This window comes from Protomyctophum parallelum (genome assembly GCF_964188405.1).
Source record: "Protomyctophum parallelum genome assembly, chromosome: 21".
Classification (NCBI taxonomy): domain Eukaryota; kingdom Metazoa; phylum Chordata; class Actinopteri; order Myctophiformes; family Myctophidae; genus Protomyctophum; species Protomyctophum parallelum.
In genome coordinates this window covers 8,018,736-8,162,914 of record NC_139713.1, presented here as the reverse complement: position 1 = coordinate 8,162,914, position 144,179 = coordinate 8,018,736, and the positions used below count along the sequence as shown (strand labels likewise).

The 144,179-nt window shown below is 42.6% G+C and overlaps 7 protein-coding genes across 10 annotated transcripts; 3 read left to right on the top strand and 4 right to left on the bottom strand.

Annotated features, from left to right (window-relative positions):
- Nucleotides 1-5,538: 5,538 nt before the first annotated feature.
- On the top strand, nucleotides 5,539-20,998 carry LOC310879151 (uncharacterized protein). Of its 3 annotated transcripts, none has more exons than XM_083793594.1 (15): nucleotides 5,539-5,794; nucleotides 6,339-6,382; nucleotides 7,483-7,597; nucleotides 8,113-8,158; nucleotides 8,283-8,481; nucleotides 10,131-10,199; nucleotides 11,003-11,202; nucleotides 11,669-11,868; nucleotides 12,385-12,426; nucleotides 17,011-17,044; nucleotides 17,685-17,781; nucleotides 18,230-18,339; nucleotides 19,246-19,452; nucleotides 20,354-20,520; nucleotides 20,732-20,998. In XM_083793594.1, exons 1-15 carry the CDS (start codon nucleotides 5,630-5,632, stop codon nucleotides 20,873-20,875), a joined length of 1,839 nt encoding a protein of 612 aa, XP_083649720.1. In that variant the 5' UTR covers nucleotides 5,539-5,629; the 3' UTR covers nucleotides 20,876-20,998. The 3 variants fall into 3 exon arrangements, with proteins under 3 accessions (XP_083649720.1, XP_083649719.1, XP_083649721.1); XM_083793593.1 differs by having other exon boundaries at nucleotides 10,113-10,199; XM_083793595.1 differs by lacking the exon at nucleotides 10,131-10,199.
- A 6,699-nt stretch (nucleotides 20,999-27,697) lies between these two features.
- Nucleotides 27,698-57,893, bottom strand: dab2 (DAB adaptor protein 2). 2 transcript variants are annotated; one of them, XM_083793992.1, is made up of 15 exons: nucleotides 57,685-57,893; nucleotides 45,196-45,565; nucleotides 44,339-44,478; nucleotides 43,324-43,422; nucleotides 42,126-42,257; nucleotides 41,256-41,339; nucleotides 39,264-39,290; nucleotides 39,126-39,176; nucleotides 37,548-37,610; nucleotides 35,498-36,181; nucleotides 32,864-32,996; nucleotides 32,068-32,745; nucleotides 31,308-31,456; nucleotides 29,529-29,615; nucleotides 27,698-28,109 (listed from the first exon to the last, which is right to left on the bottom strand). In XM_083793992.1, exons 2-14 carry the CDS (start codon nucleotides 45,347-45,349, stop codon nucleotides 29,544-29,546), a joined length of 2,466 nt encoding a protein of 821 aa, XP_083650118.1. In that variant the 5' UTR covers nucleotides 45,350-45,565; nucleotides 57,685-57,893; the 3' UTR covers nucleotides 27,698-28,109; nucleotides 29,529-29,543. The 2 variants fall into 2 exon arrangements, with proteins under 2 accessions (XP_083650118.1, XP_083650119.1); XM_083793993.1 differs by lacking the exon at nucleotides 35,498-36,181 and having other exon boundaries at nucleotides 57,685-57,883.
- Nucleotides 57,248-78,209, top strand: c9 (complement component 9; the record flags this gene model as incomplete). Its single annotated transcript, XM_083793994.1, has 13 exons — nucleotides 57,248-57,394; nucleotides 57,690-57,762; nucleotides 69,661-69,741; nucleotides 71,271-71,367; nucleotides 71,815-71,965; nucleotides 72,539-72,683; nucleotides 73,412-73,550; nucleotides 74,203-74,514; nucleotides 74,965-75,208; nucleotides 75,561-75,689; nucleotides 76,071-76,246; nucleotides 76,726-76,963; nucleotides 78,049-78,209. Exons 3-13 carry the CDS (start codon nucleotides 69,668-69,670, stop codon nucleotides 78,207-78,209), a joined length of 1,866 nt encoding a protein of 621 aa, XP_083650120.1. The 5' UTR covers nucleotides 57,248-57,394; nucleotides 57,690-57,762; nucleotides 69,661-69,667.
- Nucleotides 78,210-80,976: 2,767 nt separating this feature from the next.
- On the bottom strand, nucleotides 80,977-85,143 carry LOC310878741 (torsin-1A-like). Its single transcript, XM_083793117.1, has 5 exons — nucleotides 84,798-85,143; nucleotides 83,304-83,569; nucleotides 83,037-83,212; nucleotides 82,386-82,513; nucleotides 80,977-81,761 (listed from the first exon to the last, which is right to left on the bottom strand). Exons 1-5 carry the CDS (start codon nucleotides 85,015-85,017, stop codon nucleotides 81,520-81,522), a joined length of 1,032 nt encoding a protein of 343 aa, XP_083649243.1. The 5' UTR covers nucleotides 85,018-85,143; the 3' UTR covers nucleotides 80,977-81,519.
- A 3,951-nt stretch (nucleotides 85,144-89,094) lies between these two features.
- LOC310878636 (torsin-1A-like) lies at nucleotides 89,095-93,329 on the bottom strand (the record flags this gene model as incomplete). The annotated part of the gene is made up of 5 exons (XM_083792989.1): nucleotides 92,936-93,329; nucleotides 90,912-91,177; nucleotides 90,642-90,817; nucleotides 89,942-90,069; nucleotides 89,095-89,336 (listed from the first exon to the last, which is right to left on the bottom strand). The coding sequence occupies exons 1-5, from the start codon at nucleotides 93,147-93,149 to the stop codon at nucleotides 89,095-89,097; spliced, it is 1,026 nt and encodes a 341-aa protein (XP_083649115.1). The 5' UTR covers nucleotides 93,150-93,329.
- A 2,187-nt stretch (nucleotides 93,330-95,516) lies between these two features.
- On the bottom strand, nucleotides 95,517-101,247 carry LOC310878568 (fructose-1,6-bisphosphatase 1-like). The gene is made up of 7 exons (XM_083792911.1): nucleotides 100,932-101,247; nucleotides 99,257-99,419; nucleotides 98,722-98,814; nucleotides 98,184-98,324; nucleotides 97,088-97,225; nucleotides 96,573-96,692; nucleotides 95,517-96,168 (listed from the first exon to the last, which is right to left on the bottom strand). The coding sequence occupies exons 1-7, from the start codon at nucleotides 101,102-101,104 to the stop codon at nucleotides 95,980-95,982; spliced, it is 1,017 nt and encodes a 338-aa protein (XP_083649037.1). The 5' UTR covers nucleotides 101,105-101,247; the 3' UTR covers nucleotides 95,517-95,979.
- Nucleotides 101,248-107,483: 6,236 nt separating this feature from the next.
- Nucleotides 107,484-130,692, top strand: LOC310878567 (KN motif and ankyrin repeat domains 1-like). The gene is made up of 13 exons (XM_083792910.1): nucleotides 107,484-107,891; nucleotides 108,289-108,643; nucleotides 109,528-111,345; nucleotides 111,991-112,134; nucleotides 113,899-114,018; nucleotides 116,324-116,432; nucleotides 118,187-118,345; nucleotides 118,915-119,002; nucleotides 122,528-122,747; nucleotides 126,888-127,030; nucleotides 127,810-128,010; nucleotides 129,823-129,921; nucleotides 130,473-130,692. Exons 1-13 carry the CDS (start codon nucleotides 107,739-107,741, stop codon nucleotides 130,536-130,538), a joined length of 3,675 nt encoding a protein of 1,224 aa, XP_083649036.1. The 5' UTR covers nucleotides 107,484-107,738; the 3' UTR covers nucleotides 130,539-130,692.
- Nucleotides 130,693-144,179: the final 13,487 nt, after the last annotated feature.

Here is a 144,179-nt window from a genome sequence, read left to right as displayed (position 1 = left end):
GGTCGAAGGGTTTGGTTTGAAGGCTGGCTGATTGTGGTTGGTCTGATACCACTGTGCGATGGTATTCTCCTGTGGGTTGGTGGCGGTCTTGGTCACAACTGGTGGCCAACAGTTGTAACCAACACCGCCACCGACCCACATAGAATACCATCGCACAGTGGTATCAGACCAACCATAATCAGCCATCACTCAAACCAAACCCTTCGACCTAGAAGAACTTGAAACTGCAATGGGAAAGTTGAAACCCGGAAAAGCAGCAGGGATTGATGACCTACTGGCAGAAATGATACAGCACCTGGGACCTAACTCAAGGCCCTGGCTTGTGGGGATGCTGAACACATGCACAGCACAGAAAACCACCCCTTCTGTCTGGAAAAAGGCCAAAGTGGTTGCAATCCCTAAACCTGGCAAAGACCCATTATCCCCGAAGAGCTACCGACCCATTTCCCTCCTCTGCATCACGTCTTTCTTATACCTGTGGTGTGCGGGCTCCATCCAATACCTACACTAGTTGTGATGCAACAGAATTTGCTGTGACCGTTGTGAATTATGGGTGGTGTGGTCTTTGCCAAGACGGTGGATTGTGGCCCATGCCTTCCTGCTGTTATTTGTCATTTGTCATTATGGTGTTCTCTATATCTTTTCGTCCTGGGCATGACGTTAAACTGTTCCGTTTGAGAGGACCGGCGACCCTTGAATGTAAACAGCCACGAAAGGAAACTGTGTGTGTGAGGTGTTCTCTATCATTTCATTCCAGACTTCACTGTCTATCTCCTGTGTTTTCCATTCATCTTGAGCGTTACACAGTCGTCTGATGTGCGGGGGGAGGTGCCGGCTAGCGCATAAAGGCACGGACGGGACAGGTGTTTTCTTGACCCATCCCGTGATGATGCGACAGGTGTCATTTAGGGCTGTGTCGACCAATTTGGTGTGACGTGATCGGCTCCAGCTTGAGCAGGAATACTCTGCTGTAGAGAAAGACAGGGCCATGGCAGTTGCACGGATTGTTTGTGGGTCTGCGCCCCACTTGGGAGTTCACTAGTTTTCACAGGATGTTATTGTGGGTGTTGACCATGGCTTTTGTGTTCTCCAGGTGTTTTTTTGAAGAAGAGTGTCCTGTCCAGTGTAACTCCAAGATACATGGGGTGGGTATGGTTGGAGAGTTTGTGACCATCCCAAGTGACGCTCAGTTCTTTTCTCGCGTCTCGGTTCCTCAGGTGGAAGCTGCATAGTTGGGTTTGTGTGTCTTTCTTTTTCTGTCTTTCTTTCTTAGGACGGAGATCAAGGTAGACGCCATAGGAAGGCTCAACACTAGCCGATGCCCCTAGAGATCCATCCCAAAGCTTCCCTCAGGGAGCACAGCAAGCCAGCTAGCCAGCAAGCCTGCCCAGTCAGCCAACGCAGCCAGTCAGCTCCGCCAGTCAGCCAGTGTAGAAAGTCAGGCTGCCAAGCCAGAGCATATCAGCCCTTGCAGTCAGCCATTGCAGCCATACCAGCCTTGCTCAGTCAGCTCAGCCAGGCCTCTCTTGAGGCCTGGCTCTCTGTCTGCCTGGCCCGGTCTGCCCTGCCCTGCCTTGCAGCAACAGAACCAGCCTTTCTGGAAAGCCAGCCAGCTCAGAATGCGAGCTGAGCAAGCCAGTGCAGCAGCAAGCCCAGACTAGGTTACCGCAGCCTTACTGTGCAGCCACAGCCACTCAGTCTAGACCAGCAGGAGCTGGCCAGGCTCCAACCCTTGCAGCGCAGCCTTAGGCCGGACAGTCCCCCTGCCTGCACTTTGTTGCCTTCCTGGCCTGTCTGCCTGCCTAGGCGCCTCGGTCTTCCTGTCTGTCTGCCTTGGCCTGCCAGTCTGAAACTGGTTTAGACTAACTGCGTGCTTGCCAGCTGCGCTGGCTTGCTGAGCTCGTATTCTGAGCTGGCTGGCTTGCCAGCAAGGCTGGTTCTGTTGCTGCAAGGCAGGGCGGGGCAGACCGGGCCAGGCAGACAGAGAGCCAGGCCTCGAGAGAGGCCTGGCTGAGCTGACTGAGCAAGGCTGGTATGGCTACAATGGTTGACTGCAAGGGCTGATGTGCGCTGGCTTGGCAGCCTGACTTTCTACACTGGCTGACTGGCGGAGCTGGCTGGCTGCGTTGGCTGACTGGGCGGGCTTGCTGGCTAGCTGGCTTGCTGGACTCCCTGAGGGAAGCTTTGGGATGGATCTCTAGGGGCATCGGCTTGTGTTGAGCCTTCCAACGGCGTCTACCTTGATCTTCGTCCTAAGAAAGAAAGACAGAAAAAGAAACACACACACAAACTCAACTATGCAGCTTCCACATGAGGAAGGCAGGCAGGCACGCAGGCAGGCACAAGCTGCCTGCGTGCTTGCTTCGCCCTCCAGTTGCTGCTCCAGTTATTTGTTTTCCCTCAAACCCATCCTCAATGTGTTGGGTGAGGTTGAGCTCTGTCCAGCACAGGACGGGACGGAAACCAGCTTGGTCTTTAGTCAGCTTGGTGTCTATGAGTGGTATGAGGCGTTGGAGTAGCAGCCTCTCTTGTAGGTGATGCAGAGGAGGGAAATGGGTCGGTAGCTCTTTGAGGATGATGGGTCTTTGCCAGGTTTGGGGATTGCAACCACTTTGGCTTTTCTCCAGACAGAAGGGATGGTTTTCTGTGCCATGCATGTGTTCAGCATCCCCACGAGCCAGGTCTTTGCGTTAGGTTCCAGGTGCTGTATAATTTCTGCCAGTATGTCATCAATCCCTGCTGCTTTTCCGGGTTTCAACTTTCCCATTGCAGTTTTGAGTTCTTCTAGGTCGAAGGGTTTGGTTTGAGGGCTGGCTGATTGTGGTTGGTCTGATACCACTGTGCGATGGTATTCTCCTGTGGGTCGTGGCGGTGTTGGTTACGACTGTTGGCCACCAGTTGTGATGCAACAGAGTTCGCTGTGACCGTTGTGAATTATGGGTGGCTCCCTGAGGTCCTTGATCGCCATTGGGTCCAACAGTGGTCATTGAAGCGTGCACACACATGCACACATGCACCTACACACACAGGGGCACATGCGTATGCACACCTGGACCTTTAAATGAACAACAACACAAAAACTAAGGCACTGGTGTCGGACTTCTGGTTTACCGGAACGGGGTTCAACTCCCTGCAGTGCCCTGCTCAATGTGTTGTATTTCATTCATTGGTCCATGGTCTCAGGTCATTGAGCGGCGCGCTATAGTGTGCGATTCTTCATCATTGTTGAGGATTTTTTAAAGGTGAAAATCAAGGAAAAGCAAAAGGCTATAGTCCATGGTCACGGACCGCATACTGGTCAAGGTCATTTATACTGGTGAAGATCATTTACTAGTCTTCTAAAGGTCATTTATACTGGTGAAGATCATTTACTAGTCTTCTAAAGGTCATTTATACTGGTCAAGGTCATTTACTAGTCTCATGAAGGTAATTTATACTGGTCAGTCATATACTGGTCACGGTCATTTATACTGGTCAAGGTCATTTGTACTTGTCAAGGTCATTTATACTGGTCAAGGTCATTTACTAGTCTTATTGAAGGTCATTTATACTGCTCAAGGTTATTGATCAATATCAATGACCTTGATGACCCCAAGGTCATTAAGTGGCATGCTATAGTGCGCGATTCTTCATCATTGTTCACGATTTGAAAAAAGGTTAAATCGCGGAAAAGCGAAAGGCTATAGTCCATAGTCTCGGAGGGCATACAAAAATGTGTGGTGCTATACAGGCCGTTCTGGAAAATTTGGGACAGAGGTTCATCGTTGGCATCCAGGGAGTGTGTGTGCAAAATTTGGCATCGACCGGGTTAATGGTGCTGGAGATTAGCTGTTAACAAACTGACGGACACACACACACACACACACTCACTCAGAGTGCAAAACATACTCTATCCCCATGGCTTTGGCCTGGTGCCATACCGTTATTAATTATTGCCTACAATGTCAATTGTGAAATTACTTTACCGTTGCAATGCAAAATTTACATTTCAACGAATGGACCTCGTAAAACAAAACAAAAACCAAGGTACTGGTTGTGGTACTTCTGGTTTACCGGAATGGGGTTCAACTCCCTGCAGTGCTCTGCTCAATTTGTTGTATTTACATGGTTCATTTTTATTTTCTGCTCATTGTGTTGCCTTTTCATAGATGATAACCCCCAGGTTCTTTAATGTGTTTGCACTCCCTACAGTTAGGTTACCAAGTCTATTTATTTATTATTTCTGTTCACTAGAACTAGAACCAATTACCAAAGTAGGCTTTCTAATGACACAACTCGCCTTTGTTTTTATGTGTAGCAAAAACGTTCTTTTTATTTACGCCAAAGAGTAGAGGCTGGTCTGCATTCATGCGAGCGGGGAAGTTTAGAGTAACATAGCTCTAAATGAAACGCATTAGAGCTATGGACCAGAGCTAGTAGTCATAGCACTTCATGGTATATGCATAGTTTATATAGTTTCATTATAGATATATTAAACAGAGAGGACTGGAGTCAATTGGGTTATATTATGTTTAACACTAATTTGAAGCTGTCAAAATCTGACAGACTTCTGGCCACGCCCACCTTTTGGTAACGCCCACTTTCGGCCAAGCCCACAAAAAGGACCCCCCATGTCATTTGCCAGGCAGGCTCCACTCTCAGACAGATATTTGGCTCCGTCTTATGAGCTAATTTAGAACTTCCTGTCTGAGAGCTAGCTAATTTAAGACATCCGGTTGCCTTCAGAATAAAATAAGGTTATTTAATTCGTTAATTAAATAATTGTCAATGCCCCAAGGCACAGCACTTTTTTGAGCGTTGACCTCAGTAGAAGGTCTGCTGCCGTGAATTTTACACCTCTCCCACTTAGCGGAGAGTGGGGTGTGGTACAGGACATCTCCCCGAACGCGTGGGTATGTCCAGATAGTTGCCTCGCGGAGCCGTCTTTTGTCCAATGTCCATTCTGGGTCCGGAAACGGTACTTTTTGTCAGCCTTGACCCCAGTAGAAGGTCTGCTACTGTGAATTTTACACCTCTCCCGCTTAGCGGAGAGTGGGGTGTGGTATAGGACATCTCCCCGAACGCGTGGGTATGTCCAGATAGTTGCCTTGCGGAGCCGTCTTTTGTCCAGTGTCCACTTTATAAAGTCCATGCACTCCAGTGAATAGCATTTATCCATTTAGATAACTTTATTATTATTATTATAAGGATTTAATTACTTATTCTTACACAGAAACATAATGTGTGTCTTATAGCATCATATAGCATCATTTAAATGCTTAATTTGTAGTTTTAATGTGCAAATTAAACTTTTTTTCAATACTCTAGAGGGTACTCTTATTTTGAAGAGATCGTCCACCGGAAGTCTTAAATTAGCTCACTAGATTAGCTCACTAGACGCTGCCGTAATCCAGTAGGTGGCGGTAAATATTTCCAGACAGGTTCCAAAAGTAGCTTCGTTGGTTCTTGTTACCTGGAAGTGGAAGCAGAATAAACCGGATAAGAGGCGCGCCGCCGCGGGGCCTGTTTGTTTCAATTTCAAAACAAAACTACTGTTGACGGTAAGTTAACGGAACACCAAACTTAAGTTTTAACGGTTTTTATTAGGCCATATACTACCGGATGAGCAAGGAATGAGAATGGCAGACACATGAACAACCACGCGAAAAATAACCAAGTCGCCTTGGGTTCAATAAAAACATTTTCCGACGCTTATTTCGAATGGCTAAGAACAAGAGAGTCTTCTGTCCTATCCTTCTATCCTAAAGCACCGATGGAGACCGAAACATCCCCCTCGTCGACGACGCCCACTCTGGTAAAGTTATATAACCGTGTGTTAAAATGTGATGCTGTAATGAAAGTTGAATAATAAGATGGTTCCCAAACTGAGGGTCCCCCAAATTTTAGCCCAAACATTTAGACTCTCGTAGGTTTTATTTTAATTCTGATTAGAATTAAAAAAAAAAAACCTCTACGAGAGTCTAAATGTTTGGGCTACCCCAAATTATTATTTGGAGGGTTCCACGTTCCAGATAATATATTTGGTGTACCCTGTTGTAAACAAGTGTAATGCTTAATTGGGTCGTCCACTCACTCATACAATCTTTTGTATTGAGTTTGTGCTTGAAATGTACTGTATTTCTGCAAACTGTTAATAAATATTTCAATCAATCAATCAAAACTCTCACTCAACGGTAAACATTGAACAAACCTTGAATATTAATGGGTCACTCACGACTCCTATTAAAATGTCATTTTCTTTTCAAAAGATTTTATTTATAAAATGTAAAAGAAAACAAACCTAAGAAATTCCATAAAGTAAATTGCTGATCTACAAGTTAGCTCACAATGTTTTACAGAAGAGGCCCATCATGGACCTAGGATGCTCTGCACACAAGGAAAGGTACATGTTGTTGCGAATGCACTGAGTACTAACTATGAGACCCTGCAGATCATGTCTGTCTGTGTGTGTGTGTGTGTCTGTCTGTCCCGCTGTGACACCACCCGCCCGCCACCAGAGGGCGCAGCTGTAGCACACACACACACACATACACACACACACACACGGCGCAGCTGTAGCACACACACAAACAACCACACACACACGAGCTGCGTTCGCTTCCCGCGTTTGCACGTCTTACTTGTGTACTAAAGTATGCCCTCACCCCCCACGCACAACCATAGGGGTGCACAACTCTCTGCCAGGTCACGGGTGATCCCAATTGATTCCCAATTAAGGCCTGATGAGGTGAAGGTGACGGCTGGCTCTTTTTTCATCCAGCTCAGTTGGCGTAAGCATGCATTTTGTAGACTAGAGAGCAGCGTTTTCTTCCTTCACACTTCCTAAACCTCTCCTTGATTTACTATTACTCCATGACAACACAAATGAGTAGCAGTTGAAGCTTTGTTATCGTCACATCGGGTCATTCCAGTTTAATAGAGTACATCTGTGTCAGAAGCCTGTGTGTTGGTTCCCTGGATAGTTCCCACAGCACCACTTGGCTGGCTCTTCGGACAGGGTCCTGCTAGTCTCGTTCTCCTGGCTGCTATTTTCTGTCTCACCCTAGGTCAGTGGTTCCCAAACTTGTTAAGGTCAAGAACCCAGGGACCCCCATAAGAGAATATTTTTACGGCTCTAGCAGTGATTCTGAACCCGTTTAATTTCAAGGACCCCCAGTTTGACATGCATTCATGTATGGACCCCCATTTAATGGCATTTCTCTATCTTTGAGACACTAATTTGAATTGTAAAATCAAATGTATGTTAATTTAACTCGTAGACGTAGAAATGTGTACACTCTCAGAATTGCAGCCCCATAAGGGTCCATTTGGTTCCAAACTCATCATTTAGCTGGGGACCCCCTGGAACTCCCTCAAGGACCCCTGCAATAGAACAGACTGTAGCAGTTAAATCTTTGTTTACACTTTGTAAAAAAAAAAAAAAAACTTTACCGGTCCCATAAATGATTTGGATTTTTATCAACTCAGATTCTATCTTTTCAGGGGTACCGGTGATTCGGGTCGAGAAGAAGGGATCATGGAGGCAAGTGCTGCACTGGCACCTGGACACCTTCATCCAAGTGAAGAATCCCAATCTGATGGATCATCATCTGAAATGGTAATGTAGTAATGTACCATGTGGTCCTGAAACGTCAAGGACTCCCGAAAGGATCTGAAAAGATGATGTGTAGCGGAGAGAAGATTTATGTTGTTGAAATGTTCAAAATTATTCAAGTGATGGGAGATTAATTGGCAAACACATCTGTATCGGCCGATTCTAGTTGTTTTTAGATTAATCTGCATCGGTTCGATTAATCAATCAATTTACAGATAAACAAGCCCAAAGTAACAGCTTGAACTACAAGCTCACAATATGAAATATGAAGGCATTAAAGTTAAATCTGACTTGCCTAAGCCTGCAGTGCAGACACCCTGTTGCATGTATTTTCAGAATAGACAAAATTATTATAATTTTTTAATACAGAATGAGATCATATCGACATCGGTTATCGGCCATTACGGCAATTCATTATATCGATATCGCCCAAAATGTCTCATCGGCACATCTCGAACCGTTTGGCAAATATTAAGACTAGATTTCCTGTTGAGTAAGACATTTATTTTTATTTTTAGGATCCAAGGATGCCGTTGGCAACGCCATCCAAGAGCCTGGATATTGGTACAAAAATTACAAAATGGCTGTCTCTGGTATTAGAAATATTCACATTTGGAAAGTTGTTACCATGCTTTTGGTTTCATTCTGTTTTGTTGTCTTTGTCTGTTCTTTTTCCCCCTTCATGTAGAGGAAGTGGTTAAGGCCTCCTCTCTTCTAAACACACCTGTGAAGAGGGGAACGGAGTCACTGAGTCACACTGCATTTTTTGAAAAGCATCCAATGGCATCAATGCCTGATGTCCAGCCATGGGAACTGGAAGAACCGGAGCTCAACCTCTTCAAGCTGGATGACGAGGATGAGCCCGGGAACGTAGTGCAGAACAGATCGTAAGGAATATTATAAAGCAGTGATTCTCAATTTCTCAAGAATTTAGAATTTAGAATTTAGGCATTTAGCAGACGCTCTTAATCCAGAGCGACTTACATTTAGGCAAGAACAAAAGCATGGGAATACATCACATAAAAGCATTTATCATGAAACATGCGTAAGCTAAGAAGGTAACAGTGGAATATCTATATGATGAAACTATACATACACTATACATAATAAACTATACATATTCACTACTATGCTATACATATGTACTATGGCGTGCTATGACTATATACAATACAATTATAGTGCTGTCTACATAACATGCTATAAGTCTAAGTCAAATACTATCTAAGCCAACAGAAATTCTATCTAAGGGGTTAGGGTAAGTGCTATGGGCCATGATGGAGTCTGAAAAGGTGGGTTTTCAGGCTACGGCGGAAGATTGGGAGTGATGCTGCAGTTCTGACTGCAATGGGAAGTGCATTCCACAGTTTTGGAGCCAGAAGGGAGAAGAGTTTGGGACGTGTGGAGCGTTGTCCCGGCGTTTTTAGTGAGGGTACTTCCAGTTTCCCTGCGTTGGCTGATCTGAGTGCGCGGGAGGGTTTGTAGGGTTCAATCATACTTGTAAGATATGGGGGAGCCATACCTTTGGTTGCTTTGAATGCCAGCATCAGAGTTTTGTATTCTGTGCGGGCAGCGACCGGGAGCCAGTGGAGGGAGCGGAGCAGGGGGGAGACATGTGAGAATTTTGGCTGGTTGAAGACCAAGCGAGCTGCTGCATTTTGGATCAGCTGGAGAGGCTTAAGTGCACATGTTGGTAGGCCAGTAAGGAGGGAGTTACAATAGTCGAGTTTTGACAAGACTGTTGTCTGGATTAGGAGCTGGGCTGATTCCTGGGTGAGGAACGGTCTAATTCGTCGTATGTTATAGAGTGTGAACCTACATGATCGAGTGACAGCTGTGATGTGAGCTTTGAACGAGAGCTGACTGTCCAGGACAACACCAAGATTCCTGGCTGTTGGGACAGACGTTACCAGGGCGTTGTCTACGGAAATAGTTAGCTCCTGCATAGGGCAGGACTTAGCTGGGAAGAAGAGAAGCTCAGTCTTGTCTGGGTTCAGCTTGAGGTGGTTGGAGGACATCCACTGTGATATGTCAGCCAGGCATGCAGTGATGCGCTCTTCCACCTGAGTGGCAGAGGGGGGGAAGGATAGGAACAGTTGTGTGTCATCGGCGTAGCAGTGATAGGATATATTGTGAGCAGAGCCGACCCCCAGTAAGATTTGTTACGATCTGTTATCTCTGGTACACCCCAATCGACACTGTAAAAACCCTCTCTGTTAACCCATTTAAATGGTGCATTAATATAGCGCCTTTATCCAAGGAACTTTACATAGATTGTGCATTACATTCACACATTCATACACTGATGGTAGCAGAAACCATGCAAGGCACCAACCAGCACATCGGGAGCAATTAGGAGTTCAGTGTCATCTGTCATGGACACTTCGACACCAACTCTGGGGGAGCCGGGGTTTGACCTGGCAACCTTGTGGTTACTGGTTACCATCCAGCCACTCTACTCCTGAGAAATGTAGTACACAGAATGTTACACATTGTATTTTCCTGTCATATCCTTCAGTGCGTTCTTACCTTTTAGGCAGGACAATTCCGAGGCGGAGTCTCCCATTAAAACTCTGAGCCCCTCGAAGAAGGTGGTAGCACCCCGGTAAGTTCTCCCTCCATGATCAGTTGGTTTTCAGTATTGAATATGGTACTCATTTGACTGTTTTATTGATGACCCTTTGCAGAAAAGTTTTTGTCTTAATCTTGGGCACGCGCCAGATTGGAATGGAACTATACCATTCTATATTCTGATATGCTTTATTTTTGCTACACTGCCTGTCTTCGGGCATTGTGCATAGGATTGATTGCGCTGAATGATTGTTGTAGGTCTGGAAATTGGCTTAAATATTCTGGAAAGGTTTTGGAAATTCATTGGTAAAAATGTGTGGGAACCCTGGGCCAGCTTTGGCCGATTCTACAAATGCCTAGAAGTTCTAAATCCAAAATGTTCCTTTTCACGATTATTATAATTTTTTTAAAGGCAGAAGTAGCAGAAAAAAAGAGTTCAGTGTTTAAAGCTTGTGGATCTGCTACTTTGGATGCTTTCGTGTGATTCTGTAGTTGGTAAGATAACGTAGGCCGTTCACGAAAAAACACAAGTTCGAATATGGAGAGATGAATGGTTTCTGTCAGATGGCGACAATGCATAGACAAATCCACAGAGGGGTGCCCTGGGCGCGGCCATTACTGAGGTGTAATCCATGGAGCAGGTGCTCTGTAGGCCAGGTGTGGCTAATCAGTGCTGCTGTGCTTAATGGTACACCTCAGTAATGGCCGCACCCAGCCAACCCTCTGTGGATTTGTCTATAGCTAAAATGACACTGATGCTTTCATGGTTTTAATGGGTTAAAGTACATGAACATGGTAAAACACAACCTAATCATGTTTTGTAATTCATCTTTTAAGGAACATGGTGTTCTCTCCGCGGACAAAGGCTCCAGTTCCAACACCTCCTTCGCAACCTCCTTTGGAGGTCGAGGAAGAGGAGTTCATGATGGTGGACGAGGAAGTAGTATCTCCCATTAGTTTCAGGAGAACCAAGAGGAGACTGTCCAGACCGAAGGAGCCTGAGACGAGCTCCTCTTCAGAGCACGGAGGATCACCAGGTAAGGGCAGTTGTAGGGTGTAGGTTTACCCATTCCACCCAAGACCTGAGGCTGATAATAGAAAATGTCTTCCCACTTTAACCCTGTATTAGACGGGGAGCGACAGGTCTGCTCATGTCATGAGAGGCGCGGGATGCGTAGCGTGGAGGGGGAAAATAAGCTCACCACAATGCCGGTCTAGTCGGCCGCGGGCGTGTGCACAAACGAGCACAGCCGTGACAATTTCACGAGACCACGTAAATTAATCGCCCCTCAACTTTGCGTCTAAAATTATAGACGCACGCCTCATTGAAAAGGTATTACTACAGTAGGTATGTCAGTCGCTCCCTGTCTGAAAAGGCCATTATACTTTGTTGTGCCACACACACATCTATCTATCTATATCGTTCATTAATTGTAATTGAGGCAAAAGTTTGAAATAATCATGACATTGATTTGAAGTCGTATCGCCCGTCCCTGTCGGCAGATTCCAAATACTTTTCAACGGAGGAGGAAGGAGATGCAAGGGAGAAGAAACCTGTGAAGAGTGGTTCCTCACAGAGCTCCAGTAACACACCGGTGAAGAAGACTGGTTCCGCACAGAGCTCCAGTAACACACCTGTGAAGAAGACTGGTTCCTCACAGAGCTCCAGCAAAGCTGGATCCAAAAAGTATCCCAAGAGAAAGGTGACTATATCCGACAATGAGCTTGATGATAGAACCCAGTTATTCCCCACCACTTAGTCATAGTCTTTTGAATGATTTCTTTCTTTTCTTTTTTTAATAGTCATGTTAAACCCTTTTGATTTTTTTTTTCATTTGATTTTACACTTGATCAAATCGTGGTCCATTTGGTTACGAACTCCATAATTTAGCTTGGGAACCACCTGGAATCCTCTCGGACCACTGGTTGAAACCCACACTGACTTAAAGGTATATTCAGTGATTTCACTCAAAAAAAACGTAGGTTTCGTTTTTCGCTGTGGGACCCAGCCTTTCGTCCAATCAGGATAGAGAGTCAAAAACGAAACCTAAGGTTTTTTGACCCCCAGGGGTTAACTGGGGACAGGGAGGAACTCCTTATATGGCCAGCACACTCTATAGTAGGGAGGATTATCGCAACAAAACAAAAAAATAAGTGATATTTGAATTAAGTGAAATCACTGAATATACCTTTAACGGTTGCATCTCTCCCTGTTGTAGGTATCCTCTGACAGCTCTGAAACGGAGGAACAACCTACAAAGGTAATGAAGCCTGAAAATGAGGCAAATGCCTATTCTCTGTTATAGCCTAGCTATAAATGGCGTCTAGGTTAATATTTGATTCAATCAATGGTTTAACCATTTTGGGCGGGAACCCCTTCTGGTGTTTTAAGCATTATGTCATGCTTTAGCTGTTGAAAAATAGCAGGTCTACAAGCTCATAGCGCTATGAGCTTGTAGGTCTGCTATTTTTGAAAAGTCGTGAAAATGTGGTGCAAATCTTTATATATATATATATATATATATATATTTATTTATTTATTTTTTCAGAGCGAACATTTTTAACAAATATTTGCTTCTGGGGGTCCCTGGAACAACATATTTTGAGATGGACGTCCGTGGCCCAATAGAGATAATTCTGGGGGTCCTTGACATGAGAGTTTGAGCACCACTGACATAGAAACATGGGGTTTTTCAGAGTGCTATTAGGATTTAGAAGCCTTTTTTTAGGGTTTAAATTACAGGTGGAGCGAAATGCCTTCACGACTGACGACCTATGTCGCGACGTATATTTTTCCGTCGCAACGTATATTCGAGTACGTCCTGGCGTAAATATCAATTCGTCCCGGCAGAACGGACTCGTCGCGGCTATATCTACCCGTTTGCGACCTAGTAGTTTGACTATTCTTTTACGTCGCGACAGAACGGGACACGTCACGGCTATATCTACCCTTCTCGACGTAAAAGGTAATTCGTTGTGGCGTGTGTGGACTCGTCGCAACAGAACGTGACTCGTCGCGGCTATATCTACCCGTTTGCGACGTAATGGTTGACTTTGTTATATGCCCGGTGCGCGGTGCCCTGCGCGGTGCCCTGCGCTGCCCTACGCCCACCGCGTGCACCTTGCCGGTCCGCCCTGCGCCCTGTGGCCTGGCACGTGTGCACGTGTGCCAGGCCACCGCGTGCACCTTGGTCCGTGGAGCCCTTCGCCGTCCCCAGGCGACCCTGCGTTCCAGAGCTGTCACATGCCCACCGAAAATAGCAGATCTACCAGCTCCTCTCCTACATACGGGATGGCCCGACCCGCGTCTGTGGACCCCTGGGGGGGTGTGTGTGTGAGCGTCTGAGCTCCTATCTGTGTGCCTCCCCCCCCCCCCCCCCCACCCCATGTGGACCCTTGCAGGGGGGGGGGTCGGGGGGTCCCCCTATGCACTTTGTGTAGATGCTGCGTATCGCCTCATACTGAAAAAATTACTATTTTACGCACAGCGCAAGGCAATATGTGATTACGATCGTCCTTCTGGGGGGGGGGGGGGGGGGGGGGGGGGGCTGGCCTACACAATAGATAACCTACCCTGGCCAACACAATAGATAACCTACAAGGACATATGAATTTAATTTATATACACGGCTATATTAATTTAGCCGATCATCAAAGCTCACCGCGCTCGTATAGCGCATTGACTGTCTGTCTGTCTGTCTGTCTGTCTGTCTGTCTGTCTGTCTGTCTGTCTGTCTGTCTGTGTCTCAATGACTTGCCTTAGGCGGATAATATAGACTACAAGTACTTTATTAAAGTAAAGTAAAAGAGTGAGTTCTCATTGTGTTCTCTGCGTCGTAGCGCATGCAGATAGGCAGATAGGGGGGGGGGGGGGGGGCAGTTCTATAGGCAAGGGCAGAAGGTTCCTATAACGACAGTGGGTGCGTGCCCACCTTAGAGTAGCCTATATATTTTAAGGCACCCGCCCCGCAACTTATTATTATTGGCTTATTATTTTGCCACCAGCGGAGTTGACGGTTGACGCCGTTGTCTAGTATAGACTATAGGCCTGTGCCAGGATGATTTTAAATAAATATGTCTCTGTCTCTGCGTCTCTAGAGCTATAACATATATACTGTAGCACACATCATGTGTGACACATGTGCACACACACACACACACACACACACACACACACACACACACACACACACACCGAGTACTAAGTATAAGTAGCATATAGGGTACGGCTCTAAAAACATTAAATACTGCGGGAGCATTACACTAAACAAAGTTGGATTTGTACATTGCAGAAACGTAACATAACGTAAGTGTTCTTATTATTGTCCGTCTGGGTTTTATAATGCAGTGTGAGTCCGCTCCGCGATAGCCGATCTGCAAGCTCACAACGCGTTGCGCTGATTGACAGTGCACGTGCAGCAGCTACTGTATAAAATTATATTTAGTAGGCTACTTTTTTGTGTGACGTCTGTGTGTTATTGACTTCTTGTTCCTTAATGTGCAGGTTTATCAGAGCGATATAGTGCAGCTGTGAGTGAGTAGGCCTATAGCTGCTGCTGCTGCGTCCGTGCACCAATAGAGCGACCGCGGCAGCGGCACGTATGAAATATTAAATAAAAATATGTTGGGCTTCCGGGCGTCCGTTTCTGGACTGTACCAACGGGCTTAGGGCCGGACGGTCCCTTAACTCCACGGGCCCCTATATTTTAGGCCCGTGCAGGGCTCTAGTGTGTGTGTGTGTGTGTGTGTGTGTGTGTGTGTGTGTGTGTGTGTGTGTGCGTCACATGTGCACACATGTGTGCTATATGTTATAGCTCTAGAGACGCAGAGACAGACATATTTATTTAAAATCATCCTGTCTCGCACGGCATATAGAGCCAATGAACGGAGCATACCCCCCCCCCCCCCCTCTCTCTCTCTCTCTCTCTCTCAGCACACGCTGTGCTGTGATATCAATCAGACGCAAATGATCATTGAGTAACGTTAGCTCTGACTCGCACATTATGTGAGATCACATAAAAGGCCTTTAATATAGCCACAGATCATATAGGAATAGGCTTGGGCACTACCCTACCATCTCTCTATAGTGGGGCACCGACGATCTGCAAGCTCACAACGCGCTGCATGTGGACGCAACACTTGGAGCTTGTAGATGCGCACCACAGATCATACAGGGCGTGTGTTCCAGCTAACCCTATAGCATAACACACACACAAGCAACAGTATAGACATCTATTCATCATTATTTATTTCAAATCAAAATACAATGTAATGCTGCACCACTGTCATGAAGTTCGCACGCACACGCACACGCGACACACACACACACACACACACACACACACACACACACACACACACACACACACACACACGTTTGCTTTCATTCGCTGTATGATACATTAGGCGATATAGACCCGCTGCGGCCCAGCGATAATCAACCGCTGTCCGCTGCGATGCGTGAGCTTGTAGATCAGATGCCGACAGACAGACAGACAGACAGACAGACAGACAGACAGACATGAAATGAAATGGTTCAATAATAACACACACGAGATTCTGACAGAATGCGGCGGCATGCTTAAAATAAACAGATCTACAAGCTTATAGTGTATACCATAGCGTATACATACCAGCGTACTTACCGTTCAATAATAATTAGCATGCATTATTATTAACGAAAAACATAAATACTAGCCTACTATTTTATTGGTCTAGTTCAGTTGATTGAAACAAAAGTCATGGAATTCAATTGCCTACATTCAGTATAGGCCTGGTTTTGATATAATGATGCAGGGAGATTTTCTGAGCCAGTCCGTGCCATGTCATTTTTTCAGATTAATATTTAAATCTTTAGTTGGAAGAATGCAATAGCATATCATAAGTGTTGACCATAATGGGACGGTTGGAACCAAATGAACCCCCGACGGCCAGCGCTATTCAGCTATAAGGCCTATAAACGATATGGCCATACAAATATGGTTATGTGGTGGTCTGTGACATGTCTGCGTGCGTGCGTGCGTGAAAGAAAGACAGAATACGACGCAATGACATGTCAAATTGTCAATTGTAGATCAGCTGCTTGTTATTTAAGTAGGCTAATATGAAGGCAGCGTCTCCGCAAACGTGGACACCCGTGGCCCCCCTTGATCCCCAAGGGTCCACGGTGACCCGTACCGCCCGGGGGTCCCGGACCGTTTGGGCGGCCCGTCAGGTGGTTTTCGAGCTTGTGGATTTGTATTTTTAATATTGCTTGTCAAACGTTTAAGGCATATAGCCTATTTAATCTGATTGGTATAGCTCTGCATGGTTGCTGCTTCTGATAGCCTACTAACTTTACGCACGCATGCGACACACACACACACACACACACACACACACACACACACACACACACACACACACACACACACTAGAGCCCTGCACGGGCCTAAAATATAGGGGCCCGTGGAGTTAAGGGACCGTCCGGCCCTAAGCCCGTTGGTACAGTCCAGAAACGGACGCCCGGAAGCCCAACATATTTTTATTTAATATTTCATACGTTCTGTTGCGACGAGTCCACACACGCCACAACGAATTACCTTTTACGTCGAGAAGGGTAGATATAGCCGTGACGTGTCCCGTTCTGTCGCGACGTAAAAGAATAGTCAAACTACTAGGTCGCAAACGGGTAGATATAGCCGCGACGAGTCCGTTCTGCCGGGACGAATTGATATTTACGCCAGGACGTACTCGAATATACGTTGCGACGGAAAAATATACGTCGCGACATAGGTCGTCAGTCGTGAAGGCATTTCGCTGTCTCTCTTAAATTAACGGTTGCATCCCTGTTCTCCACTCAACAGGACAGCTCTGAAGAAGAGAAGACTGACAGTTCAGGTAACTCTTTTCCGCCACAACTTGAAGGGATCGTTCACTTTCAAAACGTGTTTGGGGTCAATTTAATCTCTACTTGAGCTCTTGTGTGCAACCAAGGAAGTGAAATGAGTATCATATCTAAATGCTGAATCAAGCAATTCAACAACTGGTGTGCTCAGTGATGTAACTAGTGTCCTGTGTCCTTTGTATTGGGACGCGTGCTACTTTATCCTGATATTTTATGAACAAATTCAGCACTCAAGTTATGCCCAGAGCAAACGTGAATGCACCTGTGGGACATTCCAGAGTGTCTGCGTCTTTCTACAGCCCCCCCCCCCCCCCCCCCCCCCCCCTCATTGTCAATGCGTTGAACTAAAGACAAACATTAAACCCGTGTATACATGTTTTTAAAATACATTTCCATTTGTGTATAAAAATACACACATTTTTGTTTTGGCATCTATTGTTGGGTATGCCCATGGTATGACCACGGAGATGTTCTAAAGGTATTTTTCATTTCACTACGTCTTTAAACTGTCCGTCTCCCATCCCCCCCTCATGTGGGACTGGGGGACCCATTTTTTTTAGTCCTGAGTGACCCAGAGGTTGAGAACCATGGCTGTAAATGAAGCATGACGCTTTTAACGCTTGTCTGCTTCAGATTCAGTTGTGCGGTCATCCAAAAGGCAGAGGAGGCCGCCTGGCGACTGGTGGCTGAGCCATGGGCTGGGCATCGGAGACCTCCCCACGTCGGACAGGTAGGCAATTATGATGTCAGTCATTTGAGATATCTGCAGAGCATTGTCATGTGGAATGGGCTTCCTAAAAGGAGAATTTTTTAATTCTTCACTCAAAAGATGACTATAGCAGGACCTATTCGTATATATAAATATCCCTGCACACTTTGTCTCCGAAAAACAACGACAACTTTTTTACTGTTTTGAAAGGACCAAAATGGATCATTTATTTTTTGCATAAGAGCGAGAATCGTTTCCATATTCAACTTCATTGTTTTTATTATCCTGACGTTTCCTTGAAAAGCATGTTAATATTCAGATCTGTCCCATGCAATTATTGTTTGCGAAGCCTTAAAGTCCAAACGGACATTTGTTATTCACATGTTTCAATATTCAGCTAAATTGAAACCATTGATCGCAAAACATTCGACACAAACGGTCAAATAAAGGTTTGTGATTGTTGTGACAGAACGCTGCGGAGCCCCAGCAAGACGCCCAGAGCAACGAAGCGTCCCAGTCAGACAGCTGGAACTGTTGAGGTGGAAGAGACTGGGAAGAGAGAACCCACGGCCCAGACAGGTAAGGTCTAGAGACTGGGAAGAGAGAACCCACGGCCCAGACAGGTAAGGTCTAGAGACTGGGAAGAGAGAACCCACGGCCCAGACAGGTAAGGTCTAGAGACTGGGAAGAGAGAACCCACGGCCCAGACAGGTAAGGTCTAGAGACTGGGAAGAGAGAACCCACGGCCCAGACAGGTAAGGTCTAGAGAACGGTGAAAGACCCCCAAATTGACACTAATGAGCCTGCGGACCCCCCATTTGAAAAGATATGCCAGGGACCCCCCCCATAAGAGATTGTTATTAGTGATTCTCAACCCGGACCCACAGTTTGACATGCATTAGGCTACAGACCCCCCATTTGATGGCATTTCTATCTCTGGGACCCCGGTCAGATCCACAAGGGTCCATGCTTGGTTCCAAGCTATCATTTAGCTGGGGACCACCTGGAACTCCCTCAAGGACCCCTAGGGGTCCCCGGACCACTGGTCTAGAACACTGATTCTCAACCTGTAGGTCGGGACCCCCAGGGGGTCCCCACATGACAGTCAAGTAACAATTTAAGGATTTTTGTTTTTTAAAATGCCTCCATAAATGAAAAAAAGACCAGTACTGTGTCAAAAGTAATTAAAACATTGGCCAAATTGTCAAATAATATAAGGAGGCAGAAAATGTGAAAATGGACGCTCTATAACCTTACACCGCCTTGTGTTGCGCAACATTGGGGGTCATGTCCTTAAATGGTTGAACCACTGATGTGTAACGGATAACAATTGATAAAAGAACTTGACTAATCAAAAACGTAATCAATAGAATATTCGCAAGGGAAATAATCGATGGTTGCAGCCCTAATTAACTGTTCTCTATTCGCATATGTATCATGATGTTGTGATAGTTGAATTAATAACCGAATCTGTCTGTTTTACAGGAGACGGCGCCTCTGAAAATGGAAACGTGGCAATCTCGCCACAGCGAGAAGCCCCTGAACTCCCCCTGAGAAAGACGTTCGCCTCGACTCCAAAGGCCGGCCGCCGTGTTCTTGTGAGAAGCAGTCCTTGCACGGGCAGCGCCACAGAGGAGGATGGAATATCCTTCCCTGTCGAGGAGGAGCAGGCTTCACCGCCCAGTGATTCCTGTGAGTATCCAGCTTTAGAACATGTAGGCCTCCCACAATTAGTCCTTCGCTAAATCCCACCCCAACCCATCCTTGTCCAATAGGCACGAACGAGCAAAGAGAGCTTGACCTGCATAGCAACCGTTGCTAAAGTATTTGGATTGGCATTGGACAATCGCCTTTTTGGGGTGGGATTTAGTGAAGGGCTAATTTAAATCCCACCCCAAAAAGCGATTGTCCAAGGCCAATCCAAATAGTTTAGTTTATTTTGTATGGCTGTGTTGTTGAAATGAACATATACACGGCTTAACTTCGAGAGTTACACAACTGACCCACCCAGGGGGTGGCAATAATACTAATGAACGGTGTCTTACCATGCAACATAAACTCCTGTTGGGTGGTCGTTAAAATGTCATTTCCTCGTATTTCTAGTTTATTTAAATAATGTCATGCAAATTTGTCCAGTGCTTAGCCTACTGCAGGCCCTGGTTGACTTTTGATACTCTTGCTACTGAAATTATCTATTATTTATATGGAGAAATCCCATCATTTAACATGCATCTTTATGGGGAGAAGGACATCTTTCCCTGTCTCCTCGCTGCTAACGTGACGACGACTGGGACTTTGTGAAGGGCTAATGGCAATTATTTGATATTATCGCAATTAAAATCTTTTGTTGAAAAACTTGAAATTGTCGACCATATTGGCTATTACTGCTATTGATTTTAGGATACAATTGTTTGCATGGCCTCTTTTTCCCATAGTACATTATTTATTTTGACTATTGATAATGGGTTCCAGTCATTGTCAGCCATCTGCCATGTGCAGCTTTTGTTTAGGAAGCCTAAAAGCGAAACGGAAATGTCCCAACAATTGTACACCTATTAATCATCAACTAAAATGTCATGATCGTTCGTCGCAGCCCTATCGGGAGAACAGTCTGCAATGGAAGATGCAGAGCCTGCCACCCGTGATTCCGTTTATCACTCTGCCATGGAAGGTGAAGCCCGCGGGAATCCGGCGGTGGAGGTTTCAGCCAGCGATGCCAACCAGCGTCCGGCTGTGATTGGTGCATCGTCGGCCCTTACAGTATTGTATTGATTTTAGGATACAATTGTTTGCATGGCCTCTTTTTCCCATAGTACATTATTTATTTTGACTATTGATAATGGGTTCCAGTCATTGTCAGCCATCTGCCATGTGCAGCTTTTGTTTAGGAAGCCTAAAAGCGAAACGGAAATGTCCCAACAATTGTACACCTATTAATCATCAACTAAAATGTCATGATCGTTCGTCGCAGCCCTATCGGGAGAACAGTCTGCAATGGAAGATGCAGAGCCTGCCACCCGTGATTCCGTTTATCACTCTGCCATGGAAGGTGAAGCCCGCGGGAATCCGGCGGTGGAGGTTTCAGCCAGCGATGCCAACCAGCGTCCGGCTGTGATTGGTGCATCGTCGGCCCTTACAGTATCCCCTGTGATTGCGGCGTCCTCGTCCCTCACTGAATCCCCTGTGCGACGCTGGCCCTCCCAGGACTACAGCTTCCCAAGCAGAAATCGGCTCTCTGATGACAAGTGAGACACTCTTACTCATCTTAAACTCATGGATTAGACTGAGCAGTGGTTTTCAACCAGTGGTCCTTGAGGGTGTTCCAGGTGGTCCCCAGCTAAATGATGGGAGAGTTGGTAACCAAATGGACCTTTTTAGGTTTTTAACTCTTGAGCGCATAAAATGATGAAATGTGGTCGAACTTGCAACATTGGCAGAAGTATCTTCCCTAAATCCCTAAAGCATTTGGGATATTTCATAAAAAGCAACCGTTTGAAACCTCATTCTGTGATTTCTTCACCTGATTGGCAGTCTGTAGAACAGCAGGAACAATGTTACTGAAACTAATCTTGCATATGGTGGTGAAGTTCATGATGTAATTTGTGTGATCCAGCAATAATGATTATTGCAAAACTATTTGATACAAACGATCCGATTGCTGTCTACATATTTGATTCTTGACATTTTAAATCTGTTACTACTATATCGTTACACAATGATTACAATAAGAACTATCATTAACATTTTATTAGAATTTGTGGCCCGCCATAGATATAGGAAGGGTTCTACAACCAAACGTGTTGAAAAATGGTTATTGACTGTTTTTGTTTGTTTGGTTTTCACCACAGGTCACAAGGCTTCGTAAGTGGACCGTCCTCTCTTATTGAACTGGACTCTCGTGAGGAAGAGGACGCATGTATGTATTTAAAGCAGTGGTTTGCAATCTTTTCCCTCTGCTTTCTCTCTACTGCCTATATGCCTCTATTCTATTCCTTTCTGGTCCTTCTCTATTCCTTTCCTATTCTATATTGTCTCTCTCTTTCTGTTGCTGTCTATTATTTCATGCCTTTGTTCTCCCGTTCTCTCGCTGCTCTGTTTCGCCAGTTTGTTTCTTTTTACACCTCATCACCTCACCGAAAACCTGTGGCCTAATGGCCCCATTTGTTTTGTTTCAGTTCTTCCGTCATCGACCGTCCAGTCGAGATGTCCAGTCTCATCTCTGTCTGCCACAGAGATGTGTGCACGCCCTCTGGCTCCAGTGTCTCTGACTGACCGTGATCAGGAAGCCCTCTCAGAGTGGTGGAACATAGTCTGGCCTTCCACTGCCTACGGTAAGAACACAGCGACGTAGCGCACCCAAGTCTGACGGAATGTACACATCCTACCTGGGTAGGATGGATGCATACAGGACTATCAAATGGAAGTGAGTGACTATTGTAAGCCACCTACCTCCCTGACAGTGTTGCAGGGACAGTTTGTTTATTTTTCAATATTAAACATGTCTATGGGGACATAGGGGGAAGAAAACGTGACAAACATTACAAAGATGCCCAGAACATCGAGATTAACCTGTTTAGTTTATGGCTGCGCCAACAGTAGTGGCAACATTCCAAAAAAAAAACGGAATGTCAAAATATCCACTGCGGTGGCTGAGACCAGAGCCATTGAGTAATGGTTGAGAACTTGAGACGAAGCAGTGAAAGGTCCTGAAAGATACATAACGTCAGTCTTACCCAATCTTTCTGTTTTATGAACACATGGCTGCTGTACTTTATGTCATAAAACAGCTTTTAACTGTCCCATGCATTATTATGCATGGGACAATTGTAAGCCATGAAATATTTTTTTCTTTCCGTGTTTTATGTTATGCTAAGTGCAGTTTGCAACTTTGCATCAATCCAGACGTGTTTAAAATGTCTTGTCTGTTTGTCTTGTCTTGTGCAACAGACTCCTTTCAATGGTTTTCCCACCGAGGCAGAATCCTGGGCGTCTGCACAGACCTGGTGCATGACAGCTGTTGTGCTGGGAAGGTGCTGCTGGGCTCCAACATGCGGAAACCGCTCTGGGTGGATCACAGCGCCACAACTGTAAGAAGACTCTTTTGTCTTTCTACTGTACATGCAGTATACATCCATTGGTAAATGGTGCATTTATATATATATATAGCGCCTTTATCCAAGGCGCTTTACATAGATTGTGCATTACACACACGTACACACTCATGCATACAGGTCCATCTCAATGAATTAGAATATTTAGTAAAAGTTAATTGTCTGCCGTAATATAATTCAAAAAGTGAAACTTTCATATATTCTCAATTAATTGTGCATAAAGTGTATTGGTATTAAAAACCACTGACACAGACAGTCATTCCACACAGAGACTCTCCACCAGGACTTTTCTTCCTTTCTACTGTCCAATAATTCTACAGTCCTTCCAATGTGTATGCGTAGATGCACATAAGTCTCCTTTATGCTTTGAGTTAGATGTACAGACAGGTGAATTTACATTGTAGTTGTATTAGGAGGGAATGTTTGTGAGCCATGTTAAATCCTAGCCTCCATTAGCCAATGCGAAGTGCATTTAATGTCATTTGGTAGTTCTTTAATCCAAACTGATTTGTTTATGATGATTGTATATCCATATTGAATGATATTCCCGATATTTTGTTTTTAGACCACACACACTAACCCATGTACCCTGTGTTACCAGTAAAGTACGCTGTGATTTCAAGTCCTGTGTCAGTGTTCTGATCGACACCCCATACTGGTGAAATTATCCAAACCACCCACTGTACTCTACTACAATCTCTGTAAAGCGCCTTGGATAAAGGCGCTATATAAATGTACCATTTGGCTAATCTACATGCATGTATTTATTTTGTATTAAAATGGTGTCTTGCGCCATTGTCTTAACTTGTTGCATTTTCTTTGTGCGTTTAAGGTTTTCCATGTAATGATGGGTTGTGTGGCTCTGACCATGGATGGCGAGACCTCCCGTTACAACCCAGGACAGTCCTTCATAGTGCCATGTGGTACGTTTATTTTATTTAACCAGTAAAAACACATTGAGACTGCGTCTCTTTTTCAAGTGTGGAACTGGCCAAGCGGCAGAATACATAATTACACTTTCAACGCTACATTGTACATGTCAAGTTATACAATAAATAATAAATCCATGAAGAATACCTCCAGAAGCCTATACAACAATACTCCAAAATAGTACACTAACAATAGCGGTAAGCATTCAGGAAAGTCCTTCATCATAGTGTCAAGAATTGCGTCGTTTTCCAATTGGCTCCTTATTGTATTGGTCTGTTCCCACAGGACACGCCCACAGCCTGAAGAACCCAGGGGAGCAGCCTGTGATGCTGGGTTTTACCCGCATGCTGGCAGAATCGGCTTCTGATGATGATCAGTGAAGAGGACCGGGTTTTTACCTCTTTTATCCTGGCACCGGAAACCAGCTTCTGATGATCAGTGAAGAGGACATTTTGTTGCTTTGGGGCAGAAACCTCTTAACTCCATATTCTACTAATCTTCTAATTATTGCCCTATACTCGATCATACTACATCGTCACTCAGTCAAAAGTATGCAAAGTAGCAGATCCAAATGCCCCAACACCTTTTGACTTGAGCTTTAGATCTGCTACTGTGACTATTTTTGAGTTTGGATTTATGAGGACAGAGGTTTCCACCCGACAGACGATTTTGTTGTACATTGTGCTCTTTTTGTATTTTCATAGTGTGGCTCCCATGGGGCTTTGATGTCTAGCAGAGGGGCTATCTAGACCCTGTCTTGTCTCGGAATTAACAAACCTCAATGTCTGAAACACTTCTGAGAATGTTGTTGCTGCATCACTTGTTGATTTGTTATAGTTTATTCTGATTTTTGTTTGTTAATTTGGGCAAGGCCATTTTTGAACTGGTAGTGCAGTTCTTTATAGATGGGTTAGCTCTGAAAGAGCTTAGCAGAGGGCGTCATCCGTGCCCAAATTTGGTCGGTCCGATATTTGAGTTCCATTAAAGTTTCAAATAGTTTTTCAGGCAGACACTTTGTGTATCCCTTACTGTATATACAGTTATATAGATATTTTCCTTTTTTTATATATGATTCCAGTTTAAGTGTCTTATTTTTGTTTACCTCTTTTTGACACCGTTTACATAATCAAAATTGTTCAATAAAACACAAATCTGGTTAATGCAACGTTACCAATTTATTCTGTTTTTATAACGTTTATTTTGTATTGGTATGCATTCAAGCACTTACCCTGGAGTAATGTCTCATACAGGCTACTGCATGGTCTGGGAAGGATACAGAGCAAGTGTTATGTTCATGATTTCAATGTAATGATGTGAAGGGACGGGCACCTCAGGTTGTCCATGTGCACATCCACGCCACTAGTGCAGCATGCACACAAATCCTAAGGTTCCTGGTAGGGGTGAAACAGTTTATCGATTCTAAGCAAAGAACCGATTTTAATACTTACTACATGCATGTAGATTAGCTAAATGGAGCATTTATATAGCGCCTTTTATCCAAGGCACTTTACAGAGATTATGCAGTACAGTCACACACCAATGCTGGAATAAACCATGCAAGGCACCAACCTGCACATTGGGAGCAATTATGGGTTGAGAGTCTTGCGCAAGGACACTTTTTGACACTGGAGGAGCCTGCCGTTCCCATCCGGTCACTCTACAATTGAGCCACTGTTTCCAGCTACTTTCCAGACTAGGCACAAGTATAGTGATTTTCTTTATTGTATTCTAAAGCTGGTGTAGGACCATTTGAAAATTGAATACTATGACTGGTAGTAGGCTATCATAGCACCATGACTAGTCATATCCCCAATTCCCCATAGTACCGTATTTTCATTCTGCAGTGTAAAGAGGATTTCTATTAAAGTGAAAGTAGCTGTGTCGGGCTTCTTGCATGCACCAGTTTTGTTTACAATACTTTGTAAAGACATTCAGTTATAGACACCGCCACCACTACCAATAATTGTATACTATACTCCAGCTCAGTGTCCTTGTGGTTAGACTGTCCGCCCTGAGACTGGGAGGTCAGGGTTCGATCCCCGGCCGGGTAATACCAAATACTCTAAAAATGGGACCCAGTGCCTCCCTGCTTGACACGCAGCATCAAGGGTTGGATTGGGGGTAAGTCCCTGCGACATACTAGCGTCATGTCCAGGGGGTGTACTTGTACATCAAGCTGCCTCACGCTACAGAAACAGGAGATAGGCTCCTGCCCTATAGGCCTCATGGCTCGGCAAGGCTACTTACTTTACTATACTGCAGCTGTAAATGCTATATTGCAGCTGTGGAATAGCAGCAATCCACACTACTGAGTCCTGACAGAGCAGTGAAGCGCTAATCTTCCAGTTTATGTTCTGAACCAGATGTGGCTATTGGCTAGTCTAATTGTTGTGTTAGCTAGCAGATGAGCACTTCTTCTAATGGCAGAGATGTACTATTATGAGAAATTTAATGTAATGAATAAAAGAAAAAACATCCTTAGTTTTAACCATGGATGGACCAATACATTGTATTAGAATATGTAGGCCTACTTTGGCAGACGCCTGTTAAAGGCCACTTCACCCCTTCTGCAACCATATCTTATTTTAATGATGTTTAGGACACAAGAAACACTTCCCTGGTGGGTTTAAGACAGTGTCTAAGCCACAGTGTCTAAGCCAAGGTGTGTTTTTAGATATTTTAGTCATGACGCCCACATTGAGCAATGGTCTATCCACTTGATGGCGCTGTTTGACCAGGTATTTTCATGCCACTGATGAAGTGACTGTGAGCAGCTGCGTCACTCCAGCCATTCAACATGACAGAGCAGCAAATGCAATACTGTTTATTAGCTTAAAATAGTTTGAAATGTTTACTTAAAACTGTCTTGAAGACATCTGTTTTGCCACTTATACTATTATGCTGCATTGATGACATCTGCCATGTTGGGGACCAACACAGGTGTTTACATTCGTCTGAACAGTCTGGTGTAGAACTAATTTGTTTGCAGCACCTAGTTTGTCCTCAACATGGCTGGTGTAGGACTACATTTGAAACTCATGAATTCTATCACCATGATGACCATGGTCATGTATTTTCATTCTGCAGTGTAAAGATTGGGATTTTAAGGAAAGCAACAGTAGCTGTCTCGGGCTTCTAAAAGAGCTACAACAGGTAATTTAACAAATGCACTTTTGTTTACAATACGTTGCAAAGACATTCAGTTATAGACACCACCACCACCAATACTTGTATAGCCTACTATATTGCAGCTTTATACTATATTGCAGCTGAGTCCACTCCTGACAGAGCAGTGAAGCAACAGCTCTGTTCTGAGCAAGCTGAAGTTTACCAAGTTAAATGCTCTAGTCGACCAGAGACATCTAATAGAAGCCATTGGACTGGCCCCATGAAGTGAACGGAGTTTTCGTAAGATCTGTCTGTACTCTATGGCTCTGGTCTATACCAGATAATAGATTGTATGGCTATTGGCTAGTCGACTAATTGTTGCTGTTGTTAGTTTGCAGATGAGCAGCTTCTTCTAATGGCAGGCAGAGATGTAGGCTACTATTATGAATCTGTGTGGACGTGAGGGTGTGTCATCAAGTGACCAAAATGTTTCTTTCACCTGCTCAAAGAGAGGCTTAATCATTTCTGATCTGTCCGAGGGCATATTTAGAACCTATTCCCATGCATTTCGTTTTTAAGAAAGAAGACATTCAACTTCAGCATACTTTTCATCAGTATTAACTCTATTGCAGTGTTCAATTCTCAATAGGAATGGAGTGAGGCACTGACCCAAATAGACCAGAAATGGAAAGGAATCATGATTGAATTAATCTATTCAAGTGGATTGCAACCTCATGCCTCAAAATGAGTAAACATAAAAATAAAATAAAAAATGATATCACAAAAACCAAAATAATGATTGTATTTTATTTCATTTCCATATAGACAATATCAGCATTGGAGATCATTGGATAATGCTTTATATCCCTGACACTGTCTTCATATCCCTTCAGTAGATCATGATGTTTGCAAGTTAGCGTTCGCATTTCCTTTTACATTTCATTCAGTGGTGCTCAGAAAAAAACAAAACAAAACTTCTGATTGGATAGAAAACAAACAAAAACATCTAAAAGAAAATAAACAAGATAGGGGTGGAGATGTTAACGTAGATTTGTAAAAGAGAGGTGAGGAGAGGACTTGTGAATGTGGAGTACTAATAACAATAAGAGTTGATCATTTGGATTGTCTGCCGCACAGTGTAGCAGCTGGTTTACAAGATGTCATCTGATGAAGATCCTTGCTACTCAGATCAACTGGCCCCTGGGAGAACCAACGAGAGAGAGAGAGAGAGAGAGAAATAATGTAAGAACAATACACACTAGCGTTTTATTTTATTTTTTACCAGCTGCTAAGTGCAAAGCAGGCTGGTCTACTTTCTATCAGGTTGGTATAGAGCACCGAAGTCCTGACGTAACTCGCTCATCCCGACGATTCCCCTGGTTCGCGGAAGTAATGTCTCTATGGAGAATAACATGGGGTGATCTTAATATCGTCTACTATAAGCGTTGTGGTCCAACAATAAACAAGCTGTCTCAGCGTTATTGTCAGGGAGGTGTCTCTGTATCGTTTGCAACAGTCAAGTCACTCATATATGATACAGTCTGCTTCTAGCGAAAATCGAACTAATTCAGCAGCAGTAACATTAGCGTTTTCTCTCAGTTAGTTGATTCTTCATATCCATATGAGTGAAGCGGCCGGGATGACATGTTTATTTTTCAAACACAGTTATATGAGGCGATCTAAAATCGCCTCAATGGGGATTTCAATGCAACTAAACAAATACATGAACCTGGGGACTGACGCCCTCTACTGAAAGTGACGTCAGACTTCGGTGCTCTATAGTGGCAAGTGGCAACTTATCATTTCATTGGCTGCCGACCCGTAGTCACCTATCTTTCTGATTGGCTTCCTCGTCTCTAGGCAACCAGACACTTTTTTTGCCTCTAGCCGACCTCTCAGCCAATGGGATAGCATAGCTGTGTGTGTGTGTGTGTGTGTGTGTGTGTGTGTGTGTGTGTGTGTGTGTGTGTGTGTGTGTGTGTGTGTGTGTGTGTGTGTGTGTGTGTGTGTGTGTGTGTGTGTGTGTGTGTGTTAAAATATGACTGTAATTTTGGGCTTGTTGTTTTTTCTCACTTAGAAGTAGAAGTAGACAATGTAGAAATACTAGATACCAAAAGTACTGAAATCCAAATTATTTTATCAAAGCGTTGTTTTTTTTAATAGCCGATCTACATGCTTGCAGCGTGTCATATCACAACACGCATTGGTTGCACCAAAAATAATTATAAACTTCAATAGATTATTATCTATTAATCCAGTTACAGATTTAGTTTGAAACCAACCTCTTAATCTTAGTTTTATTTTTCACGGTGAACCTGGACTAATTTTAACCCTGTTGTAACCCCACTGCTCTGAACTGGGATAACCCATTCTGGGCGGGAAGTCGGGAACCCATTTTGGTGTTAGCATTATGTTATGCTTTAGCTATTGAAAAATAGCAGATCTACAAGCTCATAGCGCGCCACCGAGTGGCGCGCTAAGAGCTTGTAGGTCTGCTATTTTTGAAAAATCGAAGAACGACTGACATAGAAACATAGCTTTTTCAGAAAACTGTCAGGATGTAGAAGACATTTTTAGAATCTGATCTCAGGTCAGAATGGGATAAACATGTACACTCACGTGTGGATGGTGTGGTCAAGCGAATGGGTTTCCAAACGGGTCTCCGAACGGATCAGAAGAGCCAGACGTCTGTACAGCAGGAGGGCTCTGTGAGGACAGACATTAGATTAGAGCTCTGGTTCTCAAACTGTTTCATGTCGAGGACCCCCAAATCGACATTTATTAGGCCGCGGACCCCCATTTTAAAAGATATGGCCTCGGACCACCCCACAGGAGAAGATGTTTTTACGGCAGTGATTTTCAACCATTTTAATTTCTAGGACCCTTAGTTTGACCTGCACTAGTCTACGCGGGTCCCACATTTAATGGCATTGCTATCTCTGGGGAGCCCAACTTATATTGTAAAATCACTGTTAATTTAACTCTGAGAGTGTACAGTATGGGTCCATTTGATTCCATTCTGTACACTCTCTGATTTACACTATGGCACATTAGGACTGGAGTTCTAGTACTAGTGGTTCTCAAATGTTTTATTTTCCAAGGACCCCCATAACTCTTGAGTGTGTACAAAAGGAACCAAATAGTCCATTTGGTTCCATTTGTACACACTCGCTCTCAGAGTCACAGACCTGTTATATGGTCATTCAGGGAACACTCTCAGAGTTACAGACCTGTTATATGGTCATTCAGGGAACACTCTCAGAGTTACAGACCTGTTATATGGTCATTCAGGGAACACTCTCAGAGTTACAGACCTGTTTTATGGTCATTCAGGGAACACTCTCAGAGTCACAGACCTGTTATATGGTCATTCAGGGAACACTCTCAGAGTTACAGACCTGTTATATGGTCATTCAATTCAGGGCTAGCACTTTGTGTGTTTCTGGTAAGACTCATTTTGTATGTCCGTCAAATGTCCACCACAAGCCAACATGATGGTGATGACCCCTGTAGGGGTCTTTTCAGGCCAAGCAGGACCCCTTAGTTGAGAGAGAGGGACCCCCACTACATATTGGATTCATAAATGACAGTTAACTTTACTTTACTTTGTAAACTTGACCTTTGGCCCGGTACTTGGTCTGCTCCTTATTCCATGAACACTAAACCTCTTCGCTGAAAATAGCAGATCTACAAGATCACAACGCGTCACAGCTTGTAGATCTGCTATTTTCGGGCCAATGTTCCCCCCCAGAATAGGGATGTGAGGCCAGGGTTCAAGTGGTTATTGGTTCATGTATAGATAATAAATAATTAAATAAATCACACCCATTAGAATGGTCAAGATCACTGGACCCCCCATGGTTCCTTGAGGGGGTTCCAGGGGGTCCGCAGCTAAAATAATGACATATAATTAGTACCCAAATTGGACCCTAATAGGTCTGTAACTCTGGTCAAAATGAAACCACTGCGCTATTGTACATTCTGCGTTAAATAAAGAGGATTTTACAGTGTAGATTACAGTGTTTTCTCACACAGTGGGTCAATGAGATCAAAGAAGCAGTCATGGCCAAAGCTGAACATTATAACATTTGACAGCTGACACATGTCAGCAAACATGGGAGGAAGAACCTGTGGAGGCAAATAACAAGCCAGTGTGTCCTTTTTAGCTTTGTGCTTCTTCCAGTTAAACATTAAAAAAAAAGAACAAACGCTCCCAAGAGTTAATGATCGAATAAGGGTCTGTTTGGTTGCCAACTCTCACTCATCATTTAGCTGGGGACCAACCCCCTCTCAGGCTCAAGGACCACTGGTGGTCCCCGGACCACTGGTGGTCCCCGGACCACTGGTGGTCCCCGGACCACCACTGGCTGGAAAACCACTGCTTTTTACAGCACTGACCATGGCCATGGGCGGCGCTCCAAAGGCTTCGTCAAAGATGCTCTGGTTGAAGCCTTGTGACGGGGCTGGGGCTGCGGCTGGAGCCAGAGAGAAAGCATCGTCTAGGAGGCCCGGGGCCAGGCTCGGAGATAGGACTGAGGCAGGGGTGTCTACAACAGACAGACAGACAGACAGACAGACAGACAGACAGACAGACAGAGGGTTGAGGCTCGGAGCTAGAACTGCAGCAGGGGCGTCTACAACAGACAGACAGACAACAGACAGAGGGTTGAGGCTCGGAGCTAGAACTGCAGCAGGGGCGTCTACAACAGACACAGACAGACAGACAGAGGGTTGAGGCTCAGAGCTAGAACTGCAGCAGGGGCGTCTACAACAGACAGACAGACAGATAATATGACACAACCAGGTGACATTCAGAGAACATTCGCAGTGGTGGAATAATTACTATACATTAGTATTCAAAATGTACTTGAGTAATTGACTTTTTTTTTTAATGTACTGTATGTCTAGGTTCTTTATTTTATGTGAGAGGAACACAATGGAAGTGAAACTCAGATTGTATTGAGTTTCTATCCTCTTATTGTATTTTTTTAACCCTTCATTGTGTTATGGTTGCTAGCAATTAAATAAGTCGAATCAAAAAGAGAGCACTTTCGAGACCTATTGGGATGTCACATTTTCAGGTTCAAATCTGCAAAATTTTACCTTTTAAATAACAGAATATTTTTACTATATTGGAGCAGTAAACATTGTGCGTTACCGTTGACAACCGCTGACATTTGGTTGATGTCAAAGTCGTCGTGATCCGCGACGTCCTGAGGCAAGCCCACTTTATTCGAGAAGTACTGGTCGAACGCTCCGCCTCCGTTGGTGCTAGCTCCGCCTCCGTTGGTGCTAGGGGGCGGGGCCTCTCCCTTCCTGGCCGGGATGGCGGGGGGCGGCTTGGCGATCTGGAAGTCTTTAAACATGTCCTTCCCCATTTTCTTCTCCTTCTCTCCGAGCGGGTCCAGCGCTGTGAAGGCGCTGTTCTCCACCTTGGGAGGAGCCTCTTTGACGGGTGGTCGCGGAGGGGGTCGCGGAGGACCCTGCAGGTGGTGTTCGCCCATCATGGGGAAATGGCTAGGCTGAAAGGGGTTGGCCATGGGGGGCTGACCCCAGCCCGGAGCAGCACCCTGCATGGGTCCAAGCTGCGGAGGAGGCTGGCCCCAGAGTTGGGGCTGGGAGGCGGGCGGGGCGCCGTACTGAGGCGGCATCTGTTGACCCCAGACGCCCGGCGGTATGGGCAGGCCGCCGAAGGCAGACGGCTGGGGGAAGGCGGGCTGATGGCCTGGGAGTGTCATCGGAGAGCCCACGCCGGGCATGGAGGGGAACATGGAGTGGACAGAGGTGGGGGGGGCTCCCCACAGGGTGGTGACCGCAGGGCCGAGCTGGAGATTACCTGAAGGACAGAAGGGAACAGGCTTGTCAGGGTTTAGGGTAGGTCCCCAAGTCCCCAGTTCAAGTAGTCGGTGAGACGTGGAATGGTTTATATCGTCAAAAAGTATCTTAAGACGTACCCAGAGCAGCGATGGAGGACGCCACGGAGATGGCAGGTGTGTTGTTGAAGAGACCGTTGACTGCGTCAGGCGAGCCATCGCTCTGCCCAGGCTCAGCGAACAGGTCTGCTCCAAACAGGTCGTTGTTTGTAGACTTTCCACAGAGTCAACAAAGAAAATCCGTCAGAATACGCTGCAGCCTCAATGACTATGACGATCTCAACTTTAATTGTATTGTAACGCATCGGTTGTATTGTAAACACACTTGTTTGGGTTTTTACATAATTACATAATTTAGCAACTATCAATTACGTTTGACAGAAATAAATGTTTAATTAAAAGGCATAAAATTGATCATAACGTCGTAACTTACCACCGCTTTACTCACTGAAGCATGAATGTTATGAAATGGCATTATGATGAGCAAAGATGAAAATGGAAAACAAAAGTTGATTTGTTGAACAGGACGGTTACAGGTGTCAAGACAAGTTAGACGAACGAGCATGCAAACCCCTACAGACAGACAGACAGACAGACAGACAGCTAGACTCCCATCCCGGTTAGAACGAAGCATGTAGGCAGTGCACACAACAAAACCCTCGCCTATTTTCAACCTATCTTCACATTATTTTTTATAATGCTCATTATAACATTTCTGTCAACTCACTCTGTCACCTCTGTCCACCAAAATAATGTTGGTTCTAGAACTGGTCAGGGCACGGGGGGGGGGAAACATCTGAATACTGGTTTAATATTAGGGGGGGGGGGGGGGAGAACCGAACTGGTTCAACCTCGTTGGAAAATGGTCTCTCTGCGTCTCATTGGTGGGCTTTTTCATGTCAAGGACCCCCAAATTAGTCTGCGGACCCCCATCTTGAAAAGATATGCCAGGGACCCCCCATAAGAGAAGGGTTTTTTTACGGCTCTAGCAGTGATTCTCTACCCGTTTAATTTCAAGGACCCCCCAGTGTTGACATGCATTTGTCTACGGACCCCCTTTTAACGGCATTTCTGTCTCTGGGACCCCCAATTTATATTGTAATGGAGAGTTCAGAAACATGCCTACTAGTGACATCATCGATGACCATGCGGGAATCCAAGCTAATAGAAACGGCAGGCTTTCTATTCCTGGAAAGCTAGCATGCTATAATAGAAGCCATTGTTCTCGCATTAATAGAAAAAATCACACCCGTGTGAAGTGAGGGGGCGCTCTTATCATCATACATCATCTCATTCAGGCCAATCACAATTTGTGTCCTCACCTTCGTCTTCAATGTTTGTGTTTACACAATGTTTGTGTTTACACAAACCCTCAAAGCTGGACATAGGAGGGGCTAGCGGCCCTCAAAAAAGAAAAACACTTATTTAAAAAATTACCCAACCTGCCTACCGATGATGTAGGAGGGTTCCTGTCGGCGGGTGGACTTTTTTTTTAACCCATTCTGGGCGGGAACCCCTTTTGGTGTTTTAATCGTAATGTTATGCTTTAGCTATTGGAACAATAGCAGATCTACAAGCTCATAGCGCTGCACTCTGAGATCTATGAGCTTGTAGATCTGCTATTTTTTTAAATTTGTGAAAATGTGCCTCAAATCTTTGAATATTATATTCTTCCAGAGCGAATGTTTTTAACTCCTAGCCTTGCTTCTGGAACAACACATTTTCAGATGGAGGTCGGTGAGCCAATTACTGTACATATAATCTTTGGGATCCTTGACATGAAATATTGAGCACCTCTGACATAGAAACATTGTTATTTCAGAAAACCTTCGTCAAACTCAGGTCTGAGCTGAGGACCTCCAGAGTTTAATGAACGGAGGGTTTTACAGTGTGGAAACGTAACCTAAACCTAAACAATAACGTAACGTAAACCTGTGAAAAACAGAAAGGAAAGGTAAAACCCGGCCGCCAAACCAGTAGGGGGCCTTGGAATTTGTTGAGAATGCTGTAATCTAAACTTAGTACAAACATCACCACAGACCCAAAGGGAGGGGTTAGGAAACCAATTGTGGTTTTGGAGGTGTGCAAACTGTGCATACAGAAACCATTACCATCCAAACATGCAACATTACTGTTACATCACTGTCAGGTGGAAACCTTGTATCTCCATATTTATTTATTACGTTTTATTTAATAGATCGATACTATTGGTCACACTTTATGTTTATAAATACTTGTATTTAACCGTATACTTAAGTTTAGAGAATTGTGAAAATTCCCGATCACATGCCTGCTCACAGCACAGTTCTCAACCCATTTATACCTCAGGCTGATTCTAAAAATGAAACGTCATTCAAAAATTAAAAAGAAAAATAATGATGTTGCTGCATATAATGTACATAGCAACAACCGTCTTGAAAGGTAACAACCCCAAAAAGGCGTTCCTGTCCTAAGTGGGTTAAAGATTCCACACATCGGGACGCCAAGTTGAACCTTTTATTTTTATTTTTACTTACTATTAGCCACGTATTAGAGCTTGTGACTACATTTCATAACTCCATTAGGTCAACCGGAATCAGTTCTTAAAAATTTAATTGAATTTTTCATTTCATGAATACCGGTAATTGTAGTTTTTTTAACCTCTTTGGACATACAAGGTTTCGGACCCGACATCGACGCTGTATATATCTGATGCATGGAGCAGTGGGTTTTCACCTGTGCCCTCCTTCGACCTCGTCCGGCCTTAGCGTTCTGCGGAGGTGGGCTAATGACAACCGATTCCTTGCCGCCGCCGCCGCGGGGCGACACTGGCGTTAGCGGCTCACACGCTACGCCGTTAGCAAGAAGAGCGACGCTTTTCACGGAGGAGGAAGAAGACGCGTCGAGAAACGGGTTCTGGGCGGAGAGCGCCACCGCCACCGCCGGTCCGACGCAACCGTCCTCCTCCACGGAGGCACTCTTGGGTCCGTGCGATATCACGCCCCCTAGTGGCCAGTGGCCATTGCTAAGCGCTAGGATCACGCTCTCGCTGGACAAGCCGTTGAGCTGAGACGAGTCCCCGCCGAGGCCATTCATGATTGTCTTGGCAATGGCGGGCGGCGGCGGCAGCGCCGCAGCGGCGGCCTGATTGGCGGCGGCCGCGGCGGCGGCGAGAGAGATGTGAGGGTTATTATGGGACGCCGATTGGCCGGGGGGAGGAGAAAGGGGGTCGTCTTTGAAAGGGTCAGTGTCTGGGGTTGGAAAGAAGCCAAAGGCGGAGGAGGAAAAGGGCTTCTCTGTGTGCGGAGAAGCCCAGAGGTTAGACGAGGCACAGGAAGTCACAAAGGGGTTCCCCTTTATACAGTTCTGATTGCTGTCGACTTCAGAGGACAAGTCCAGCAAGAGAATATCATTAGACTCCTGGGTTAACATGGCGGGGTTGGGGGGGGGGGGTGGTGGGGGTGGTGGGGAGGAAGAGAGAAATTTGGGGGGGGAGAGAAAAGACAGATTTATGAATCGGTTCTGTTGGAAGAGATGAGCAATTGTTAAAAAAAAAGAGCAAAATGAATAATCACATGATAATGTAAAGATATGACAGTTTTAACATGATTGATGAATAGGATACTGATATCAATGATCAGAAACTCAATTATTAAAAGTCCATATTTCACCTTTTTTTTCTTTTTCTTTTTTACAGTCAAAAGTAGACAATTTGAGTTTCAGACGATTGATATGTAGAATGATTTGAGCGGTGCTGTAGAGTGCAGTTGAGCCAGAGGCGGCCTTATTAGCTTCTGTTTCAATTGAAATGGGTCCTGACATGCAATAACTAAATAACTCTGTTACACTGTTTTGTGTAATAATAATAATAATACAACTAAAGAAATAAAACAAATAAGGTTCCAATAATCATCTGCTTCATCATAAGTGATCAATTTGTTCCAGAAAAGCATGGATCCTTTTGAAACAGATTGCCTAAGGCAGCCTCTGGGTGGAGCGCAATGCTTTCACATCATCATACAGGCGGCAAAACAATAGCACAGCTGCCCTGAAGGGGGCGACATATCTCTGAACATCTGTTCTATATAACTGCTGTTCAAAGTGATAGAAAGATCAGGACACATGAGCTGCATGATTATCGACCAAAGTGTCACGTGGCTCTGCCTCTACTCCGGGTGATGAGTTGACAGCTGACAGGATGTTGTGGAGGGTTTTCTTTCCACACATATTGACTATCCTAGTAATAAAGTAAAGTTGCATGAAATGCAGACCAGCCTCTCCTCTGTTGTGGAAATAAAAATAACGTTTTACCTACTCACCAATACAAAGGCGGCCTGTGTTATTAGAAAGGCTACTTTCCTTAGTCGACGCACTCTGAATCCCCCCCACCACACCAGAAGGGGATTTCTTTTCTAAACGTTTCTTCTTTTTTTTTTCGGTGAAAATAAAATCCCTTTCTGGCCAAAAAGTGCATTTTATACAGTACATGTGGTGGGGGGGGGGGGGGGGGCTCAGAGTGTGTCCACTAAGGAAAGTAGGCTTTCTAATTACACAAGCCGCCTTTGTATTGGTGAGTCGGTGAAAGAGGCTGGTCTGCGTTTCATGCAAGCCAGGAAAAGAACGGTCCCATAGCCTTAAATGCAACGGCATGCAAAGGGCATTAGGGCTATGGACCAGAGCTAGTAATAATAGACTGTTGAACCTCCCTCTCTCTCTCTCTCGCTCTCTCTATGTACCAGAGAAAGTTGACCATACTGGTCATATACTCTGTTAGCAGCATACGTACTGTGGGAGAGTGGATGTCTGGAGGGGTTGACATGTCGCCAAACAGGTCAAGCTGTTCCACGGGCTGGACAGTAGTAAAGGAACAGAGAGATTTACATTAGTAGTGAGTTGGACAGCTTCATTTGTCATTTTGAACGTCTATACCCAACCGTTGTTTGCCCAGTGTGAATGCACTGGTAACATTAAGCGAGAGTGTGATGAGCTTGTGTTAACCCATTCTGACCTGAGATCAGATTCTAAAAAAATGTCTTCTACATCCTGACAGTTTTCTGAAAAAGCTATGTTTCTATGTCAGTCGATTTTTCAAAAATAGCAGACCTACAAGCTCGTAGCGTGCCACTCGGTGAGCTTGTAGATCTGCTATTTTTCAATAGCTAAAGCATAACGTAATGCTAACACCAAAAGGGGTTGATTGGTAGCTTCCATACTACTTCATGCCCATTTTGAGGAATCAACACAAGCTAACGCCATTTCACACTTAACCGCATGTGACATCAATACTTAAACCAGCCCTATAGAGTATAGAGCGTCGCAGTGCCCCCCCCCCCTTTCAGAACCAACGACAACAGGCCCAGGAAATAATTCCCCATGCATTTTTCCCATAGACATTTAAAAAAGTATTTATTTAAAGTCTGTAAGCCTCGAAACAAATTATGCCAACTCGGATCGTGACAAATCATGACAACAAACACAATTGTTTGGGGCGAACAAATAATTAGAAAGAAGAAAAAAGGGCAGGGTACAACACTTTTTTGTTGTTGTTTTTCTTCTTTGTAATTATTTGATCGGCCCCAAATATTGTTTGTTGTCATGATTTGTCACGATCCGAGTTGGCTTTGTCCGAGGCTTTAGGTCTCTAAATAAATACTTAAGAAAAATTGGAGATTTTTTTCATACCCAAAATAGGGATGAGACACAAAAGCCAAAGTGTGGTCTAAATGAGTGGCTTATTTACTAGTATTAAAATGATAGTCTTTTTTTTATATATTGTATTTGTAATTAGATCATGAAGTTAACACGACTATGATTAAAGGCAGTTGAAATGACCTAAAACATGTTAATTTTCAGGATTCAAATTCAAAAATGGCAAAAAAAAAAAAAAAAAAAAAATCAAGATTTCATTTCAAATATAGCAAAAAATAGCAGATCTACAAGCTTGTAGATCTTTTGAGCTGGTAGATCTGCTATTTTTGCTACGACAGCAATGTGGCCCTCTGGTAGTGAGTGTGGAAATACAGTGGCCCCCTCCATTGTCAAAGTTGCCCACCCCTGTTCTACACCTAAATCTAAAACATCAATTATTCATTAGCTGCAGCCGTGTTGCTTACATCACGGTATACTATAGGGTCAGCATTATGCAGTCTTGTCATGTTTCTAATCGACTGAACATTTTAACCTGAACTGGAAAACAAGAATGTGATTATGAACATTTTTTGGGATGCCAGGGTGACTAGAAGGTGATTGTTATTAGGTTGTTATTGTCAGTTGGACAATGTGGTGCAATGATGAATGTCGGGTTGATCATCTACAATTATACTAATAAATGATTAAACTTGTGGACAAGAGCAAAAACACTTACTTTAGCAGTTTTCTGTCCTGCTTCAACACTTAGCAAGGCATCACTTCCATTCTGAAAGTAGAATTCAGTGGGTCAGACGTTGCATTTTGGCACACTTCTTCTTGAATCGTAACCACAAGACGACAGACAACCTCTTACCTCAACTACTGTGCTGCTATTTTCACCCTGCAAACGGATGAAGACAGTTAGTGCAAATCTTTACACCAAACAACGGACAGTTGCAGTGCAGAAAACTACTATCATTAATTGAATATCTACAGTTTGTTTCCGTGAAGTAACCCCTTGTTCATGTTCAAGATGTGAATCTGCCCCCGAAAACCTTGCCAACGCTGTAATTTGCGCTTTCCTGTACTGGAAATGGCTCTAAGCCATCTGTGTAAAGCTTGGGAGAGCTCTAAGCAGCATTTGCAAGCCTCCAAAGCATCTGGAAGTCAAAGCAGCACAGCCTAAAAACCCAGATTCAACTCTATTACCACTGTTGGGGGAAAGCTACTCCGGAAGTGTCATAATTTACTCTTCACTTGTTACATGGTATCAAAACTAGTTATTATGAAAGGATGAAAAATGCGGGGAGGGGGGGGGAATAAAACAAAATTGCAGATACAGTTGTAGCTTTGTAGTTTTGCATCTGAAGTTGAACGCAGCTCAGCTTCAAATTTGTAGCTTTGTATCTTTTGCAGCAACTACAAACGTCAGATTTGCTTCCTAGCTTCACGTCGCTCGCTTCAATTGACAATGAATGGTATCTTTGTATCTGCCCGTGTGAACGCACCATTACTAGACACATTTCTCCTATGGGAGAGGAAAAAAAGTGAACCTTTTGAATACAACCGGTGCAACCAGGTCCTTTTTAGAATAACATTTACTTTATTGGAACACTAGTTAAACCTACAGTCACCAATAGCCCTTATACTACTAGTTGCTGGAGAAAGTAATAATAATAATACAGTAATATATTACTTAGTTAATTCGTAACAGTTGTGTTAATTCGCTTCTGCTGTAATGCTGGCGAGTGGTTAAAGGCCCTTTTTGGTGATACGGTGACCACCGCAGTGGTTGGGAAAACTACAACATGACATCACGCCGCCGTGATAAGCGACGTGATGTTTTTACTAACCATCTTATCGCCTAAAAACTGTAGTTTGAATAGGCCTTATAGTGACATGAGAAAGATCCAACGCATTCTCCCAAGTAACGGATGTCTTAGGAAGATGTGTCGCAACAACGCAAACTGTTGCAATGCGGTGCTGGAAGTTTTAATTAGACATGGTTGAGTGGCTCCGACATGTCCTCGGAGGGTTGACCACAACCGCATTCTTAAAATAGCCTTGAGACGGACGTACTAGGTACTGTCTCTCACCTGGAAAGAGGAAACCAGGTCAACGATTTTATTATTCATTTTATGTAGTCATAGCACTTTATTATACCAGCTCAGTGGCCTTGTGGTTAGAGTGTCCGCCCTGAGACTGGGAGGTTGGGGTTCAATCCCCAGCCGGGTCATACCAAAGACTCTAAAAATGGGACCCAGTGCCTCCCTGCTTGACACTCAGCATCAAGGGTTGGATTGGGGGTAAGTCCCTGCGACATACTAGCGTCATGTCCAGGGGGTGTACTTGTACATCAAGCTGCCTCACGCTACAGAAACAGGAGATAGGCTCCTGCCCTATGGGCCTCATGGCTCGGCAAGGCTACTTACTTATAGCACTTTATAGTGCTATGACTACATAGTATGAATAGTACAGTATAGTATGTATATTTAGATGTATAGTTTCATTATATAGATATTCCACTGTTACATTCTTAGCTTACGCATGTTTCATAACTGCTTTTTATGTATGTGATGCATTGCCATGCTTTTTGTTCTTGCTTATTGTAAATCGCTCTGGATTAAGAGCGTCTGCTAAATGCCTAAATTGTAAACCAGGTCAACGACAACCTAGCATAGAACTGTGACCGTAGAACTGAAAACGGCAGTCTGTATAACTGTATAAGCCTGATTTATACTGTTTAGCACGTTGGTGTTGCATACCGTAAATGGCACACGTTGTGACATGCAAGGACCAGATTAGAAGTGGTCAGATATGCCAAATTTAAGCCGGTGTCGTGCACTGTAGCGACTACATGGGTTACCTTATGTGATGCCTCTGCCTCTTTCTTCCTCTGGTTGAAGATAACCTGGAACAGGTCTTTCAGATCGATAACCAACGGTTCTGCCTGTGTGGTGAAAGGAAAAAACACACCGAAACAAACAACTTCAATTCAGTATTTTAGCTGTGACGTGAGCGCCCCCTCCTGAGATACTTCCGGGTCCTACTTTTGTGTCGCTTTTGTGTCCCCATAGAGTTATACTGTGACGCTCCGTCGACGAAAACAATCCCAAATCTGGCTGTGACAGGCCGTCTGCCCCACATGGAATACTATCGCCATTTTATTTTATTGTGTCAACTAAATCCTCATTAATGCAAACTAGATTCAACATTCTCTCAAGCCTGCACACATTCTAAATATGCCCCCGAAATATTTTACCGAGCAAATAATAATGATAATAATAGTCTTTATTGTCTCCACCCTAACCCTAACCATATATTTTTGTTGTCATGGACACATGACACAAAACATTAATAATCCTACTCGAGTTGGAAGCATTAAGACCCATTTGAACCCTCAATGGCTTCCTTTCAGAAACATAACGTCATTGTAAAAAGATTCACGCGTTTAGATATTCTATTTACAATGAGATGCGGACGGGAGCTGGTGCCACTTGGACCCGGACGTAACGTAGCACTACAAAATTACGTCGGACTTAAATACTGAATACATATCCACTTGTCATGGTTTCCCGAAAACTGTTCAGATTTAGAAGAAAATTTCAGAATCTGCTGAGGTCTTAAGGTCTTAGTGCGTGCGTGCGTGTGTGTGTGTGTGTGTGTGTGTGTGTGTGTGTGTGTGTGTGTGTGTGTGTGTGTGTGTGCACTGTGCGTGCATGTGTTCGTGCACTACCTGTTGTCCAGTCTTGATGGCAAAGAACTGATGCTGCCCCTCGGCTCCGCACACGTAACCAAACGCCCGGTTGTCGGTTACATCTCTGGCGATGAAGGAGATCTTATTGACGATGTGTTCGTGCTCAATGACCTGACGGGAAAGGACAGCAAGACCAACAATATAGCTTTATTCAGCAGGGAGAAGCACAGGGCATTTTAAAACGTTTATAAATAGCAAAAATACACTCTTTGCTATTCATTGAAAAAGACGTGCGCGCTTCAGTTCAATATATTATTTAGTATTTGTTGTATTACATTTTTTCCCTTTTCTTTTCTTTTCTATTGTATCTAGTATGATAGCTTAAAAGAGGGGAAAATAACCATGAAAAACATGTACGCCTGCTCTGGTAATTTGGTAGATACCGTGCTGTACTGACTGTCTGGGACATTTCATAACCGTTAGCCTACCTCCCTACTGGAAGTGCTGCATTTCAAACAAAACTTTTACCTTTTAATGTCAGCGTGACTTTTTATCCCTGCATGCCCGCACAGGCTGTAACGACTCACACCTCAAGCTCAATAGATAGAACACAGAGCTTCACTTTTTTTCCCCTGGCCACTTCCACCATGTCGCTCAGACTGCCCAGGAACCTGGCTGTTGTCCTGGAGCGACTGTGGCTGTGGCTCAAGAGGTAGAGCAGGTCGTCCAATGATCCATGGGTCGGCGGTTCGAATCCCTGCTCCTCCTGTCTACATGTCGAAGTGTCCTTCGGCAAGACACTGAACCCCAAATTGCTCCCGATGTGCTGGTTGGTACCTTGCATGGCTTCCGCCGCAATCGGTGTATGAATGTGTGTGTGAATGGGTGAATGAAATGCACAATCTATGTAAAGCGCCTTGGATAAAAGCGCTATATAAATGCACCATTTACGACAGTCGGCTGTCCTTCAAGGCACACACTGCTGCCGGTCAGGTCGCATCGGGACACATTGTGAGCTTGCAGATTGGCTATTTTCAAATGGCCGAAATGTATATACTATATAGGGCTAAAGTGGTTAATGTATGTATGTAGGGGGGGGGGGGTGCTTTTGATTGGGTGTACTGTACTTCCAGGGAGGGACCCTAGGAGGGGTTGATTCTGTACTGTCTCTGGGTAAGCAAACTAAGCAAAGCGAAAGGTAGAAATAAATGTAAAGGCGCATACTGTATATACTTACTCCAGACTTCTCGTCAATGATCTTGATTCCTGACATGGAGATGTTGACCCAGATCCTCTGTTTGTGTTTACCTTGGGACCGAGCCGCTACCGCCATGCCCTGCACGCAGCGCCATACACACACACACACACACACACACACACACACACACACACACACACACACACACACACACACACACACACACAGTGAACACCACACACACACACACACACAGTGAACACCACACACACACACACACACAGTGAACACCACACACACACACAATGAATGCACTGTTAGTGTTTTCATAGACACTGTTTTTCTTTTCATGAGTCACATTGGCCGTACGGAATAAAAAAAATAAAGAATCCTCGGTGTAACTCCGTTAATGAAAGCATAATCATGGACGCTTCGGTAGAGGTTTTGGCTTGTGTGTAGTTCAGTGTAGTTTCGTGTCAAGGACCCTCACACTGAATATATTTGACTGCCGACGACCCCCATCTGAAAATGTTTTGTACCAGGGCCAGATCTTAAAGGTCTGTGTCACAGCTAGCCGTAATGGGTTTTGTGTTGTTGTTTAGTGGCATAATCTGCTTTATTTGCATTTGTGTGTGTGTTTGCGCTAAATAGTGACTTTGATAGCTGTTTTACAGGTGCAATGTAATTGAATGAGGAGACTATTCCTCATTCAGATCAACGACGCAGCAGAGCAATGTATCTCGCGGATTGGACTAGTTTACACAGGGTCATCCCTATGTTCCAGAGGTTCTATGTTCCCCAGGTTCTATGTTCCCCAGGTTCTATGTTCCCCACTTACAGACAGTATTTTAGGGGTTAGGTTTGGGGTATGCACTCCCGGCACAGGTTGAGAATCACTGAGTTACACCAATGACAAGGTCACTACAACCTCGACGACCGCAGAGAGTCTTTGCCGCGCTTTAACCCTGAGGATGTGGCTGTGTGGTCCCGCGGCGCCTCACTGTTTAACCCTGAGGATGTGGCTGTGTGGGCCCGCGGCGCCTCACTGTCTCACCTTGAGCTTCATCATGGAGTCTTGGCTCATCTTGTCCCCTCTGGCCTCTGGGACGTCGTCGACGCCGATCAGCTTGGCCTTGTACCTCACGCCGTCCCCCTGGAACCTGGCCAGCAGGTACTCGTCTGTCTTCTCCGCAACTGCAAAATATGGAGGGATAACGTGTCGAGACTTTAGTTTAACTGGAATGAATTGAATCCGTTGAGGTTTACCATTTAGGCGTCCAGCGTGAGATCAGAGTGGAGGACATGAATGAACCCTTGCAGGCACCATATTATGTCCGGTGGGCCTAATTTCTTTTTTCACTTGCCCAGTTTTAAGATTATTATGGTAATTATCAGAGCATGTAGGCATATGTTTCTGTAAAACTGGTGGGATTGGGACTTTGTTTGTTTTGCGTGTGCATTATCTGTGTCAGGGCCGAATGTTTGACCCAGTCCAGCCCTGAACCCTAGTCAACACACTACAGGGTAAATAAATAGTCACATACTGTAAGTAGCCTAGCGTGCAAAGACAACAATGCATGTAGTGCTTCAAAGCAACTTAGGATACCAGCTAAACCAACGCATCTAAATATACATTCTTATAGCATTTGTAGTCAAGCAAAACAAGTCTAGCACTTTTTTTGAGTGGTGCAACCACTCCAAGGAACAGCAATGTCCGTGTGTGTTCACCTATGTGTTCACCTATGTGTTGGTTAATGAGCACCAGTATAATGAGTACCAGTAGGGGCGCTGTTGTGCAGAAACAGAGAGTGGGATAGTGCTGCACACGGGTGTGAACTCTACAAGCTCACAACGTGACACGATGCGATGTGCTGCAACGTGAGCTTGCGGAGCGGGGCTATTTTTACGTACCTTTCTTCTTCTCTTTCTTGAAGATGGACCCCGCGGCGGTAGCGGGCGATGTGGGGGCGCTGTTGGGGGCGGTGCCTGCGGGAGGAGGGGGGGCGGCGGCGGCCGCGGGGGCGCTGGGATCAGCCGCAGCGCTGTTCTCCACTTCTGTAGACATGTTGGGGGGCGGGCCGTGGCGGGGGACGGCCGGGGGAGGAGCCTCACACCAACCAACGGGCAGACAGGCTAAACCAGACGGAAGGGACGGGGTTAAACCAGACGGAAGGGACGGGACGGGCAGACGACACCGGACAGCAGCTCCGCGTTCAGGAGGGGGAGGGGCCGGGGCGCAGGGTCGTCACCTCAGCAGGACATAACTGATGTAGTTAAATGTCTGCAACACAGAGGACATTAATTAATAACTGATGTAGTTAAATGTCTGCAACACAGAGGACATTAATTAATAACTGATGTAGTTAAATGTCTGCAACACAGAGGACATTAATTAATAACTGATGTAGTTAAATGTCTGCAACACAGAGGACATTAATTAATAACTGATGTAGTTAAATGTCTGCAACACAGAGGACATTAATTAATAACTGATGTAGTTAAATGTCTGCAACACATTAATTGATAACTGATGTAGTTAAATGTCTGCAACGCAGAGGACATTAATTAATAACTGATGTAGTGAAATGTCTGCAACACAGAGGACATTAATTAATAACTGATGTAGTTAAATGTCTGCAACACAGAGGACATTAATTAATAACTGATGTAGTTAAATGTCTGCAACACAGAGGACATTAATTAATAACTGATGTAGTTAAATGTCTGCAACAGAGGACATTAATTAATAACTGATGTAGTTAAATGTCTGCAACACAGAGGACATTAATTAATAACTGATGTAGTTAAATGTCTGCAACACAGAGGACATTAATTAATAACTGATGTAGTTAAATGTCTGCAACACAGAGGACATTAATTCATAACTGATGTAGTTAAATGTCTGCAACACAGAGGACATTAATTAATAACTGATGTAGTTAAATGTCTGCAACACAGAGGACATTAATTGTCTCCACCAGGCCGAAGGCATGGGGAGAGAGTATGTTTTGCACTCCGTCCGTCCGTCCGTCCGTCCGTCCGTGTGTGTGTGTGTGTGTGTGTGTGTGTGTGTGTGTGTCCGTCCGTTAGCAGCTAATCTCGGCCACCGTTAACCCGGTCGATGCCAAATTTTGCACACACACTGGATGCCAACGATGAACCTCTGCCCCAAACCTTCCAGAACGGCCTGTTATAGCGCCACCAGGAGGCCGCTTTGTGCAAAACAAGTTTTTGCACAGCACACCTACAGATTTTGTCCAAACATCATGCAAATTGGTACACAGTCTCTCTAGAGCCATTCAACCAAACCGGTCTTTCAGATTTCTCACACTCCATCCTGATTGGTTAAGATTGGCTTCCAAAGTTCACAGGAGTGCTCAGTTTCAAACAAAATGCTGCAAATCATGAACACATCGCGTGATTTCCGTGAAATTGTGCACCCACATTCCCACTAGGCCGAGGACAAAATGCCACATGAACAATTTCAACTCAACCTCAAGGTGGCGCTATAACTGGCCGAAAAGTGTTTTTACCTCTAACTGCACGGATCTGTGGATAACCTGGTGGAGACCTGTGCCCAGAAGGGCACTTTTTCTAGTTAATAACTGATGTAGTTAAATGTCTGCAACACAGAGGACATAATAACTGATGTAGTTATACGACATTAAGCCATTCAGGACGGGAACCCCTTTTGTAGATCTGCTATTTTAGGGGAAATCGTGAAAATGTGCTGCAAATCTTAATATCTGAATATATATCCTTTCAGAACGAACGTTTTTTAACTCTGTCGGCGGCCAAATAGGCCTACATATAATTCTGGGGGTCCTTGACATGAAATAGTTTGAGAACCACTGACATGATTTTAGGAGACATTTGTAGAATCTGGTCTCAGTCCTACAGTATGGGTTAATTAATGACTCGTGTAACACAGAGAGCGACACAGCAGCTACACTGATAAATGCTGGCTCTAGTATTACTCGTCGGACTCATTAGTACTGAAAGAAACGACTTGTTTTTAACCCATTTACGCCTGACTTTAGAAAGTCTTCTAAATCCTGACAGTTTTCTGAAATACCTCATGTTTCTGTATCAGTGTTGTTCAATATTTCATGTCAAGGACCCGAAAAATGATATGTAATTGGCCGCCGACCCCCCATCTGAAAATATGTTCTTCCAGGAACTTCCCCAGAAGCAAAGAAGTCTGAGCCAAGCTCATTAAGCTCATGAAGCTTGTTAGACCTGCACTATTTTCACCCAATGTTTACCCCAGAACAGGAGCACTAGGGTCCATGTGGTCAACTAAACATCCACAATGGACATTAGGCAGCCATTAGTGAGAGATAATACATTAATTAAACGATGCATGAACGTCCTCATTAGAACGAAGACATCAATAGCACCGTTTAGTTTATTTACCCCGCTGGTTCAGAGACCCCCTGGGGGGGGGGGGGGGGGTCCTCGAGGAGAGGGTGCCGGTGGGGGGGGGGGGGGGGGTCCCCCCAGCAAAATGTGTTAATGTAGCATAAAAATAGCTTTGGAACATTTTGACACACATTTGATGTCTCAAACTGTCTCAAACAGTTTGAGACATCAAAAGCAGCCTTTCCCATACGTACTGTGTGCTCCATTTTCGTCACTGCTAAACCGGCCCTTATCCCTAAACTTCTTTGCCTTTTTTTTCTTTTTTACTATTTTTGCAAAACATTTTTGAATAGTTAAAATGGCCAGTCTACAAGCTCACAACGTGTCAATGTAGATTGGCTAGTTGAACTATTCAAAAATGTTTTGCAAAATAGTAAAAAAAAAAGGCAAAGAAGTTTAGGGGTAAGGGGTTTAGCGATGACGAAAATGGGCCCTATATGTAGAACCCATCATGAGTCACTCTAAATCACTTGGCACAATATTGCACAAAACTGAGAAATGACAACGGTCTCATACAGTACGTGTAGAAGTCCAGTCATCCTGTACTGTCAGTGAAATGTTGCAGTTACATACAGGAAGAGAATGTTGAAAGAGATGGTCAGAGAAGAATGCAGCACAGAACAAGTCCAATAACCGGCAAATAATATATCCAATGTCCATTATGCATAAGTTACGATATAAGTTATATACAAAATGTTTACACGGAAACTAAGAGAGAGAGAGAGAGAGAGAGAGAGAGAGAGAGAGAACACTACAATTGTGCTCAAGTACATACTGTAGCACTTGAGTAAATATACTTTCCACCACTGGTATCAGATTACCTAAGCAATAATATGAGAGTGATCCCTGCATATGCCTCTCTTGGACAGCGTCCATGAAAAGACATGCAATTACATGATGTTGTGATGTGGTCACCAAAGGGCTTCTGTGCAGTGAGCTAGTGAGCACATAGCCTTGACACCCTGCCTTCTAAAGCCGTGGTTCTTCAACCAGTGGTCCGGTGGTCCACCAGTGGGCCTTGAGGGGGTTCCAGGTGGTCCCCACTCCCAGCTAAATGATGGAGAGTTGGTACCCACACCCTTATAGTTATAGATCTTTAACTCTTGAGAGCGTAAAATGAAACCAAATGGACCCTCCCGGGTCAAGAGTTAAATTATTGTAAAGAAATCTGCATTACTTCATTTACAAGAAGTCTACACATTTAGAGACAATGTAGAATAATTGTCATGTTTGATCAACGTTTGCCTGTTATCCGTCCTGATGGTACCAACCGACATCAATACAGCATGGAATTGTGGACACAATCTTATCCAACAACGATAACAAAATATTCTTTAGTTTTTTTTAGAGGCTGTAGGAGAAAACTTTCGCACACCTAGAAATCAGGCGTATGCACACTTGCACAGGTGCGTAGGCCAGTGGACATCAATGAAAGCAATAGAATACACCTGCACACTGTATTTGCTCGCTACATGAGTATTTTCTTATTTAAAGATGGAGTGCCATTTTTCCAGTTTTGCATGTGTCTAAGGTGACAGTACTTCATATTAGACACCCTGGAGTCATTTTTATGTGCAATGGTGTATTAACTTTGTATTTTAAGGGTTTCTTCCTGGAGGCTGAACCCTTGACAGTCAAACGGGCCAATGAAATAAACAGTAATATAGTGACATCACACTATCAGCCCCTCCCCTAACCCCTCCCCCTTTATCATACAACTACAGCTGTGGGTGTGGCTTCAGTTCAGGTGGATCATCACCCATCACCACCCACCAGGCAAACCAGGCATACTTAATGAACTGGTGGGCGTGTCCACATAAAAGCATGATTTTAACAAATACTGTACACTTTTTGGAAAAAAGTTCTTCCTCCTTATATTATAATAATATCTTTCCCTAAGATCGTGTTTTAGGGTGGAAAGAAATCGTGGCACTCCATCTTTAATGAAGCAACGTTTGGGTCCCTCCAGACCTTCCTCAGACATCTGAGAGGGTCTGAGAGGCTAAATCTCATCACATGGTGGTCCGTGGCTCACATGCCACACAATACATGGATGGATATGAAAAGGGTTTTAAAACCACTGTTCTAAACAATGGAAACCCCAACACAGTGTTGAGTAGCGAGCGGTGTAAGGTGTAACGATATAGTGAGTTAGTTACTGCATCGAAAAATCTATTTTAATTTCAAGAATCAAAGTATATCGAGCTGGAAACTGAACATATTGTATCGTTTCACTTTGTATCGTATCGTTTGAATTGCAAATAATCGGAAATCGAATCGCTTTGTAAAAAAGAAAAAACTAAAAATGATTGTGTCAATACTAACTACAAAAGATAAATGTATTACTTTTCCATTCCGTATCGCTACACACGGTCTATCGATAAATGTATGTATTCTCTGTGTTCATGTCACGGTACAGGTTTGTCCATATGTGTTCAAAATACAATGTACATGTATTTGCCAGAGAAACACTGTTTACTTTATATCCATAATTCATGTTTAGCTTAAACAACCTGCTCTATCCACATGTTTCAGACAGATTTCATGTCTTGTGCTAAATAGTTACTGTATCGATTTTAAATCATTGAATCGTATCGTAACACCATAATGAACCAATATCGTCCATGTATCATATCGTTAACCATGTATCGTGATACGTATCGTATCGCTGTTAAAATGTATCGTTACACCCCTATACTAGTTGAGTGCTGAAAAGAGTGGACAGGTTACTGGTTCCCAAACAATGGCTCGGAACCCATTTGTGGGTCGCGGACACATTTGTATGGGTCCCTTTATTTATTTTTCCGTTTCGTATATTTTGTTTTTTATTATTATTATACCAAAGCATAAAAATAAAATTAAAAAAAATGTTTCTGAAATAAAATACAAATTTAAGAAAGTTCAAAAATGAGAAAACAAATGTTTAAGAAGTAGTGGAAATAGCCGATCTACAACCTCACAAAGCGACGACGCGTTGTTTTGTGAGCTTGTATAGGATCTGCTATTTTCACTATAGTTTGTGGCTTGAGCAAAACCATCTGGGAACCCACTGGGTTAGAGATAATGGCTAAATGATAAATTCAAACGATGACAGTAATAATACGACTATATGGTGAAACGCTACCAAAGAGAGAAGGCTAATCTTCCTGAATGTGACGTACCTTCAGGAGCAGATCCAGATCCTACTCTGACCTAGCCTGACAGGAAGAAAAAGAGGCTACAATTACGGGCTAGGGCAGAACAAAGGTTGGAAGTGGCCAAAGGTTGAGCAATTAAGTTAATCTTATACGCTAGCTAGCGGAAGGATCCCGTGATTCCCTGCTGATCAACAAAATATATGACGATTACGTTCCCAACACAAGGCTTCAGGCCACACCGTATATATATTTTATTTTTCTTCTTTTTTAATCAAACCTGCACTTAATCAAACCTGCACTTAATATAGCCCTAATGCATGTCTTCTTGTGATGGTTGCAGGGTGAAATTAACCTAAAATGAGATAAAAACACACTTGTTATTCCAGTCTAATTTTAGGTTGTCCTGGGTGTCCTGGGTTAGCATTGATTGATTGATTGATTGATCGATGGTTCTATTGATGAAAAAAGCAGGGACATATATTTGTACATATCTGTCAAACGATAAAATACCAGCTAAAACACAAGCTCAAGCTTTTTTGTGTTTTCCAATTATAATCATAGATAAACCTACACCTGCAGACAACAATTAATCAATCAGCCTTCATGTCATTTTAAGTTATTATTAATGATTTATTGGATCGTTTTATTCAAAGGAAAGTGGCTAAAACTATGATAACAAAGATAAGAAAGAACGTCGGGGTCATTCAGTGCATTGGGGCTCTGCGCCAAACACTTCCATCTTTGTGGATTGTCATCCCACTATAGCACAAATGGCGTTCACAAGACAATAGCAACTGTCAAAGTGTGTGTGTGTGTGTGTGTGTGTGTGTGTGTGTGTGTGTGTGTGTGTGTGTGTGTGTGTGTGTGTGTGTGTGTGTGTGTGTGTGTGTGTGTGTGTGTGTGTGTGTGTGTGTGTGTGTGTGTGTGTGTGTGTGTGTGTGTAAACAAGTGCATGTGCAGCCGGCGCAGTGTGTTTGTTTATTGCAAGAATTCATTGCGTTGATGTTTTGCCTCGGTCATATGGCTTACATCACAAGGGATATATATGGCCCTAAAGCAATAAAACCTCCATGTTATTCAGCTGCGGGTTCACTTATTCAGCCGTGTACAGTGTGTTCAAGGTCTAACACACTGGTACCTAATGTTCACCACTTAACCCATTCTGACCGGGCACCCATTTTGGTGTCAGCATCATGTTATGCTTTAGCTATTGAAAAATAGCAGATCTACAAGCTCATATCGCGCCACCGAGTGGCGCGATACGAGCTTGTAGGTCTGCTATTTTTGAAAGAAATCGAAGAACGACTGACATTTTTAGAATCTGATCTCAGGTCAGAATGGGTTTAATCAGACCAGTGTGTGTCCGGCGGAAACCTCGTATGAATCTGATCTCAGGTCAGAATGGGTTAAACACTATGTGTGGTTGGGTGGAGTCCCTCAGGGCTCTATACTAGTGTGTTTTCTGTTATTGTGGGCCAAGGCTTTCGCTGAGCATAGTCTGCTATTTTCCTGCAGCGAAAGCTTTCCCCACAATACGGATGCTGGGATTTAAGGGGTTCATTTACTGATACTAGATACTGTAATTGCCTACCGATCAAATCAAATGTCACACTTTTTATATATATATATATTTTACAATAGCATATTAGTATGTGATTTTATACTTTTTCCCCCTTTTTTATTAAAAAATAGGCGATCTACAGACACAAAACGTGTCACAATCTGACACATTGTAAGCGGATCATCTATTTTCACTTTTTTGAACGATTTGTGAGTGACTAAAACTCATGCCATGTCACAATATTAGCCAAAATTCCAGATATTCCATATATGAAAAAGTTATATTAGCTCAGTGTTGCCAGATAATTTAAATAATTTAGCTACTGATTCGGGAAAATAAGTCAAAGTAAATCCATGGCCCCTATATAGGATCTGCGTCTTTCCAGTCCAGTTTCAGGCTTTTATTTGTGTAGGGTCCAGGAAGTTGCCTGCTTTCAACGCAGCATGTGTCACATGAGTCTCAAACAAGGTTTTCTCACACTAAGGGCTCTATTTTCGTCCATGCTAAACCCCATATCCATAAACTTGCATTTATTTACTATTTTGAAAATATTTTTTGAATTGTTCCAACTAGCCGATCTATATCGACACGTTGTGAGCTTTGAGACGCCTATATTAACACCCCATTCGACCGTTATCTCTGTATTGGATAGGCGAAATCATCCGTTATCAGCACCTTGGATATTACTCACTGTTTCAGTATGTCATTATCACCTATTGTGACGGGTGATAATGGTATTTTTGTGTCACTGATGTCAATGACGGAGGCGCGCCGTGTCTGGTGGCCTTGAGCCACGTTGAGGCACCGCCGAGCGAGTCGCCGTGCCGAGCGTTGCGGCGGCCACCAGACCCGACTCAGCGCCGTCCGAGTTACGTCCTCATAGGCAGAGAATAGTATTATATTAGTAGCCCCTAGTTTCCATGCGCCGACAATAGAGTTGGAAATGACACGTTCAGCCAAGGGTGAGTATGCCAGTATGGCCATATTGGCCGTATTCCAAGGTGCTGATAACGGTTGATTCCGCCTATCCGATACAGTGATAATAACGGTTGAATCCGCTGATATTAACTATTCAAAAATGTTTTTCAAAATAGTTAAAAAAAGAAAGAGCTCTGCTACGCCAGAGATCACAGACTGGACCCAACTTATGTTATGACTGAAACTGCATCCTTTGAATACTCAATTGCCAGGAGGAATAACGTCAAAGGGAAGTTCCATGAGATATGGGACTACTTTTATTTATATATCAAAGGATTGTTGTAGTAACATTTTGTATTTATACATTACATATGACATAACCAACAGAGTGTGTGGGGTGTTGTCCAGGGGTTTTCCTTTTTTTTGGACTGCTAGTTGTGTTTTGTTTTTTGTTTGTTTCTTTTGTGTAAGTCATGTGAATTTTGTATGCTTTATTGAAAAATCATTAAAAAACTTTGATGACAAAAAAAAGGCAAAGAAGTTTAGGGATAAGGGGTTTAGCATGGACGAAAATAGAGCCCTAAATATGCAATCTTACTAAAATTACACATTTACACCTATGGTTTCTCTCTTTTTTCGTCTGTGTGTACGATAGTTTTCCTTCAAATATGATAATTGTAAGCCTCCGGTAGGATCATTTAACATTTCCCATCTGGCTACACTGTATTAGCTCCTTTCATCACAAAGGAACCAATGGAAGGGGAGGCCCTGTTCTATATTGGAAATACTCCAGGCAGTAAAGTAAAAAACACCTCAAAATTGTACTTAAATAGGTTCAGATTCAGATACCGGTACCTTTATTTGCCATTGTGTATATACACACATAGGAATTTGTTTTGATGTGTGCATTCAATTCTTTTTTTTTTTCACATAAAAAACACAAGCTACCACCGACCGAACCTGGATAGTAGCTCTGCACATGACCCTAGTTGTCCAGTAACTACATTGGTGTCAGAGTCCTAATGGCCTCGGCCATTAAAGGACAACTTTGTTGTTCTTTTTTTCAACCAAGGTTTATGTTTTAGGTTGTTATTAGAGAAAGTAAAAGGTGGGTGTTTTTGACAGGGGGCATTCTAACAAGTGGCTAAATATGTCCTTTTTTTTTTACACATTTTTACTGAGATGTCTTTATTATTATCTACTGTAGTCCTACTAGACCCCAGGAAATTACAGCTGGCCACAAAAGATCATGGGATCTACTGAATGTGATGGGGTGTGACAAACTGACATATTGAGCCCACGACTCACAGTATGTCCCTTTACATTCAGTAGATCCCACAATCTTTTGTGGCCAGATGTAATTTCCTGGGGTCTAGTAGTGGAACTATAGTAAATAACACTAAAGAACATGGCTAAAATCGGTAAAACGAAAGAAAGCAGCAAATGAAAAAAAATAATAACACTAATCTTTTACTTTCTCTGATAACAACCTAAAACATGAACCTTGGTTGAAAAAACTAAAAACAAAGTTGTCATTTAAAGACACTGCTTCTCGACATCGGGTCAGGTCACCACCAGGGGTCCAACATTTTAATCCGTTTTGGGAACACGATGAAACCAAATGACCCGACTGTAACTAAGGTGTCCAGCAATGTTCCTATAGAGGGTATGCATGTGACATCATCATCATACCCGGAAGTTATGCAAAAAACTACTTTCTGGCCTTCACAGCCCATATACAACCTATCTGACTGCATTAAACAACGTTAAGCTCACTTTGCCACTCGATTTGCCATTCATTTTATGCATGTGCACAATTTTGGCCGCTAGTTTCTTTGTGTCATCACTTCCCAATTTCACTTGTTTATCCTCTCTATAGCCTGTTTCAGTTCTCTCTCCTGATTGGATGAAACGGGTATCCTTCTGACCTGAAAAGGCTTTTCCTGTTTACTAAAGAGCTCAAGAGAGACCTGGGGAGGCAGGCACTGAACAAATACTGGATAGCGATGATTCTTATCAGAATAATAGAGGCTATTTAACAATTATTTCAACTAAAGAAAATCACTGACTTTAATGTATACATTTCAACAGGGATTACTTTATGGTGAAAGTGGTATACATATAACTAAGGACATTTACTCAACAAATACCATAACTAGAAAAAGTGCCCCTCTGGGCACAGGTCTCCACCAGGATAGGAATGTAGGACATTGCAGCTTGCCTTAATCTGGTGTTTGGATAAAAGGGCAACAAAAGTAAACTAGGGAGTTGGCATACAAAGTTATCCACAGATCCGTGCAGTTAGAGGTAAAATCACTTTTCGGCCAGTTATAGCGCCACCTTGAGGCTGAGTTGAAATTGTTCATGTGGCATTTCTTCCTCGGCCTAGTGGGAATGTGCGTGCACAATTTCACGGAAATCACGCGATGTGTTCATGATTTGCAGCATTTTGTTTGAAACTGAGCACTCCTGTGAACTTTGGAAGCCAATCTTAACCAATCAGGATGGAGTCTGAGAAATCTGAAAGACCCGTTTCGTTGAATGGCTCTAGAGAGACTGTGTACCAATTTGCGCGATGTTTGGACAAAATCTGTAGGTGTACTGTGCAAAAACTTGTTTTGCACAAAGCGGCCTCCTGGTGGCGCTATAACAGGCCGTTCGGGAAATTTTGTCCGTTCGTGTGTGCAAAATTTGGCATCGACCGGGTTAACGGTGCCGGAGATTAGCTGCTCACGGACACACGGACGGACGGAGTGCAAAACATACTCTCCCCCCATGCCTTCGGCCTGGTGGAGACAATTAAGTACAATTTGAGGTAGTTTTTACTTTACTTGAGTATTTCCTTTAATTCATTGGCCCAGGAGCCATGTTTTTTTTAGTTCTTTCCAAATTTCAATACTTTTACTTCTACTCCACTATAGCCTATCTCAGAGGCAAATGTTGTACATTAGGTTTTACCCCACTACCGGCATATGAAAACGTATTACTTACTTATAGCATCGCACCATAATGTGAGCTTGTAGATAGTTTTCAAATGTTTGCCATACATTGTGAAAACTTGTGAAATGGACCTCTTCTGCATAATCAGTACTTTCTACATTTTGATGCCAATACCTACTTTTGTACCTTTCTAGTACATTTTGAATTCCGGACTTTCATTCGTATTTCTACAGTGCAGTACATTTACTTTAAGTAAATAATGTGATTTACAAGGCCTATACTACTTTTACCAACACTAGGTGGAAAGGGCTACAACACAATTAGATTCACATTTGTCAGCATTCTAGACTCCTGTGCCGAGAGAGGAGACAGTAAATGTCACAATCCTTTAGGCTTTGCTTTGTCAGGAAACGTTAAGTTCAGCTCCGTTCAGTTCAACATCTGGAGGAAATCAGGGGGAATGACTCAGTCTGCATACTCTGCAACGCAGAGTGAATGAGGTGGATGGATGGCGAAATAGCAGAATTCAGGCCCCAATGGGAACAACACACACGCACACACACACAGCACACGGCAATGGAATGCTATTCGTGAAATCTGACTTTTTCTTTTTTATATATATACAAAAGTTAAAGAAAAGGTTTACAAGTATTTTGACGAAAAACATGCTTTTATACTTTCATCCAGGCCTACAGGATAAAAGTCATTGAAATATTTGTTGTATGATTCATGAATGATTGATGAACACTCGCAAAGTAAAGTAACGGTCATCAAAACTTCGAGAAAACATCATTTCCCAAACAGACAGACAGTCGAGGAAGAGCTCTATGGCATTTATTATTCCGTCGTACGACGGTGCCGCGCGCACCAAACATAGCCGATCTGCAAGCTCACAACGCGTCGCGGACGAGACGCGTTGTGAGCTTGCAGATCTGCGATTTCTCCCCAAATCCCCTGGCTTTAAAAAGCTGGGCACATTCCGAAAAAAAAAAAACGCGACTCAGCTCAGCTCAGCCTGTTGCTACTACCTACCGTGACTTGTGCGTTTCAAGGCACAGCTGGAATTAATGGAAAACGGTTTTCACGTTTTTCTTTTTGCTTTCAACTTTTTTCCCCCCTCCAGAACATTTTGGCAAAACAAAGTATGAGTACACTTGATCCATTCAAGTAGCCTACGGTTAATTCTGCAGTTCACCTTCAAATGTCATCCTTTCTTTTTTAAGATCCAAAAACAAACTAGTGGTTTTTATAGACGCACGCATCAGCCTATATGCAATGCAATGCCTTCACCGTTTTAAAAAGGAACGGCACAAATTCCCCGAAACTGAAATCGCTTGTCAGAATATACGAGCATGTAGTTATGAATAAAACTGCAACCATAGTGAATCAAGCTGAAAACATGGTGTTTTTTTTTTCTCCTACCCCAGTCAGTCAGAAGAACGCGATGCTATGCGCCTAGACGATCCGTGTCCAGCACAAGAAGACTCCAACAGAAACACAGTAACAACACACACGCACACACACACACACACATACATACACACACACATACACACAGCTCTCTCCAATTTAACACTTGGCTTGCCAGATCTGAAGAGGTAGCCTGCCCTACGTCTTTTGTTGCTCTTTAAATTGAAAGAGGGGGCGGTTCTGCTTTTGGCCAGTCTCTGTTGTTGTGTGGAACTTTGGAACCCTTTTTACCGTTAGGAAATTATGTATGTTGCACTGGACATGCAGTCAGACACATGGTAGCCTCAAAGGGGGCTATTAAATAACGCAGGAGTATAATTTGTATGCTACTATAGAAACTTTGTTTTTGCATAAGACATTTGTGTTTGCTACTAGAATTGATTTGACATTTCAGAGCAGTCTTATAGCCTATATTGTTAATTTGTTACAATTAAGCAATCAAGACATGATGATAAAAAGGATAAGTGCAGCATAGCCTATACTTTTTTACATGATTTGACTGATATGTGAAAATATTAGGCTACATTAGTTATTATTATCTATCTATCTATAAATGTCTCTGTACAACTATATGTCTGTACATCTGTATTAAATGCTCATAACGTGAGAACCACTTGCCCCACCGACTTCAAATTCGACACGCGTGGTGGCGACTGAACCATTTTTTCCTGGCCAAAGCCTGCCTACCTGGGAATTTTGGCCAGGCATAGGCTATGCCCCCACCCCCCCTGTATATATACCTAAATATACCTTTACACTATAAAGGTATATTTACAGTGTGTATATATATACAGTATATGTGCTTTACACATTCACTTGGAGGAAACCAAGACTTCAACCTGCTCATATACAGTAGGGAGGGAGTAGTTCATGGCTCAGTGTCACTCACAAACTCATGGTTAGGACTCTTAACCGGCCTGCCTCAATCCTGAGCCACTGCAGCCCCATAGTAAACTTTGTGCCTGGGCCTGAGCCACTGCAGCCCCATAGTAAACTTTGTGCCTGGGCTGGGCCTGAGCCACTGCAGCCCCATAGTAAACTTTGTGCCTGGGCTGGGCCTGAGCCACTGCAGCCCCATAGTAAACTTTGTGCCTGGGCCGTGGCTCAGCGGTCCGGGCACCCTGGCCTGTAATCCAGTCTGGCAGTGTGCCACGGGTTAGACTCCCGATCCACCTTGGCTGGTAATCAAGTCTGGGCAGTGTGCCGCGGGTTCAACTCCCGATCCCAACGGCCTTTACTGCATGTCACCCCTCATCTCTCTCTCTCCATTTCCTGTCAGCCTACTGTCTGTCCCTCCATAAAAAATAAATAAAATAAAGGCGAAAGCCACAACAAAGAAAAACGTTTTTAGTAAACTTTGTACAATATACAACTTGTATACATGGCACATCTCATCTGTTGTAGTGGATCTTCTAAGCTCACAACGTGCCTCACTCCAACGTGTTATAAGTGGTCAAATATTTGATCAAATATTTGTTTTTTTGTTTTTTTTAAACAAAAACAAAAAAAAACACATTTGACAAACCATTTGACAAAATATGTCTAGACCCTTAATAATATGTAACTCTCGAGTCACTCGAGTTATGAGGAATCCTTGGAAATTAAAAGGTTTGAGAACCACTGCGGGCTAGGACTCTCCGAGAATTGGGATCACCTGCATTGAACCAAAAAGTCTGCCACATATATGTAGGTCAGGCTCTAATTCAAGGCCTGCAGCCTTGTTTATGTAGTTCACCCTTGGCCTCATGATTGTGCTCTGACAATATGAATATGATAGAACCAAAACTCTATACAGCATGCAGGCTTGGTATTTATTGTTTTGAGTACAGCCTGGTCCTTTGACACAAGCTCCCCATCTTATCTTTGTGTGTGTGCTCTGATTCTCTGATCACTGCTTTTATCAGAGGATTATACTTTTACTTGAAACTTCAAGTTGAAGTTAATTGCCAATTTGCCACTGACCTGTGTTGTTTAAGCACTTTCAACCTGTCTTCCCTAATTCTTGGGCATGTCATATGTAGCAATTAACCCCTCCCATCTACAAGCTCACAACGTGTTGAGAGCTTGTAAATCAGCTATTTTCAGCTATACTCTTTAGCTACTGGAGATGCGGTGTGCGACATGGATTTCTACACAGAGGACAGATTCTTACTACATGAAATGCTGCGTTCAAGTTAATCAGAGTTCCCTTCTGTGCCGAGCAGAGAGAAATGCCAACATAACGGAATGCCAACATAAACGTATTATATGCACACTTGTATTCTCATTCTATAATAAATATTTGTTTGATTTTGTCTTGACACAGACACACACACACACACACACACACACACACACACACACAGACACACACACAGACACACACACACACACACACGGCCAGTCATTGGAGCAGCTAACCCTAACCCTAGGCACCACTCAAAAACATGAAAAGTTATAATATGGAGATAGGAGGTTTCTGCCCGACAGCAACGATTTCCTATAATAATGGTAATACTAGATTTCATTTATAATTAACTAAACATTCGTGAAAACCTCAAAAGTCCTAGTATGCGAATATGGCATGGTCCAGTATGTGGCTACAGCCAAACACATGGCCTCTCTTGGCGCTTCCAGGGAAAGTCTTTTTTCCTCTACCCATCCAGGATGGACCCCTCATGCTGTTTTCTCTACTATCTAACAAGATGTTTGGGTGGAAGCTCCATTGTCCCTCTCATATGTCAGAAGCTTGCTATGTGTAATAGGAAACCGTAGAATCCTCAGTGTAGGTTTAATAACTGAGAATGTATGCAATCAACCTCACTCCATCATTATTCAAGTCAAATCCTGCAATCTCGGAACGGTCGCCACCACGTATTCTTTAAAGTAATCTCTGTAAAACAATGCCTAAACAACCTTATTCCTAAACGTAACCCCAGGGAAACTATTCTAAAAACTAGCCTTAATCCTAAACTTAATCTCAGTAAAACCCTATAGGGGCCTATTCCTAAAGTTAACCTCTGTTAAACTAATACAAGAACCGCTTCATAGCCTAGGCGAGCAGTCCACGAAATAAATGGGTGCGAGTGTGCTTTGGGGGCGAGCATTCCGGTTAGCTGGTATAAACTTGGGTCGAACCCGAGGCCAGGTAGGCTAGCCTACTAGCTATACGTTCTGGACTGGAAATTAAATTCACTTTCATTGTCACTGCTCATTTTATAAGGGGGGAAATATAGAAGGAATGTTGTGGTGAGCACATTGGAATGATGCCCTTGGAAGGTACAAAACATTCTTGCCAAACGGCAAGAACGGTCATTCTGACTTATGCATAATTAGTTTATATTCAGAGTTTACGGCTTCAGTATGCTTGACTCGTATGTTAATATTGTTTGTAATGTTAATGTATCTGTGCACGCACCGTATGCGTGGCTCTGTGGTCAACAGAGAGACGGGGAACCTATCTAAGAACTGCAGCTATGGAGAGATAGGGGGAAAGTACAAAGGAAGGATGTCCTTCCTGACTGCATATCCTGTGTTCTGCTGACTGAGGTTGATCTTCTCCAAGCCCACACCACTGACCAACTGAGAATGAACCTCTTTTATCCAATTCTGACCAAGGACTGCAGCGCATAGACCGACTGTATTCTACTGCTTGCTCTAGTTCCCAAAACGTTTTCAATGGACTCGGCCCCCAAATGTATTTGGCCCCCGGAACCGTCATCTGGAAATATTTTGTGCCAGGGACCCCCACGGATGTGCGATTTGTGTTGACCCCTGGGGGTCCCCGGTACCGCACTGGGACTATACTACTGTATATATACAGTATGTGTGTGTATATACATGTGTTTGTAAAAGTAGCTGTCTGTGTTTTTGTATGTGATCAAAGCTCTGTGTAAAGCAGGGTTACATTTAGTGTATTCCATTCATTGTTTTACTACAGTTTATTGTACAGAGGTTATTATCTAGGCCAGGGGTGCCCAGAAGGTAGATCGCGATCTACCAGTAGATCACAGAGGCTTTGTAGGTAGACCACATCACATGCCCCAGAATATATATCATTACAAAAAACTACTTTAATTAGGGTGACTGATTGATTAAACTACAGTAGGCCTAGAGCAGGGGTCGGCAATAGGCTAATGAAAGTTACAGGTGTGCGAGGGTGATAAGAGGGTGTACAAATGGAGAGTACAAATGGAACCAAATGGATCAGGTCCATTTGGTTCCATTTGTACTCTCTCAGAGTTAAGTTGACATTGGTTGAATAAATAAATGTTATAATAGATTGAAGTCCCAGATATAAATGGCATTAAATGGGGGTCAGTAGCCTATGCATGTCAAACTGGGCATCCTTCAAATTTAAATGAGAATGAGAAAATGAGAATCACTGCTAGAGCCCTGCCATATCTGCCAAATGAATTCATTTTACGCTCTCAAGAGTTAAAGATTTATAAGAGTGCATTTGGTTACCAACTCTCCATCGTTTAGCTGGGTACCCCTCAAGGACCACTGGTAGTCCCCGGACCACTGGTTGAGAACCACTGTTCTACATCTATTCTAAGTAGGGATGTCCCGATCCAGATCACTGTTCTACATCTATTCTAAGTAGGGATGTCCCGATCCGATCCAGATCTCTCCATTTCTGTGTTAGCCGATACCGATACCGAATACCGATACTAGTGTTGTGATCTCATGTTGTGTTTATAGCTATCTAGCTACCGGTATATCTCGTGTTGTGTTTATAGCTATCTAGATACCGGTATATCTCGTGTTGTGTTTATAGCAGACTCCTCACTTAAATGTGCACTTGCAGTTTGGGCAACTCCAAAACAAACTCCACAAGTCCCAACATTTTATTTACCTGCCATATAGTGTCAACCCCTTACCCCTGTGTCGGATCGGTGGTTAGACTGGCATATTTACCAATACCGATATGACAAATAAGGGCTGATCCGATACTTTTCCCGATACTGATACAGTATCTGGACATCTCTAAATCTAAGCTTAATTAATTAATGAAAAAATAAAAACCTATTTATTTTGCGCGCACAGACTCAGCCCCCCAGCCTGGTACCCTAGTCAAAATATGGCCCTTGAGGAAAATGAATTGGATACCCCTGGCCTAGAGGGGGAGAGAGAGGGGGGAAGGGGTGGTTGGGGCAGACATAATAAGAGGAAATGTGACATTACTATCAAAGCCACTGACGTTGAGGCACTGAGACACTCTCTGATGGTAAACGAACACAGTTCCTTGTTCTCCTTGATGGTGATTCAGCAGCTACGCACAGCAGCCTCTATTACAACACTTGTTCTGAGCAAAAACAAAACAAAGAAATGTAAGTCAAGGGGTCAAGGATGCAACAGAGCTTAAGCTCAAATGTGTAGTGGCCAGTGGGACATGCATGCTGACTATAAGACAATTATGCACCACCATTATATACTTTGTTGTACGTAAAGATTGTAAAAACAGCCAATCTCAGTGTTGTTAGAATTATTTGGGGGGCCACTTGCAATATACCCAGGGCCAACCAGTGGGGCCTCGACCCACCAGTGTGGCCCCGGCCCACCAGTGTGGCCCCGGCCCACAGGCTGCATGACCCACCAGTGGGGCCCCCGGCCCACAGGCTGCATGGCCCACCAGTGGGCCCCCCGGCCCACAGGCTGCATGGCCCACCATTGGGGCCCGGCCCACAGGCTGCATGGCCCACTGCAGCATGAGCAGAGCCTGCAGTTTTATGTCGACAATGCTGCCTGCCAGAAAAGAAATGTTAAGGGTATGTTTGCTTTCGTCCTTTTATGACAGGAAGACCACAATCCCAGGAGTATATCCATTTGGGGGCGTGAATCCTGGCATTTGGCGGCTGCCCACCACAGCCCGGACCCAAGGGAGCCACTTATCTCTAGGACATAACTGAAGGAGTCGTCGCTTTTCTGTCCTTTCTTCTCAAAGAGGAGAAAGTATGTCTTGTTAACCCTCAGCTCAGTCCACATGCATTCATTCACAGCGACAACTTTTGCCCTGGGTGTGTCTCCCATTTTCTGCTGCACTGTGAACCTCGAGCAGACGTATAGTCCCATTTCCTAAGAAGTAGCCGCAGTAGTTTAAAAACAACCTCATCATTTTTTTTCCCTGGTATGTGAGGAAACGAATAATGAACAACACCGGAATCTGCGTCATCATGGTAACCAGTGATACACACTGGACAGTAACGGTGCATCACTGTACTTCAGAACCTACTGCACTCCAGTCTTTGTATGTTTGGATACGTAGGACTTTCACAGTACATTTCAAAGACAAATATTGTACTTGTTTTGACTCCACTGCATTTCTAGGAAGGGGAAAAAAGTACATTTATGAATTAACCATTTAGGGTACCGGTCACACGGTCTGGCTTTGAGTCTGCCTTTCTTTTTTTTGCAATGGCAATAAAACGCTCCGTTCCCATTGAGAGCCATTGCAAAAAGACGGCCACATAGGCATAATCAAAGTCAGGTGTGACCGTATACCCGCAAGGCCTGTTTGAAACATAGTGAAAAAGCAGATCTACAGTTATTGTTGAGGGGCGCCTATATACAGCTTTTTGTCATAACTCGTGTCACATTTGCCATTGACAATGAAAGGAGAATTTACGTCATATGTGTATGAGGAGTATCTATACTTTGACTCAAGTACATTGTAGCTACTTTGTCCACCACTGACGGCAACAACAACAAAGTAACTCAACAAAGTAATTCAGATAGAAGAAAAGGAAGCCCTAATATTCCCCCCCCCCCCCCCCCCCCCCCCCCCCCCACTATACAGAAAGTCTTTCTAGCCCATTTTGACCTAAGGACGATTCTAAAAAAAAAACTTAAAATCTGAAAGAAAAAAAAATAGTTCCAGGGACCCCCCCCCCCCAGAAGCAAAGATTTGAGTAAAAAACGTTTTCTCTGAAAGAATATATATTCTTTGAGGCACAGTTTCACGATTCTTCAAAAAAATAGCAGACCTACAAGCGCGGCACTGAGTGCTGCGCTATGAGCTTGTAGATCTGCTATTTTTCAACAGTTAAAAGTATAACATTGAAACACCAAAAAGGGGGTTCCCCGTTTTGAAGGGGCTATAGAGTCATGCAGGAGAAGGGGAAGTTATTGGCCCAAGCACCTTGCCTACCCTCCCGTTTCCTGAGAAGCCGGGGAGGAAACTGCAGAAATGGAGTCAAAGTGATGAGTTCAGCACATAGCTGTGCCTCCCAGGCGGAGCCCGTATGACCACATGGCCTCTGGGTCTGCCCGACCCGTGTTCTGCTCACAGGCGTCCAATCAGGGGCCATGGGGGGGAAGAGTCAGGAAAGGGCACCCCCCATATTGACTGGAGAGGGCACTGGGTTATATAGGGTTCCACTTTAAGTTTTAAGTCTTAAGTCAGCAAAAACTAAAATAAATAATCTGGTAACATGGCTTTTCCAGGTGTAATCACATACTAATGAGATCAATTATGTGATCCCATAGCATATGTGGAACCTAGTCTATGGGGACCTACCACGGGTCACGGACAAAGTCAGAGAGAGAAGGATGAGGCTGTCGGGGCACTGAGTCAGGCACCCAGAACTTGAGGCAAGTAAATTGACCCTATGGGGAGCCAAACCCAGGGCAAAGCCAGGAGGGGAAAGAAGCGTACCACCACCTAATGTAGACGTGCTGCGGCGCGACAGCTTGGCTGACAACACTGATGTCCTATCCAACATCAAGAACCTGATGTTGGATAGGAAATTGTGGAGGGCAGCGATCCAGGAATCCCGAGTTGGTGTTCGTTAGACCTCACTCTCGCACCAACTAGTGAGCCAAGGATTTTGTGGCAACCACACATTATTATTGCAATAGCCTATATACAATGCAGAAGGTAATGAATTATTGTTTTATGTACTGTATCAGTACTCCTTTCCCAATACAAAGGCAAGTGCTAGTATATCCTAAAGAATATATTTGAACCACTTTCAACCTGGCATCGCTATTTTGGGCATGTTCACTGTAGGAACAGAAAAAGAAAAAATGCTGAGAATAGCCAATCTATAAGCTCACAACGCATGAACTTACAAGCTTGTAGATGGGCTATTTTAACTATGAATACAGGTGTGCCTTGAGACTTTGACTTGCCATTTTTGGTGTGCATAGGCAACACAAAGTTTGACAACCACTGATACTGATACTATCATATCCCTTTACATATCTTATATTCATTGGTCCATTTATAGACACTACAGCACTCCCTCCTTCTCGAGAGCAAAGTTTTGCAGACTCAGCAAATGCCTTAACCGTCACATGATGCTTTGTTAGTTGTAATAATCTGAAACTTCCTGGACATTACACAAGATTTTCCTTCACCCTACGTGTCAAACAAGACACTGCATGTTTAAACAATTATAATATAAAATATTATGCTATTGTTGTTGCTTCGTCTCCTTCTACAAGTTTCCATACTGTAGATTATTTGTGGTGCCACGTATGAATGTAAAATGTATCAAAGTCACCTTTTTGATTGATTGAGTGATTGATTAAATACTTTAACACATTGAAATCAGTATGGCAAGTACACTTTCACAAGCTATGCAAGATCTGGAGTCTTGTTTCCATTGTGGTCCTGTAATGAATTCATCATCAAGTAATACATGCAATACAAACAATAGGAATACATATAATCAACAAGGGCATATATATATATCAAGTGTGGCTAGACTTGGTATTGCTGAATCTAGATTAGGCTTCAGTTGTACAATGTTGCCATCTTGTGGACAAAAGCAATATGCTTCCCAGAAAGGCCCTGATCAGGCTCTGCCAGTGGCCCAAACTCACCTGCCATTTGATTACTTGTCTTCTACTTACTTATGTATAAACGCAGGTGGACCTGGATTGGCCAGAATGGACATCAATGCAATCCCAAGAGTCGCATTACACTGGACCCCAGAAGGAAAGAGAAAGAAAGGCAGGCCCAAAACGACATGTCGTAGGACGATTGAGAAGGAGCTCCAGCTACAACATCAGAGCTGGGGGACCATAGAGAAGATGGCCAAAGACAGATGCAAGTGGAGGAACTTTGTTGCTGCCCTATGCGCCAGCCGGCGTAATGGGGATAAGTAAGTAAGTAAACTTACTTATTAGTCAGTCCACTTTTCAGTCAGTTTGCACTCTTCGGACCCCACAGACTATGATGACAATGGATATAACGGGTATTGGTATTACTAATATAGGGTGGGGTATGTATTCCTGATTTCCTGATTCCTCGTTGCGCTTTTGTTTGAAATGTACCCATTGCTTTTATTTTAAATGCATACTGTGAATACAAAACTTAAATCAGTAGGCTAGTGCCCGATAGGCACAGGTCTAGTAATGAAAACAATGACAAACATTTGAACCACATTACAACTAAATAAATATAGTGTTACATGAAAAACGTGCAATCATTCACTATAGTGTGTCCTCAAGAAGCACCCTGAATGTCTCTGGAGACCAATCGAACCAGTACGAACCGGAAATTATTAATAAATGAAGTCTGTGATGTGACCATAAAACTGATTCTGAGACAGACACAGGGAGCTCCACTGGTCTCCTTCAACCCAGATTTGGCACAAACATGGGGTTAAATTCGTTCTACTGTGCTATGCCACCAAAGATATGGAATGCCTAACAGTCATCGAAAAATGACCCTCCCAAAACCGCCATAAATAGCACTTGTCTGCCATTTGTAACTGGTCTAGAAAAGACGAGCACACACACACACACACACACACACACACTCACACTACACTCACACTCACACTCACACACACACACACACACACACACACACACACACACACACACACACACACACACACACACACACACACACACACACACACACACACGCGCGCGCACCCCCCTCCCTCCCTCCCCCCACCAACAAAATAATCAACCCACAAGTTATAACACATCCACTACATCACCGGGTCAGTAGGTCATTCAGGTCTGATATTAGGTCTGTCCACATTGAAATTGACCCCTGTTGAGCCTGATTAGTCCTTGCCGACGACAGTTCCAGATAGGCAACATGTCCAGAAAGCTTCGCAGCCAATGTGTTTTGGAAATGTCATGTGGGAGTTGACCTTTAAGGAAGTTGTTATGAGTTTATTTGTATTTAATTAGGAATTATACTCACGCCGGTCCGGGCATCTATAGGTTCCGAATGCAGCCTCACAGCACATTGTGGGTTCGAGTCCCATTCCTGACAAACTTTGCTGTACTGTATGTCACTCCCCGTCTCTCTGCCCTCCTTTCCTGCACTCTCAATAAAGGCAAAAAGACCAAACAATATCTTAAAAAAGGGAATTTCTGTCCATGAAACTAAAGTGGTGTCTTGTTGCTTCATTATATTTAAAGGAAAAAAATGATTAATTCTATTGATATAACAAATATTCTCACAGTTGGAGTAAAATAATGACCTAAATACTTCCTGGACTTTACTGTCAGTGGAACGTCCAAAAAACCTTCGTCCTTAAATATTTGCTCTGTCTTCCGGTAAATCGCTGTCCTGCAGTATATTGCACAATACTGGTAGGAAACTATAAATGCCGTCAATGACGAGAAATGGTTCTTAAAAAAGGGTAAGGTCTGCACACTGGATAATGCTCCAAAGCTAATAAAAAAAAGAAAAAAAATACTTTCAGCTCTTCATCAAACAATGAGATACACATACAAGAACCTACATACTATAGGCCATAGAGTAAGACAGTTACGACATTGAGGGGGCAGAAAACGAAGCGCTGTTCATGCAGCCTGGAGAGTGACAAGCTGGAGTTTGAAATACATTGTTTTCAACGAGGGCGGCGCAAAATATCAGCAGTTTTAGGCATGTGTGCATTGCAAACTGTTACCCATTTTGACCTGAGATCGGATTCTAAAAATAACTTCTACATCCTGACAGTTTTCTGAAAAAGCTATGTTTCTATGTCAGTCGTTCTTCGATTTTTCAAAAATAGCAGACCTACAAGCTCATAGCGTGCCACTCAGCTTGTAGATCTGCTATTTTTCAGTAGCTACAGGTATATTATAACATAATGCTAACACCAAAAGGGGTGATGCTGATATAGACTGAATGTCCTTATTACACTTTCAGAATTAATATCATGAATTAATGAATGTTCAGCAACTGGCCTGGGCTGTGTGTGGTTCAGCGGTCCGGGCCAGCCACCTTGGCTGGGAATCCAGTCTGGCATCTCGACGGCCTTTACTGCATGGCGAGCCGCCAAGTGGCATGGCCAGTTTGGCCACCGGTCGCGGTCGAACTTGGATCTCGCTGTCTCTCAGCTATCCCTCCATAAAAGATATTATATATGTTCAGCAACTTATCAATTTAATTCAGAATGTTCTGTTAGAAATGTAATATTTTATTTAAATTGATAATGGAATGAAGTAAGAAAATAAATTAAAAGAAAAAATTGAGTGAGTCGTTTTGTTTCAGTATAGCCAAACAGCTCAGGTCATGAGTTGGACTATATCAATATTGCTACATCTGAGATCCAAGGTCTTGATTTTAACCCATTTTGATCGGGAACCCGTTTTGGTGTTAGCATCATGTTATGCTTTAGCTATTGAAAAATAGCAGATCTACAAGCTCATAGCGCGCCACCGAGTGGCGTGCTACGAGCTTGTAGGTCTGCTATTTTTGAAAAATCGAAGAGCGACTGACATAGAAGACATTTTTAGAATCTGATCTCAGGTCAGAATGGAAAACTGTCAGGTTGTAGCAGACATTTTTAGAATCTGATCTCAGGTCAGAATGGAAAACTGTCAGGTTGTAGAAGACATTTTTAGAATCTGATCTCAGGTCAGAATGGGTTAAAGCAACAGTAGTGTGCTAATCTTTGACACAGTGGTGTGTGTGTGTATATATAGGACAAGTGGACATAATGCTCTCTATTTCATTATATCTCTCAGCTTCATCATGAGGACTCCCACCGCTCTCCAGTCATGCTGCCTTGGTCTGGGTCTAATGGTGGTTCTACTTGGACAAGGAATGTATGTATATACTGTATATATCTATACATATATATGACTCGTGTATCTCTCCATTGATGTAACCCATTTAGACCGCGTTTTGAGCTGGTGGATCTGCTATTTTTTATTTTTTTTTGTGTAGTCTCCGAATGCTATTTATAGAGTCTGGAACTATAGCCCCCCCCCCCCATGAGCTGATTAAGGAAGCTGCCATTTCCGTTCACGAAAATATATTTTTAAATATCTTTACATTTTCTTTTTGTATTTTCTTTTCTACTAAGCAACAAGCTATAATGCTTTAGATGATTTATATTTATATTAGAATAAATTTGCGTGACTGTAAAGACGAAACGGAAGTGGGGAGGAGGCTCCACTTCCGCTTTATCGCGTACTCATGATGGCGCTTCCGTTGGTCCAGACTGTATGATAAAAGCATTTGGAAATTGCGAGAGTCAACAGTCTGGTAACGCGAGACTACCTTCTGTGTGCCACTGTAGTACGACCAAGTAGGGCGATGAACGAATAAACGCAAAAGGTTTGAATATGGGGATACGAGGTTTTCGTCCCCGACAACACAAGGAAATGATAGCAACTAAACTGACACAGAGGCGTTCACAGCCTGAGAGGTATAACAACGTATACATCTACGTTCTAAACGGGTTAAGGGCAGGGGTCATTGCCATGTTGGCTTGTGGTGGACATTTTTGTCAACATTCCATTTTTTGCCACGGACATAGAAAATGAGTGGACGAAAATATTACCAGAAACACAAATAGATAACCCTGAATGACAATAACTGGTGTGTTGTAATGAAACATGTGAGAACCACTAGTACTAGTTGAACTCCTAATGTGCCATAGAGTCATAATACATTATTGTCATACTTATTCTGCAGAAAACCTGGAGACTTGACATTCAGCAAAGTGTGTGTTGTTATGATCAAAATAAGAACATTATAATGGTGTGTGAAACAGAAAATCTAAGAATTTGCCACGGACAAGACCAAGTCACATTTGTCCGTGTACGGACATGTTGGCGACCCCTGGTCATCATAGAGGATGTGGGGAAAGCAGCATGTCCTTGTTTTTCTTGAGAGGCCATATGTTTGATTTTAGCTTTCTCTTCAGCTTTTTTACTGTGGATTTATATTTACATGCACATATGTTGTATTTTATAGTGTGTTGTGATTATTTTTTTATGTGGCTGCTATCTTGGCCAGGTCTCTCTTGTAAAATAGATGTATAAGGTGAAATACATTTTAAATATGATTTTCTGTAATACGTTGGGTTTTAATCTGGGTCCGATTTGCTGGGGTGGGGCGGGGGGGAATAAATTGGACCTAGGGGTCCTTGAGGGAGTTCCAGGGTGTCCCCAGCTAAATGATAGTTAGAAACCAAATGGACCCTTATGGGTCTGTAACTGTGTACAAATGGACCCTAACGGGTCCATTTGGTTCAGGCTAATGAGTATAATTTTGGGGGTCCTTGACATGAAAAAGTTTGGGAACCACTAGTTTACCTTTTAAACCCTCCCCATGTATGTGTTCATAGGGCAGCTCCCAGCGAGCCCTCACCCATCAACTGCATGTGGAGCCGATGGTCGGAGTGGACCGCGTGTGATCCTTGTGCTGGGAAAGCACCATCACGGGTATGTTTTCTGGACCTTTGCTGATAATGGACAAAGAAAATAAAAGTACTTAACCCATTCTGGGCGGGGTTCCCTATTTGTACCTTACCCCCTCAGGCCGGGAACCCATATTGGGGTTCTGTACAGTATGTAAAGTATTCAAAAATGTAAAATTTTTGATTCTGCTATATCAATATTTGAAGTTTTTCAGAAACCTTAGGTCAGGATTTAGAGGCGTTTTTAGAATCGGCCTTAGGCCTGAATGGGTTAAAGTACCAAGACTAGAAGTATAGTAGCCTATACTCATCATGCAGAATGTCCTAGTTCACAAGTTTTCAATGAAAAAAATTGACCTTCCTGTGTAATGATATGGTATACTCTTCCTTTTTTACTACAGTATATTGGACTGTTTCTCGTAAACGGAACATCACTATATAGTCCTACATTGTGTCTACTACATTTTGACAGAGCCGTTCCCGCGGCGTGGAGGTGTTTGGTCAGTTCGGTGGAACGCCCTGCAGGCAGGCCGTAGGAGAGAAGGCGCCGTGCGCCACGGCCGCCGTGTGCCAGCAGCCTCCCCCGGCTCCCTGCGCCCAGAGCGAGTTCCAGTGTGGCTCGGGTAGGTACCGTGCTACTGTTGTTCCTAGAGCGGTTCCCATACCAATACCAGTTTCGGTAAAGTTGCCGATACGGGGCCTAAAAAAAATGCTGGTATCGGTATCGGCGAGTATGCCAGTCTATGCCCGCATGCCGATACCATGTAATGCATGTAATTTACAGTCAATCAATTATTTTGTATTTTGAACGCTTCAGTTGACTGATATGATATAGTATGATATAGTACTTTATTGTCAGTTCACACTGAAATTTGTCTTGCGACCCAGCAGCCATGTTAAATCTGCTATATTTACACTGCATTTTTAATGTAATGTTCATCAATATACACTGTCCCGACCAAATAAACAAACACACATACACACATTTGACACAAAGAACAAAACAATATTACATACATATGAAGACAAGAGCAATGTCCACCGCTCAGATTGCCCCATGGCCCCAACTCCTGATTAAGTCTGAGGTGGTATTAAGTCTGAGGTGGTATTCCTTGCTAACCAAAGCCCTTAATGCGTTGAAGGATCTCTTACCCTGTCTTTAACTCTTGTCGTCCCCACCCTGTCTCTCTGTCCAGGCGAGTGTATCAGGAGCAATCTGAAGTGTAACGGCGACAGCGACTGTCAGGATTCCACAGACGAGGACGAATGTGAAGACACGCGTAAGCCCTGTCGCCTATTAGACCTGGAGAACAACGAGCAAGGCAGGACGGCGGGATACGGGTACGATATACAGTATATAACGCAACTTGTCACTGCTGTTGTTTTCTCAGACATTATTCTATAGATTATACTTTTCCAATGAATCGAGAGGCACGTTTGTTGAATATCGACAATTTGTCAATTCTAATACATTCTTCATAGTGTGAAAAGAACAGATTTTATTCACATATGGTGAATGGTGCATTTATATTGCGCCTTTATCCAAGGCGCATTACATAGATTGTGCATTACATTCACCCATTCATACACTGATGACAGAGGAAACTATGCAAGGCAGCAACTTGCACATCGGGAGCAATTAGGGGTTCAGTGTCTTGCTCAAGGACACTTCGACACTAACTCTGGGGGAGCCCGCGTTCAAACTGGCAACCTTGCGGTTCCCCATCCGGCCACTCTACCCCTGAACCACCACCGCCCCTGAGTCCCGAGTCCCACTGTTTTGTGGCTTAGCCGTCCCAAACTCTAGTATTTCAAAATGGTCCGTTTTCCTCCATACACCAGAGTCAACATATTGAACTATAGTATTTCTAAAGGTAACAACAAGACAACTCACCCTTTTTCCACCTCCAAGTGAGTTGTCCGGACATCTCACCCCGAAAGTCCGGACAACTCACCAGACATCTCACCCCGGTGAGATGTCTTCACTTTCGGGGGTGAGCTGTCTTCACTTCCGGGTATTCATTGTACAGTATTCTTTCTAAATGGTCCTTTTTCCCCTCATACACCAGAGTCAACATATTAGGCACGGGTCCTCGAATGAACGCCTTCTACAATGATTACTTTAATGGGAGGTGTGAGAAGATACTGAATCCCAGCACCCGGGCGTATGACAGGCTCCCCTGGAATGTGGGTCAGCTCCACTATGCGGTTAGTCACAACTCTTCCATCTACCAAATAACTAACTAACCAATTCATTTCAAGGACACCCAGTTTAATATCGTTGCTGTCGGGCAGAAACCTCCAGTTTTTTTTTCATCATACTTCATCATACTACAGCGTCACACTTGGTGTTGTTGATGTTGAATCCTGAAACATAACAGTTTTGGACATATGAGGTTTCCACCCGACAGACAGTATTCTGCATTGGGACATGGAATTCCATTTGAGATTATTTTGTAAAAAGAAATTCTCTGGGACCCCAATCGTCACTGGAGTCAATTTTCACCGGTTGGTGGTTTTGGTTCTTAGTCCATGAGCCAGAGCTCCAAAACAAACTGGCTCATGGACTAAGAACCAAAAAGAACAGAACCGGTTCCCGAACGGTGGAAAAGGGGATGATCGGAGTGTATACAAATGTGTACACTCTCAGAGTTACAGACCCGTAAGGGTCCATTTGGTCACTATACTGTAATGATTAATCATTTTGCTGGGGACCCCCATGGGAACCCCCATCGAGGACCCCCACTTTGAGAACCACTGATCAATACAGTTTGACTGTTTAATTAGAATGTTGGTTCTGATCACGTGGCGCAATAAGACTCACCATGGCCTAAATATACAATCTGTGTGTTTTTCCCAGACTCGTGTTGACGAGCGCATTTCTACAGAGGTCTACGAAGACACCCACACCATTATGAGTGAACTACTCACCGAGAATAGTTTCAACATCAATGCCGGAATCAACCTAAAATACACCCCTACTGAAAAGTCCCCAGCTGCCGAGGGTGGCGACGCTGGTGGTGCCGAGGGTGGTGACGCCGCTGGTGCCGTCGCTGGTGCTGCCGCTGGTGCTGCTGGGACTGGTACCTCTGTTAGTGGCGACATTGGGGCTGACATTGACTATGACAAGTCAACAATGGTCAAGCAGCTATCCGAGTATACTACTCAAAAGGTAGGCGTTAACCCTTTTGTAACAGAGTATTTCTACATTGCAGTATTGATACTTAACTGATATTTAGACCCCGAGGACGCATCTGTGTCACCTTTATTTATAGCTTTTAACCACTTTAACAATTAGTTTAAACTTTAGCTGTTGGAAAAATAGCAGATCTACGAGCTCATAGCGAGGCACCGGAGTGCTTGTGGATCTGCTGTTTTCTTTTTTTTATATCGTGAAAATGTGGCGCAAATCTTTGAATATATATATATCGTCGTTCACAGCATAGTTTTTAACTCAAATCTTTGCTTCTGGGGGGGGGGGGGGGGTCCCTGGAACAACATATTTTCAGATGGGGGTAATTCTGTGGGTCCTTAACATGGAAAACGTTTGAGCACCAGTGCACCACCACTGTTTTTTCAGAGAAAACTGTAGACTAAGTACCTCTTCCTTCACGCCGTTCAGAACAAGGCCTTCATGAGGGTGACGGGGAAGGTGCAGCTGAGTACCTACCGGCTCCGCTCCCTTCATCTCCAACTCGCCAACGACTTTGTGCAGCACGTGAGGTTGTATCTGCCAGTGGAGTACGAGAAGGGCCGCTACTTTGGCTTCATCGAGGACTGGGGAACGCACTACACCAAGAATGGAAAGTCTGGCGGGGAGTACGACCTGGTCTACGTTATGAACAAGGAAGTCATCAAGGCTAAAAGTATGTGTGTGTGTGTGTGTGTGTGTGTGTGTGTGTGTGTGTGTGTGTGTGTGTGTGTGTGTGTGTGTGTGTGTGTGTGTGTGTGTGTGTACTCTCTCGTTGGGAGGGATTTTAGTTTGAGACTTAAGAGGCTTTTTGTTTTTACACAGTAAATATAATCGTCATCAGCGTTAATTTAACTCTGAAAGTTCCACTTGTATAAACTCTCAGAGCTACAGAATGAATACATGAACAGTGAGGATTTTCCTGGTGGTATAGTTAGATTTTCAAAATGTCTGTATTTTCAAAGTGACGGGTAAATAGCTCACTTTTTCTCTGATGCTAAAGCGAGATGGTATCTGTTTTATTGCAGTGGTGACAGAGAGCACACTGAAAGAATGCCTGAAAGGTGGTATCTCTGCCAACGTGCAGACAGGTGGCGTGGAGATCGGTGGCCATGTAAAACCTTCAGACTGCAAAACCGTCTCCCCAAAACCTTCAAGTGAGCTTTTCTACCTTATTTTTTCTATAATACTTTATACATAAAACTATGATTTATTAGTGTTATTGTTATCTTTATAGGGGGGGGGGCATTAGATTAAAAACAAATAGCAGAGCTACAAGCCCACAGAATGCATCACAACGTGATGCATTTCTTTTCTTTACACAAATCTTCTTTTCTGGGGGTCCACTGGCATGCCACAAAACATTTTCAGATGGGGGTCCGCGGCCAAATACACGTCAATTTGATTTGGGGGGGGGGGGGGGGGGGTGGTCCTTCCTTGACATAGGTAAAAGGTTTGAGATCAACCACCGCTGTAGGCCTATACTGTAAAAAAATCTCTTGACACACAAATTGACCTTTTTCTCGCCGGAACAACAGCCGATGGTTCGGGCAGCGCGTTGGTGGCAGATGTGTTGATATCAGTGGCTGGCGGAAGCGCCGCGGCCACCGCCGCCATGAAGGACACGCTAAAGAAGGAAGGAGTCCTGGACGGGTCCATCTTCTCTCAATGGGCCGGATCCATCGCCATGGAGCCGGCGCTCCTGGACAGTGACGTGGGTTTGTTTTTATTTTTTTAACCCATTTTGACCTGAGATCAGATTCTAAAAATTTTCTTCTACATCCTTTTGACAGTTTTCTGAAAAAGCTATGTTTCTATGTCAGTCGTTCTTTGATTTTTCAAAAATAGCAGACCTACAAGCTCGTAGCGTGCCACTCGGTTAAACTAAATGAAAACAACACGTCCCGCTGCGACGCGTTGTGAGCTTGTAGATCGGCTGTTTTCAGCAAGTGTAAAATCAGCCATTACAACGGCATCAAGGCCCACCAAAATACATTTTAGTCGACTAAATCAACCGTAGATTTAGTCGACTAAAATCCTATAAAATTTAGTCGACTAAAACTAGACTAAACACCAAGACATTCCAGGTGACTAAAATGTGAAAAACTATTCAAGAGACTATGACTATAAAAAAAAAATCAAAATGTGCCGACAAAAACAACACTGATATCCCTGTGTTATTACCGCCGACAGCCAGAGCCGATATACACGTTGATTCCAATGGACATGGCGAACGCCAGCGCGAAGATCTCCAACCTCAAGCGGGGCATAGAAGAATACGCGGCGGAATACAGCCTGTGCAAGTGTAAACCCTGCCAGAACGGAGGCACCTTGGCACTCATCGACGGCCAGTGCATGTGTCTGTGTCCTCCCCTGTACGAAGGCCAGGCTTGCCAGCGACACAAGACTGACACATCTGCCACCGTACAAGGTATCAAATACATTCTGGGAGTTTAGGTCCCTAGACTCCCTACACACTAAAGGTCCCTACACACTGGGCGCGATTTTCGGATTTTTAGCAGCGTTTCTCCATCGGTTTTCCGAAAAACGCGCCCAGTGCATGTGCAACCACCTTTTCTGTCTGTCTGCCGGCCCGAATATGGAAATATTTGGGTTTCGGTGAACTGGTCAAGTATCATATTTTTTGGTGAAATACCTCCATTTTGAAATTGTGATTATAAAATACGTATTACAATATCAAATCAAATCTACATTTTCAAAAGCAGAGCCATACGATGCATTGTGAGATACGTAGAGCAGCAATTCTTGAAGAGTTTTGAAAGCAACAGGAACAGGCTCGATCCATTCATGTCATATGATGTTATGGGAGCCCTCAGCCATGGGCACTTGATGTTGTGCAAGGAAGTATAACTTAAAGGACCACTTCACCACTTTTCATCCTATATTCATATTGGTCCTCACTAATGATAAAATAGGGGGAAAAAAATCTTCTGTCTGTCTCTCATAGGAAGGCTAGTGGGCAGTTCAGAAATCGTCTTCCAGTGATATATTTTTGAGGAACAGCAATGTCCGTGTTCACCTATGTGTCCGTGTGACGTTAATGAGCACCAGTATGACTATTAGTACCAGTAGGGGCGCTGTTGTGCCAGAAACAGAGAGTGCTGCACTGTTGCCCGCTAATGAGAGAGAGACTACTCAGTTCACACGGGTGTGATTTTTTTAAACAACAATTGCGAGAATGATGGCTTCCATTTATTGCATTGTAACTTTTCAGGAATAGAAAGCCTGCAGTTTTTATTAGCTTGTATTCCCCATCGACGATGCTCACTGGAAGACAGGTTTCTGAACTGCCCACAGACCTCCTATGAGAGACACAGCCCGAGTAGAACTAATCGGTGCCATTTTCTCATGATGAATATCAGTGAGGAGCAATTATATGAAGATAGGTTGAAAAGTATGTGAGCATATTGATACTGTATCAGTCATTGTTCATGTATTTATGTATTATTATTATTGTAATATTATTGTAATTATTATTGTAATTAACCTTTGCAGTCGTGACGGGGACCGTGGCTCAAGTAGGAAACTGGGCGTGTTGGTCCAGCTGGACGGGCTGCAGCGGAAACACGCGCAGCCGCACGCGCTCCTGTAATACAGAGGGACTCACTGGCGCCACCTGCAGGGGAGACGAGACCACCAGTGAAGACTACTGCTGAACAGATGAAAAAGAAACTCCCCTCCCCCCCTTGATTTTGTGCCTAACTTCTAATGGAGATATTAATTAAAAAATACACAGCTCTGTGCATCTGAACACTTTGGCCTGTAGTGAAAAGAGTATGTATTTAATAGACTAGAGGCGTGTCTTAAAAAGCGCAGCGGGTCACATTCCAGCGTGGGAACAGAGAAAATGAGAAGCAGATGATAGGATGGAGGCTGGACACATCACACACACACACACACACACACACACACACACACACACACACACACATACAGAGATGATAGGAGGGAGGCTGGACACATCACACACACACACTGGTGTAGGTATATATAGCAACATTACGTTTTAAAAAAAACGTAGGATTTGCTATTTTTTACATTTTTGAAAACTGTGTTTATTCAAGTGTTGAATTAATGGTTGAATAATTTATTTTTATTTTATTTTAAATGTTTAATTTAGCCTATAATTCTTGGGGTCTTGGGCGTGAAAACCTACTGGTTTAGAAGGCATTTTGTAGAGTCTGCTTGAACCCCCTATTTATTTGAATGGTGGTGGTGAACACAGCTGGAGTTGTCACCTCCCCAGTTTTTCGGGTCAGTAAAAGCCATTGATGTTTTTTAGAGAGAGAGAATTGCTACGGCGCGTTAAACCAGTGGTGCACGGCCTCTTTTACGCAGCTGGGCCTGCCGTAGCCGAGCGGGTGTAGAGACTGGCCATCTGGAAAAAGGAAGATCTCTGGTTCGTGCCCCGACCCCGGTCATGTGTCCAAAGCCACATTCCAATACCCCAAAATCCAGCATGGTGGAGTTAAAGGACCACTTCACCACTTTTCAACATCTCTTCATATAATTGGTTCTCACTAATGTTCATGATAAAAGACCACCATTTTTTCCTACTCAGTCTGTGTCTCATAGGAGGGCTTTGGACAGTTCGGACAACCGTCCACCAGTGACATCATCATTTAATAGGCAGATTTGTGTTAAAATATATTTAGATTTTTATTTTCGTGAAAACGATGGCTTCAACTTTTGCATTGCAACTTTTCAGGAAAAGAAAGCCTGCCGTTTCTATTAGCTTGGATTCACCATCGATGATGTCACTGGTGGACGGCTTTCTGAACTGCCCACAGCCTTTCTATGAGACACAGACTGAGTAGGATAAAATGGTGGTATTTTATCATGAACATTAGTTAGGACCAATTATAGGAAGAGAAGTTGAAAAGTGGTGAAGTGGTCCTTTAACGGTGAAATTGGTGACCTGCTGAAACATGTGACAATCACATAAATAGCTAAATATACCTAGCCCTGTAAACATGACTCTCGTATTCATACGAGAGTCATGACGCAACTTCACCCTGGTTTTTGCAGACGCTACATTTACAAATAATTAAAATATATAAACATTCGCATTTCAAATATAAAGTACTCACAAAGTGTCCCACGGGTGTTAGTTAGTAGCAGCGCCAGCGATTAGAATTTCTGCATCCCGCGTTGTTTAATAAAAAGCATTTTTATCCGAGGTGTTATTTTGCCATTGGCTTTCAACTACGCGCCCCTATCGGTCGGGAGGAGGGTGGCACTCGGTGTGTTCGATATAGGTACGCTGACCGCCCTGCCAATACAGACTAATAGGCGAGTGCGCTCCCGGTGTGCAACTGTGGATTTCCCAAACGAACCCCGTTTGAAAAAAGTAGCCGGAGAGCTCGGACAAAAATGCTTTTTATTAAAGAACGCGGGACGCAGCAATTCTAATCGCTCGCGCTGCTACTAACTAACACCCGTGGGACACTTTGTGAGTACTTTATATTTGAAATCTGAATGTTTATATATACGGAAATCTTGTAAATGCAGCGACTGCAAAAAACAGGGCAAAGTTACTGCATGACTGTCATGATAATTATCATGGCAGTCATGTTCCAGGGCTAAAATATACCCAATTAAAGCTTCACTTATACAGTGTCACGCACTGAAAATGTATAGCAGATCTAAAGGCATGTATACAATTTACAATTTAGGCATTTAGCAGACGCTCTTAATCCAGTGGAATATCTATATCATTAAACTATACATTACTAGAAAAAGTGGGGGACAGGTCTCCACCAGGATAATAGCGTTTGTGATGTTTGGACAAAATGTGCAGGAGTAATATAAACATTTTTTTTAATAATCTGTCGTTTGGTGGTTGTATAACAGGGCAATACAAATACATATATAACACGATACAGTGTATTCATAATGTTTAGTAGTGTGCATACAAAGTTGTACACAGATCGGTGCAGTTTTAGGTAAGAACATGAATTGGCCTGTTATAGCGCCACCATGAGGCTGATTGGAATTTTTCTTCAGTGCCATTTCTTCCTCTTCCTAGTGGGAATGTGTGTGCATAATTTGACGGAAATTATGTGTTCATCATTTGCGGGTCCGTGTTGATCACCAATGTGCGTGATGTATGGATATAATGTGTATGAGTAATATAAAGAAATGTGTTTTGCAATAATCTGCCTCATCGTGGCACTATAATAGGCATCGCCCCCAACGGTGCTGGAGATTAGCTGTACAGACGGACGGACACACACACGGACGGACGGACACACACACGGACGGAGTGCAAAACATACTCTCCCCATGCCTTCGGCTGGTGGAGACAAAAATGTTACTTCATCATCAAAAAACATTTTGTTTTGTTGTCGGGAGTTATAACTCCAGGAAATAAAGAAAACCTTATATTTAAAAAAAAAAGCAATACAGCCTCATCAAAGTTAGTGTAACTTTATATATTTTCAATTACTTCCATGAGGGGTGGTGGAGTTAGTTGCTTTAGCAGACATTTTGAGGGTCCAATGGAGTTAAGAGGTTTTGTCCAAAGCACGTTTTACTACTTCCTATTGGTTCAATATTTTCTAAACAACACGCAGACGTAAAGGGTGTTCAATAGCACTGATTTATGATAAGAAATCAAAAACCTCTGGCAACAAACATTTTGGAGGCTAATCGTAGCCATTCGGATAAGTAATTTGACAGATGCATCTTAATCACATGTTAGCCCTACAAAGCCAAAGTGCAGTAAACTACTAAAAATAAATTAGCTGATAAATGGGTTTAAAAGTGTTTCAACTTGTCAGACACTGTTCTTGAGGTAATCGCTTATCCTCCAAAATCATGAAGGCTAATTTGACCTTTGGGATACACAAATAAGTCAGTGTGTCCCAAAACGTTAGTTACTGCACTTAAGCAGACTCACGGAAGTGAAAACGTAATCCCTCTGCCTTCTGCTTTTCGGCCTTGGCGGGGATAATATGGTGTACTCTACAGATAATAGTCTAGCTTGCTCTGTATCGTCTTGCAACCTTTGACGGAGAAGATTTTCTGTGACGCAGGGAAGTAGATGAGCTCTTCTTTGGCCACCTTTTCAGCCACGTCTTGTTTTGGAGTCAGGCCCTTGGCAGCCATCTCGGCCATAGCACACAGTACGACATGTTTGTATTCCAGAGGGAGAAACGGTATGAAGAAGTCCACCAGGTTCTTGTCTATCAAGCTGGTATATGCACCTAAACCACGAGTTTGTGGGGGGAGGAAACAAATGTCAGCATTTCTTTTTTATTTAACCCCTATATCAGTGGTTCCCAAACTTTTTCGTTTCAAGGACCCCCAAATCAACATGTTTTAGGCCACGGACCCCCATTTGAAAACATGTGCCAGTGACCCCGATAAGGGAAGATTTTCACGGCTCTAGCAGTGATTTTCACACGCATTAGGCTACGGACCCCCGCTTTAATGGCCTTTCTACCTCTGGTACCCCAATTTATATTGTAAAACCACTGTTAGTTTAACTCTGAGTGTACAAATTGAACCAAATGGACCCTTTAGGGTCCATTTGTACACTCAGAGTTACAGACTCATAATGGTCCATTTGGTTCCAAACTATCATTTAGCTGGGGACCCCTGGAACTCCCTCAGGTACCCCTGACCGCTGCCCTATATAATGTGTGGACCAGTGTCCCCCAAGGGTCTATACTTGGTCCTCTACTCCTCTCCTTTTTTCCCCATCGATACCAAAGATGCAAATTGAGAATAGATCTGCCATTTTCTCCAAATATGCCAAGAATAGGGACGCTAGATTTCATGTGGTTAATCAAATCAATACATAAGCTGTGAATGTGTAGTGTACTCACTTTGCTTGCTGTTGAACACAGCCTGAGAAATAGTCATTTCCAGGTCTTTCAGTTGAATTTCCTCTCTGTCTTGTCCTGCTGTCCAAAAATCCAGAGTTTTCTCTACGATGGTGTTTCCTCCAGCATTACTATTACAAACATAATATCCAAACATATATTAGACAGAGCCCGAGAGTCTAGACACTGCTGACATTAGCAGATTGACTCTGTTTACTTAGGTGGCATCAGATAACTCACAAATAGATTGAGAACATAAATAGTTTGAGAACATTTCATTTATATAATGTAAATACAAGTGTGATTTTATGATCTACCATAACCATCTAAGATCAGGGGAGATAAATATCTTTGGTTGAATGCTTGATTGTCCGATAGGTCAAGCACTGAACTCAATAAAGGAACACTGTCTAATCAAAGAGCATCTGTTCTGTATCCAACATGGCAGCCATGTGAACAAACGCACATTGTAATTTACAGCTAAGCTTTATGTTTTTGAAAACATTTCAAGTGAGAAATAGACAACGTTGCATTGGACATAAATGAATGGAATACTTTCATTACCGTAAGCAAGTTTGTGTTCATTCAACCCATTGCTTCCCCATATAAGAAATTATTATGGTTATCTAAGACACTAATGAGTTTTGTCTTCACCTGAGGAAGATAAATATAGCTTTCCGATAGCAGACTCCATCCAGCTTATCATAGTAGTCTAAGAAGGACGTAATGCTGTCAATGAGGCCGGGATGCATCTTGTCCATCTCATCAAAGATGAACATGGAGATCGGACAGTCGGTGACACTGCCTTTGATCCTCCGCCGTAGCTCAGCCTGGGGATAAACAACAGACAAATACAGTATCTGTGTAGTCAGATGGACAACTGATCACTTGATTCTAGAGCTACAGTAGATGTTACAATACCTTGTAGCTGTCAATTTCATTTGCATGTGGGAAGTGATGTTCAGCGTTGAAATAATTGACGAACTTGCTGTCCATGCCCTCTCTGTAGATGTTCTCCGCTATGAGTTGGCTGACGTAGGTCTTCCCCGTCCCAGTTAAACCGTGGAGAGAGAGGACCAGGGGCTTCTTGCGCTTCTCGTCGTTCATGAATCCAGACACAGCTTTCACGATGACGCGTGATGCTATATGCTGCCCAAACAGCTTGCGCTCCAGGTCAGCCTCCAGACCTAATGATGAATGCAAAAAGTATAATATCAACAAGATAACAAAATATCTATCAGTTTTGTGTAGCACCCCTCTGAATCCACAGAGGGGTGCATCCATTACTAAGGTGTTACCCTTACCCCCTCGAGAGACCCGGAAAAGAAATCGCCGTTCATTTTCCTCATAGGCATTTCTTAAAGTATTTATTTAAAGACGGTTACGCCGCGGACAAAGCCAACTCGGATCGTGACAAATCATGACAATGAACACAATATTTTGGGCCGATCAAATGTTTTTCTTCTTATAAATTATTTGATCGGCCCAAAACATTGTGTTCATTGTCATGATTTGTCACGATCCGAGTTGGCTTTGTCCACGGCGTAACCGTCTTTAAATAAATACTTAGAGAAATGCCTATGGTAAAAATGCATTGGGATTTATTTCCTGGGCCACTCGTTGTTCTGAAAGGGGGAGGGACTGCGACGCTCTATAGGGCCATTGAAGATATGTCCTGTGGCGGCCGCTGGGGCGGCAGTGGCTCAGGGGTAGAGTGGTTGGATGGGAACCGCAAGGTTGCCAGTTCGAACCCGGGCTCCCCCAGAGTTGGTGGCGAAGTGTCCTTGAGCAAGACACTGAACCCCTAATTGCTCCTGATGTGCTGGTAGGGTGACTAGATGTCCCCTTTTGTGTGGGACAGTCCCTCATTTCCAAGACTTTTCAGGCGTCCCACAAACCAAGATGCCACATAGTGACTGGCAGGCGTCAGAGTTCAAATGCCCTATTAGTTAGTCCCCTAATAGTTGGCTTTCTGTTGTAAAGCTCTCTCATTGTCTCTTTTCCTGCAAGATTTGTTTTTAAGCCTGTTAAAATATTAAACCTGAGAAATATCCCCTAGGGCTATTGAAGTTAGTTACACCACTGCCAACTTGGAAATGCAGCCAGTCCAACAGAGGGCAGTCACGCACTGGCAATGGTACTATATGTTCATGTACCCCGGATGCGACGTCAACGTTATGCTCATTGTTATTGTTGTTAGCACCATGGTTAGCACCGTTAGCAAGCATCTAGCATGGCTGTTGGCTTGGCTGACTGATGATGTTAGTAAAGTGCAACACAACAACCGTGTATAAATGCGAGAACGCCGCGGCCCGTTATCTCGGCGGCCCCGGAACCGCTAAATACGGTACGTGTTCAACAAGCCAAACGCTGGTGTGGTGGTGGGGTGTTGTTGTTACGATGAACGACCGTTACCTGATCTGTTGAAAGAGATCCACTGCAGCGTGCAGCATTCCTTCATATAACAGAATACTTTGGAACTGACCCAGGCGGCACCGGCCGTCACGCCGAGCGTGATGGCAGTGGTGCTGATCGGCTCGAACGCCGCGGTCATGATGTTGGAGTAGCTGGACAGTAAGACCAACACCACTAGCAGGGAACTAAAAGCTGGCTGCATGCTGCGATCAGGCTTCATTTCACAATGATGTAATGCAAGTGCAAATAACTTATTATTATATTAAATAACCGGTCGTTAAATTATTATCTTTTGATCTGCGATCCAGGCAGGAACTGTCTTTGCTGTTGGCCTTCAGTGGATGAATGTTGATACAATCTGACTTATAGCTTTCATTTCCGTTGAAACGAAAGCTAAGGTTAGACACATTATTGCCCTCGCGTGACTCGCGTCACCACCTACTTCCACTGAAACTATAGAACGTCTAAATGACAAATTGTTAGAGAATGGCCAAGGCTTAAGCTATTTGGCAAATAGCTTAAGCTATTTGGCAAATATCTCTTTTACTAAGATTTTTTCCCGCTGAAGTGTGATCACATGAGAGACTGTTATAACTTCAAAACAGTTCATTTGGAATAGCGATTTTGACACTAGGTGGCAGTGTGAGACCGTGGTTTACTATACATCAATGGTACAGTAGAGTTTTCTCCTTGTAACTGATGAGGAAATCAGTGAAGATAAGATAAGCCATGGCTCCCTGTCTCACCTCCCCCCCTGTATTTCAGAAATCAGAATATGGCCTGGTAGCCAACATGTAACATGCAGTTTATTTATGCTTCTCTTCGTTCAGGTACCGGTAGCTACAAACATGGGCCCATATTAGAGAGACTATGCAGTCACTGGTCTGTTACAATACCAGGTTTATGTTTTTTTAAAACGACTCTGCCCATCTCCAGATCTACTTAAGTGTCACATTTGGAGGAACATGGTGGGATTCACTATAATTTGTCTCCAAGAACACATTGAAGTTGCAGACTGATCAATAAGCACAGTTACTTTTTACCTATTATTGTAGCTACAGCGGATCGGGGTGGGTGTGTGTCACAGATGGGGCAAATACCGTCCTAGGCCATCAGGTAACTTATCTTGTAACCAACACGCTCTGACTTATATGACGTGTTACCCGCTTAAAACAACATTGTAATATGTAATAAAGGGTCACAGTGTCACTGATGAATGTTAATAAAACATTTAAAATGAATTATTTGCAAATACCAGGCCATCAGCCATCAGTTGTGAGTCACACTAAACCAACACTGAATCCTTAAGTATTTTTGCTTCACTACCAAAAGACATCTTACTGTATATGCACTGCAACGTGTTTTGAGCTTGTAGATCTGCTATTTTTGCTATAGTCTAATTGAAATCTACATTTTTTGCAATTTTTTATTGGAATCCTAAAAAATAACATTATGTAATTTCAAATGCCTTTAATTATACTTGTGTTGAGTTGTGTTACTAATTTAGACTGAAGTAAGTAAAGCGGGTTTGCATGTTGTGGAATTGTAACAGCTGAAACCAATATTTTATCAGTATTTAACCTGATGGCCACATTAAGTGAAGGGCCGCCAGTTGCCCATGTATGCCGTATATATTAAAATGGGCCTGTGGCTGGACGTCACAATACGTAACAAAAATAAATTCCACAAAAATAAAATCCGGATTGGGCAAGCTTCGCGTGACCGTGCACAGTGTTTATTCAAGTGTTGAATTAATGGTTGAATAATTTATTTTTATTTTATTTTAAATGTTTAATTTAGCCTATAATTCTTGGGGTCTTGGGCGTGAAAACTTTTGAGAACTACTGGTTTAGAAGGCATTTTGTAGAGTCTGCTTGTTAACCACTTTCAAATTCAAAATGGCATTCCTATTCTTTTTTATGGTATTACCGTATATTGAGGGGTTGTCGCTGGATCTCATAGAAACCTATAGCTCTCTCCAGAGAGGACGGTGGAGATGTGTTAAAACCCCTGAATGATGTAAAAGGAACCCCCTATTTATTTGAATGGTGGTGGTGAACACAGCTGGAGTTGTCACCTCCCCAGTTTTTCGGGTCAGTAAAAGTCATTGATGTTTTTTAGAGAGAGAGAATTGCTACGGCGTGTTAAACCAGTGGTGCACGGCCTCTTTTACGCAGCTGGGCCTGCCGTAGCCGAGCGGGTATAGAGACTTGCCATCTGGAAAAAGGAAGGTCTCTGGTTCGTGCCCGGTCATGTGTCCAAAGCCAAATTCCAATACCCCAAAATCTCGGCCACTCGCTCACTCACACTCGCTCACTCCAGCATGGTGGTGTTAAAGTACCACTTCACCACATTTCAACATCTCTTCATATAATTGGTGCCCAATTCACAGATGTTCATGATAAAAGACCACCATTTTTTCCTACTCAGTCCGTGTCTCATACGAGGGCTTTGGACAGTTCGGACACCCATTAGGCAGATTTTTTTTTAAACAAGATTTGTTTTAAAATATATTTAGATTTTTATTTTCGTGAAAATGATGGCTTCAACTTTTGCATTGCAACTTTTCAGGAAAAGAAAGCCTGCCGTTTCTATTAGCTTCGATTCACCATCGATGATGTCACTGGTGGACGGCTTTCTGAACTGCCCACAGCCTTTCTATGAGACACAGACTGAGTAGGATAAAATGGTGGTATTTTATCATGAACATTAGTTAGGACCAATTATAGGAAGAGAAGTTGAAAAGTGGTGAAGTGGTCCTTTAACGGTGAAATTGGTGACCTGCTGAAACATGTGACAATCACATAAATAACTAAATATACCCAATTAAAGCTTCACTTATACAGTGTCACGCACTGAAAATGTATAGCAGATCTAAAGGCATGTATACAATTTAGGCATTTAGCAGACGCTTAATCCAGTGGAATATCTATATAATGAAACTATACATTACTAGAAAAAGTGCCCCTCTCGGGGCACAGGTCTCCACCAGGATAATAGCGTTTGTGATGTTTGGACAAAATGTGCAGGAGTAATATAAACATGTTTCATTTTTTTAATAATCTGTATCTGTCGTTTGGTGGTTGTATAACAGGGCAATACAAATAACACGATAGTGTATTCATAATGTTTGGTAGTGTGCATTTTTTTCAGGAAATAAAGAAAACCTTATATTAAAAAAAAAAAGCAATACAGCCTCATCAAAGTTGGTGTTGTAACTTTATATATTGTCAATTACTTCCATGAGGGGTGGTGGAGTTAGTTGCTTTAGCAGACATTTTGAGGGTCCAATGGAGTTAAGAGGTTTTGTCCAAAGCACGTTTTACTACTTTCTATTGGTTCAATATTTTCTAAACAACACACAGACGTAAAGGGTGTTCAATAGCACTGATTTATGCCAATAAATCAAAAACCTCTGGCAACAGACATTTTGGAGGCTAATCGTAGCCATTCGGATAAGTAATTTGACAGATGCATCTTAATCACATGTTAGCCCTACAAAGCCAAAGTGCAGTAAACTACTAAAAAGAAATTAGCTGATAAATGGGTTTAAAAGTGTTTCAACCAGGGGGGCAGTCAGACAGATATTTTGTGAAGCCACAAGGAAATCGGGATTTCCTGAAAGTTCATATAATGGCCTGTTGTGGCGCTGTCATTGGGCCCCAAAAAAACCCCATAGCCCCATAGAAGTCCATGCATTTTGGCCCAACTTCACCTAGACTGTATTACCTTAATAAACATGGTCATGAATACTTTTTGCTTCCAGTCACTAGTTTAAAGTCTCATTTCTAATGTCATAATATTCTTTTTGGAAAATTATGGTCCTATTTATAAAAAAGATTACCATAAAGTTGCGCATGTTCTGAGGGGCGTGGCTACGTTACAGTCTATGATCGGGATTCCCCACCCACTCGAGTCAAAATAAAAACCAACTAAGAAGAAGGGGGGAAGTCCCGCCTCGTTGTCTGGGCCAGCCAATGGGCCAGCTGGGCCCAAACGGACCTAGAAAGATGGTGACTTACAATTCAAGGACTGACAGGCTTCATTTTACGTTCATGTTAGACCCGGGGAACGCTTTGTCCATATTTTTTACAGTCTATGTCTATGGTTTCAACTTGTCAGATACTGTTCTTGAGGTAATCGCTTATCCTCCAAAATCATGAAGGCTAATTTGACCTTTGGGATACACAAATAAGTCAGTGTGTCCCAAAACGTTAGTTACTGCACTTAAGCAGACTCACAGAAGTGAAAACGTAATCCCTCTCCTTCGGCCTTGGCGGGGATAATACGGTGAACTCTACAGATAATAGTCTAGCTTGCTCTGTATCGTCTTGCAACCTTTGACGGAGAAGATTTTCTGTGACGCAGGGAAGTAGGTGACCTCTTCTTTGGCCACCTTTTCAGCCATGTCTTGTTTTGGAGTCAGGCCCTTGGCAGCCATCTCGGCCATAACACACAGTACGACATGTTTGTATTCCAGAGGGAGAAACGGTATGAAGAAGTCCACCAGGTTCTTGTCTATCAAGCTGGTATACGCACCTAAACCACGAGTTTGTGGGGAGGAAAAAAATGTCAGCATTTGTTTTTTCGTCTCAAGGACCCCAAAATCAACATGTTTTAGGCCACGGACCCCCATTTGAAAACATGTGCCAGTGACCCCGATAAGGGAAGATTTTTACGGCTCTAGCAGTGATTTTCACACGCATTAGGCTACGGACCCCCGATTTAATGGCCTTTCTACCTCTGGTGCCCCAATTTATATTGTAAAACCACTGTTAATTTAACTCTGCAAGTGTAACGGGTCCATTTGGTTCCATTTGTACACTCTCAGAGTTACAGACCCATAATGGTCCATTTGGTTCTAAACTATTATTTAGCTGGGGACCCCCTGGAACTCCCTCAGGTACCCCTGGGGGTCCCCGGACCACACTTTGGGAACCGCTGCCCTATATAATGTGTGGACCAGTGTCCCCCAAGGGTCTATACTTGGTCCTCTACTCCTCTCCTTTTTTCCCCCATCGAAAATTGAAAATAGATCTGCCATTTTCTCCAAATATGCCAAGAATAGGGACTCTAGATTTCATGTGGTTAATCAAATCAATACATAGGCATGTAAGTAAGCTGTGAATGTGTAGTGTACTCACTTTGCTTGCTGTTGAACACCGTCTGAGAAAGAGTCATTTCCAGGTCTTTCAGTTGAATCTCCTCTCTGTCTCGTCCTGCAGTCCAGAAATCCAGAGTTTTCTTTACGATGGCGCTTCCTCCAGCATTACTATTACTAAAATATCCAAACATATATTAGACAGAGCCTGAGAGACACTGGGTGCTGACATTAGCAGATTGACTCCGTTTACTTAGGTGGCATCAGATAACTCACACATAGATTGAGAACATTAATAGTTTGAGAACATTTCATTTATAAAATGTAGATACAAGTGTGATTTTATGGTCTACAATAACCATCTAAGAGCAGGGGAGATAAATATCTTTGGTTGAATGCTTGATTGTCCGATAGGTCAAGCACTGAACTCAATAAAGGAACACTGTCTAATCAAAGAGCATCTGTTCTGTATCCAACATGGCAGCCATGCTGTGAACAAACGCACATTGTAATTTACAGCTAAGCTTTATGTTTTTGAAAACATTTCAAGTGAGAAATAGAGTAGACAACCGAATATTGATTCTGTTTGATCAACACTTCCCGGTTCCCGTTGCATTGGACGCACCTGGCATAAATGAATGGAATACTTTCATTACCGTAAGCAAGTTTGTGTTCATTCAACCCATTGCTTCCCCATATAAGAAATTATTGTTATCTAAGACACTAATGAGTTTTGTCTTCACCTGAGGAAGATAAATATAGTTTTCCGATAGGAGACTCCATCCAGGTTATCATAGTAGTCTAAGAAGGACGTAATGCTGTCAATCAGGTCGGGATGCATCTTGTCCATCTCATCAAAGATGAACATGGAGATCGGACAGTCGGTGACACTGCCTTTGATCCTCCGCCGTAGCTCAGCCTGGGGATAAACAACAACAGACAAATACAGTATCTGTGTAGTCAGATGGACAACTGATTACTTGATTCTAGAGCTACAGTAGATGTTACAATACCTTGTAGCTGTCAATCTCATTTGCATGTGGGAAGTGATGCGTTGAAATAAAAGAATTGACGAACTTGCTGCCCATGCCCTCTCTGTAGATGTTCTCCGCTATGAGTTGGCTGACAAAGTTCTTCCCCGTCCCAGTTAAACCGTGGAGAGAGAGGACCAGGGGCTTCTTGCGCTTCTCGTCGTTCATGAATCCAGACACAGCTTTCAGGATGACACGCGATGCTATATGCTGCCCAAACAGCTTGCGCTCCAGGTCAGCCTCCAGACCTAATGATGAATGCAAAAAGTATAATATCAACAAGATGACAAAATATATGTATTATCAGTTTTGTGTAGCACCCCTCTGAATCCTGAGGGGGTGCATCCATTACTACGGTGTTACCATTGGTGTTACCATTGGGGTGCATACTTAGTTTAGACTAGTCATTGGTTAGACATGGGTTAAGGTTAGGTTTAGGTGTGCTGCCCCGTGGGAGGTTAGGGTGAGGGTTTGAGATAGGTTGTAGTTGTAGGACTAATGACTGGTCTAACCAAATGACTAGTCTAAACCAAGCACTGTCTAAAGTCTAAACTAAGTACTGCACCGGTTACCATTAAGCCGATTAGCTACACCTGGCCTACAGTGCACGTACTGCTCCATGGAGAATAATATGGTACACCTCAGTAATGGCTGTGCCCAGGGCACCCCTCTGTGGATTCATCTATAGGGCCATTGAAGATGTGTCCTGTGGCAGCCGCTGGGGCAGCAGTGGCTCAGGGGTAGAGTGGTTGGATGGGAACCGCAATGTTGCCAGTTCGAACCCGGGCTCCCCCAGAGTTGGTGTCGAAGTGTCCTTGAGCAAGACACTGAACCCCTAATTGCTCCTGATGTGCTGGTAGGGTGACTAGATGTCCCCTTTTGTGTGGGACAGTCCCTCATTTCCAAGACTTTTCAGGCGTCCCACAAACCAAGACAGAGATGCGCCACATAGTGACTGGCAGGCATCAGAGTTCAAATTGCCCTATTATTGTTTTATTAAACAACGCAGGATGCAGAAATTCTAATAGCTGGAGCAGCAACTAACTAACACCCGTGGGACAAATTGTGAGTACTTTATATTTGAAATCTGAATGTTTATATATACGGAAATCTTGTAAATGCAGCGTTCGCCAAAAACAGGGTGAAGTTTCTTCATGACTCGTATGAATACGAGAGTCATGAACCATGGCTAGAGTTTTCCTCATACCTGGGACAAAGAATCTCCACTTCAGTTGAACTCACATACACCAAACGTTCCAGTCTTATTCATAACTATATTCCGCAGACATTTACAGATGGATTTGTTGATATATCATTCACAGCCTGATTTACATCACATTTTATACCTAAAAACATGCCGAAATTTGGGTTTTTTTATGCCTGTTGACACTATTTTCTGATTTGTGGAGTGATAATTAGAGATATCAAAAATCCCATCTGTAATTTTCTTTGTCTCTAATGTGTCAACGACATGAAATGATCATTTTGAACCTGGCTTTATCCGATCTTAAGATTTATCATCCCGAAATGTATGCAAATTAGCGCATATAATGCCTAATTTGCATATCTCACCCCTTTTCCCTTTTGCGTTGTCCGGATGACTCACCAAAAAGTGCAGGCAACTCACCAAAAAGTGCAGGCAACTCACCAAAAAGTGCAGGCAACTCACCAAAAAGTGCAGGCAACTCACCAAAAAGTGCAGGCAACTCACCAAAAAGTGCAGGCAACTCACCAAAAAGTGCAGGCAACTCACCAAAAAGTGCAGACAACTCACCAAAAAGTGCAGACAACTCACCAAAAAGTGCAGGCAACTCACCAAAAAGTGCAGGCAACTCACCAAAAAGTGCAGGCAACTCACCAAAAAGTGCAGGCAACTCACCAAAAAGTGCAGGCAACTCACCAAAAAGTGCAGGGAACTCACCAAAAAGTGCAGACAACTCACCAAAAAGTGCAGACAACTCACCCCGGGGTGAGATATCTGGACTATTCTGATGAACGACCCTTACCTGATCTGTTGAAAGAGATCCACTGCGGCGTGCAGCATTCCTTCATATAACAGAATACTTTGGAACTGACCCAGGCGCCACCGGCCGTCACGCCGAGCGTGATGGCAGTGGCGCTGATCGGCTCGAACGCCGTGGTCATGTTGGAGTAGCTGGTCAGTAAGACCAACACCACTAGCAGTGAACTAAAAGCTGTCTGCATGCTGCGAGGCTTCATTTCACAATGATGTAATGCAAGTGCAAATAACTTATTATTATATTAAATAACCGGTCGTGCGTCGCAAAACTCAAACGGTTTCAATTATTATCTTTTGATCTGCGATCCACCAGGCAGGAACTGTCTTTGCTGTTGGGCGTTGGCCTTCAGTGGATGAATGTTGATACAATCTGACTTATAGCTTTCATTTCCGTAGAAACGAAAGCAAAGGTTAGACACAGTGGCGTGCACAGACATTTAGAGGGGCAGGTGCTCAAGTGAAAAAAAGGGCACCTTGTGCAGCACATTTTGGGGCGGGAAGTTGGGAACCCATTTTGGTGCTTTAGCTATTGAAAAATAGCAGATCTACAAGCTCATAGCGCGCCACCGAGTGGCGCGCTACGAGCTTGTAGGTCTGCTATTTTTTTGTTATCGAAGAACCACTGACACTGACTGGGCCTAAATAATATAGTAGAAGCGTTTTCTTTATCAAGATTTGATCAATGTCACCATGGTCCACACACTACAAATTAAAGGTATATTCAGTGATTTCACTTAATTCAAATCACTTATTTTTTTGTTTTGTTGTGATAATCCTCTCTACTATAGAGTGTGCTGACCATATAAGGAGTTCCTCCCTGTCCCCAGTTAACCCCTGGGTTACCCGGGGGGTCGTTTTTGGCTCTCTATCCTGATTGGATGAAAGGCTTAGGTCCCAGCCAAAAACGAAACCTAAGGTTTTTTGAGTGAAATCACTGAATATACCTTTAAGAAAAAAAAGAAAACCTTTTTATTTATTTTTAAGAGCACATTGCCAAAAAGGGCTCTAGCACCCCCTAGTGTCTATCTGTGCACGCCACTGGTTAGACACATTATTGCCCTCGCGTGACTCGCGTCACCACCTACTTCCACTGAAACTAGAACGTCTAAATGCCAAATTGTTAGAGAATGGCCAAGGCTTAAGCTATTTTTAAGCTATTTGGCAAATAGCTTAAGCCTTGACCATTCTCTATCAATTTGGCGCAAATAGTATTTGCGGCAACGGGTAAAATATTATTATTAAAAGGTAGACATGATAAACTGGACTGGATCCATGTACTACACTACAGCTTTAACTGTTTGTTTCCATTTATCTAGCACTTTTAAACCTCATAATGCGCCTCTTTTACTAAGATTTTTCCCGCTGAAGTGTGATCACATTTGAGAGACTTTTATAACTTCAAAACAGTTCATTTGGAAATGGAATAGCGATTTTGACACTTTGTCACACTTTGAGGAAATCAGTGAAGTTAATCAGAATATGGCCTGGTAGCCAACATGTAACATTCAGTTATTTATGCTTCTCTTCTTTCAGGTACCAAGACTATACGTGCAGTCACTGGTCTCAGGTCTGTTACAATACCAGGTTTATATTTTGTTAAAACGACTCTGCCCATCTCCAGATCTACTTAAGTGTCACATTTGGAGGAACATGGTGGGATTCACTATAATTTGTCTCCAATAACACATTGAAGTTGCAGACTGATCAATAAGCAAGTTACTTTTTATCTGTGATTGGAGGCTTGGAGCTACAGCGGATGGGGGTGGGTGTCACTGACACAGATGGGGCAAATACCGTCCTAGGCCATCAGGTAACTAACTTATCTTGTAACCAACACACTCTGACTTATATGGCACGTTACCCGCTTAAAACATTGTAATAATGTAATAAAGTGTCACTGATGAATGTTAATGAAACATTTAAATGTAATTATTGGTGTGTGCAACCCTTTGCAAATACCAGGCCATCAGCCATCAGTTGTTAGTCTTTCACTAAACCAACACTGAATCCATAAGTATTTTTGCTTCACTACCAAAAGACATCTTACTGTATATCAGGGGTGGGTAACTTTGACGAAGGAGAGGGCCACTATATTTCCACTGACTCCAGAGCAAAAATAGCAGATCTACAAGCTCAAAACACGTCACACTACAACGTGTTTTGAGCTTGTAGATCTGTTATTTTTGCTATAGTCTAATTGAAATCTTGAATTTTTTGCTATTTTTGAATTGGAATCCTAAAACATTTTTATGTAATTTCAAATGCCTTTAATTATACTTGTGTTGAGTTGTGTTACTAATTTAGACTGAAGTAAGTAAAGCGGGTCATGTTTGCATGTCGTGGAATTGTAACAGCTGAAACCAATATTTTATCAGTATTTTGACATTAACCTGATGGCCACATTAAGTGAAGTTGCCCATGTATGCCGTATATATTAAAATGGGCCTGTGGCTGGACGTCACAAAACGTAACAAAAAGAAATTCCACAAAAATAAAATCCGGATTGGGCAAGCTTCGCGTGACAGTGCACAGTGCCCCACACACACACACAGAAGATGCAGTTTTTATGTTTTAATTTATTTAAAAATCATCAAGACACAGCAACAGCCACCTTGCATTGACACATACAGTAGTGCTGCATGGTTGAGGTTAGCATTTATTGCCTGATTTACACTTAGTTGCCTGATTTTCGGTGTGAGACATTGCGGCGAGCAGCTAGTATAAATCAGGCTTTCAGACTCATTCATTTCATTCCAGTTTGCCGTTCTTGATCAGTGCCGTTATGATGACGATAAAAAAGTGTCTGAGTGAGCCCGTCTGAGCCCGAGTGAGCGCTCATCCCGTCCAAGGCGCGTGTTTTACATCAACCACTAAGTTGTTCGTTGACCCGTTCAGATAGCACCAACTGAAAACCAAGATCACTGCAAATTGAATCATTATCTCTCAGTCGTCGCGTGTTTGCGTTTTCTTAAGATGCCTGAACGGCTGTGTGGCGACGGCGGCCATCAACGGAGGAGGACGGTGAACGCTTCAAGGGTTGTGTTTCTTGAAGATGCTGATGTACTCCTGCACGTCGTCGGGGGAACCCATGACCACGGGGACCCGCTGGTGAATGCCGCTGGGCTCTACGTCCAGAACGTTCATGGCGCCCGTTGTGGCCATGCCTCCGGCCTGCTCGATGATGTAGGACATGGGGTTGCACTCGTACAACAGCCTTAGCTGGACATGCGCAAAGAAAAGCAAAGAAAAGCAGGGAGAAAGCAGTCAACACTTCGTCAATGCTAGAATAGTTGCAAAGTGGATATACTAGACACAGATTGTTGTTGCCATTCATTTGTTTTAAAACCATCGCTGTCAGGTGGAAACCTTGTTGTGTCCAAAACCTTTACTTTTCCGGGAAATGGAAAAGAAATTCCAATGTAGTTATTTGTTAGACACAATATTGTTATTGACACAATTTTCAGAAGTCAAACATAGCCGATCCCTACTTTTGTGCGACGCTGCCATATGACAAAGTACAAAATAGGGCATTAATAAATGCAAAAATAAAAAATAATTAAATATGGAGATATACTGTAAGGTTTCTGCCCGACAGTGATGATATGTAGGTTGTTGTACTTTACCTTGCCCTTAGGACTCTTCTCGTTGGCGGGATACAGGAAGATTCCTCCATACACTAAAGTACGGTGAACATCAGCCACCATGGACCCAATATATCTGCTACCGTACGGAGCACTGCCATCCTGCAAAGAACATACAACAATGTCAAGATAACTTTATAAGCGAATTAATAATATTCACACATTATGGACTCTTTAACAACAATCTAGCCACGGTCCAACAATATTCTGTTCCAGGGAACCCAAAGATTTGAGATTCGAAGATATACACAGATTAAAAAAAAAAAAAAATTATGCACAAGCTCTAAGCCTATTTTCAAGCTCACTACAATTATGAGCTTTAGTGAGAGCTTGGATTCTCAGCTAAAGATATTTGGTATACAGGGAAATTACAGAGCCCTGGTAGACCTTGTTCAACTAAGTATATAGTGCTTAACTTATATAATAATTCCATCTGACTGTATACAGCAGGGTACAGCATTTAGTTTAAGTTCTAGATTTCAATTCATTCAAGTCACCTGTGGGAATTTCTTCTTCTGCAGGTACTCTGTTACATCTGGGTAGAAGTGCTGTGCGTATCCCTCGTTCAGACTGTAGATCTTTCCCTTCTTCTTTATCTTAACATCTCGATCCACCAGGATGAACTCTCCAATGGCCTGAAGAACACACAGACACACAGGAGAGAACCACATGGCTCTGTCACCACCAAGACAACTAATAGAGGATATAAAGTAGATTAGCAAAACAACATTCTAGACATTTATGTTAGATTACAATAAATTAGATTGCATTTAAGCGGTCAGACCATTTGATTGGTCCAGGGCAATCATAGTTGTTTTTGTTTATACTAGACAATAGACATCAATATGTCCGTAACCGGGTGTATCAGTGGCACATTTTAGATTATCTTTTTTACACACCATTATAATGTTCTTATTTTGATCATAAGACCAAAGTACTGAATGTCAAGTCTCCAGATGTTCTTCAGAATAAGTCACTAAGACACTTAATTACTACGATACTATAGCATATTTGGAGTCCAACTAGTACTAGTGGCTCTCAAATGTTATCTTTTCGAGGACCCTCTTAACTCTGAGAGTATACAAATGAACACTCAGTCACTCACAACACTTTGTCCATTTGAACGCTCTCAGAGTTACAGACCTGTTATGGTTCATTCAGGGCTAGCTCTTTATGGAGTTCTGGTGATATTATTGTCCTCTAATATTGTATGTCTGTGGTGAAAATGGAATTTTGTCCACCACAAGCCATGCATAATTGGCGATGTGGGTTTATACAGCAGCTTGCAACTGGTTAGTAGTCTGTGTTATGGTTAAGATTTGGCATAGGTCTGGTGTGGTTTAACTAATGTTGAGTTCAACAAGTTAGTTCAGCTAAGACACTTTTGGTGTAATGAAAAAACCCCAGTATGTTTAAATGTGTGCATGGGTTTGGTGTGGGTTAAGGATCTGGGGAAGAGCATTTTGCACTTATCCAGATCGCTCAACAGCCTTTCCTTTATTAATGCCGTTCTATAGCTCAAAGTCAATACGCACTTTTGCATCTGTCCTCATATCAGACAGACACCGTCATTAACACAACGCTGTGACTCACTGGGTCCAGCATGAAGCAGTTGACTCCTTGGCCAGTGGAGATCACCATCATGGTGGCGCTGCCGTACAAGGCGTAGCCGGCAGCTACGAGGTTCCTGCCGGACTGAAGAGCGTCCTTCTCACACGGTTCATCATCTGTTGTCTGTGGAGAAACACAGAGGAGAACTACTCAAAAACCAATGGCTCTGACTGAACTGAATGTATGTATACTGTGCCTTCTTAGACTGTTGGTCCTCAAACTCTTTTCATGTCAAGGACCCCCAAATTAATATGCATTTGGCCATGGGCTCCCCATACTGTTAAAATGTTCACAGCGTACAATCATACTTGAGGGACTAAATCTTAAAATGTTGTATTCATGTGTAGCCCCTAGCCAAGACCCAGCCCGCAACAGCCCTGCCAATCGGGCTCAGCCCTATTGGCACGGTAGGTTGCGCGTTGGTCTGGCGAGTGGGAGCCCCGGGTTCAATCCCCGCTTCCGTGTAATGCTACACATGCAATATCACAAACTTTCAAACACTAGTAGCTTTAATACGAACCTTTTTGTAGATTGCGAAGATTGTTCCGATTGACACGAGACAGTCGATGTTTGACGAGCCATCCAGGGGATCGAAACACACAATGTATTTGCCCTGGAAGTTACGAAGGAGAATACCACTGTTACTGTTTTGAGGAAGTAAATGCCTAAGTTACGAAGAAGAATACCACTGTCACTGTGTTGAGGAAGCAAAGCACTGTAGCAACATGATACTGAACAACATGAGTATACGCAACTGTTACTGTGTTAAGGAAGTAAACCAATGTAGCAACATGAATACTGAACAACTATCATACAACTATCATATCACACGCAACTATGTATGAATGAGGACGACCACAAAACATGTCCCCATAATCTCCACTTCTCAAATTCTACATTTTGACCCTCAAGTAACAAGTATAGTAACATGAGCACACCACACACGCACAACACATGCACGTCACACGCGCACACGTTGCACCTAATCTGGAAGGGCAAATATGCCGGTAAACAATTTGTTTCCTTGTGTGAACATGGCTTAGCACTAGACATACCCGTTGATCAGGTTCCACGATAATAGCATGTTCGTCCTCCTCAGACACCAGCACGCAGGAGGTGAAGGAGGACTTGATCATGTTGATGACCAGGTCATTGGACAGAACGTCAAGCTTCTTCACCTGGTCACCCGTCACGTTGGTACTGCCTGCGATGCCATATCTGACCACCACAGAGGAGAGGGGACAAAGAGGAGTTCACAATTAGACCAGTGGTTCTCGAACGTTTTCATGTTAAAGTTATAGTTATCAAGCTTTTCAGTGGCAATAAGGACCCCCCACATTTTATGTCTATTATTTCGCAGTAGGAGCCCATCTGAGAAGGTTTTGTGCCAGGGACTTCCAGAAGAGAAGATTTGTTAAAAATCGAAATGTTCGATATTGTGAATGCTGTATTAACACATTTTACTGTCTGTGGGGACCCCCTGGAACCACCCCAAGGACCCCTGGGGGTCGCTGGACGCCACTTTGAGAACAAATGCCACACCCCAAATTAATAGGCTATTTGACCATGGACCATCTGGAAATATTTGGTGCCGGGGACGCACAAAATCTTTCTACACTTTTGGAAAATAGCCGATCAGTGCGCTTGCAGATCAGATTTAAAATAGCCAATGTATTAAAAAGGGTTAAAGTGGTTCAACTGATTGTGATGATATACTATTTCTTTGTTTGGGGACCTCCTGGAACACCCTAATGACCCCATGGGGGTCCCCGGACCCCGCTTTGAGAACCAGTGACAATGCCCTAAATGATGATCAAATACTAATAGTATTTGGGTCCTTAAATTTAATTCCAATTGCTTTTATGAATTGAATGTGTAATATTATGTGTTTGTGCACGTGTACAGTGAGTGGAGAGAGTTGGGGGGCGTGTTCTCAGTGGAAACACTAACAGACAGCATGTTCTGTTTCCTCATGGATGATTGCAGTTTGAACGCAACGCTACGCATGCTATAGTTCACCTTTGGACAATCCTCCAAGTTAAAACTCTACTACTAGAACATGTTCAAGCTCATAGTAAGTAAACTATAAAATAAAAACAACAAGACTTTAACTTAGCAGCAGCTATAACGCAAAAAAACCCCCAGACAAAACTGAACTTTACAAACAAAACACACATTTTTCCTCTAAAAACCTCCATTCACGCACTGACTGACTGGCATTATCAATAGTGTTTTAAATGCTTGATATATGTCGCAAGCATAATCGTACGACGGTGTCGTTTGCCGAAAAGAACAGATCACAACACAACTTCTGAGTCTATACTGTTCTGTTGCCCGACAATTTAATGTTGTATACAAAAATGTAGCCTTGACAGTTGCCACTATAATACTATAATGCATGCAACCATTTAAATATACCGACACCACACCACATATAGGCCTAGGTTAAAATAATGAAAGCAAACGAAACTTAATTTCCCAATGAATGGATTGAATGCATATCCTCCTCACGCCGGATTGTATTGTATACGTCGCCGTACGACGGTACCGCGCGCACGAAACTATAATATCCCCGATAGACAAACTACTCTGCCACAGTACATTCATACTCTAACTCTATAGCCCCTTATTGGATCAAGACTATCAATCATAGATGTATGTTGTGTTGATGTAATCGATCAAAATATGTCTCATATCAGTCTTCATCTGTAGTCTACCTACTATACTCACAGGTTAGCGATGCCAGCCTTCCTGACCGCGCTGGAGATGGCTTTGACAGCAGTGCAGATGGAGTTGAGCAGGGTGGTCAGCTCTCCCGTTGCCCCCGGTGCCTTCCTGCCCTCCTCCAAAACGAACCTGGTGAGGGTCACCACGTTGGTGTCAAAAACACCCTGATCGGACATGATGTCAGTGTGTGTGTGTGTGTGTGTGTGTGTGTGTGTGTGTGTGTGTGTGTGTCTGTGGAGTGGACTGACTGACTGACTAACTGGACCTAAGCCTGTTTCTGCTTCAAGTGACACAGGGAAGTCTAGGTCCAAAACTTTAAAAAGAGGGCTCAGTGTGTAGACTAGAGCTGCGGGTGGAGGGGTGGAGGAAGAGAGAGACAGACAGGGGTGTGATGAACTTTCCACCAATCACAGCTCTCTGGTTTCTCTCCCCCCTCGTAGATTGATCCCAGGCTGGCTTCTAGGCAGGTTTGAGAGACCAAAGTGCAAAGATAAGGAACACTTTGTTTTGCTTAGCACTTGATTATTAAGTATGGTTTTGTTGTTATGTGGTCCACTCCAAAGTAAACACCACGTTCACCACCCTTTTTTTGTTGTTGTGTGTGTGACTTGTGGATTGAGACAGTGCTTTGTTAGATTGAGAATGGATGCATGACTGATGTGATGACCGTCTTGTGATCCATGAGACCGTGGCTAAACTCTGCCTAAAACAGTTACATGACTGACTGCAAACAGTCGTGATACGTCTTGGAAAGATGACCTTATTACAGTGAACGTGACAATACATCACATAGTTTATTTTGCAGCATTTTACTAAAAGGTGTTTGGGAAATGTTTTGCCATTACCAAACTCTGAGGTCTCACTTCAGCACGACGAGCACGCCTTTAGAAATTGCATGAATGCTAATTTCTTTGTGTTCTCCAATTCACTGGTTTGGTAAATTCCTCATATCTAAGTAAGCTTTTCTGAATATGCTGAATATACCCTTTTCATAGCCCAGAACTAAAAAAAACGTCGCAAGGATGCACCTAGGACATAGGCTATCCTCAGTGATGTATCCCAAGGTCCTCAGGGTTTCGGGTCTCTCAACATCATACCCCTCACTCGGGTAATCCCGCCGGGGTGATCAAGTCCCGATTTACGTCCCAGTAGCTATCAGTCCCATTAGGGAACAACCAGGGACACCAATATTTAGACTCTCGTAGATGTATCTAAGAGAGTCTAAATGTTGGGCTACCCTTTTGACAGCAGCTGAGAAGCCACTTTGATATGAAATATTTATATAACATGTGCAAAAAGGTACAAAAAGGTACCTAAAAGCTTTGGCTGTTTTTGATTCTTTTTGAAAAAGGGGCTTCAATAATCCATTGAAACCGTGAAAGCATCTGCGTCATGTTAGAGTGTATACATTGGCTATTCAAAAATAGCAGATATACAAGCTCACAGCTAGGGCTTCACTTCGTGTTATGGTGCGAGCTTGTACATTGCTGTATATTTGATTATTCTTTTTTAAGTGTGCATTTGTAAAAAAGAACGGCCTTATAGGGTCTTATTAAGTGGTTAAGATTGCATTCCATTGGATCAACCAGATATTCAGATCAACCTGATCAACCAACAAGATCAACCTGGTATTGGCTAATTTAGAAGCATAAACAAGTTGATCAACCTGATCAACCAACCTGATCAACCAGATCAACCTGGTATTGGCTAATTTAGAAGCATAAACAAGTTGTATCAGGATGTGAATATAGGGGCATAGCGGTAGTCCTGAAGCGACAGAAGGAAGGTTATTCTAATCAAATGGAGCTTTGTAGCAGAAAGACCTCTATGTCCAACGTCTAAAGTAAGGATATTGCACAGTCCACGACAATGATTTGCAACACACCTAGTTGCAACAACTTGCAACAACTTGCAAAAACTTGCACCACTTTGCAACAGAACCCCAAAAGTGAACAGGTCAGTTCAGCCTGTTGCAAGTTTCAACGAGTTGTTGTGTACTCACTGGGCTATACACTTCTGCTCTCAAAAGAGCAAACAATCTAACATCCACTTCGGAACTTTTTGTGTCAATTCATATTTCAGGGGATAGTTCAGGCCACCCTCTGGACTTGCTACTGAAGTGGATTAAGCGTGCTGTGTGCATGCTGTCTGCATGGCCCTCAATTACTTACGTAGTTAGAGGATAAAGGTCAAATTCCCTTGTCCCAGTCTACCCTAACGTACTTGTCTCACACTTTTATTTACAAGACCGTCATCAGCCGTGTGTGTGTGTGTGTGTGTGTGTGTGTGCACGGCTGCACGCGCGTGCATGCTAACATGGAGGAATCATGTACCACTTTCAAGCCTGGCGTCCCTATTTCTGGCATGTCATGTCACGTGTAGGTGAACGTTTAAAACACGATGTGAGCTGATTCGTAGATTAAAATGAGCTATTTTTGATATTTTGGTGCAACACCAAATATAAATAGTATTAAATAGGACTTAAGTTATTTGGCCAAAAATGTGTTCATGACAAGGTTCAGGTTGTAAAAGTCCACAGCAGTGACAGAGCAGTTTCACAATAGGGACCCTTAAAGTGCACTTTGAGCTTGCAGGGTCTCTATGAAGCATGACTACCTATATGACAACACTGTGAGTGAAGTAATTGTGTGCAAAGAATAAAACCCATTTAGGATCTGCTGTAGATAATCTTGCTGAATGGGAAAGCCGATGGCCAGCTATTGAAGTGGGCAGATTTCAGTAACTTAGACTTTTAAAAGGCAGCTCTTCCGTTTTAGTCTTTGTGATAGCACATCATGCACATGGACATGGATGGCGGCACTATAGGACAGACTCCTTGCAATTTTAGTAAATAAAATAAAATAAAATACATGGAGGACTAAAAGTGTTCAGTCAATGGGGAGTTGGACTTGGGGATTTAACAACATGAACCCTAGTATCCCTATCCTGGGGTGATCATTCTGTGAAAATAGCCGATCTATCGGCTATGTTTGGCAAACATATTTAGTGTAGAGGTACAGTTAGTATATAGGCCCTTGGGGGAATCTAGGGTTTTAGCCATATAGTCCTATATACCTCTGTTATGATGGGACGAGTAATGTACTTAAGTTACTACTAAGCAATTCTTGCTATTTTCTTTCTCTAAACTTTGGGGGAAAAAAGTTTAATGAATTGAAAATGTTAAATAAATACATACACCTACAATGAAATGCCCCAATAAATAGGAACACCAGGTTGAAAGTGGCTTACTAATAATATTGGAGGTTATTGTTGAAGTGTTGTGGCACATGCTGACCAGCCGATGGCAGTGCTGCGTTGAGAAGAGGTCTTGCTTTGCTTTGGGTCTGGATTGGAACAGACTTGGCACCCACACAGCACTAAAATGTGGTATTTCTCACATGGCTAAAACAGAGGCCCCATTGAAAAGAAGATTCAAGTTGTCAAGGTTCTACTTTGCACAGTGTCTTGAGTTCTTATGGCTCATGTGTAGCAGCTAGCTGCACCTGAGGTGGTGGTTACATGGTTCTGGTACTGTTCGTCAGGCGGCAGCAAGCATAGTGAAGCCTCCTGCCCTTTTACTCGTCTGTAAAACAACTGCCCTTTCCCAGACCACTAATGCAGCATTTACTATGGTGAAAGAAATGCAAATGCCACTCCTTTCCTTGCCATACCCGGAAGGCAGCATTCAGGAGAATTGCTTTTTTTCCCCCCAAAGTCTCCTGAACTTGAATGCAAGCATTTTTACAAAATCCATGGCCTGCGTCTCCAGTACTAGATAAAGAGTGCGCCCCGAAAATAGCTGATCTACAAGCTCTCAACGCGTTGCGTTGTGAGCTTGTAGATCTGCAAAAAAAAATTGTCCAAAAGTGTCCTCTTACAGGATTTCAGTCCCTGCCTCTCTAACACTCTCTCTGCGCGCACGTCCCTGCTGCCAGTCCTTTGTTTTGCTGATGGAGGTTGTTATCTGGTCACTTCCTCTCTGTACATTCTCATCATTGTCTGTGGTCATCAGGCCAGTGCTGGGTGGACGGTGCTGTCAGCAAACTTTTGCCCTGGGGTTTGATTGAGCTCCAGCCGGGGCAGTTCTAGCACGGGAGCAGACCTTTTAGGGCAGGCTCAGCCCCTCTAAGCCACTGGAGAACAATTTATAGATTTGAACGAGAAGAATAGATTTATTTTCCTCTTGTGACTCATTTTGACTACCTGTCAACTTCTCTCTTCTCTCTCTCTCTCTCTCTCTCTCTCTCTCTCTCTCTCTCTCTCTCTCTCTCTCTCTCTCTCTCTCTCTCTCTCTCTCTCTCTCTCTCTCTCTCCCTCCTGCTCTCTCAAGCAAGCTGAATAGAGAATTTATCTAATCTAATAAGAGGTATAAATCAATCCATATCAATTCATAGCATTATTTTAACTGAATATTGTGTTGTTGTGGGCAAAAAAGACTATCTGGCCTATACCTCTCTTATTTTGTGAAAAAACTGAGATTTCTGTTTTCCCTTTGTCTGTCCCCTGTCTCAAAAGGACAAGTTCTGAAAATGTTAGCGGGGCTAAACATTGTTTCTGAAAATAATCATTGCATTTTTCTATTTTATTTCTTTAGGCCGGGGTACTGACATAAAATCTAGGCCTCTTTGTGGGGTGGTCGCTGCCACAACAATTTAGGATTTCAGAGGAGGGTCCACAGCCAAATACGTCATTAATGATCAATTTCAGGGTTATTGACATGAAAATGTTTGAGAACCACTGTACCATGCAATCCAGAAAACACATTTAGGTGTCCATTTGATGGGTGAAAAAATGTAATAAATGATAGAGTGGAGATAGTTTTCACGATGGCATTACAGTAAAATCAAAGCTACTGTACACTACAAGAGTTTGTACAGCAATGCATCACTGTACTGTACACTGTACTGTACTGTAAATCACTGTTATACACTGAAGCTCACAGTTTTACTTCATGTGCCTTTACAGAATATTGTGCGATACATCTCGCTTGGTGTTACATTTCCTTTGTGTAAGCACTGTAAGGTTATCTGGTATTGACTGTTGGCATCAAGCCGTGTGTGTGTGTGTGTGTGCGAGTGTGTGCGTGTGCGTGTGTGCCGTGCGTGCGTGAGATAGTGTGTCTGCGCACGCGCTCAGAATGACAAATGGGAGGATCAGCATGTAGACATGGAGACATAATGGTAAGCAAATGATAAAACATCATCACATAAGTAATGCTCCTGTTCTGTTATTTCTAATCTCCATGTTTTCATTTGAAGGACTGAAAGTGAGTCTCCATGGATCAAGACGTCCATATCTTGAGTAAGGTAACTATATATATATATTTGTTTAATTCACTATGTTGTAGTTCTTTAATTTGGTATGGGGCATATTCAGTCCTTTGTTTATTGTGGTCACAGTGGCGATTTAATTATCTTTTTATATAGCTAGTTCGTTATTTTGAATGAACCTGGTGGTGTCTCTTAAACAATAAACATTTACATGCGTTATTCCATTAAGTGTCAACTACTAAGTATGAAACTAACTATTGCATAGACAGGGTTATTGTTTATTCATTTATTCAGTCTCTGGTAAGAAGGCCAGGGCTGGTTCCACTGCCATGACAAGAAAATGCAAAGAATGCACAGTAAAATCCCCACTGTTCATTTATCCATTTGCAACACTGGGGAAAGTGTACAAATGCAACAATGGTATACTCCCAGAGTTAAACGAACACTGAGGATTTTCACAGTGTGGTTAGCCATGCAAAGAGAGAACTTCCAGAGTAATTATAGATGTCATCCAGTCTGTGCAGAGAAGCCTCCTCCTCCTCCTATTGGAGAACTTTCAACCAACAACTTTTCAAAACCGTGTATCCACACACATCTGGTCAAATCTATTCTGTCCCCTCTCTGATGGGATGTAGGAAAAAGACAGACTAGTTACGTCGTCTGGTCGGATATACAGTAGGCAATGAGAGGACGCGTTACCTATTCTGGTGGGATAGGCAAAGATTGACTAGTTAAAGTACGTGAGAAGTGAGACAAGTAAAGCTGTTGACGTTCTTGACGGAGCATTATTATCACAGAGCGATACTGTATTATGCTGAGGTAAGTTAAAGCCTGGCTCTACGAGGGATGAAATGCAGATTTATGAATGTACTTGCAGTACATTTTACTGACTGGGCTCCTCACAACATATCCGTTTTCAATTGATGATTTTGAAGACTGTTGAGAGAGAGAGAGAGAGAGAGAGAGAGCATTTTCTAGATGCTATAGTTATATTAATGCTTAATTTGATTGCTATCTAGTTTGAAATGTGTAACTTGCAAGAATACAAAGTGCATATAATGTCTGTTTATTATAATGTCTGTTATTTTTTTTCTTTTATCAATGAATCATTGTTTTACACCATATTGTCACAGAGAGCACTCTTTCTTTATTTCACATTCAGTTTCTGCCCCCTGCTGGCAAATAACTGGATTTAGTTTTTCTTCCAACTTCCAACAATCTATGTAATGCGCCTTGGATAAAGGCGCTATATAAATGCACCATTTACCGTTTATTTCAATAACAGATCTCAGTGGAACCTACATTGAAGACAGTGCATCCAAATATCTACAGACGGCCTTATACATTTTACAGCTTTACGATATCCTAGAACTACTCCACCATTAAGCGACTAAGCTTCAAGCGAAGGACCAGCAATGAGGAGAAAACGCAGAAAGCACTACAAGCACAAGGTAGCTCTTCGGCCGGGGAGCGGACGTCCTTGGACCTGTCCCTCCCGTCGGGTAACAGTGAGGACACGGTTGCGGCCAGACTCTTGGTCATGTCTTCTGCAACCAGAGGTCGGCCACCTCTCCCTCCATCCCATAGTTCCTCCTCCATAGCCCCAGAGGGCCTCACCACATCTCACAAACTGTCTGAATTGAAGGCCTCGCTGTCTGCGACATCGCTGACATCCTCTAGACACAATCCTCAGGTAGGCTCGTGGCAAATATGACGTAATCGCCTGATTGCAATTATTTCATTTTTTTTGCATAATTGTCAGAATCGTGTCCATTCATCTTTACAAATGACTGTGTTGAAAAATAGAGAAAATATCTACCAGCTCACACAATCTACTGGCTTGTAGATTGGCTATTTCTACTACCGGTATCTTTGAACATTTTTGAAAGTAGGCTAAGTATTAAATGTAAGTTTTGGACATTTATTTTGATTATTGCTACCGGTCATTGTCAGTCATTTCTTTGTATATTTAAGTTATTTGTCATATCGACCCTGTGCAATGTATACAAAGTACAAAGCCGTTTACCAATTTAGAACTCTCAATCTGGGACAACATTAGAACCTGTTGGATGATGGTGATCCTTCCTCAGGTGGAGAATACCCTGATGGAGACGCGAAGGCGCTTGGAGCAGGAGAGGCCCCAGCCGGAGCCTCGTCTGCGAGAGCAGGAGAGGCCCCAGCCAGAGCCCCGTCTGCGGGACCAGGAGAGACCCCAGCCGGAGCCCCGTCCGCGCCGGCGGCTGGCCAGCTTCGGAGGAGTGGGCTGCACCGGGTCCCTGTCTCCGTTCACCGGCCTGGGCGCATACAACCACAACAACAATGGAAACAAGCCTTCTCCCGGAGCCGGAGGCGAGCATCTGATGGCCTCCTCCCTGGGAGGCAGAGGCAGCACCGGGTCCCTGAGGATCAGCCCGCAGAGCTCTGGACGATCCACCCCGGTCTCGGGTCAGTGTGGTGGTGTGTGTAAAGTACCCTATTGTTCTGAAAATATCCTAAAACAAACAGGGTCGTATTATAATCTGGGACTTGACTATTTGGTCTTCAATGTTCTTTTTCCACAAATGAGCCTTGAAAAATGGGGGTCGTCTTATAATCAGTGTTATATTCGGCACAATACGCTAATGTACATTTATTTACTCAAGTACTGTATTCACCCCATTTAGACCCGAGGCCGAAAACGTCTTCTAATCCTGTACCTTTTGCTGAGAAACACAGAAAAACAATGATGTTGCTATTTATACAACAGTTAATGTGACACTGTGGTGTTCCCGGCTTAAAATGTACTGTACGGCCCGGTATAACAACTCTTTTGTGTTCTGTTCCATGTCTTCATGGGCTAAGTACATTTTCCAAAGTACTTTTAGTTAGTACTTGTAATTAGTTTACAGTTCTAGTTTAACTTACAACTCAGAGGCAAATATTGTGCTTTTTACTCCACTACATTTATTTGACAGCCTTACTTACTAGTTACTTTGCATATTTCAATTATTAATAATTAATCAAATTATTAAGAAAGAAAATCTTTAATTTAATTATTTCAAAAATAGTAGATTTACAAGATCACAATGCATGTTGTAAAAGTATATTATTGGGCACATGTGGTTAATGATCTATAATTACAGCTCAGTAACACAATATATTTCATTCTGAATTTGAACATTCTTCATAATGGGTACTTTTCCTTTTGCCACTTTAAGTATATTTTGACGTTTGACAGCAAAGTATAACTTTGCTGTTTACTTAGTATTTGTATATATTGTGATATTGTTACTTTTCCAGAGTAAGAAAACTCTGAATGCTTCTTTTCCACACCTTGGGTCACGCAGCAGGTCTCAGCCCCACACATTTGCAGAACGTCCGTGAGCAGATGGTGGTGGCTCTGCAGAGGCTGAAGGAGCTGGAGGACCAGGTGAAGACCATCCCCGTTCTGCAGGTGAAGATCGCCGTCCTCCAGGAGGAGAAGAGGCAGCTGGCCTCGCTGCAGAGCAAGAAGCAGAACGAGTGGGACCTGAGCGACACCTTCCGCAAGAGAGCCTACAGCACGGGGAGTCCTGAGAGAGCCTACAGCACGGGGAGTCCTGAGCGCTTCCAGAAGGGCTCCGAGGCAGAGAATAATGACGTGGACGCCGACGCAGCGCTGCAGACTGCGGGGCGAAGTGCCAGTTCAGGTCTCAAGGAGTTCAAGCAGCTGAATGAAGAGATGCAAGCCCTGGAGCGGACCATCAGAGGTGGACGTTTACAACCACGCCACCACGGACAACTCCCCAGCACGCCGCACGGCAGACCCATGGCGTCGGTCGCAGTCGGCACAGACGAAGGCATGTTTATCCTTTCCAAGCCATCGAAGGAATACCGAGATGCCTCCGTGGGCACCGACCCGATAGAGACCGGGTCCGTTGCGACGATGCACGTGTCTGAGGTCAACCCGGGATCCGTCTCGGAAGAGGGCGCAGAGCCCGACGGCTGGCAGGGAGCCATCGACGTCCTTCAGGAGAGAATCGGTCAGCTGGAGGCAGAGCTGAAGGAAGCGACGCTGCAGACGGAGATGAGCCGTCTGAAGCTGGAGCTTCAGGCGGCGGCGGCGAGGAACCGTGCCGACAAGGCCTCCACCGCCACGCCCTCGACGGACAGCGTGAGCTGCGAGGCCAAGGTCCCCACCAGGAGCCAAGGGGTGGGCAACCACACAGTGTTCCTGGACGCCAGCACGGGATACGGCGCCGGCGCCAAGGCTTGCGACGTGGGGGTCACCTGTAGCCCGGAGCTCCGCAGCGTGAGCACAGGCCCAGACGAGCCCATGAGCCACTGGGAGGTCAGGGCGCACGTGGGAAGCAAGGACCAGTGCGTCGGCACACGCGTAGACACCGGCACCAAAGCGGTGGAGGCGGTGGCGGAGGTGTGCGAGGCGAGCACCAACACCGACACTAGAATGCAACATCTGAGCTGTGGGAGAGAAGGGGTGGAGTATCGCTCGGTGGCTTGCGGGGACTGTTCGGTCGACGTGACCGTCGTGGAAGCAAAACAAGTGGTTTCTCACGGCATGGCCACCGATCCGGTCATAGGAGTACATCTGGGCGTCATGGCCTCGCCTCAGACGGCCTCGCGGCGCACCAACACGGAACTCAATTCCGTCTCCCGCTTCACCAGCACCAGCCACGCCTTCAGCACCAACTCCAGCACCAACACGGTGCTCTGCGGCACGCAAGAGAAGCACACCAACACCGCCATGGCCGCCACCAGGACGGTGTCGGTGGGCGGCAGGGTCCAGGACGTCCAGGCCGGTCCGGAGACGCGCTCCATCGGCGTGGGAACCACAGCCTGGGCGCCGCCGGGCGCTTTAAAGCAGCGACCGGCGGTGGCGGCGGCGGCGGCAGCCAAGGCGGTAACCCGAGACGCGGGCGTTGGAATGACCGACGTGAAGGAAAACTTCCTGGTTGGACTGAAAACGCGCAACATGGCCTGCGGACCGTCTCACTTGCCCGACCCCAACAGAACCAGGAGTGTTGGCGTGGGGGAGGGGAAGATACGAGACCTGTCCAACCCGGCCCAGACGTCCCAGGACGCCCTGCGGTCCAGGTGGGACGCAGAGCTCCACCTGTACATGGAGAGGATGCAGAGGATGCTGAACGAGCAGCAGGATATACCCCAAGGTTATTATCAGAGCTTTGAAATGGTTTCAGTAGTGTTTATTTTCATTTTGTTGTGACTTAAGTCTCATTAGTTTGTTGACTTTACTAGTTTAGGGTTTTTTTGTGTTTATATAATGTATCAGTTTTCTTCATTGTAATATAGGGTAAAGGGTGTGAGATAAAAAATAAGAAAACAAACATTTATGACATAAATATGAAATATTGACAATAATATAACTAAAGACATTTGACATTGATTTTTGTTAAAGGTATATTCAGTGATTTCACTTAATTCAAATATCACTTATTTTTTTGTTTTGTTGTGATAATCCTCCCTACTATAGAGTGTGCTGGCCATATAAGGAGTTCCTCCCTGTCCCCAGTTAACCCCTGGGGGTCAAAAAACCTTAGGTTTCGTTTTTGACTCTCTATCCTGATTGGACGAAAGGCTGGGTCCCACAGCCAAAAACGAAACCTAAGGTTTTTTGAGTGAAATCACTGAATATACCTTTAATTTAACTTGTAATTTACACAATGCAATATAGTTTCATTTAGTTATCGGTTTTCGTAAAGCCTTTTCTTATTATTATTTTATTTCAGGTAAAATGTGTTTGTTATTATTAAACAGTTTGTTAGTTTGAGTTAACTACAATGTTTTACCCGCAGAGAGCTACTGTGAGCTGGGGAAAGCATTCATCCAACAACAAAGCAGGAACCTCACCCCCAAGTTGGTCAGCACCTTGTCCAGCATCAACACAGCCATGAGAGGCAGAGAAACAGCAGCCCTTCTGCCAGAGTCACTACCTGAAGGTTAGAGAAACAGCTGTCCTTCTGCCAGAGTCACTACCTGAAGGTTAGAGAAACAGCTGTCCTTCTACCAGAGTCACTACCTGAAGGTTAGAGAAACAGCAGCCCTTCTGCCAGAGTCACTACCTGAAGGTTAGAGAAACAGCTGTCCTTCTGCCAGAGTCACTACCTGAAGGTTAGAGAAACAGCTGTCCTTCTGCCAGAGTCACAACCTGAAGGTTAGAGAAACAGCTGCCCTTCTGCCAGAGTTACTACCTGAAGGTTAGAGAAACAGCAGCCCTTATGCCAGAGTCACTACCTGAAGGTTAGAGAAACAGCAGCCCTTCTGCCAGAGTCACTACCTGAAGGTTAGAGAAACAGCAGCCCTTCTGCCAGAGTCACAACCTGAAGGTTAGAGAAACAGCTGCCCTTCTGCCAGAGTTACTACCTGAAGGTTAGAGAAACAGCAGCCCTTCTGCCAGAGTCACAACCTGAAGGTTAGAGAAACAGCTGTCCTTCTGCCAGAGTCACTACCTGAAGGTTAGAGAAACAGCAGCCCTTCTGCCAGAGTCACTACCTGAAGGTTAGAGAAACAGCAGCCCTTATGCCAGAGTCACTATCTGAAGGTTAGAGAAACAGCAGCCCTTCTGCCAGAGTCACTACCTGAAGGTTAGAGAAACAGCAGCCCTTATGCCAGAGTCACTATCTGAAGGTTAGAGAAACAGCTGCCCTTCTGCCAGAGTCACTACCTGAAGGTTAGAGAAACGGCTGTCCTTCTGCCAGAGTCACAACCTGAAGGTTAGAGAAACAGCTGTCCTTCTGCCAGAGTCACTACCTGAAGGTTAGAGAAACAGCAGCCCTTCTGCCAGAGTCACTACCTGAAGGTTAGAGAAACAGCAGCCCTTCTGCCAGAGTCACTACCTGAAGGTTAGAGAAACAGCAGCCCTTCTGCCAGAGTCACAACCTGAAGGTTAGAGAAACAGCTGTCCTTCTGCCAGAGTCACAACCTGAAGGTTAGAGAAACAGCTGTCCTTCTGCCAGAGTCACTACCTGAAGGTTAGAGAAACAGCAGCCCTTCTGCCAGAGTCACTACCTGAAGGTTAGAGAAACGGCTGTCCTTCTGCCAGAGTCACTACCTGAAGGTTAGAGAAACGGCTGTCCTTCTGCCAGAGTCACTACCTGAAGGTTAGAGAAACAGCAGCCCTTCTGCCAGAGTCACTACCTGAAGGTTAGAGAAACAGCAGTCCTTCTGCCAGAGTCACTACCTGAAGGTTAGAGAAACATACTGTATACCTGGCCGGAGCAGCATTCCTTTTCGGGTTTATGATCTGGTCGTTGGAGCGGATGAAATCGTCATATTGTACTGATTGTTTTGTATTCATCAGGCCAGAACCCTCAATTTGGAACTTCCTTTCCCTCAAACCCGGAAGAATAATACCTTCCAAATAAAAGTAGCCTTGCGTTGCCAGACTGTTGCCTCTCGCAATTTGAAATGCTTATTCTTCCAGTTTGACGAGAAGTTCCAGATTGAGGTGGATGACTACAAAACAATGGAGAAATGACTACAACATGACATAACGATATCATCCACTCCCGACCGGTTCATACAGCAATTTAGTAACGGCCTTGAAAGCCTGGTGACGCGAGGTTACTGTATACCAGAGTCACTTGACTCTGGTCAAGTATGAAAAAGTAGGGCATTCATTTACAAACAGACAAAAAGTTTAAATATGAAGATAAGAAGTTTCTGCCCGACGAAATGCATTTTATTGCTGTTCTCTGTTGCAGGCAACAGGCAGGTCCAGTCCATCTCCTGTCCCTCCAATGAGGTCGGTCACATGGCATGTAATGACTCAGTGGTCAAACGAAAGATCCAAATGATAGAACAGCACGCATCATCTGTTCAAGGTAAAACTGTGTGTGACTGTGTGTCTTCATGCGTGCGTGTGTGCAATGTGCATGTGTGCGTGTGTGCGTGTTCAGCTGCCATGTTATTATCCATCCAAACCAGGAAAGCATCTGTAATTTTAGATTTGAGCTAAAAAATAAAAGCACATTGGCTATTCAAAAATAGCAGATCTACAAGCTCATAGCGCAGCACTTCATGCCTCGCTATGAGCTTGTAGATCTGCTATTTTAGCAAAATCTAGAAAATGTGTGCAAATCTTTGATTATATATATTATTTTAAAGCGAACATTTTTTTTCTTCTTTGCCTCTGGAGGACCCTAGAACAACATATTTTGAGATGAGAGTCTTCGGCCAAATATACGTATACCGCAGATACCACAGATATACGGGTAGAAAGTAGAAACATAGGTTTTTCAGAAAACTGTTAAGATTTAGAAGACATTTTGTAGAATCGTCCTCAGGTTTAATGGTTTAAAATAAGTTCTGGATTGTAGCTTTAAACTAGTAGGAATTGGAAATGCAAATCTTTGATTATATATAATCTTTCAAAGCGAACATTTTTTTACTCAAATCTTTGCCTCTGCGGGACCCTAGAACAACATATTTTGAGATGGGGGTCTGCGGCCAAATACTGTACACGTTTGAGCACCACTGATATACGGGTAGAAACAAACGTTTTTCAGAAAACTGACATTTTGTAGATGTTTAATGGGTTAAAATAAGTTCTGGATTGTAGCTTTAAACTAGTAGGAATTGGAAGCAGTATCTCTCTCTCCTTGGCTTGGCTAGTTGGCTCTGGGTTGATCTTTGAGGCGTACACTTGCAATGTTTGGTATGATGTCGGGTTTTGGGATGCACTACATAGCAGTTTGTGGCTTCAGGCGGCCTAAAATTGACTTGGTTTTCTGGAATGTCTGTGTGAAAGAATGTTGTTTTTTTTCCATAACGAGGCTGTCATATTCATAACAAAGCTTGAAGCAAAGCCCACAATTATTATGAGTTATAATATAACTGAGTCCTAGTGCACAGAACCAACCAGTCATGTTACATATGATCATGATGGTGTGGAATAGATATTAGAGGTCGTATAAATAGAAACCCTTCATTACATTGGTTTTGTGGGATGCATGTAATGCAACCATGGCTGTCTTTAGAGTAGACAGACAATGGTGGATTAAGTTACTCCGATTACTTTACGTAAAAGTCCAGGCAAAGACTTGGTCTTGTCCGTGTTCTTATTTTGATCATAAGACCCACACTTTCTGAATGCCAAGTCTCCAAGTTTCCGTTCTATGGCACATTTAACCCATTTTTAACCCACATTTAACCCAGCTATGAACTTGTAGGTCTGCTATTTTAGAGAAATCGTTAAAATGTGCCTCAAATCTTTCAGAAAATTGTCATGATTTAGAAGACTTTTTTTTTTAATTTCGACGTCAGGCCTGAATGGGTTAATAGGAGTCCAAGTCCAACTAGTGGTTCTCAAATGTTTTATTTGCAAGGTCTTCCTCAACTCTGAGAGTGTACACATTGGACACTCTCAACTCTGAGAGTGTACACATTGGACACTCAACTCTGAGAGTGTACACATTGGACACTCTCAACTCTGAGAGTGTACACATTGGACACTCAGAGTTATACAGACCTGTTCTGGTCATTCAGTGTGAGAGTGTGTTTCTGGTAATAATGTGTGTGTCATGTCCACTCATTTGTAGGGATGGAGCTCATACATTATTATTGATAACGAGCACCTTATCGATCAGGCTTATCGGGGCCGGTTCTTATCCAGCCCACTATGTAGCATTTTCTATGTTTTTGTGTTATTATTAAATTCTGAACAGAACCAGTATCTTTTACTAGGGCTTTCAAACATAGTACTTCTCAGACGGAAGGCAATTGACCTTTTTACTTTGGGAAAATAATATTGAAGAAACTGTTAACTGGTGGTTAGTGTGTACCATCACTTTAAAAGCGTAATTTTGTTTACCCAGACAGCGCTGGTTGGCAGGTAATATCGATACACTTTTAGACCGACATGTTTGTGCCAGCATGGTGGGTGATTAGATGTACTGTATGTATTTATTGATCGCCTCTTGATTGTGACGTCATATGGGCCGAGAAATGCTCGATAACAGGCTTGATAAGCCCAAAGCTCATTGATACCGGGTACTCAACAAGCTTGTTATCGGGTTATTTTGTCATTATTTTGTCCATGGCAAGGCAAAAATGGAATTTTGACAAAAATGTCCACCACAAAAGCCAGTATGGAGTTGATGACTCCTGGTTCCGTGCTTTGTCTCGTAGACAGGCCGGCCTCTGCCAGCATGCTGCGCTCTATCATGAAGAGGAGAGATGGCGAGGAAGGCTGCAGCAGCAACAGGAAGAGCTTAAAGTTTATGGGCGTGACCGCAGGGTAAGACTCACATGTCCAACTTATTTTCTTTGTTTTTAACACAAGACGGACAGAAGCTGTGCTATTATACCTCGTGTCCACTCGTAATTTGTTTTTGCGGCATTGAGTGCATTGAGTTTGTATTATCCTCTCTGTCGGGTGGAAACCTATTGTGTCCAAAACTTTTCCATTTCAGGATTCAAATTTAAAAAATGGCAAGCTCGAAACGCTTGTTGTAGATCTGCTACTTTTGATGCTTCTGTGTGACGCTGTAGTATGATCAAGTATAGGTTCGAATATGGAGTTGAGAGGTTTCTGCCCGACAGCAATGATATATATACGTACGTAAGATATACGTATTGTAGGTTCTTTGAATTAGAACAACGATTCCCAACCTGTGGGTCGTGAGGATGTTGCAAGCAGGCCCCCAAATAAATTGGCGAAACACTACGATGTCATTGATAATGTAACATTAATATAAAAACAAATAAATGTTTTTTGAATCTTCAAAACCTTGAAAATTTAGTTTTTCTTTTTTATTACGTTGTTAATTTCCATTGATCCGAGCCTGGACCCATTCGAAAGAAACAACCACTACAACACAACCATAGCACAACCATAACAAAGTTATACCTAGTAGTGGAAGAGAGGATGTAGGCTACAATTCAAATAAATCACACCTGTGTGAAGTGAGGGGCGCTCTAATCATTATACATCATCATACGTCGTCTCATGAACAACTGAATTTATGTGATTGGTTAGCCGATTTGGTCGTCTACACATGACGTAATTTTTCCCTCGATGGGATTTCATGTTTGGGTTTGCCACAAATCTATGTCATATTCCTCTCATTGTCATATGAGACGTGTGGGGATGTATATAGGAGGGGCTAGCGCACCACTGCACTTTGGAGATTACCAGACTGGGCTATAGTTATAGCTTAAATGGCTTTTACATAAGTCAAGCCATTTAAGCTATAACTAGGAAGTTTGAAGTAACTCAGTGTGAGGTGGTGCAACTGGCTCCTGATCCAGAAAAGATTTGGAACCGCTTGTATTAGACCTTCCAGGTTAGATCCCTGCATTACAGTGGGTTTTTCAACCAGTGGTTCCAGGTGGTCCCCAGCTAAATAATGGCGAGTTGGTAACCAAATGGTTACCTTATATCTATATCTTTAACCCTTATATATCTTTAACTCTTGAGAGCGTAAAATGAAACCAAATGGACCCCGTAAAGGTGCATTTCCTGGTCCATTTGGTTTCATTTTACAAGAGTTAAACTATTGTTAAACATCTGCATTAAGAAATGTACAAGACATCTACACTATTAGAGCATGTAGAATAATTTTATTCGTTTGCCTTTTATCTCTTTGTGGCCAGAATCATATCCAACGACAACAAGGTTTTGGGTCTGAGAGGCTAAATCTCATCAAATGGTGGTCAGATGCCTAATAAAGAATGGGCCTTCATATGAAAAGGGTTGAAAACTTCTGCTGTTTTAGAATAACCCATTCTGACCGGGCACCCATTTTGGTGTTAGCATCATGTTATGCTTTATCTATTGAAAAATAGCAGATCTACAAGCTCATATCGCGCCACCGAGTGGCGCGATACGAGCTTGTAGGTCTGCTATTTTTGAACAATCGAAGAACGACAGACATTTTTTTAAATCTGATCTCAGGTCAGAATGGGTTCATCAGACCAGTGTGTGTCCGGCGGAAACCTCGCATGAATCTGATCTCAGGTCAGAATGGGATAATGATGGCGTGTCTCCAGGTTAGATCCCGTGTCCACATCGTGTGGGTCTTCCTGCGGCGAGGACACCGCCACAGAGGAGGACTGGAATCGGAGTAGAAAATGGAGGGACGTGCCCGGCCTGTCTCATCTAGGGCCAGCGGGGCAGGGGAAGCAAGCTGCTTCCAATGCACAGCCAAAGTAGGAGTCTGCACGCTTTTACATGTTTCTGGAAGATATTTTGGGGGGGATTTTCTGCCTTTATTGGATAGCACAGTGTAGAGCAGTGGTTCTCAATCGGTTTAGGGGCAGCGGTGGCCGAACGGTTTGCGGAGCGGTCTTGATACTGGAAGGTCGCTAGTTCGTATCCCCGGACCGGCATGTTAAAATTACCACCGCTGAAGTGCCCTTGAGCAAGGCATTGAACCCCTACCATGAAATGTTCTATGAGCAGGGTGTGGCTGTAAACAAGTCCTTGGCTTAGTCCACTTCCCTGGGTAAACAAAGAACTTTGCTTACTTTGCTTTGCTGGTCCGGGGACCACCAGTGGTCCTTGATGGTGCTTCAGGTGGTCCCCATGATGGAGAGTTGTTAACCAAATGGACCCTTATAGATCTTTAACTCTTGAGAGTGTAAAATGAAACCAAATTGACCCTTTAACATATTGTTAAACACCTGCGTTACTTAATTTATAAGAAGTCTACACAATTACAGACTGTAGACGAATACGATGTATAATTAATAACCAGTAACTCTTTATTTCCTATAAGGTTTAAATTAAGTGACAGGATGATTTCTGCGTGCCACGCCTTAAAGACCCACCTGAGCGATGACAAGGCGTTATCCTCCAGGGAACTAGTAAGTTTCACTGATTCTTTATCTTTTCTCCTCGTCTTTTTATGTCTTTTCATCTTGAAAAGAACTGACACTTTGGACAGGCCTTGCTCGATACAGAGATCATCTCAACTGTGAAGTTGAATAAAATTACGAGAATACAGAAAGATCTATTTCGGCGAGTGTGAGAAATGGGAACACAGAGGATTGGATAGATAGATACTGTAAGTTGGAAATGGGGTGTAAGTAAGTGATAAAAGTAAGCATCGCCGTCTATTTTTACAGACATGCCCCTGTTGTGTGTTGTTCAGTGACAGGCTCTCCTTAGCTCCATCTCTCCACCAAGACCATCCATCAGCTTCAATTATATTGTGTTATGGTTTTACTTTCCCCCCCCAAGTGGTCCAACACGTACAATTTCACTTTTTGTGCAAATGTACATTTGTGCAGTGGTGTAAAGTATCTAAGTATATTCATGCACTAAGTACTGTACTTAAGTAACATTTTGAGGTTTCCAATTTTCAGTACTTTTACTTAGTAGGCCTTCATCTCAGAGGCCTACATCTCAGAGGCGAGTATTGTACTTTTACTCCACCACAATTATTTGAAAACTTTAGTTACTTAATTGTACATTATTATCACAAAACACACATACCGGTACATACATTACCCATGCACATCAGCACTATATACATTTCAGTCATTTTAAAATAGTCAATCTATACAAGCTCACAACGTGTCGCTTGTATCTGATCTGCCATTTTAAAAATATTTGTATCAATTTTATCTAGACTTTTAGTCTAGACTTTTATCCATCCATCCATCCATCTTCAACCGCTTATCCGTAGTCGGGTCGCGGGGGCAACAGCTCCACCAGAGTGCTCCAGACTTCCCTCTCCAGAGCAACATTAGTGACTTCCTCCTGGGGGATTCCGAGACGTTCCAAGGCCAGTGAGTCGATGTGTTTCCTCCAACTGCGCCTTGGTCTGCCCCGGGGTCTCCTCCCAGTGGAACGTGCATCGAGGACCTCCCTATGGATGCGCCTGAGAGGCATCCTAACCAGATGCCCGAAGCACCTCAGCTGGCTCCTTTCCAGGCGAAGGAGCAGCGGTTCTACTCCAAGTCTCTCTCGTGTGACTGAACTTCTCACCCTATCTCTAAGGGAGATGCCAGCCACCCGTCGAAGAAAACTCATTTTGGCCGCTTGTTTTGGTCATGACTCACACTTCATGACCATAGGTGAGAATAGGAACGAAGATTGCTCGGTAGACGGAGAGCTTTGCCTTCTGGCCAAACTCTCTTTTCGTCACAACAGTGCGGTACAGTGACTGCAATACCGCCCCTGCCGCTCCGTCTAGACTTTTAGTCTAGATAAAAGTCAGAGTATTTCTACTGTACATTGCAGTATTGATACTTTTACTTAAGTAAAACATGTGCATACTTTTTCCCCCACAACTGCATTGTGTACACCGTCGGGGTTTGTAACTGAACACTGAGGATTTGACAGTGTAGGCGGGTGGGCGGCGTGTGTAGTGCGTGAGGAAGGGTGTGTTCAAGAATGTAATATAAAAAGACAGTATGGTATTGGACATGCTGCATGAGATATATATATATATATATATATATATATATATATAGCCCAGCTAGATGCGGACTCTATAATTTTCCTGGACTTGGATTTCTCTAACAAAAAGTCAAAGTCTAAGGAACTTCCTTATTGTTGTGTTTTCGTCTGCATGGGGACACACCCTCCCGTCCCCTGCCAGCACACACTTATTATTTAAACCACTTTAAAGTCCCTCAGGGCTCCACGCTAGGGTCTCTTCTGTTTTCGCTCTCCATTAAATACTGTCCATTAAATACAAGTGCCTCACACACTCACACTTGTGACGTGTTGTGAGCTTGTAGATATTATTATTATTATTATTATTATTATTGTTATTTTTTAATAGATGAAGCTCAATGTTTTTTTCGTCCAAGTAATTTGTAACAAAAGTTTTCAAATAATTGTATTGGAGTAAAAAGTACAACGTTTGCCTGTATGACGTCGTGGATTAGAATGATAAAGTATATCTATAGCTACAGGAAGAGTCGATAAAGATGTTTATGAAGAATGTGGTTTATGGATAAACTATATATATATATACCAATCCTTTAAGATCCTAACTAACCAGTGTCTGTGCTCTTTAAATGTTTTGTCTCATGCCCATAATTATAACATGGCTATTCAAATTGCTCTGTGCACTGTGTGTGAATTATAGCAATTTACAAAACAGGCTCTGACAAAGATGACTTTTGTGTGTGTGTGTGTGTGTGTGTGTGTGTGTGTGTGTGTGTGTGTGTGTGTGTGTGTGTGTGTGTGTGTGTGTGTGTGTGTGTGTGTGTGTGTGTGTGTGTGTGTGTGTGTGTGTGTGTGTGTGTGTGTGTGTGTGTGTGTGTGTGTGTGTTCCGATCACCTTTCCGATCATTTGATTTTGAATATCTGCCGATACCGATTTTTCCCAATCCCATATTTATATTTTTATATATCCAGTCTAATATCATGATATGGATATAATATTGATACTAGGGATGTCCCGATCATGTCTTTTTGCTCCCGATACGATTCCGATCATTTGAAAATAACGTGATCGGCCCCGATTTCCGATCACGTGATCGGATTGGGACAACCCTAGTGTGTGTGTATGTGTGTGTGTGTGTGTGTGGGCATGTGTGTGGGCGTGCGTGCGTGTGTTCGCGTGGATATTGTAATATCATATTATGGTATCTGTTTTTTTTGTCAGGTTTTAATCACTTAAGCCTTATTTTATTCATAAAACAATTTTGTTGAAATTCTATTGAGAGAAATTAGCAAAGAAAAGGACGCAACTCTAAGCCTGGTTTTATCTTCGGCTTCCGGTTCTTGGAAACGCCCCCCAGCCACTGCGTTAGTTTTACTGAGGTTAGGTTTAGGTAGCCTCGGTACCAGGCTTTCATTTTTGTTGGTGCAAAAATTGAAAGCCTGGAGGAACGCATTGGCCGCTCTGGTCTAAAATTGGGAGTCAACCCTTCCGGGTGGGCGTCGCTCCAAATGATGTGACGTAGCGCTGCACTAGGGGGGCGAGGAGGGGCCGGGGGTGACGGACAGATCGATGAGATCCAATCAGGGCGTGCGCAAATCTCAGCCGCGACCCGCCCCTCTAGACCAGAAACCTAACACGTTAGCTCAGGCTAGGTTTAGGTATAGTTTACTGAGGTTAGGTTTAGGTATAGTTTTACTGAGGTTAGGGTTAGGGTTAGGTTTAGGTATAGTTTTACTGAGGTTAAGGTTAGGTTTAGGGTTAGGTTTAGTTATAGTTTTTACTGAGGTTAAGGTTAGGGTTAGGGTTAGGTTTAGCTATAGTTTTACTGAGGTTAAGGTTTAGGTTTAGGTTTAGGTCTCACATGTAGGCTGTCAATCACAGCGACTGGCCAGTCACAGCGCACCCTCTACTTCACTCTGTACTCAACCCGAAGATAAAACCATGGTTGCATGCCACAGCCCCACCATGTCGTGTGTCTCGTCCTCAGCGTTCCTGCCTGCACACGCTGCAGCAGGAGTGGTTCCGCGTGTCCAGCCAGAAGGCGGCGGTGCGCTCGCTGGTGGAGGACTACATGTGTTCCTTCAGGCTCATCTCTCCCTCCGTGCTGCAGCACGTGGCCAACATGGCCGACGGCAACGGCAACACCGCCCTGCACTACAGCGTGTCTCACTCCAACTTCCACATCGTCAAGAAGATCCTCGATGCCGGTGAGGTGATATAACATCCGGTCCGCCAGGCCAGCTATAGGGCACTTCCAGCATTCCCGTTCGCGTTGGTGGTTCTCAAACCTTTTACATTTAAAAATGACTTATTTCCTGTCAATTATACACGCCCCATTTGAAGCTTTGGAATTCATAGTTTGTTTTTGTCGCATTCCTGAGCCAATACCCTCACGTGACCCCATTTTGAGAACCACTATACCAATGATTTATTGTACAGTCTATAGCAAGGGGGGGCTGATGTTCTGGGGAGGGTTTTTGCCGTAAAATGGCGTAAAAATTAGTTACTCCCTTTGCTTAGTTGTAATGGACATTTTTTGTATATATCGGCTACTTTTAAGAAAATATATACATTCAAAAATAAAACTAAACTAAAAATGTCCCCCCACCACCATGGGGTGCTGCAGCCCCCTCAGAAGCCCCTTCCAGTGCCACTGTTATTGTATCATTTATTTCCTCATTGTAGACTTTTGTTTCCCTTTTCTTTTTGAGGGGACAAACTTTGTCAACTTCAACATTAAATTCCCATTGACAATGAATGGAGAATTTTACATCATAGTGTCTGAGCAAATAGGCATAATAATGTCTATTTTACGTCATGATGATGTACGATGATAAGAGCACCCCTCACTTCACACAGGTGTGATTTATTTTTCATTGAATGAATCATTGATGCATTATATTTCATAGTTGGTGCATGCGTCCAGCAATGAAAATATATTATGCATGTTCTGTAGGCCAATCACTCACAGGTCAGTGAAGAGATTTGGTGTAGAGTTGGGAAAAGAAGGGAGCTACTAGAGACCACTGGGGGCAACTTAAGTATAATATTTAGTGATAATCCATCTTTGGCATGGTACAGAAAGATTACGGCTTTAGTTTGCAGTGCACTGAATGGTCAGCCACCATAGAAGAAGATATGGCTTATTTAGCCTATGCTGATCGTTGGTCACCAACCATATAACCCCCTGGGGGACATACAGCTTTAGCTTGTTGCTATTTGGTCAGTTTCCATATCCTAACCCAAAAGGATACGACAGCTGATCAGTCAATGCCAGCTTATCAACATCGTGGTCCTTTCAATACTCTCCTCACCCCAGAGCAAATGTGATGAATACATTCATGATGGCTGATACGACAGCTGAACGCTTTTCCAGCTTCGTACCGTCGCCAAACTCAAGCCGTTTCTTTCAGAAAACTTCTTAATGTCACTCCAGCATGGACTACTGCAACTCCCTGTACAGGGCGATTAGTCAGTCTCCCCTGGCTCACCTACAACTGTACAAAACGCTGCAGCCACCTGACAGAAACTCAGACGAGGGACCACCTTAAACCTAATGTTTGTAGATCTGCTATTTTGCCTATAATGTTCCCTCCCAGAATATGTATGGATGCTAGGGTTCAAGTCTCTTTTATTCATTAGTGCTGTTCCTATGGATGATGATTGGTTGTGGTTTTAGGCCTATATCTAAGTAGTCTCATTGATTATATCTATGGCTCCCGTATTCACAGTGCTGAAGAGTGCTTTGGTCGAGAGTCGTTTTTAAATGTTCTTTATACATTGATGACGTCAGTGATGACGTCAGTACGGACCTCCATATTTGGAACAGACTGTCATACTCTGGGATCAGAAGTATACACTGATCAGATCCCATAGTCTGAGATTATAAATGGACACACACACAAAAGCAATTGTCACAGACAGATTTGAATAGGCCTATTCTAAGTAGTCTCATTGATTATATCTATGGCTCCCGTATTCACAGTGCTGAAGAGTGCTTTGGTCAAGCCAAGGACAGACCAAATCTATTGTTATTCTGCTGTGGGAGGATGAATCTGCCTGGAGCTTCACCGCACTTTCTCCTTGTGGAAGAGGTGGGAGGCCAGGATAGCTTCCAGCTTCCTCCCCCTTGCCTTCAGCCTGGTGGAGATAGTAACACTGATACTGTTCAGCATCAATAACAGCCTGTCGCTTTGCCTGATTGGCCAGCCCAACCCATCGGAATGCACTGATCTGCCAAGCTATGTGTGACGCCTGTGCCACCGGTATCAATATAAGGAGTAGTTTGCACTTCGAGGGCATTCTTGCACATTCTTGTAGAGAGTGAGAATACTTGAAGAATTCACATTAATCCACCGCGGGCGGGCCTGGTGTGAGAGATGTTACGCTGGACCGTGTTTCTGAAAGCACAACCAAAGAAGTACTACCATGCTGCTGTGGCAGTGGGAAACAAGGTGTATTCCTTTGGTGGTAAGGGTTGTGGTGCCAACAACGTGGGTCTAATCGACGTGCACGAATTCAACACAGTGTCCTTGCGCTGGAGGAAGTTGCCACAGGGGCCGTCGGGGCCAAATGGAAACGTTCCGCCCGGTCCCTTCATGTGCTGGGGCCACACGTCGGTGTTGATAGAGGACATCGTCTACATCTGGGGAGGGGTCACTTTCACGGTGGGCTACTGCAACGACCTCCACGCGTTTGATGTCAACAACCACAGGTGGTACAAGCCCACGGTTTGTGGGACCGTTCCCGAGGCGAGGCGGCTCCACTCGGCCTGTGTATTGGAGAACAACATGTATATCTTTGGAGGCTTCAGCCTCCAGATTGGATGGACTAATGACATCTACAAGTTGGACACCGCCACAATGGCCTGGTCTTTTATTACCACCAGGTACACGCCGTCGCCCGTTTCCGAATGTCACTCTGCCACCATCATCGGGACGAAGATGTTTGTGTTTGGGGGCTATGCGGACGAGCTCTACTACAACAACATCAGAGTGTTTGACACAGAGACAAACCAATGGCTGAACATGCCCTCGTCGCAGCTTCTCCCAGAAGGACGCGAGGATCATTCAGCCTTTTCCTACAACGGAGAGCTGTACATATTTGGTGGCAACTCGCGTCTGGACAAGACCTTCAACGATCTGTGGAAATTCAATCCAGAGACCCTCTCCTGGAAGTGTGTCGAGCCCAAGGGAAATGGCCCATCTAAGATGACCAGCATGTGCTGTTGCAAGGTGGGAAATCGCATCATCCTCTTTGGAGGATACAGATACACACCCGACGACCTGTACATCTTAGACCTAAGTCCTAGTCTGAAGACGTTATGCAAGCAAGCAGTTATTCAGTACGGTCTGGAGCAGTCGGGACTCACGCACGACACCAGGTGGGAACTGGCCGCGATGACTGAGCCATGATGAGTTTTAGATTAGGCGGAAACAACTAGTTTTGATTACGAGGGAAAAGCCTTGATTCATAGAAGCTGAAAAGGGTATTTGAAAGAATGATGCATGACATCAGATATCACATGGTGGAAAAAACTAATACTAGTTAACTAGTTTTTTTTAACTAGTTTTTTTTTTCATTATTTTTTCCCCTTTTCAGTTCCCGTTCAGTTTTAGTGTTAGTGTATTTTACAGAATAGAATGGGGGGAGAAGGAGGCAGTCCATATGTAGGATTTATTTTGTTATTTTTTCTAGGGTTGAGTTCGTAGATTGGTGATTTTCACTATTATTGACATAGTAAAATGTTGAAAATGAGTGGTATTCCCCTTGAAGTGTTTATTAGAATGTCTTAAACACAATCAGAATCAACACGTGTGTGCGACTGTGTGCGTTTTATGTTCATGTTGATTTAAGCAACAAGCACTGTTCATCTGTACACAACATGGCAGTGCATATACCTAGTGTATAACGTTTATAACGTTATACTACTTATACTTATACTTAATTTGATTGTTATTACGAAACCACTTCAGACCTATATTTTGGCAATTTGAAAATAGCAGATCGACAAACTCGCAATTGTGTGCTTGTAGATGAGGCGACACGTGTGCTTGTAGATCTGCTATTTTCAAAGGGTTTTTATCCATGTGAAAACTTGTGAAATGGGACCTTCTGCATAATGAGTACTTTTTACTATTCCGGTCCTTTATGTACATTTTGATACCAATACATTTTTAATACCGGACTATTTAGTATTTTTACATTGCAGTATTGATACTTTTACTAACGTTAAACATTGGAGTACTTTTACCCACCACTACATCTCTCCTTCAACTACCTGGCGTTCCTCTTTCTACGTGTGCTAACTCTATTTGCCCCGTCTCGCTGACATCCCCGCCATGCAGAGGTGTGTAACGTGAACCAGCAGAACCAGGCCGGCTACACGCCCATCATGCTGGCCGCTCTGTCAGCCGTAGAGTCCCCAGAAGACATGAGGGTGGTGGAGGAGCTCTTCAGGAGAGGAGACGTCAACGCCAAGGCCAGTCAGGTTAGTCCTCCTAGCCTGGCCCAGCTAGCGTGAGCGTTCTTTCTGGTCTAGAGGGGGCGGGTAGCGCATTTCTCATGCGCTGGATAATATTGGTTCACCCGATCTGAGCGCCCACCCCCTGCGCCCCCCCCCCTCTGCCCCGATTTCTTCCAATCAGCAGGACAGAGATCTCCAGATTAACTGGATGTTGTAACTTGATGTGAAGATGGTAATACCGTCAATGTCAAATGTTGCAATAATGGGCATATGTTGGGCGCCCGCTGGCCTATAGTGGTCCAGGCGCATGCCACATATAGGCTCTGGCCTGACAGCGCGTTACGTATGCACTGTACTACTTGAGATAGTGCAGAGTAGATGAAACAACACGAAATGATGAGAATGATGAAATGGAACACTATGACATCGAACCTTCTTTCTCTCTTGTTTGGTTAAAATAAGGCATGAAGGAAGCATGAGTTCAAGTCCGTTGCTCTCCCCATGTCCCCCGTATATTATGGGGACTAGGTTGGTGGAGGGTGTGTAGAGCCCAGGATCACATTTGATGATTGACACAGGGGTGAAAAATGGGTTACAAAATCGTGGGATAAAAAATATAAGTAAAATAAAATAACTTCATACATTTGTAGAGCGCAAGTGTAGCCTATATATTTTATGACCCATTTATTGTCTGTGTGCGTGTGTGTGCGTGTGTGTGCGTGTGTGTGTCTGTGCGTGCGTGCGTGTGTGTGTGCGTGTGTGTGCGTGCGTGTGTGTGTGCGTGCGTGTGGCCGGGCATGCAGGCGGGTCAGACAGCGCTGATGTTGGCAGTAAGCCACGGCCGGATGGACATGGTGCAGGCGCTGTTGGCCCAGGGGGCAGAGGTCAACCTTCAGGACGACGAGGGCTCCACGGCGCTGATGTGTGCCAGCGAGCACGGCCACGCCCACATCGTCAAGCTGCTGCTGGCGCAGCCGGGCCTCGACGCCACCCTCACCGACAGCGTGAGTTATTTATTATCCCATTCTGACCTGAGATCAGATCCGATTCTAAAAATGTCTTCTACAGTACATCCTGACAGTTTTCTGAAAATGTCAGTCGTCAGTCGTTCTTCGGTTTTTCAAAAATAGCAGACCTACAAGCTCGTAGCGCGCCACTCGGTGGCGCGATATGAGCTTGTAGGTCTGCTATTTTTCAATAGCTAAAGCATAACGTAATGCTAACACCAAAAGGAGTTCCTTTTTTTTCACTGAGGAAAACGAAATAATAACTAAGCTATACGATGACTAAATCTAAGACTAAATAATATACAGACAATTTCGTCAACAAATGACTACATTAGACTACATTTTTGGTAGTGACTAGTGGAGAAGACGTACATCCAGCAGAACTAATGCTTGGTTCCATGCTTGGTTGCATAGCCAATCTACAAGTTCACAACACGCGTTGTGAGCTTGTAGATCGGCTATTTTAAGCGGCTATTTTCAGCATGTACTGTAACAAAGTGTAGAATCAGCCATTATGATGACATCAAGGTCCACCAAAATACATTTTAATTGAAGAAATCATAAAATGTGGAGTTATGAGGTTTCTGCCCGATGGCAATGATAATGCTAGGAGATGTAGAAGTCAGGAAAAGGTAGTACTGAAGCCGAAAGAGTTTGAGAACCACTGGGCTAACTTAACCACAACTTAGCCTATTCTGGGGATGCTGTGGGAGAGCTCACCCATGCAACACTATTTTGAGCAGAGATATTTGGTTTAGAGGGAAAAGAGGAGGGGCCCTACCCTAGTATACATATACATACATATACATATATGGGGGGGTGGTGGCTCAGGGGTAGAGTGGCTGGATGACCAGTTCGAACCCGTCAACCCGGGCACCCCCAGAGTTGGTGTCGAAGTGTCCTTGAGCAAGACACTGAACCCCTAATTGCTCCTGATGTGCTGGTTGGTGCCTTCCATGGTTTCTTCCGCCATCTGTGTATGAATGTGTGTGTGAATGGGTGAATGTAATGCACAATCTCTGTAAAGCGCCTTGGATAAAGGCGCTATATAAATACACCATTTACCATTTACATATACCTTCTGGGTATAATATACTACCCCTCCAGGGTACATACTAGGGTACTGATTTATTCTTTATACATTTTAGAGTAGTAAAGTATTTATTTATACATCAACAATAGACGATCTTAAAGCTCGCAGCAGGTTTGAACCACTAGTACTTTTAAATGAAAGCTGTAAAAAATAGGAGCGAAAACATAGTAGTTGCTATTGCACCATTGGTATGGTGTAAAAGTCATCCATACCCCCATTCTAAATGTGTGATACCTACTGTTGTATCAAACCTTCTCCCATGTATACGCACATATACAGCAGGGACGTGCACACATAGACATCAAAGGGGGCTTCAGCCCCTGCCCTTTTACCCGTCTGTAAAACAAGTGCCCTTTCCAGACCACGATTTACTACATGGTGAAAGAAATGCAAATGGCCTCCTCTCCTTTCCATGCCATGCCGGATGGCAGCATTCAGGAGAATTGCTCCTGAACTCGAACACAGCATTCTGCGTTTAACAAATTTTGTTTAGAAATCCATATCGTTACACCGTATCTCCACTAGCTAAAGAGTGCTGATTTGCGCCCCGAAAATAGCTGATCTACAAGCTATCAACGCATCGCAGCGCGACGCGTTGTGATCTGCTATGTTCGCTATTTTTTGTCCAAATAAGGTTTACAGGATTTCGGCCCCTGCCCCTCTAACACTCTCTGCACGTCCCTGATATACAGTACTGTTTATTTCTCATGCTGTAGGATGAAAGCACTGCCCTGTCGATTGCGTTGGAGGCTGGACATAAAGACATCGCAGTGCTTCTCTACGCGCATGTCAACTTCTCTAAAGGACAGCACGGGGTTTGTGACTCATCTTCTCATGTATATCATTCAATAACATACTGTACTTATTTGCCAATTTGTTTCTGAATCAGGGCACACTTGAAAATGTCTAAAGCGTTCACTGCCCACCAATCTGACCGGTAACAGGATAGGGGCACTATAGGACATCTGGGCACCTTTATGTTAAAATTGGCTATTTTGTTCAAAATGTAAAAAAAAAATATATTAAAGTATACACGATTACATGCACGTGTGTTTATATTTATATCACATATCGTCGCTGTATGGCAGAAACCGCCTAACTTCATTTTTCAGGTTTGGGATTTTGAGATAACTCCACCACCTCTAAGTCTCTCAGACAATTATATAAAGTCACAATACCAACTTTCATGAGGCAGTATTGCCTTGTTTAAAATATAGAAGGTTTTCTTCAAATATATTTTTCATTCTTCCTGAAAAATGAACATTTTGGAGTTTTCTGTCCGACAGCAGAGATTTACAGTATGTATAATGCAAACAGTCACATTAATATGATATTAATGTGACTGTTTCCCTCTCTCTCCCTGTAGGGACCAGCCCGTCCCAGTGGCAGATCACTCCCTTTATGCTCTGGTGAAAGAAGCTTCGTTGAATAGAAGTCATATCCCACAACCTTGTGACCATACATTGCTGCCTTAATGACCTCAAATGCCATACTATAGGCTATAGCATGGGTCTTCAACAGGGGGGGCCAAATCGTTGTTCTTTTTTCTTCTTTTTTCTTTTTTAGTGGCGCTAGCCCCTCCTATGTCCAGCTTTGAGGGTTTAGTTTGTCGTAACACAAACAGTGAAGACAAAAGTGAGGACGCAAATTGTGATTGGCCGGAATGACATGATGCATGATGATGCATAAGAGCAAGAGCGCCCCTCCTATTCTGTGAGAAACATTTGCACGGTCGAAAATAGTCGACCCACAAGCTCACAACGCACCGCTCTACGATGCGTTGTGAACTTGTAGATCGGCTATTTTCAGCAAAGAGGTTTGGTGTAGATAAGGATTTAAGTTTAGATGTCTGAACAAGTGAACATACACGTTAACATGAATCCAGCATATTAATTGCAAACATGAATTTACACAACGCTGATAGTGCTGTCAAAAGCGTCTATGAAACTCAAACTATCTATAAAAAGGGGGTCCATTGCCTGAAAAATGATGAAGACCCTTGCTATAATTATAGTATTATAAGAGGATGTGAATTTCTATATCGCATTTTGCTGACTACATTCCGAGTGTAACACTAAAGGAATATACAGTGGTAGCCTATACATAATATATTGGCTGTACCAGTCAGCATGATTCTTTGTCCTAAAAAACATTTTTTGCATTATTTCTACAGTAGGTTTTGTATTATGCTGCAGTAGTTAGTGATCAAACACTGTAGTGGTCAGTGGGGAAAGGAAAAAAAGATTAGATTTGTGAGCTACAGCAGCACTGTTAAATCCACCATTCGTAAATTATGTCAAAATATATATATAGAGAACAATAGTGATTGGTTTTTAAACATTATAAAGAATTACCGATAGGCCTACTAACTCTGTATTAAATAGATTAGATTGTTATGTTATAATATAATGTATACTGGTATATAATGTCTTTTTAAGACGTCTTTTTTAAAATCTTTTTAACTACGACATAACTAATTAAAATAAATAAATAGTTACGTCTTTCATAATCACATTAGACATACTTTAATTACAGTGAATCTGGACACCGGGGACAAAATGAGTTCCACTGAGTGATGTTTAAAAGTAATAAAAGTGTAAACAATAAAAGTGATCAATAAGAACACATATTAAGGCTGGTATTGCTCTCATATTATTACTTTTAGTAATGCCACCCTGACATTTTATTTTGCATATTTTCCTGTTCCATAATATTCTTAATAATGATGGAAAATACTTATTTAATACTTTTCTTTGTAAAATATAAAGCAAGAAAAATGGTTTTACCATCAGGTAAAAAGTGGACCTCAACCTTGTTTGTATATTATTATTATTGTATTGTTTGTATTTATGTTATTTATAGTTTTATTCACTTTGGCTAAATGTGACAATAGCATGACCACTCATGACATTTCCTGCAAAAAAGCAAGATGAAGTTAAATCAAATAGAAGAATGTGTGACTATTTAGACGCCAAAAAATATGATATTTTATTCTTGCTCCCCTCTTCCTTTGCCACTAAATAACACCCTGAAATGTAATTTGTTTTTGCAAATGACATTCCCTTTATACTCTAATGATATTCCTCAGGTTGACCATTACATAAGCCTTTAGTGCCATCTACTGGCCATGTGCAAATTCACTTGGGGGAAAAAAGAAAGGAAACTGAAATATGTCATACTTACATGCCGAATAAACCACTATCCACAACATACTGTATCTGATTCAAGGATTATTTTTCTCTACTTTTCATGAAATAAAGGTGTGCTACATGACGCCTACAATCTCAACATCTACCTATGCTTTGTCCTGTTATTTACACATGCCGAGAGGATGGTGGTTCGAGACCACCAGGGGCGGGGCGTTGCCAACTGCTCTAGAGAAATGTTCAGGTTTATGTCTGTAAAACACTGAATTCATTGTATCCCTTAGCTCAGGGGTTTTCAACTGATTGTGAACCAGGGACCACCACCTTGACTAAGAATCAACCTGGGGGACCACTGTTGTGTTGTAATGGGATATGGGCTAAGATTAGTGCTTTCGTAACACTTGTTATGGAATGCATCCCATGTCTTATACTGTTTCTCAAACGATGGTCCACGGACTTAACTGATATACAGTACTGACATATGTGGCCCTATCTTGGGCGTGCCTTAACCTTTATCCCTAAACTTTTTTTTCCATATTTTACTACAGTATTTTGAAAAATATTTTAAAATAGTTCAACTAGCAGATCTACATCCATCTACATTATGGCTATTATCGGCTATTTGAACTATTTTAATAATAGTAATAATAGTAATAGTAATATATATATATATATATATATAATATATAGTAAAAATGGCAAATACGTGCAAGATATAGCACGTGATTATATGGGCACATTAACATTTCCTAATAATGATGACTCATTCAGGCAAGCTGGTACACTTCACCCTTCTTCAGATTCTAACTGCCTTTTCTGTGGAATTTATTAACCTCAGACTTCCCAGTAATTCTGATAACATTGACGCACTTCCACAGAACAGTGCATGGAACAGTGCACGGAACAGTGCACAAACGGATTAGTGCACTGTTCTGTGGAAGAAAATACAAAATCTTCACTTTGCTACATTGCTAAAGGCCTAAAATGTATGCTAATCAGTAGGGCCGGGCCGGGCCTGGGGCTCCATGAAAAATATATATATATATATATTGAATTTGTTTAGAATAATAAAAATAATAGTTCTGTTCTGTCTGTTTGTGTATTTATCTATTATGAAGATGGTGCTGACTGGCGTTTCACTTTTACTCTGTGTAGAGTTCTCAAATTCTGCACAAACCCGACCAGGCCCGACCCGACATTTTAGGGCCGGGTCGGGCCTAAAATCTATGCTAATTAGTCGGGCCGATTTCAGTACACCCCATTGTGGAACTTTATTCACATTTTATTATTTTGCTACTGTTGGATGTTTTGATCCAGCAGCCAGGCAGCATATGGGATGTCCTTTATCATCTTATCTTACATGTTCTAAATATATACAAGGAAGGACATGGTGTTAAACAACACACGGCTCTGGTAGTATGGTACTCCTGGTTTACTGGGACAGGGTTCAACTCTTAGAGTATATATATTTATAGAGAAGGCACCCAGAGGAAATCTTGAGGCGAAATGGACATAGTGGCCGAATGAAGGTATTGCAGCCTGGCCCCAAACACATGAACGTGCTGTCCGTAGACTGTCATTGTACACGTTCATGCGCGTTCAACGGCAGCGCGTTCATGTGTTTGGGGCCACTCACCATTGCAATCCGTCCCAGAATGCACTCTGTTCCTACCAGGAAGGAGGAGTGAATCTGCCTCATGCGCTTTTGAGCAACTCAATGCAAGTGGATGGAAGGAGAACTCGGGTGTCTTCTCTATAGATATATATACTCTATGGTTCAACTCCCTGCGTTGCCTGCTGGCTTATTCACCATTTGTCCTGTTGTATGGGATGCATTGTGAGCTTGTAGATCTGCTATTTTCAAAAGGTTTTTATGGGGTGCATACTTAGTTTAGACTAGTCATTGGTTAGACATGGGTTAAGGTTAGCCCCTCTCGGAACCCCCATAAAGGTTTCTGACATTTGGATGTTTATGTCTTCACGGAGGGTCCCTTCCCATCTCTCCCACGCTAAATGGTATACAGACGTACATACCTTCGGAAATGGCCGTGCTGTGCTTTTTTAATGGGGGTGAGATGTTTCAAAATAAGTATATCGGCAATAGGAGACAACGGAAACGTCAGAGAATTTTCATTTGGCGAAAAAAAGATTGGCATAGTTTTTTTTCATATTTTCATAATTTTTTATCGTGTTTTAGACGTCTATTTTTTGACGTTTTTATCCCATTTTTAGACACTCGTCTAATAGCCCATATCGTACGGCATACTGTAGCACGCCGTTTTTCATCTTTTTTGAGGATATAAAAAACAAACAAAAAAACGATGGGTTATAGCCCATCGTTTTTTTAATTTTTTAATTTTTTTTATCCTCGTTTTTCATCATTTTTGAACATGGGCTATAGCCCATACCGTACGGCATAATATATATAGCACGCCGTTTTTCATCTTTTTTGAGGATTTAAAAAAAACGAAAAAAAAACGATGGGTTATAGCCCATCGTTTTTAGATTTTTTGAAAAAATATTTAATCCTCGTTTTTCATCATTTTTGACCATCCCACTGAGCAATAGCCGGCTATTAGACGTGCGTCTAAAAATGGGATAAAAAACGTCAAAAAATAGACGCCTAAAAATAGACGTCTAAAACACATCTATTTTTAGACGTGTTTTAGACGTCTAGTTTTAGACGCTCGTCTAATAGCCCATATCGTACGGCATACTGTAGCACGCCGTTTTTCATCATTTTTGAGGTCTTGAAAAAAATTGGAAAAAAACATGGGTTATATATAGTTATATATTTTTTGAATTTTTGAAAAAAAGAATTAACCTCGTTTTTCATTATTTTTGAACATGGGCTATAGCCCATACCGTACGGCATACTATAGCACGCCATTTTTCATCTTTTTTGAGAATTTGAAAAAAATGAAAAAAAAACAAAAAAACATGGGTTATAGCCCATCGTTTAAAAATGGGATAAAAAACGTCTAAAAATAGACGTCTAAAAAAAGACATCTAAAACACAAAGCACGCCGTTTTTCATCTTTTTTGAGGATTTGAAAAAAATGGGAAAAAAACATGTGTTATAGCCCATCGTTTTTTGAAAAAAGTTTAATCCTCGTTTTTCATCATTTTTGAACATGGGCTATAGCCCATACCGTACGGCATAATATATATAGCACGCCGTTTTTCATCTTTTTTGAGGATTTGAAAAAAACGGGAAAAAAAACGATGGGTTATAGCCCATCGTTTTTTGATTTTTTGAAAAAATATTTAATCCTCGTTTTTCATCATTTTTGACCATCCCACTGAGCAATAGCCGGCTATTAGACGTGCGTCTAAAAATGGGATAAAAAACGTCTAAAAAACGTCTAAAAATAGACGTCTAAAACACGTCTATTTTTAGACGTGTTTTAGACGTCTATTTTTTGACGTTTTTTATCCCATTTTTAGACGCTCGTCTAATAGCCCATATCGTACGGCATACTGTAGCACGCCGTTTTTCATCTTTTTTGAGGATTTGAAAAATTAAAAAAATAAATAAAAAGAAACGATGGGTTATAGCCCATCGTTTTTAGAATAAAAAAAAAAAGAATTAACCTTGTTTTTCATCATTTTTGAACATGGGCTATAGCCCATACCGTACGGCATACTATAGCACGCCGTTTTTCATCTTTTTTGAGGATTTGGGGAAAAAAACGAAAACAAAACGATGGGTTATAGCCCATCGTTTTTTTATTTATTTGAAAAAATATTTAATCCTTGTTTTTCATCATTTTTGACCATCCCACTGAGCAATAGCCGGCTATTAGACGTGCGTCTAAAAATGGGATAAAAAACGTCTAAAAATAGACGCCTAAAAAACGTCAAAAAATAGACGACTAAAACACATCTATTTTTAGACGTCTATTTTTAGACGCTCGTCTAATAGCCCATATCGTACGGCATACTGTAGCACGCCGTTTTTCATCATTTTTGAGGTTTTGAAAAAAATGGGAAAAAAACATAGGTTATAGCCCATCGTTTTTTTAATTTAATCCTCGTTTTTCATCATTTTTTTCAGTTTTACGTTTTATGTTTTACGTTTTTACGTTTTACATTTTTACGTTTTACGTTTTACGTTTTTAAGTTTTTACGTTTTACGTTTTTACGTTTTTACGTTTTTCGTTTTACGTTTTTACGTTTTACGTTTTACGTTTTACTTTTTTCAGTTTTACGTTTTTACGTTTTACGTTTTACGTTTTACGTTTTACGTTTTCAGTTTAAATTTTTACGTTTTACGTTTTACGTTTTTACGTTTTTACGTTTTACGTTTTACGTTATACGTTTTACGTTATACGTTTTACGTTTTACGTTTTACGTTTTACGTTTTTCAGTTTTAAGTTTTTACGTTTTACGTTTTACGTTTTACGTTTTACGTTTTACGTTTTACGTTTTACGTTTTACGTTTTACGTTTTCAGTTTTAATTTTTAAGTTTTAAGTTTTTACGTTTTTACGTTTTTACGTTTTTACGTTTTTACGTTTTACGTTTTTACGTTTTACGTTTTTACGTTTTACGTTTTACGTTTTTACGTTTTACGTTTTTACGTTTTTACGTTTTACGTTTTTACGTTTTACGTGGGGACGTCCTGGTGACCGGTGTCCATGTGTGTTGGTTCCCTCAATGGGACGTCCTGGTGACCGGTGTCCATGTGTGTTGGTTCCCACAGACGGCACCAGTTTGCTATAGTCTTCATCATTGTTGAGGATTTAAAAAAGGTGAAAATCGAGGAAAAGCGAAAGGCTATAGTCCATAGTCACGGTCTGCATACTTGTCAAGGTCATTTATACTTGTCAAGGTCATTTATACTGGTGAGGTCATTTATACTGGTGAAGGTCATTCATACTGGTCAAGGTCATTTATACTTGTCAAGCCCATAGTTTTTTGAATTTTTGAATTTTTTTTAACCTCGTTTTTCATCATTTTTGAACATGGGCTATAGCCCCTACCGTACGGCATAGTATTGCACGCCGTTTTTCATCATTTTTGAGGATTTGAAAAAAAATCAAAATTTCAAAAAACATGGGTTATAGCCCATCGTTTTTTAATTTTTGAATATATTTTTAACCTCGTTTTTCATCATTTTTGAACATGGGCTATAGCCCCTACCGTACGGCATGCTATAGCACGCAGTTTTTCATCATTTTTGAGGATTTGAAAAAAATTCAAAATTTAAAATAACATGGGTTATAGCCCATCGTTTTTTGAAATTTTGAAAAAAAAATGTAACCTAGTTTTTCATCATTTTTGAACATGGGCTATAGACCCCTACTGTACGGCATACTATAGCAGGCCGTTTTTCATCATTTTTGAGGATTAAAACAAAAATTGAAATTTGAAAAAACATGGGTTATAGCCCATCGTTTTTTGAATTTTTGAAAAAACAATTTAACCTCGTTTTTCATCATTTTTTAACATGGGCTATAGCCCCTACCGTACGGCATACTATAGCACGCCGTTTTTCATCATTTTTGAGGATTTGAAAAAAATTCAAAATTTCAAAAACATGGGTTATAGCCCATCGTTTTTTGAAAAATTGAAAAAAAAATGTAACCTCTTTTTTCATCATTTTTGAACATGGGCTATAGCCCCTACCGTACGGCATACTATAGCATGTAGTTTTTCATCATTTTTGAGGATTTGAAAAAAATTCAAAATTTCAAAAAACATGGGTTATAGCCCATCGTTTTTTGAAATTTTGAAAAAAAATGTAACCTCGTTTTTCATCATTTTTGAACATGGGCTATAGCCCCTACCGTACGGCATACTATAGCACGACGTTTTTCATAATTTTTGAGGATTTGAAAAAAATTCAAAAATTCAAAAAACATGGGTTATAGCCCATCGTTTTTTGAATTTTTGAATTATTTTTTTAACCTCGTTTTTCATCATTTTTGAACATGGGCTATAGCCCCTACCGTACGGCATACTATAGCACGCAGTTTTTCATCATTTTTGAGGATTTGAAAATAATTCAAAATTTCAAAAAATATGGGTTATAGCCCATCGTTTTTTGAAATTTTGAAAAAATAATTTAACCTCGTTTTTCATCATTTTTGAACATGGGCTATAGCCCCTACCGTACGGCATACTATAGCACGCCGTTTTTCATCATTTTTGAGGATTTGAAAAAAATTCAAAATTTAAAAAAACATGGGTTATAGCCCATCGTTTTTTGAATTTTTGAATTTTTTTTAACCTCGTTTTTCATCATTTTTGAACATGGGCTATAGCCCCTACCGTACGGCATACTATAGCATGTAGTTTTTCATCATTTTTGAGGATTTGAAAAAAATTCAAAATTTCAAAAAACATGGGTTATAGCCCATCGTTTTTTGAAATTTTGAAAAAAAATGTAACCTCGTTTTTCATCATTTTTGAACATGGGCTATAGCCCCTACCGTACGGCATACTATAGCACGACGTTTTTCATCATTTTTGAGGATTTGAAAAAAATTCAAAAATTCAAAAAACATGGGTTATAGCCCATCGTTTTTTGAATTTTTGAATTATTTTTTTAACCTCGTTTTTCATCATTTTTGAACATGGGCTATAGCCCCTACCGTACGGCATACTATAGCATGCAGTTTTTCATCATTTTTGAGGATTTGAAAATAATTCAAAATTTCAAAAAATATGGGTTATAGCCCATCGTTTTTTGAAATTTTGAAAAAATAATTTAACCTCGTTTTTCATCATTTTTGAACATGGGCTATAGCCCCTACCGTACGGCATACTATAGCACGCCGTTTTTCATCATTTTTGAGGATTTGAAAAAAATTCAAAATTTCAAAAAACATGGGTTATAGCCCATCGTTTTTTGAAATTTTGAAAAAAAAATGTAACCTCGTTTTTCATCATTTTTGAACATGGGCTATAGCCCCTACCGTACGGCATACTATAGCACGACGTTTTTCATCATTTTTGAGGATTTGAAAAAAATTCAAAATTTCAAAAAACATGGGTTATAGCCCATCGTTTTTTGAATTTTTGAATTATTTTTTTAACCTCGTTTTTCATCATTTTTGAACATGGGCTATAGCCCCTACCGTACGGCATACTATAGCACGCCGTTTTTCATCATTTTTGAGGATTTGAAAAAATTTCAAAATTTCAAAAACATGGGTTATAGCCCATCGTTTTTTGAATTTTTGAAAAAAAGAATTACCTCGTTTTTCATCATTTTTGAACATGGGCTATAGCCCCTACCGTACGGCATACTATAGCATGTAGTTTTTCATCATTTTTGAGGATTTGAAAAAAATTCAAAATTTCAAAAAACATGGGTTATAGCCCATCGTTTTTTGAAAATTTGAAAAAAAAATGTAACCTCGTTTTTCATCATTAATGAATATGGGCTATAGCCCCTACCGTACGGCATACTATAGCACGACGTTTTTCATCATTTTTGAGGATTTGAAAAAATTTCAAAATTTCAAAAAACATGGGTTATAGCCCATCGTTTTTTGAATTTTTGAATTATTTTTTTAACCTCGTTTTTCATCATTTTTGAACATGGGCTATAGCCCATACCGTACGGCATACTATAGCACGCCGTTTTTCATCTTTTTTGAGGATTTGGGGAAAAAAACGAAAACAAAACGATGGGTTATAGCCCATCGTTTTTTGATTTATTTGAAAAAATATTTAATCCTTGTTTTTCATCATTTTTGACCATCCCACTGAGCAATAGCCGGCTATTAGACGTGCGTCTAAAAATGGGATAAAAAACGTCTAAAAATAGACGCCTAAAAAACGTCAAAAAATAGACGACTAAAACACATCTATTTTTAGACGTCTATTTTTAGACGCTCTTCTAATAGCCCATATCGTACGGCATACTGTAGCACGCAGTTTTTCATCATTTTTGAGGTTTTGAAAAAAATGGGAAAAAAACATAGGTTTTCATCGTTTTTTTAATTTAATCCTCGTTTTTCATCATTTTTTTCAGTTTTATGTTTTATGTTTTACGTTTTTACGTTTTACATTTTTACGTTTTACGTTTTACGTTTTTAAGTTTTTAAGTTTTACGTTTTTACGTTTTTACGTTTTACGTTTTTACGTTTTTACGTTTTACGTTTTACGTTTTACGTTTTACGTTTTACGTTTTACGTTATACGTTTTACGTTTTACGTTTTTCAGTTTTACGTTTTTACGTTTTACGTTTTACGTTTTACGTTTTACGTTTTACGTTTTCAGTTTTAAGTTTTACGTTTTTACGTTTTACGTTTTTACGTTTTACGTTTTTACGTTTTACGTTTTACGTTTTACGTTTTACGTTTTACGTTTTTACGTTTTACGTTTTACGTTTTACGTTTTTACGTTTTACGTTTTACGTTTTACGTTTTACGTTTTTACGTTTTACGTTTTACGTTTTACGTTTTTACGTTTTTACGTTTTTACGTTTTACGTTTTACGTTTTTACGTTTTACGTTTTACGTTTTTACGTTTTACGTTTTTACGTTTTTACGTTTTACGTTTTACGTTTTACGGACCGGTGTTAATGTGTGTTGGTTCCCTCAGTGGGGACGTCCTGGTGACCGGTGTCCATGTGTGTTGGTACCCTCAGTGGGGACGTCCTGGTGACCGGTGTCCATGTGTGTTGGTTCCCTCAATGGGACGTCCTGGTGACCGGTGTCCATGTGTGTTGGTTCCCACAGACGGCACCAGTTTGCTGCTGGCTGGGAGCTCCTGGTGTCTTTGGCAGTTGTCCTGCGAGTCTCATTCTGGCTGCTCACCCTGAATAACGAAAGAACCTGTAAATGACAACACAAAAACTAAGGCACTGGTGTCGTGCTTCTGGTTTACCGGAACGGGGTGCAACTCCCTGCAGTGCCCTGCTCAATGTGTTGTATTTACATGGTTCATTGGTCCATGGTCTCAGAGGTCATCGCTATAGTCTTCATCATTGTTGAGGATTTAAAAAAGGTGAAAATCGAGGAAAAGCGAAAGGCTATAGTCCATAGTCACGGTCTGCATACTTGTCAAGGTCATTTATACTGGTCAAGGTCATTTATACTGGTGAGGTCATTTATACTGGTGAAGGTCATTCATACTGGTCAAGGTCATTTATACTTGTCAAGCCCATAGTTTTTTGAATTTTTGATTTTTTTTTAACCTCGTTTTTCATCATTTTTGAACATGGGCTATAGCCCCTACCGTACGGCATAGTATTGCACGCCGTTTTTCATCATTTTTGAGGATTTGAAAAAAAATCAAAATTTCAAAAAACATGGGTTATAGCCCATCGTTTTTTGAATTTTTGAATATATTTTTAACCTCGTTTTTCATCATTTTTGAACATGGGCTATAGCCCCTACCGTACGGCATGCTATAGCACGCAGTTTTTCATCATTTTTGAGGATTTGAAAAAAATTCAAAATTTAAAATAACATGGGTTATAGCCCATCGTTTTTTGAAATTTTGAAAAAAAAATGTAACCTAGTTTTTCATCATTTTTGAACATGGGCTATAGACCCCTACTGTACGGCATACTATAGCAGGCCGTTTTTCATCATTTTTGAGGATTTAAAAAAAAATTGAAATTTGAAAAAACATGGGTTATAGCCCATCGTTTTTTGAATTTTTGAAAAAACAATTTAACCTCGTTTTTCATCATTTTTTAACATGGGCTATAGCCCCTACCGTACGGCATACTATAGCACGCCGTTTTTCATCATTTTTGAGGATTTGAAAAAAAATCAAAATTTCAAAAACATGGGTTATAGCCCATCGTTTTTTGAATTTTTGAAAAAGAATTATCCTCGTTTTTCATCATTTTTGAACATGGGCTATAGCCCCTACCGTACGGCATACTATAGCACGCAGTTTTTCATCATTTTTGAGGATTTGAAAAAAATTCAAAATTTCAAAAAACATGGGTTATAGCCCATCGTTTTTTGAAAATTTGAAAAAAAAATGTAACCTCTTTTTTCATCATTTTTGAACATGGGCTATAGCCCCTACCGTACGGCATACTATAGCATGTAGTTTTTCATCATTTTTGAGGATTTGAAAAAAATTCAAAATTTCAAAAAACATGGGTTATAGCCCATCGTTTTTTGAATTTTTGAATATATTTTTAACCTCGTTTTTCATCATTTTTGAACATGGGCTATAGCAGGCCGTTTTTCATCATTTTTGAGGATTAATTTTTTTTTTGAAATTTGAAAAAACATGGGTTATAGCCCATCGTTTTTTGAATTTTTGAAAAAACAATTTAACCTCGTTTTTCATCATTTTTTAACATGGGCTATAGCCCCTACCGTACGGCATACTATAGCACGCAGTTTTTAATCATTTTTGAGGATTTGAAAAAATTTCAAAATTTCAAAAAACATGGGTTATAGCCCATCGTTTTTTGAAAATTTGAAAAAAAAATGTAACCTCCTTTTTCATCATTTTTGAACATGGGCTATAGCCCCTACCGTACGGCATACTATAGCATGTAGTTTTTCATCATTTTTGAGGATTTGAAAAAAATTCAAAATTTCAAAAAACATGGGTTATAGCCCATCGTTTTTTGAAATTTTGAAAAAAAAATGTAACCTCGTTTTTCATCATTTTTGAACATGGGCTATAGCCCCTACCGTACGGCATACTATAACACGACGTTTTTCATCATTTTTGAGGATTTGAAAAAAATTCAAAAATTCAAAAAACATGGGTTATAGCCCATCGTCTTTTGAATTTTTGAATTATTTTTTTAACCTCGTTTTTCATCATTTTTGAACATGGGCTATAGCCCCTACCGTACGGCATACTATAGCACGCAGTTTTTCATAATTTTTGAGGATTTGAAAATAATTCAAAATTTCAAAAAACATGGGTTATAGCCCATCGTTTTTTGAATTTTTGAAAAAACAATTTAACCTCGTTTTTCATCATTTTTTAACATGGGCTATAGCCCCTACCGTACGGCATACTATAGCACGCAGTTTTTAATCATTTTTGAGGATTTGAAAAAATTTCAAAATTTCAAAAAACATGGGTTATAGCCCATCGTTTTTTGAAAATTTGAAAAAAAAATGTAACCTCCTTTTTCATCATTTTTGAACATGGGCTATAGCCCCTACCGTACGGCATACTATAGCATGTAGTTTTTCATCATTTTTGAGGATTTGAAAAAAATTCAAAATTTCAAAAAACATGGGTTATAGCCCATCGTTTTTTGAAATTTTGAAAAAAAAATGTAACCTCGTTTTTCATCATTTTTGAACATGGGCTATAGCCCCTACCGTACGGCATACTATAGCACGACGTTTTTCATCATTTTTGAGGATTTGAAAAAAATTCAAAAATTCAAAAAACATGGGTTATAGCCCATCGTTTTTTGAATTTTTGAATTATTTTTTTAACCTCGTTTTTCATCATTTTTGAACATGGGCTATAGCCCCTACCGTACGGCATACTATAGCACGCAGTTTTTCATAATTTTTGAGGATTTGAAAATAATTCAAAATTTCAAAAAATATGGGTTATAGCCCATCGTTTTTTGAAAATTTGAAAAAATAATTTAACCTCGTTTTTCATCATTTTTGAACATGGGCTATAGCCCCTACCGTACGGCATACTATAGCACGCAGTTTTTCATCATTTTTGAGGATTCGAAAAAAATTCAACATTTCAAAAAACATGGGTTATAGCCCATCGTTTTTAGAATTTTTTTTAACCTCGTTTTTCATCATTTTTGAACATGGGCTATAGCCCCTACCGTACGGCATACTATAGCACGCAGTTTTTCATCATTTTTGAGGATTTGAAAAAATTTAAAAATTTAAAAAAACATGGGTTATAGCCCATCGTTTTTTGAAATTTTGAAAAAAAAATGTAACCTCGTTTTTCATCATTTTTGAACATGGGCTATAGCCCCTACCGTACGGCATACTATAG

Bases quoted from the DNA above. Each gene is read 5' to 3' on its own strand.
- LOC310879151 (XM_083793593.1), top strand. From the start codon at position 5,630: ATGAACAACCACGCGAAAAATAACCAAGTCGCCTTGGGTTCAATAAAA. The intron at 17,782-18,229 runs GTAGGCAATTAT...TTGTTGTGACAG, and splicing joins GACCTCCCCACGTCGGACAG to AACGCTGCGGAGCCCCAGCA. The intron at 20,521-20,731 runs GTATTGTATTGA...CGTTCGTCGCAG, and splicing joins GTGCATCGTCGGCCCTTACA to CCCTATCGGGAGAACAGTCT.
- dab2 (XM_083793992.1), bottom strand. From the start codon at position 45,349: ATGTCTACAGAAGTGGAGAACAGCGCTGCGGCTGATCCCAGCGCCCCC. The intron at 39,177-39,263 runs GTAAGAGGTTGT...TTCTACTTTCAG, and splicing joins ATAGCAGCACAGTAGTTGAG to AATGGAAGTGATGCCTTGCT. The intron at 32,746-32,863 runs GTACGTCTTAAG...TCTGTCCTTCAG, and splicing joins GTCCTCCATCGCTGCTCTGG to GTAATCTCCAGCTCGGCCCT.
- LOC310878741 (XM_083793117.1), bottom strand. From the start codon at position 85,017: ATGAAGCCTGATCGCAGCATGCAGCCAGCTTTTAGTTCCCTGCTAGTG. The intron at 83,213-83,303 runs GTATTGTAACAT...GTTTATCCCCAG, and splicing joins ATGAAATTGACAGCTACAAG to GCTGAGCTACGGCGGAGGAT. The intron at 82,514-83,036 runs GTGAAGACAAAA...TGTTTGTAATAG, and splicing joins GCTATATTTATCTTCCTCAG to TAATGCTGGAGGAAACACCA.
- LOC310878568 (XM_083792911.1), bottom strand. From the start codon at position 101,104: ATGTCCGATCAGGGTGTTTTTGACACCAACGTGGTGACCCTCACCAGG. The intron at 98,815-99,256 runs GTATGTCTAGTG...CGTAACTTCCAG, and splicing joins TCGTGGAACCTGATCAACGG to GGCAAATACATTGTGTGTTT. The intron at 96,169-96,572 runs GTAAAGTACAAC...GCGCATGTCCAG, and splicing joins AGAAGAGTCCTAAGGGCAAG to CTAAGGCTGTTGTACGAGTG.
- LOC310878567 (XM_083792910.1), top strand. From the start codon at position 107,739: ATGTCTTCTGCAACCAGAGGTCGGCCACCTCTCCCTCCATCCCATAGT. The intron at 114,019-116,323 runs GTAAAACTGTGT...TTTGTCTCGTAG, and splicing joins GCACGCATCATCTGTTCAAG to ACAGGCCGGCCTCTGCCAGC. The intron at 122,748-126,887 runs GTGAGGTGATAT...CCCGCCATGCAG, and splicing joins CAAGAAGATCCTCGATGCCG to AGGTGTGTAACGTGAACCAG.